The sequence below is a fragment of the Chlorocebus sabaeus genome, chromosome 1 (genome assembly GCF_047675955.1).
Source record: "Chlorocebus sabaeus isolate Y175 chromosome 1, mChlSab1.0.hap1, whole genome shotgun sequence".
NCBI lineage: Eukaryota > Metazoa > Chordata > Mammalia > Primates > Cercopithecidae > Chlorocebus > Chlorocebus sabaeus.
Genome location: NC_132904.1, coordinates 87,423,691 through 87,567,869, shown reverse-complemented (window position 1 = coordinate 87,567,869; position 144,179 = coordinate 87,423,691).

Genomic DNA, 144,179 nt, shown 5'->3' with positions numbered 1-144,179 from the left:
CAGTGAGCCGAGACTATGCCATTGCACTCCAACCCAGATGACAGAGCAACACCCTATCTCAAAAATAAATAAATAAAATGAAATAAAATAAATGAAGATCTGTGAACTGACTTACAGACAATTTAGAAAAATCCTCTTTAGTGTGCTACAAGAAAACAGAGATAGACAATTTAATAAAATTAAGGAAACAATTTGTGAACAAAATGAGAAATTCAGCAAAAAATAGAAAACCGAATTTTTTAGAAATCACACAGAAATATGAAAGTTGAAGAATACAATGACTGAATTAAAAAATTTAATAGATTTACAAGAAGACTCAATGAAGCAGAAGAAATTATTGTTAAAGTTGAAAAGAGGTTATTTAAAATTACCCTGTTAGAGGAGCTAAAAGAAGAAAAGAATGAAAAGGAGTGAATAAGGCCTATGTATGGGACATTTTAAGCAAAATAATGTGTGCATTATGAAAATCTCAAATGAGTAACAGAAAGGGACACATAATCTATATAAAGAAATAGTAGCCAAAAACTTCTCAAATTTGGGGAGAGAAATGTACATCTGAATGTATGAGGTTTAAATAATCTCAAATAACTGTCCCTGTTCACTGATGATATGATCCAATATCCGGAAAACCCCATCTCAACCCCAAACCTTCTTAAACTGATAAGCAACTTCAGCAAAGACTCAGGATACAATATCAATGTGCAACAATCACAAGCATTCCTATACATCAATATTACTGATTTTTATCAATAATAAAAGCAACGAGCAAAATCACGAATAAACTGCCTTTCACAGTGGCTACAAAGAGGAACAAGTACGTAGGAATAAAGCTAACAAGGAAAATGAAGGACCTCTTCAAGAAGAACTATAAACCACTGCTCAAGGAAATGTGAGAGGACACAAACTAATGGAAAAATGTTCCATGCTTGTGGATATCAAGAATCAATATTGTGAAAATGGCCATACTGCAAAAAGTAATTCATAGATTCAGTGCTATTTCCATTAAACTATCATTGACGTTCTTCAGAGAATTAGAAAAACATATTTTAAAATTCATATGGAACCAAAGACAGGCCCATATAGCCAAGAAAATCCTAAGCAAGAAGAACAAACCTGAAGGCATTTCACTACCTGACTTCAAACTATACTACAAGGCTATGGTAACCCAAACAGCATGGTACTGGTATAAAAACAGAGGCATAGACCAATGGAACAGAATAGAAGTCTCAGAAATAAGACTGCACATTTACAACTATCTGATCTTCAATAAACCTGACAAAAGCAAGCAATGAGGAAAGGATTCTCTATTTAATAAGTAGCGCTCGGAAAGCTGGATAGCCATATGCAGAAAATTGAAACTGGACAGCTTCGTTATACCTCATACAAACATTAATTCAAGATGAGTTAAAGACTTAAATGTAAAACCCAAAACTATAAAAACCCTGGAAGAAAATCTAGGCAATACCATTCAGGACACAGGCACAGGCAAATATTTCATGATGAAAAGTGTCAAAAGTGATTGCAACAAAAGCCAAAATTGACAAATGGGATCTAATTAAAGAGCTTCTGCACAACAAAAGAAACTATCATCTGCTGGATATGGTGGCTCATGCCTGTAATCCCAGCATTTTGGAAGGCCGAGGTGGGCGGATCACTTGAGGTCAAGAGTTTGAGTCCAGTCTGGCCAAAATGGTGAAACCCTATCTCTACTAAAAACACAAAAATTAGCCTGGAGTTGGTTACATGCACCTGTAATCTCAGCTACTTAGCAGTCTGAGGCAGGAGAATTACTTGAATCTGGGAGGTAGAGGTGCGGTGAGCCAAGATCACACCACTCTGCACTCCAGCTTGGACAACAGGGCGAGACTTCATCTCAAAAAAAAAAAAAAAAAAAAAAAAAAAAAAGAAAAGAAACTATCATCAGAGTGAACAGGCAACCTACAGAATGGGAGAAAATTTTTGCAATCCATCTGACAGAGGTCTAATATCTAGAATCTACAAGGAACTTAAATAAATCTACAAGAGAAAAACAAATATCCCCATTAAAAAGTGGACAAAGGACATGAACAGACACTTCTCAAAAGAATACATTTATGTGGCCAACAAACACACTGAAAAAAAACTCGACATCACTGATTATTAAATAAACGTAAATCAGGCCAGCCATGGTGGCTCACACCTGTAATCCTGGCATTTTCGGAGGCCAAGGTGGGTGGATCACAAGGTCAGGAGATCGAGACCATCCTGGCTAACATAGTGAAGCCCCGTCTCTACTAAAAATAAAAAAAATTACCGGGGCGTGGTGACGGGCACCTGTAGTCCCAGCTACTCGGGAGGCTGAGGCAGGAGAATGGCGTGAACCCGGGAGGAGGAGCTTGCAGTGACCCGAGATAGCGCCACTGCACTCCAGTCTGGGTGATAGAGCAAGACTCTATCTCAGGGAAAAAAAAAAAAAAAAAAAATGCAAATGAAAACCACAGTGGGATGCCATCGCACACCAGTCAGAATAGTGATTATTCAAAAGTCAAGAAATAACAGATGCTGGTGAGGCTGTGGAGAAATAGAAACACTTTTAGACGGTTGGTAGAAACGTAAATTTGATCAACCACTGTGAAAGACAGTGTGGAAATTACTCAAAGACCTAGAGCCAGAAATACCATTTGACCCGGCAATCACGTTACTGGGCATATACCCAAAGGAATATAAATCATTCTGTTATAAAGATACATGTCCGCGTATGTTCATTGCAGCATTATTCACAATAGCAAAGACATGAAATTAACCCAAATGCCCATCAATAATAGACTGGATAAAGAAAATGTGATACATGTACACCATGGAATACTATACAGCCATTGAAAGGTACAAGATCATATCCTTTGCAGGGACAAGAATGGAGCTGGGAGCCATTATCCTCAGCAAACTAATAGAAAACCAAATACTGAATGCTCTCATTTATAAGTGAGACTTGAACAATGAGAAGACATGGACACAGAGAGGGGAATATCACACACTGGGCCCTGTCAGGGAAGCAGAGGGAGGGAGAACATCAGACTAAATGGCTAATGCATGCAGGGCTTAATATATAGGCAATGGGTTGATAAGTGCAGCAAACAATCATGGCATATGTTTACCTATGTTAGAAACCTGCACATCCTGCACATGTATCTCAAAACTTAAAATTGAATAAATAAATAAATAAATAAATAAATAAATAAATAAATAATCAAATAGAAGATTTCCAAGTAATTTGAACCTGAAAAATGTCTCAACCAAGACAATGTCAAGAGGCTTATTCCTGATTTTTATTCTACAAATTTCATTGATCAGAACTTACATTAATTCTTTACTCCATTTGGAGTTAATTTTTGTGAAGGGTTTAAGATAGGATACAATTTCAATTCTTTGGTTTGTTTGTTTGTTTCTGGATATCCAGTTTTCCCAACACCACTTATTGAAGAGACTATATTTTTCTCATTGTGTATTCTCAGCACCTTCTTTAAATATTAGTTGAGTGTATATGCAAAGATTTTTTTATGCCAGTACCATAGTGTTTGATTTTGATAGCTTTGTATGTATTTGGAAATCAGGTAATGTGATGCTCCCAGCTTTGCTCTTTCTCAAGATGGCTTTGGCTATTGGAAGTCTTTTGTGTTTCCATACAAATTTTTAGGATTCTTTTTCTGTTTCTGTAAAAAATGCCATTGTAACTTTTATAGGAATTGTACTGCATCTACTGAAGACTTTGGGTGATTCAGGCATTTTAGCAATATTAATTCTTCTAGTCCATAAAGAGATATCTTTCAATTTATTTGTTTCTTCTTCCATTTATTTTATTAATATTGTTTAGATTTCACTTACAACTCTTTTATATCTTTTGCTAAATTTATCCCTAAGTATTTTATTATTTTTGATGCTATTATAAATAGTAATCTTCTATTAATAGCTTTTTCAAATAGTTAATTGTTACCATATAGAAATGAAACATATTTTATGTCTTGCAGCTTTACTAAATTTGTTCGTTTTAACAGATTTTTACATGTATTCTTTAGAATGCATTAAAATATGTAAGATTATATCATCTGCAAACAGAAGGAATTTTGCTTCTTTCTTTGAAATATGGAGTCCTTTAATTTTTTTCTTTTTTTCTTTTTTTTTTTTTTTTTTTTTTTTTTTTTTGCTTGCCTAATTGTTTTGGCTAGGATTTCCAGTATTGTGTAGATTATAAGGGTGAGAGTGAGTGTCCTTGCTTTGTTCTGGATTTTACAGGCAAAGTGTTCAGTTTTTCACTACTGTGCATGGAAGGAAATACTTGCAAATCACATATCTAATAAACTCTTAATATCCCAAATATATAAACAACTCATCCAACTCAATTGCAGAAAAACAGGTGATCCAGTTAAAAGAAGAGCAAACTACCTGCATAGGCATTTTTTTTTCTAAAAAACACCTACAAATAGCCAACAGGTACAAGAACATTTCCTTATTATTGTGACTTATCAAGGAATTGTGAATTAAAACAACACTGAATTATTACCTCACACCTATGTGCATGCAAATTATTAAAAAGTCAAGAGATAAATGTTAGTGAGGATGTGAAGAAAAAGGAACCCTTGTGCACTGTTGGTGGAAATATAATTCGATGCAGTTATTATAGAAAACAGTATGATGATTTCTTAAAAAATTAAAAAAAAGAACTACCATATGATCTACGAATTCAGCTTGTAAGTATATATCTAAAGGAAATAACTAACAATTTTGAAGAGGTATTTGCACTCTCATGTGGATTACAGCATTGTTCAGTATAGCCAAGACATGAAAACAACTTAGGTGTCTGTCAATGGATGAGTGGATAAAGAAAATAAAATGTATGTAATGTATATGTATGTGTGTGTATATATACACATATATATACATATATATGCACACATGTGTGTGATTATTATTCAGTTAAGAAAAATAAATCCAGCCATTTGCAACAAACATGAATAAGTATGGAGATTCACTGAGCACATTATTCTAAGTGAAATTAGTTAGAGAAATAAAAATACTACATGATCTCACTTATATGTGGACTCTAAAAAAGTCTAACTCGTAGAAACAGAGTAGAATGTTTCTCACCAGAGGCTTGTGGTTGGAAAGAACAGTTATATTTTGGTCAAAGGTTATAAATTTTCACTTATAAGATGAACAATGTCTGAGAATCTAATATACGCCGTGATAACTATAGTTAAGAATACTGAATCACATACTTAAAAGTTGCTAACATGTTAGACTTTTAAATGTTCTCATCACAAAGAAATGATAATTATGTGAAGTTATGGATGTGTTTACTAACTTAATTGTGGTAATCATTTTACACTATGTAGTAATATAAAAATCATCATGGTGTATACCATAAACTTACAACATTTTATTTGTAAATGATACCTCAATAAAGCTGGGGGGAAAAATAAGAAATTCCACAAATAGAGGAAAGGAGAAAAAAAGAGAAAGAAATTCCACAAACAGTTAATACCCGTGAAATTCATAACATGTATAATACCCATAAAATTACCTCATGCTCTATTATCAGGTGCAGCCCACCTGAATGAAAGATGATTGGTCAATGAAAAATTTTGTTACAGTACTAAGAGTAAGGGAAAACAATTCCCTACATGATTAAGTGTTGTCGTATAGTATTTGGCAAAAAAATTAAATTGGTGGCTAGAATGTCTTGCCATTTCTCCCATGGGCATTATATACAGGCTTTCCAATGACAGATAAATTTGGAGGTGCTCTCTTTCACATATTATACCAAATAAAACACAGAGAGAGTTTAGATTTCCTATCAGCATAAACCTTGGATTGGTGAGTTTTGAATTCCTAGTGCCCAAAGTAGGTTTAATGTTATCATAGAACATAATCATGGTTTTTTGAATTTAAAGTCAATGTTTACTCTTTTCTATTTTACATTCTTCATATTATTACACTCAGTCAAAGAAATGGGACATTGTACTGGCCAGTGTTGTGGATCTTAAATACCATGAAAAATTGAGAATTTGCTATTCTGGAAAAGAGAAAGGCTCATGTCTTGGAGACTGGAGATTCACTGAGTTTCTTCCTTATGTTTCCTTTTTCAATAACCATGGTCACTGGAAAATGGCAACAACCCAAAAGAGATAGGATCAGTAAGTGTTTGGGTCCTATATGGATAAAGGTTTGATTCACCTCATTTACAAACATCTCTGGGCACTGGTTGAATACAAGGAGAACACAGACTGGTTGCTATAACTCTCACTTTTGGCTCCATTGGCAGCTCCAGAAGAGAGGACTGTAGTTGCTATGCTTTAGGTGATGTAATTACTTCCCTTTTTCCTTTGGTACCTTTTCTGCTTTTTCTGATCTGTGTTATTAAAGGTTCAACTGGATGTGTTATACATATATACAGTATAAAGTATATGCATGCACATTTGTTTTGGAGATTCAGCTAGTAAGCCTTTAAAAGGAAATGACTCCACTTACCTCCAGAGCATGCCCATTATATAGGCAACTAATCTTGGCTTTATTTCATTTGCTTTAAATCCAAATGATATGCTCTCTACAGCATCTTGTTTTAAATTTCATCTTTTATATATTTTCTAAGTAACCTTACATTGAGAAGGAGGTGGCAGAGATTTCAATATAACTTTAATACAATGGTCTATGGATATGACTTATTCTTAGTCTAATTTCTCTTACAGCTACAGTTTGTTCCGTCCGTTCTGATATTTTATCAAATAGCCCCTTTTAAGTCATGGATTTTAAATACTATAGTACTGTCAAAATTGGACCTCAGACATGAAAATAAAAACATCATTTATGAGAGTTTTCTAGCCAATCTAGAAATGTCACTCACATTTCCATGTGCAATAATTTCAGATTTGGGAAATACCTCTGAATTTTCATGGCTCATGCCTTTATCTTTAATTGAATTTGAAAAGTTGTTAACTGACACAATTCCTGATTTCCACTTTTTCTTAGTTTAATTGTCCCAATTTTGCCATGGCTTTGGTGGATCGTTTCTCCACAACCGTATTAACTTGGTTTGTGCCTATTGTTCTGACAATCCTGAACAACTGCTTACATGAAAAAGAATTGTGAGAACAAAGAAATCTTGCAATGCATTCAAAGACATTAACACATTTTGTTGGGTTTGTATCTCTTCTTCATAAGACATTTTAATCACCTTATACTAATAATTTTCTGAGTAAATGAACTCATAACATATATAAGCCTTTCCCTAATCCGTTATTTTCTGCATCAGTATTTAAGTAGTATATTATTGATCAATTTGTAAATAGAACCCTCATTTGATATCATATTATAAGGAAGCTACTAATATTTCAGATCCTATATTTCTATACTGGATTATACTACTTAATGTCTCATTACTCTTACATTGTAAAAATTATTTTGTATTTTATTTGACTATTTTGATTCTGCCATTTTAAGGAGTATTATTGTTTAAATCATCAACTGAAGTCCATGCTTTCTTTAGATTTCTTTGATTTTAACCTACTATACTCATTCTGTTCCAAGATCCCGTTTAAGTGCACTGAATTAAATTTAGTGTTATGTCTTTTTAAGCTTCTCTTGGCTATGAGACTTTCTCATATGGGCCTTATTTTTGATACTTCGTAAGTTTAGTGTATTACTAATCAGGTATTGTATCAAATGCCCATCAATTAAAAATTTTCTGATTTTTTTATGTTTACAAGAGGGTAGTGAATTTGGGGAAGGAGATATATTTAAGTTATGAAAATTGTGGGCCTAGACTCTATATTATTATCACTTAATGTCTGCAGGATCAGAAGTGATGACCACTCTCTTATTTTGGTTATTACTAATTTGTTTCTTCTCTTTTTCTTGTATTGCCAAGCTAGAGATTTAATACTTTCAATGATATATTCAAAGAACCTTTTTTGTTTCATTTATGTGTTAATTTCTTGTTTTCAATCCCATTGATTTCTGATCATTTTTTATTTTTATTGTAAATTAAAAATTTATAGTGAATATACTAATGGAATGAAAAGCAATGTCATTATTAATGAATATAATGTGGAATTCTTAAGTCAAGCTAATTAGTAAATCCATCACTTCAAATATTTATTATTTTTTTGTGGTAAGTACATTTGAAATTAACTCAGTGATTTAGAAATGTACAAAACACTTGTTCCTTGGTATCTGAAGGGGATTGGCTCTAGGATCCCTGACAGATACCAAAATCTATGGATGCCCAAATTCCTTGTATAAAAAGGTATAGTATTTGCATATAAGTTACGTAAATCCTTCCATATGCTTTAAATTATTTTAAGATTATTTACAATATCTAATACAATGTAAATGCTATGCAAATAGTTGTTACACTATATTTTAACATTTCTATTGTTTGTTATTGGTGTCCTCATATTTTGTTGCTTTTTTCACCAAAATACATTTGATCCATGATTGGCTGATTCCATAAATGGAGCTCACAGATACAGAGGACCAACTACATTCATCACCCTGTGCAATAGATCTCAAAAAAATAAAAATAAAAACAAAAAAACACCCTATTCTTCTCGTCTAAATGAGGCTTTATCTCCTTTAATCATCATCTTCCCATTTCCCCCGCCCCTCAGCCTCTTGTAAGCACTATTCTACTCTCTGCTGTTATAAATTAAATCACTGTAGATTTCATTAAGTGAGAACATGTAGGATTTGTCTTTCTGTGCCTGGATTACTTCACTTAGAATAATGGTTACCAGTTCCATTCATGTTATCACAAGTGACAGAAATATATTCTATTTTAAGGTCAAATAAAATTTCATTGTGTACAAATACCATATTTTCTGTGTTCATTCTTCTGTTCATGGACACTTAGGTTGACTCCATAACGTGTCTATTGCAAATAGTGCTGCAATGAACATGAGAGTGCAGACATATCTTTGACACAGTGATTTCAAATCTTTGGAGTCATTGCCCAGAAGTAGGAGTGCTGGATCATATCATAATTCATTTTCAGTTTTTTGATGAACTTCCATACAGTTTTTTATAATGGCTGCACTAATTTGCATTTCCACCAATAATTTACAACAGTTTCCTTTTCATCACATCTTACCAACACTTGTTATTGTTCATCCTTTTGATAATAGCCATTCTGAAAGTTGTGAGATGGTATCTCATCAGGAATAGCATAATTAATTTGCATTTCTTTAATGATTAATAATATTGAGCCTTCTTCATATATCTCTTGACATCTGAATGTCTTCTTTTGAGTAATATCTATTTTGCCCACTTTCCTTGACAATTTTTAATATGATTATTTGTTTCCTTTTTATTGAGTAGTTTGATAATCTTATATGTTTTGGATATTGACCTCTTATCAGATCTATAGCTTACAAATATTTTCTCCCAATCCATAGGTTGTTTCTTGAATTAGTTGTTTTATTTGTTGTGCAAAAGCTTTTTATTTTGTTTTAATCCCATTTGTCTATTTTTGCTTTGTTTGCCAGTGTTTCGGAGTCAAATCCAGAAAATCATTGCCTAGACCACAGTTGTGTAGTTTCCCCCTAAGTTTTTCTCTAGTAGTTTTGCCATTTCACATCTTTTTAAAAGTCTTTATAATCCATTTTGAATTGATTTTTGTGTATGGTTTGAGATAAGGGTTCAATTTTATTTTTCTGTGTGTGAATATCCAGTTTTCTCAAAATCATTTATTGAAGATATTGCCCTTTTTTGTGTGTATTCTTGGTACCTTTGTTTAAAGTCAGATGACTCTTTATGTTCAGTTTATTTCTAGGCTTTCTATTTTGCTCCATTAGTCAATATGTCTACTTTTATGCCAGTATATTGCTCTTTTAATTAATATTACTTTGTATTATAGTTTGAAATCAAGTAGTATGATACTTCCAGCTTTATTCTTTTTACTCATGGTTGCGTTGACTATTTTAGCTTATTTTGTTGTTCCACATGAATTGTAGAATTTTTTTTCTATTTTTATGAAAAATGACATTGGAATTTTGATAGTGACTGCATTGAATATGTAGATCACTTTGGGTAATATGGACATTTTAACATTAACTCTTCCAGTATAGACACAAGATATCTTTCCATTGTTTTCTTCAATTTATTTCACTAACTTTCTATAGTTTTCAGTGTGCATGTTTTTCATTTACTTGGTTAAATTTATTTCTAAGTATTTTAGTTTTTATAGCTATCATAAATAGGATGGCTCTTTTGATATCTTTTTCAGAAAATCTGTTATATAGAAATTCTGATTTTTACATGTTAATTTTATATTATTCTGTAACTTTAATGTATTTACTTCTAACAATTTTTTTTTATATGGATAGAATCTTTGGGGATTTTCTATATATAAAATCTCATCATTGGCAAACAGTAAGAATTTCACTTCTTTCTTCCATTTGAGATGCCTTTATTTCTTTTTCTTTTTCTTTCTTTCTTTTTTTTCTTTTTTTTTTCTTGGAAACGGGGTCTCGCTCTAACCCAGGCTGGAGTGCAGTGGCAGGATCTCAGCTCGCTGCAAACTCCGCCTGCCGGATTCACTCCATTCTCATGGCTCAGCCTCCTGAGTAGCTGGGACTACAGGCGCCCTCTACAACGCCCAGCTAATTTATTTATTTATTTATTTATTTATTTATTTATTTATTTATTTATTTTTAGTAGAGATAGGGTTTCACTATGTTAGCCAGAATGGTCTCGCTCTCCTGACCTCGTGATCCGTCCACCTCGACTTCCCAAAGTGCTGGGATTACAGGCGTGAGCCACCACGCCGAGCCTAGGTGCCTTTATTTCTTTCTGTTGCCTAATTGCTGTGGTAAGGACTTCCAATACTATGTTGAATGGAAGTGGTAAGAGTGGACATGCTTGTCTTTTTCTGGATGTTAGTGGAAAGGATTTCAACTTTTTACTGTTGAGTATAATAGTAGCTGTGAGTTTCTCAAATATGACCTTTATTGTGTTGAGGTACATTTCGTCTATATCTAATTTGTTGAGTTTTTATTATAAAATGATGTTGAATTTTGTCAAAATCATTTTTCTGCATCAAATTACATGATCATGTGTTTTTGTCCTTCACTATGTTAATATATGTGTCACATCTATTAATTTGCCTATGTTGAACCATTCTTGCAGGAATGAATCACACTAGATCATGGTGAATAACTCTTTTAATGTGTTGTTGAATTCAGTGTACTAGTATACTGTTAAGAAGTTTTTCATCTATGTTCTTCAAAGATACTGTTCTGCATTTTTTCTTTATTGTATTGTCCTTGTCTGGCTTTGGGATCAGGATAATGCTTGTCTCTTCAAAAGAGTTTGAAAGTGTTCCCTCCTCTAGCCTGGCCAACATGGTGAAACCCCATCTCTACTAAAAATAAAAAATTAGCCGAGCGTGGTGGCTGGCATCTGTAAACTCAGCTACTTAGGAGGCTGAGGCAAGAGAATCGCTTGAACCCCGAAGGCAGAGGTTGCAGTGAGCCGATATCGCGCCGTTGCACTCCAGCCTAGGTGACAGGAGCAAGGCTCCATCTAAAAAGAGAGAGAGAGAGAGAGAGAGAGAGAGAGAGAGAGAGAGAGAGGGAGAGAGAGAGAAAGTATTCCCTCCTTTTTAATCTGTTGGCAGAATTTGTGAAGGACTGCTATTCTGTAAACGTTTGGCAGAATTCAATTGTGAGGTCATTAGATCTTAGGCTTTTTTTTGTTTTTGTTTTTTTTGAGACAGTCTTGCTCTGTTTTCCAAGCTGCATTGCAGTAGCGCGATCTCAGCTCATGGCAAGCTCCCTCTCCTGGGTTCATGCCTTACTCCCGCCTCAGCCTCCCAAGTAGCTGGGACTACTGGCGCCTGCCACCGCGCTCGGCTGATTTTTTTTTGTATTTTTAGTAGAGATGGGGTTTCACTGTGTTAGCCAGGATGGTCTCGAACTCCTGACCTCGTGGTCTGCCTGCCTCGGCCTCCCAAAGTGCTGGGATTACAGGCATGAGCCACCGTGCTCGGCCCTTAGGCTTATTTCTAATGAGACATTTTATTACTGACTTAATCTCTTTGCTCATTATTGGTATATTCATATTTTATCCATTTATTCCAGGTTATCCAATGTGTTGGCATATAATTGTTCATAATAAGTACTCATCTTTTTTTGTTTCTTCTTTTTTTTTTTTTTCTTTGAGACGGAGTCTCGCACTGTCGCCCAGGCTGGAGTGCAGCCGTGGTGCAGTCTTGGCTCACTGCAAGCTCCGCCTCCCGGGTTCACGCCATTCTCCTAACTCAGCCTCCCAGTAGTTGGGATTACAGGCGCCCACCACCACGCCAGGCTAATTTTTTTTTTTTTTTTTTTTTTTTTTTTTTTTTTTTTTGTACTTTTGGTAGAGACAGGGTTTCACCATGTTAGCAGGATGGTCTCGATCCCCTGACCTCGTGATCTGCCCGCCTCAGCCTCCCAAAGTGCTGGAATCATAGGAGTGAGCCACTGTGCCCAGTCACTCATTATCTTTTGTATTTCTTGTATCAGTTATATCTCTTCTTTCATTCCTGATTCTATTTATTTGTCTTCTCTCATTTTTCTTAGTCTAGCTAAGTTTGCCAATTTTATCTTTTCAAGAAAACAAAAACAAAAACAAAAAACCTTGTAATTTTGTTGTTCTTTTAATAGTCTATATTTCATTTAGTTATGCTCTGAACTCCATTATTTATTTCCTTCTCCTAATGCTGCGATTCGTTTGTTCTTTTAAAAAAAAAATCTTAAAACATAACTTTGTTAATTTAAGAGCTTCTTGTTTGATTTAGGCTTTTACAGCTATAAACTTACCTTTTAGAGCTGCTTTTGTGGAAGGCAATACTTTGGCATAATAAGTTTGGTACGCTATGTATCTATTTTTGTTTCTTTCAAGATATTATACAACTTTTAATTTTTCATTGAATCATTGGTTGTTCACAAACATGTTTAATTTACATATATTTCTGAATTTTCTAAAGTTTCTCTTGTTATTGATTTTTAATGTTCTAATTTTTAATTATTTTTCTTTTGTTTACTTCGGATTGTTTTTAAATTTTATTTTAAGTTCAGGGGTACATTTGCAGGTTCATTATGTAAGTAAACTTGTATTGTGGGGGTTTGCTTTACATATTATTTTGTTATCCAGATGTTAAGCCTAGTACCCATTGGTTATCCTTCCTGCTCTTTTTGCTTCTTCCACACTTCGCTTACTGATAAGTTTCAGTGTCTGTTGTTCTACTCTATGTGTCCATGTATTCTCATCATTTAGCTCACACCTAAAAGTGAGAAAATTTGGTATGTGGTTTTCTCATGCTGCCTTAATTTGCTAAGGAAAATGGTCTCCTGCTCCATGCATGTTCCTGTAAAGGACATAATCTCATTCTTTTTTTGTTTTGTTTTGTTTTTGGCTGCATGGATTTCCATGGTGTATATGTGCTACATATTCTTTATCCAGTCTTCCACTGATAGGCATTTAGTTTGATTTCATATCTTTGCTATTGTGAATAGTGCTGCAATGAACATATGTGTGCATGTGTTTGTATGATGGAAGATTTATATTCCTTTGGGTATATACCCAGTAATTGGATTGCTATGTCAAATATAATAGTTCTGTTTTTATGTCTTTTAGGAATTGCCACACTGTCTTTCACAATGGTTGAACTAATTTACGCTCCCACCAACAGTGTATAAACATTCTTTTATCTCTGCAACCTTGCCAGCATCTGTTATTTTTTGACTTTTTAATAGTAGCCATTCTGCTGGGTGTGAGATGGTATTTCATTGTGGTTATGATTTACATTTCTGTAATGATCAGTGATCTTGAGTTTTTTTTTTTTTTCATATGTATGTTGGCCACATGTATGTTCTCTTTTGAAAAGTGTCTTTCATGTCTTTTGACCAATTTTTAATGGGGTTGTTTTTTCCTTGTAAATAAGTTTGTCAGATGCATAGTTTGCAAAAAATTTTCCCATTCTGTGTTTTGTCTGTTTGCTCTGTTGATAGTTTATTTTGCTGTGCAGAAGTTTTTTTAGTTTAATTAGATCCCATTTGTCAATTTTTGCTATTGTTCCAATTGTTTCTGTTGTCTTCGTCATGAAATCTTTGCCCATTTCTATGTCCAGAATGGTATTACCTAGGTTGTCTTGTAGGATTTTTGTAGTTTTGGGTTTAATTCATCTTGAGTTGGTTTTTGGATATGGTGTAAGGAAGGAGTCCAGTTTCAGTCTTCTGCATATGGCTAGCTGGTTATCCCAGCACCATTTATTGAATAGGAAGTCCTTTCTCCATTGTTTATTTTCATAAGCAAAAAGCGTTGCTTTTTTTGAAGATCAGATAGTTGTAGGTGTGTGGCCTCTGTCTGGGATCTCTATTCTGTTCTATTGGTTTATGTGTCTGTTTTTGTTCCAATACCATGCTGTTTTGTTTACTGTGGCCCTGTGGTAATGTTGGAAGTTGGGTAGTGTGATGTCTCCAGTTTTGTTCTTTTTGCTTAGGATTGCCTTGGCTATTTTGGCTCTTTTTTGGTTTCATATGAATTTTTTAAATAGTTTTTCTATTTCTGTGAAGAATGTCATTTGTAGTTTGATAGGAATAGCATTAATCCATAAATTGCTTAGAAAAGTATGGCCGTTTTAATGCTATTAATTCTTCATCTCTCTGAGCATCAGATATTTTTTATTTGTTTGTGTTACCTCTATAACTTTGAGCAGTGTTTTGTAATTTTCATAGTAGAGATCTTTCACCTCCCTGATCAGCTGTATTTCTAGGTATTTTATTCTTTTTATGGTAATTGTGAATGGGATTGTGTTCCTGATTTGGATCTCGGTTTGACTGTTTGGGGGGTACAGAAATGGTAGTAATTTTTGTACATTGATTCAGTATTCTGAGATTGCTGATGTTATTTATCAGTTAAAGAAACTTTTGGGCTGAGACTGTGGGATTTTCCATCTATAGGATCATGTTGTCTGCAAACAGGGATAGTTTGACTACCTCGCTTCCTATCTGGATGCTTTTCTTCCTTTATTTTGCTGACTGCTCTTGCCAGGACTTCCAATGCTATGTTGAAAAAAGTGGTGAGAGTGGGAATCCTTATTTTGTGTCACTTTTCAAGAGGAATGCTTCTGGTTTTTGCCCATTCAGTATGATATTGGCTGTGGGTTTTTCATAGATGATTCTTATTATTTTGTGGTGTGTCCCTTCAATACCTAGTTTATAGAAAGTATTCAACATGAAGTAGTGTTGAATTTTATTGAAAGGCTTTTCTTAATCTATTGAGATCGTCATGCGGTTTTTGTCTTTAGTTCTGTTTATAGGATGAATCACATGTATTAATTTGCATATATTGAACCAACCTTGCATCCCACAGATGAAGCCTATTTGATCATGGTAGATCTTATTTCCCCTTGGCTTATGCAGCTTAGTTTGACTAGAGTAAAATTCCTGGATGGAATTTATTTTCTTTAAGAATGTTGAATATTGGCCGCCAATCTGTTCTGCTTTATAGCATTTCTGCTGAGAGTTCTGCTGTTTGCTAGGGTTCCCTTTTTAATTGACCTGACATTTCTCTCTAGCTGCCTTTAACAATTTTTCTGTAATTTTGCCCTTGGAGAATCTAGTGATTATTTGTGTTGGGGCTGATCTTCTTATGAAGTACCTTATGGGGGTTCTCTGCAGTTCCGGAATTTGAATGTTGGCCCGTCCAGCTAGGTTGGGGAAGTTCTCATGAATGATATACTGAAATATGGATTCCAAGTTTCTTACACTTTCCCCATCTTCGGGGACACCAGTGAGTCATAGTTTTATTCTCTTTACATAATCCCATATATCTCGAAGGTTTTATTCTTTCCTTTTGTCTCTATTCTTGTCTGGCTGCCTTATTTCAGAAAGCCAGACTTCAGGCTCTGAGATTTGTTGCTCTGCTTGGTCTACTCTGCTGTTAATACCTGTGTTTTCATTATGAAATTCTTATAGTGGGTTTTCAGCTCTACCAGGTCAGTTATGTTCTTTTCTATGCTGACCGTTTTGTCTGTAAGCTACTGTATTGTTTGATAGTGTTTCTTGGCTTACTTGGATTGGGTTTCCACTACTCTTGCCTCTCAATGGTCTTTGTTTCTATCTAGCTTTTGAATTATATTTTTGTCATTTTAGACATCTCAGCCCAGTTCAGAATCCTGGCTTGAGATGTAGCACACTCCTTTGGAAGCCAGAAGGTACCTTGACTTTTTGAGTTGTCAGAGTTTTTGCACTTGTTCTTTTACATCTTTGTAGGCTTTCATCAGTTTCTTCAAACTTTGAAGGTGCTGACATTTGGATGGGTTTTTTCTTCCTTTATCCTATTTGATGACCTTTAGGGTTTGATTGTGATATAATGTGGGCTCATTTGACTGGCTTTGTTTCTGGAAAATTTTAGGGGTTCGGTGCTGAGCTCTCAACTCCTGTACTGCATTAGTGTTTCCTAATATAGAAGATTATTAATTCTGCATCTTTTTTCTTTTCTAATATGTCCATTCAATACTATTAATTTTCCTCTAAGCACTGATTTTGCTGCATCCCACATATTTTGATAAGTTATATTCATTATAGTCATTTTCATTTAGTTTGAAATATTTTTAAATTTATCTGAGATGTGTTTGACCTATATGTTATTTAGTAGAAGTGTGTTATTATCCAAGTATTTGGGGATTGAAGCTATCTTTCTGTTACTGATTTCTAGTTTAATTCCATCATGGTCTGAGAACAGACATTGTTATCATTTCTATTCTCTAAAATTTGTCAAGGTATGATTTGTGGCCTAGAATTTGGTCTATTGTGGCAAATTTTCCCTATGTCCTTGAAAAGAAAGTATACTCTGCTCTTGTAGAATGAAGTATTCTATAGGTGCCAATTAGATCCAGGTGATTGACAGTGCTGTTCAGTTCATAGTATATGCTTACTGATTTTCTCCATTCTAGTATAAGAACCTGTTTTGTCTGATATCTATTAATGTAGACTGATTACAATGGATTTATGGTCTGTAATGTAGCCTATCTTGGTTAATAGTCTATGTGAGCTTAAGAATAGTGGATGTTCTGCTGTTTTTCAGTGAAATAGTCAATAAATGTTAATTATACCAAGTTAAATAATAGTGCTGTTCAGGTCAACTATATTCTTAATGATTTTTCTGCCTGATTGATTCATCAATTATTTACTAAACAGGGGTGTTCAAATCTCCAAATATTAGTAAACTTGTCTATGTCTCCTTTGAGTTATGTCAGTTTTTGTCTCATGCATTTTGATGCTCTATTTTTTGGTACATGACCATTTAGGACAGTATGTCTTCTTGGAGAATTGGCCACTTATCATTACATAATGGCACCCATTATCTCCAATATATTGTTTTGTTCTGAAGTTCATTTACCCCTGAAATTAATATAGCTGCTCCAGCGTTCTTTTGATTAGCGTTAACATGAGGTATCATTCTCCATCCCTTCCCTTTTGACCTAATTCTTTATAGTTAATGTTGGCTTCTCATAGACAATGTATAGATGCATCTTATTTTTTATCTACTCTGGCAATATTTGCATTTCAATTGTGGTATTTAGATTATTTCCCTTCAAAATAATCATTAATCAGATTAGTATCAACCACATTTCTAACTTTTTTCCATTCATTGCATTTGTTTTTGCCTGTCCCACAACTTTTTGATTTTTATCTGAACATTTTGTATGATTTCATTTTGTTTTGTCTCTTTGTGTATTAGTTATCTTCTTCATAATTTGTTTTACTTTCTTCCCTAGATTTTATAATATATATTTGAACTAATATAAGACCACCTTCACCTAGCACTATTTTGTTTGAAGTGTAATATAGATACCTTATAACAGACTATCTTCAGTGTTTCCCTCCTATTCCTTGGAACATTTTTCTTTATTTCACTTTATCCACATACTATAAACACTCCATACATTGTTATATTATTACCTCAAAAATTATTTTTTATTAAATACAAATAAAATAAATAAAATATTTTATTTAACATTCCCTATTACTTCTCTGATGTTCCTCTTTCCTTTATGCAGATCCAAGTCTCTGTCCTGTATCATTTTTCTGATGTCTGAAGAAAATGTTTTAACATTTCTTGCAGGGCAGATTTGCTAATAACCTTTACTTATATTTTTTTGCTTAAAATAAAATTTATTTTTCTTTTACTTTTGAAAGATAATTTCATTTGCTATTAGATGATAAAATCTTTTCTTTTCCAAAACACAATACATATTTTAGACTATTCTCTTATTTGCGTGGATTTTGAGAAGATACCTAGTTTGATTCTTACCTTTATTCTTCTTGTTTACCTCAAATAATCAAAAGCATCAGAATCCAGTTTAAAAGATTCTATTGAAGCATAAGGCTGAGAATAGATATTTAGGTAGCACAGACTCCAAAGGAAGGGGGTCAGGGCTCTGAAGTTAAACGTTAAAATCTTTCTTATCTAAGCCAAAAAGATAGAAATTTAATAGTATTGTAACAATTTTCTATACAAGACTGACTTATGAGTTACAACAAATTCATTTGTTATACCTTGTTTTCTTTTATATACAGCTTTTGTTCATTTCCTTTCTGTTTTAAAAGAGTGCATTTAATATTCCTTCTTAGACAATGTGCTAGTCATAAAGTCTTTGAGTCAAAGGAGTAAGAGGAAAGTTAATTTATAATGAAGATTAACAATAAGAGGGGAAGATGTCTTCCCTGGCATTCTTTAGTCTTTAACATTTTACAGAACAATGTATGTAAAGAACAAGGCTAATCTATAAGGTAAACAATGATTATAGCTGCCTGTTTAGTTGACTGAGGTCCCATAATCGTATTAAGGCTCAAAATATTGTAAAGTTCTAACAATTTAGATTTTAAATTATTTATTTTCATGTTACATAGTAAATAGTTTTTCCTGTCAATTTTCCCGTTGTTTTTGATTTTCTACAGCCTGAGTATGTTTGCCTGTGTGTCCTTTTGTTTTTATTTTTAGGGGACTGGTTTTTAATGTTTGTTGTTTTCTGGCCTTCCTGTATTTGTGGTTTGGTGATTGTCATTCATATTGAAAAATCTCCTGCCATTATCCATTATTACTAGTTTTTGTTATTGTTGTTGTTTTTTGAGACTGAGCTGTCGTCCAGGCTGGAGTGCAGTGGCGTTTTCTCGGCTCACTGCAACCTCCACCTCCTGGGTTCAAGCGATTTTCCTGCCTCAGCCTCCCTAGTAGCTGGGATTACAGGCACACACCACAAAGCTCAGTTAATTTTTGTATTTTTAGTAGAGATAGGGTTTTGCCAAGTTGGCCATGCTGGTCTTGAACTCTTAACCTCAAGTGATCCACCCGCCTCGGCCTCCCGAAGTGCTGGGATTACAGGCCTGAGCCACAACACCTGGCCAACCATTATTACTGCTAATTATTCTTCTGCCTTGTTCTCTCTTTGCTTTTTGTAATATTAATTGCGTATATATTACAACCCTTTGAAATTATCCCACTCTTCTTAAATCTACTTCGTTCTCTCTTTCTTTTTGCATTTCAGTTTGAGAAATTTCTATTGACCTAACTTTATGCTCACTGATTCTTTTCCTTTTTTTTTTTTTTTTGCTCCTGTTGTGTCTACTGAGGTGCTCATCAAAGGAACTCTTAACTTATTGTACAGTGTTTTTTTTATTTTCTGGCATTTCTTTTTGGATTTTTCTTAAAGTCTTCATCTCTTTGCTTATGTTATTGAAAAGAGGTCTCTATCCAGACCCCAAGAGAGAATTCTTGGCTCTCATGCAAGGAATAATTCAGGGTGGATCCACAGAGTAAACTGAAAGCAAATCTATTCAAGAAGTAAAGAGCCAAAATAATGGGTACTACATGCCCAGAGCAGGGCATTCCCAAAAGCAAGAAGAGGAATGCTCCCATTTTATTAGGTTCAATGCTTGTTTATATATAAGATAATAAAGCGAAAGAGAAAAAAAAAAAAAAAAACATAGGGGAGGTGTGTTCTGTTACAAGGACTCCTAACAAAGTATTGTTCATCTTTGTGTAACTACTGACTTTTACAAGACTCTATATGGCTATCTTTAAAGTGAAACTTATTCTTAAATGAAGAATGCTTTTGCCTTTAAGATAATGGGACATCGGGACATTCCCTGAGTCTTTGAGGTGTGGGTCTGTTTAATAAACGTATTAATCTGTTCCCTTATTCATAAACATCTTGTGAGTAAGAATGCCTAACTCCTGGTAATGCACCAAAGCAGATCTCAGCCTCATTTGACCCAGTCCCTGTTCAAGATGGAGGCATTCTGGTTCAAATGCCGCGATACTTACATGACTCCTCTTTTCTTGCATGTTGTCCATTATTTTCATGAGAGTTCCTAACATATGATTAATAGTTATTTTAAATTATTTATCTGTTAATTCCAAAGTCAGTGTGATATCTGAGTTTGGTTCTGCAAACAATTTTTTTTTCTGCACACTATTTTTTCCTTGCCTTTTGGCATGTGTTGTAACTTTTTGTTGAAAACAGGTTGTATTATATAGAATAAGAAGATCTGAGGAAAGGTGGCCTTTATTTTGCAAATTTATGTTAATACAGCTAGGAGTAGTGCTGTATAATATTTGCAATATCCATAGGTACCTTAAAACATCAGAATTCTATTTTGCCCCTATTTTTATCTCTCATCTTCAGTTTGGACTTTTCTAAATATACGCATCACAGAGAATCTGTATCTTGCAGCTCTTTAAGCTGTTTTTCATAGTTATTATAAATAATGGAAGCCTCTTGGTGTGCGGGTGACATGTGGGAGAGAGACGGCTTTCTATAATCTTATAATTAAATCTCAGTCTTTTAATGGGCCTGTTTCTAAGGGCTATGATCTTCACATGTGTCACTCCAGTGGTATAACATTCTCCCTTCTGCCCCCGAACATTCTCATTACTTCCTCCCTAGCTACAGAACTCTAGTCTACCTATCTGACAGCCTAAACCTCAGTAACTATGTATTTTATTCCCCACTGGTGAGATGAAAGACTAGAAGAGACTGGGGTGAAAAAAATTCATTTCTCCCAATGGTATAAGACAATGTCAGAATCTTTCCAAAAGGCAAAGCTCTGGGCATATTTCACAATGATTACTTTTTACCTCCACTTCCTGAATCATGAGGGAAACTTTTCCAGAGTTTCAGCATTTGAACAGGTTAGAAGTCCTGGTCACAAATGTGTGGAAATTCTCTTAAGACTTCAGTCCATAGGAATTTCTCACTCTAATGCTAGTACACTCAGCCTCAGACGTTTGTCAGTTACCATTCCAGTGTCTGTACCAGATTACGGTGCCAGAGTTTTCTGCTCCAGGTAAAAGATATCTCAGTTGTGACTATCTGAATATGTTTATCTTTCCTCATTTCCGGATAGGAGTATGTCCTGCAACATCGATTCTTTGTTGGGTCCATGAAAAGTTATTAGTTTTCGATTTTCCTAGATTTATCTTGAAGTAAGAATGGGAGTAAGACTTTAAGCACTTTACATAGTGAAGCTGAAACCAGACTTTATCATTACTTTTTATTTAAAACATATTTTTCCTTTAAACTGTGCCTAAAATATTCTCACTTTGAAATCCAAGTTCATTTATAAATTGTTATCTTTTTTTGTTTTTAAAATATATTTATATTTGAATGAATATGGATGTGTATATGTGCTTTATTTATTGTTTTATACCTGTTGAGTTATGTGGATATTAAGACTTATTACATGTTCATGAATTAAAAGAGTCTTTAATCTAGAGGAAAACGACACCAAACAGGGACTTTAAACGTCATAGGAAAGAAACTGAGCTTTTATCTTGGGCTTTTATTTCTAGTTTACCACTCGCTCTTTGAGTCATCTTGTAAACTGGAGTTTTCCATGCAGGATTGCAATGAAGGCTTACTGATAACAATGCAGTTAAAGAGCTTGCGAGAACTCAACTAAACTAATCTATTTCTATTAATATGAATTAAGATCATTGTCAATCAGGACTACAATTGCTTTAATTGGGATATTGACAGAACAGCATGGGAACAGAAGAAATCATACCTTGTCCTGCCTCATAAGGTCAAGAAAGGTACAAAGCAGAATGTAGGATATTCCTTCTCATGCTGTATCTGAAAGATGAGGATGAGTTTTCTAAGCAGATATGTTTGGAAAATGCTTCCCATGCAGAGAGAACCTTGTGTACAGGTATGCTTTACAATTTCAATAACACTGCAGCATTTCTCAAACATAAAATGAAAACTATAAAGTGAACAAAGATAAAGCTAAACAGGAAGCAGGAGCTAATAATGGTAAACATCTTAAATCCAAATAAGTTTAGATTTTTGTCTTAATGTATGGAACATTTTTATAGTAGAAAAGTGACATAATCTGATTTCAACATCAATGTTTATTATAGATCAGATTTAGATTTTTTCATTACTTAATCAGGAACTTCAGAAGATATTCAAAAGACAACAAATGACTAATGTAGAATGAGAATTAAGATGTATGTAGATGAATTCTACATTAATAATCCCCTGAATTTTGAGCGCTAGTTTCATGATTTCTCCAAAGTTTAGTTTCATTATTATAAAAAAAGGGAATGTAAAGTATATCTTAAAAAATTAAAATATACTTATTAAAATGAGAACTCTAAATCTTACATTAAAGAAGTAAATGAGTAATGTACATACAAATATCCTAAGCCAGTGCCTACCTAGCATAGTTCAGATTCTTCCCTGTTGGTGTTACTCATCAAAGCTTAAATTTTATCAAAAGGAGAACAGAAGTTACTTGATCTTTCTTGCTGTATTTTCCAAAGATAACTCACAACTTTCCCATATGGATAGTTCTTTATAACATCCTTTATTTTAATTCTGAAGTCATTTTTTTTATGTGTTTTCTCTTCCAAAGCCTGTTACAAAAATTATCAGTGACTTATTTTCCAGGTTACACTTAGGAACACTTGGTCTCTAAAGGCACCAGAGCAAAGAAGATTTTGGAGCCAGTTGGCAAACATAAATGTAAGAAAATAGGTAAAATCTAAGAGTAAAAGCATTTAGATGGCCTTTTAAATTAAAATAGGAGAGAGCAAGAAGAGAAATCATTATGTTGGCAGCAAACCGAGAGGAAAAAAACAATGAAGAAATTGTAATATTTTCTACCACCTCCTGCTTCAATGAGTTTACATTTTGCTTCATTGATCATTTCAGTGGACTGTTTCAGTTTTTCCAAGAAATCCTTTATTTAATTGAAATACTTTGATCTTTCTCTCTCTCTTTTTCATTTCTTTGTTTCTCTTTCTTCCTTTTTTTTCTTCCTTCCGTTTCCCTTTCCCCTTTTCCTTTCCTTTCCCCTCCCCTCCCCTCCCCTCCCCTCCCTTCCCCTCCCCTCCCCTCCCCTCCCCTCCCCTCCCCTCCCCTCCCCTTCCCTCCCCTCCCCTCCCCTCTCCTCTCCTCTCCTCTCCTCTCCTCTCCTCTCCTCTCCTTTCCTTCGACAGGCTCTCACTCTGTTGCCCAGACTGGAGTGCAATGGTAGGATCATAAAATGGCCGTATTTTATAACTCTTTCCCTACCTTCCTTATATCAATTTTTTTCTTCCTTACTCTTTCAGTATAACTTACTGACTTTCAGCTCTGGTCTAACAATTGAGCTAGGTCACAGAGGAAAATCATGTGAGGAAATTCCAGTTTCTACCTATATGAAGACCATAATCTAGTGGAGGAGAAAATTCATCCAAACAAAATAAAAAATGAATAAATACCTTTGGCAGTAGATCTACTGTCTACCAATATAGCAAAGTTTATAGTAGATGGAATATAATGTGTCTATTATGGAATCCAAGCAGCATTTCTTGACTCCTCTATGGGATAGGTTAAGTGCTATTTATATGACTTTATTTAATCTTTATAATAATTCTATGAGATTGTATTATTTTGCCTATTTACAATTGAGGAAAATAATGTCCCAGAGCAAGAAAATTGTTGAGCTAACAAAATTAACTCCTTTAGGATAGATGTCCTTGACATTCTTAACTTTGAATTTCCTCTGCATTACAATATGCATGGGACATGCTGGCCCCTACATAAAATGCATATTTTCTGAATGAGTGAATTGAAATAATATGTGTTCAGGACCAAAAGTCTAGAAATCCTAGAGGTAAGGGGTTCACTCTGATTTGGGGTGAGAAGGAATGTGGGTAAAAGAGAATTGAGGAAAGAGCTTTATTGTAATAGTTGATCTTTGATCCTAGTATTCAGTAAACATATGCTTGCATATAAATAGGGTCCTATTGCACACCTATAAAAAAGCATACTTATTTATTTGTTTATACCATTCGTTACACAAAATTGTATAGTTATATAATGTCCTCAGTTCTCAACAGCATTTTTGACCCTCTACATTTAGGTAGTCTTGAAAAAATGATTTTGTTTTGTTTTTTGTCTTGGTGACAAAATACAATTTTTACATTTTTTCTTTTGGAGAAAGTCATAATTTATTTAAGATTTTGTCATGTGATTATTTTCATATTTTGCGCTTTTTTCCTTTTTTTCTTATTAACCTTGTAACACATTTTTTACAAATTTCTTATAATGCATGTTTATGAACACAGGTAGACTCAAGTTTAACAGCTTAACTTTCTTTTAGAAATACAATTAACCCACTCTTATTTTATTGTGTATTTAGTTAAACATTCTTTTACATACCAAAATATGCCTAAAATCTAAAACTCAAGTATGAGGTTTTCATAAATATCTGAACTCTTGAGCTCTGATGTCTGTCCAAAAAACTCCATTTGCTTATCGTTAGGTTGGAGCACTATATTCACTTGAATAGTTGGTAAAATATAAGCCTCTGTCATCATTATTTTCTCAATGAAGGACTTCATCATCTGCCCACTTTGGTCTATTTAAACTTACCCAAAGAAAGAAATCTGCTGAAAAATGCCTTTAATCAAGCTGAACCATGTCTTACTTTTCTCATCATTTTAATCCTACCAATTTTGACACCTCATATTTGCATTTGCTCCTTGATTTTCAGTATTTCTGCTCAAATTTCATCACCACCACTAAAAAGTAAATGATATCATTTAATCACTTTTAGGGAAACTATTGGTTTTTTAGTTTTAATTTTTTAAAGATAGTATTATTAATATTATCCTTACTTGCAGGGCTCTTAAAAGCAGACAGAGTATTCTTATCTTTAGTAACTCATTTTATTTTGTGAATGTATTCCCATTATAATTGAAATGTATTATTTTCATAATCCATCAGCTTTTGCAGCTTGCAAATGTTGATAGTGGCTATCACCAATGCATCCACAAAATAAGAGATAATTTGCACGTCATATTCTATTCTTCCTTGCACTTAATGAAATAAATTCTACCTATCTCCAAACGTTCATTTTGTTCAAACTAGCTCTCCTATAAGAACTTGTCCTTTGATCTAATTTAAATGTCTCTTACTTAATTGACTCTTACTTACTGTTTTTTGAATTCCTGGAGATATAAGCAGAGACCATTGATAATTGACTTCATTATTCTTTATACGTACTTTTGAAATGTTGCCTGCTCTTCTCTAAACAAGCACTTTTCAATGCATATTCCATGCAACAATGGTATCTTACATACTAGGTTGGGATAAAAACCAAAATATTTTGTGGTCAAAGGAAGTCAGTAACTGCCAGAAAACATACCCTTTTTTTGGATGCACATTAATTTATTAGTGATTCTGGGTCCATTTAACACAAAGAAGCATGTTTACCTTAAATTTCCTCAGCACTTCTGAATCGTTTTTCATTATGAGCTTCATTTTTCATGTAGTATCTCTGAACACCCTGCGAAAAAGTGCTTTGAGAATTACTAAATTTGCTCCTTTTTAGATATTTTAACCATTTTGCCTAGTTTTCATGGTTTGTGCATTTTATTACTTGCTTAATTTTTAATAATATTCTTCTCATATTTTTGAATAATTATGTTATAGACTATACACTACATTCTAGTAAGGGTCAGATTAATATGAAATAGAATAGAAAAATGCTATCAGACTCTTACAGAACTTCATAATTTTAAGACTTTCTGATATCATGTTCACTTCTCTTTTTGTACTGAGGAAGAGTACCACCACAAGGATACCAAAATAAAATGGTACTCTGTGTTTACCACAAAGTTCTTCTTCTTGTTCTTTAGCCATCCAGATAAGAATACTTTCTTTTCTTCTTGAAAATCTCATGGTTACATAATAGAAAAATAGTATGAAGTCTAATTTTGTTGGAATTTTCCTTTCTCTATCCTTTTCAAAGGATTGAATATTCCTGTAAGGTTATAAAGGTTAGCACTTCAGTTCTTATTTTCAAGAACAGGAGAACAAGATAAAGTGTTAAGTGAGTTGAGCCAAAACATATCTTTTATACCATTGGGTAACAGCTTGTGCTTCATCCGGTGAATTGTGCCACCTCTAAGCAAAGAACTAGCCATTATTCCAATGGAGATAAAGAATGATAAATGTAAACCAAAGGAAAGAATAAAAAGTCAGTGAAGCATTTGACAGTTTGATATGACCTATACTCGAATGAGTATAAAACGTCAATAAAAATTATAGCAAAACAGTTGTTGCTTTCATTCTGATAATTTGATATTCCCATATAAAGCAAAATGGATATCTAAAGCAAAATAATTCACATATGAAGAAGTGTTTTAAGCGATAAAAACCATCCCATTTACTACCTTAATACTCTACTTTACTAGAAATGGAAAAAGAGGTTTATGCCACCAAATAAGGAAGTTCAAAAAGTATTGCTTGGGAGATTGAAAAATCTTGACGGCATATCTTTATGTTCCCCATATAATTACTTATTTATATTGTATTTAATGTGTATATCAGATGTAATTATTGTATGGACCTTTATTCACAGGACCTTACAATACATCCCTCATACTGTACTGAATCACTCCTTTCATCTGTTATATCTTTCTCAATGTAGATTGGTTAATGACACTTATTTCTTTAAAAAATCATTTGTAAGACTCTAATGATTATGAAATAGATCCACATTATATGGAGAGGCATTCAATACTCCTCTCAACCTGGGATCAATTTGCCTGTTCACCAGCATCCTCAATCCCCAACTAGAGGCCGCTGGTGCACTGTGGTCTTTGTAGGATGTGCAGTGTACAGACATTTGCATAGGTTGCAAGGTGAACAAGCCCTCTAGTTGAGGAGCGTGATAGCTTTTTTTCTCACCATTTCTTGCTGTATATTGCATTGCATTTTTGTCATTTTATGAAGCTGTTGTATTCTCTTACTCTACTGTCAGTTTTTCAATTCACTTAATTTTTTTTTATCTGAAATGTATTTTCTGTTGTTTGTAATCTGACAAATTCATAGGTATTCTTCAAGACCCAGTTCAAACATTTATTCTCTGAGGACTAATGTGACTCAGAATTTGTAACTACCTGCTATGTTTTCAGTCACTTGCCTGTAACCCCTACTATCATGTTTACTCCATGAAGGCAAAAATAGGTCTCTATATTGTTTTCCTATTATTGTTATAACAAATTACCACAAATATAGTGGCTTAAGAACAACACAAATTTATTGTATTGCGGTTCCGGAGGTCAGACATCTAAAATTGGTGTTACTAGGCTAAACTAAAGGTGTCATCAGGGAGGTATTCCTTCTGGAGACTCTGCAAAAGAATCCATGTATTTGTATTTTCCAACTTTGAGAGGTTGCTCACATTCCTTGACTCATGACCTGTTTTCAAAGTCAGCAGTGTGGCATCTTTAAGTCTCTCTCTCTGATTGTGATATTCTTTTACTTTTAGGACCCTTATGTGATTATATTCAGCCCACCTGGAGAATCCAGGATAATCTGCCTAACTCCATATCTTTAATTTAAGCATCTGCAAAGTCATTTTGCCATGCAATGTAACATATTCACAGGTTCTGAGGATTGTGACATACGTATCATTGAAGGGACATTATTCTGCCTAACAAACATACTAATCACATGTTTAATATCCAATATTTATTAACTGAAGGAATTTGTGAGATTTCTAGTTATTAGCATTTATGGTAGACTTTTACTAGATTATGAGATTCTTTAGGCGAGGGAGCATGTTTTCTTTATCCCTCTATTCTCATGTCTTAAGTAATGCCTGTTGTATAGTTAATTCAAAAAATTATTAATAGATTCCTTAAGAGAGACACAACTAAATTCTACCTTTAATAAATATAGTTAATGAAATATATTTTTATGTATATAAAATAACACTTTCCAGAAGTTATGCATTTTGGGTCTATTAAATCTCATTCCAGATATAGTATCAGATCAGAAGGGAAAGCAGAACTTACTACACAGAGCTGGCAGCCTTTCATTTGGAATTTCTAAGTTCTCTTTGATTCCCTTTTGGGGTCATTTCTAAGCTATATTCTCACTTATATTATCAATATTGGTGATGCTGATTCCAGTTCATAACTATATATAACTCAGGTCAGTTTAGATTTTATAAAGCAGTTCATATAAAATAATCATATGAAAGTGATAAATAAAAATTAAAAGATCACAATAATATAGGGAAGAAATATATTCTTTGACAGTAATATCAATGATCTGAGTTTTCTAAGTGGTTGCTATATTTTACACTTCAGTTTTCCTGTGCTGGTGCAACCTATGTGTCACAAGCAATGAATTATTTGTTCAAGAGATGCGTCTACAAGGCGTGCCAGAACAATATGATTAAATTACAGGCACTCTTTCCAACCTTGCAGCCCACAATCATGGTCATTATCACCTAAAAACAGTATTCATTTTTCTGATACTTTCAAGTTGAGTAATACATAAATGCTACAATATAACAAAATCTCCTTCCTCTGCTGACATGTTATGCAGTGCCAGGATGAGAGTAGTTGCTGACTATGTAAACAGCTGTTGAATTAAATTGACTTTTTAAATAATAGACCCTTATCCCTTCCTGTTTTCAACCTATTTGTCTCATCTTGTATAAGCACAGGGTAAATTTCTTTATTCTAGCTAAGCAAACACTATTCATGATTTCCTTAATATATACCATGTGCTACAGTCATCTAAAATGATACTTTATTTACTCCTATAAACACATATGTTTCACACTATGTTACTTATTCTTCTACATTAGCAACCTTGTGTCAATCTAGTAACTCCAGCTTTTCTTCAGAAGTTCTGAATGTGTTCTACAAAGGCAGCATTTTATTTGCTTATTTCATTTGGTGTATTTACCTTTTATATTTAAATTTCTAGATAGGAGAGATCATGTCTGTTTCTTATCATCCCTCTTTAAATGTTTTTAAGAGGAGAAACTGTAAAAAATAAAATACTTATCTTTGAATATACCTTAATCATTCCTCACTTCAAGACTCCTAAAATGCTTTTCCTCTTTTCTATCCCTTTTTATGTTTGTTTATTTTTTCTAAACGCAGCTCTATGTCTTTCTATTAAAGAAAGCCTTTGCCAAATTGTGTTGTCCTCTTTGATCTGCTTCGTTAATAAAATTGAGTATCCATTATTTTTGTATCATTTACTTCAGAGTTTGTCAATCTTCCCTTGACGATTAGAATAACTTGGACATACATTAAATATGTAGATTATCAGACATTTCTCTTATAAATTCTGATTCAGTAATACTGGGTGGGGCTTAGGAGTATAAGACCCAGATAATTTCTTTCTTCAGAGAAGTTAGGCAAATGTTACCGCCGTTCAGTGACAATTCATGGCATTAACAGCATTGATGGCAGGCTGGGTCCTTACTGTCTATGGTTCAAATGTCCTATACACATTTCTACTGACTACTGGTCATTTTATGCCCCTGAAGAAATGTCCTCTACGTTTTATGGTCTGAAAATAAATCCTTTCTAATATGGAACTGAAATCCATTTCTTTATGGTTTCCACTTACTTCCTCACTTTGACCTTTGGGGACACAATCAAGTTAGAGGTTTTTGATATAGGACAGTCCATCAATTAAGAGAAACTGGCTGCCATACTCACCCAACTCCTTTATTTAAAAAAAATCAAAATGTCAGTTCTGTTGACATTCTCCAAAGTCAAAATTTTACCATCCTAATTAACAACCTACACTTGACCTATACTGTCCAATATGGTAGCAACCACACACATGTGACAATTGAGGGAATGAAATGTGACCAATGTGTCTAAGAAACTAATTTTATTTCATTTTAATATTTAAAATTTACATTTATAGTCCAGGCATGGTGGCTCATGCCTGTAATCCCAGCACTTTGGGAGGCCAAGGCAGGCAGATCACAAGGTCAGGAGATCAAGACCATCCTGGCTAACACGGTGAAACCCTATCTCTACCAAAAATACAAAGAAATTAGCTGGGCGTGGTGGCAGGTGCCTGTAGTCCCAGCTATTCGGGAGGCTGAGGCAGGAGAATCGCTTGAACCTAGGAGACTGAGGTTGTTGTGAACCGAGATTCTGCTACTGCACTCAAGCCTGGGTGACAGAGCGAGACTCCGCCTCAAAAAACAAAAACAAAAACAAACAAACAAACAAAAAACACCATTTATATAGCCAGATATAGTTAGGTATAAATTTAGAGTACACAGAGACCACTTTAGGATATGGTTGCCTAGTTTCATAAAGGAATGAGATAAGCTGAAGCTTTAAAGTAGTTACATGTGAAGAATAACAATGATAGTTGTAATAGGGAGAAAGGTTATTAAGTTTACAAAAGACTAAAGGTGTAAGTTTATAGACATATTAATTAGATAATCTGAACTTGATTCACTAGAAAGTAGTTTTAGGAAAGCTACATAGTTTTTGATAATGTTTGGATAGTTTTGGTTGGACATTTATGTCATTGTGAGGAAACTCAACTTTATTGTAGAGGCAATAGAGAATTATTGAGAATTGTTAAACAAGAAAGATCAATGTCCAGAGGTACTTATCTAAACAACTTGTTTATAATAATTATTAATAAATTTGTTTCTGAAAATAATAATACTAAGGCATTAGACTTCTTATGAAAGATCGAGTGAATATTTTTGCCATAGAAGGACAAATAGAAAAGGCAAAATTTCTAAAATATGGAAATTGTTTTGAGACTAAATGAAATGGCTTTAAGCAGTTCAGTAAGATTAAAGACTCGACACAGTAGGTTACACTACAAGTGACACCTTTAGGAGAATCTCAGTTGGAAATTGAAAATGAATTGCATTGTATGAAATATATCAACTAGATTTCTGTATTGGCATTTTATATATGAACTTTCATTCTATTCATTCTTAGGCTGTCTCTGTAACCTCTGCCTTTGATTTCTTGCTTCCATGGCTAAAAGATTTAGAAGGTAAAGATAACATTATTTGGACATTACTTGGGGTTCTAATGAGGAACAAATAGATCCTGAATGACTAAATAAATGCATAAGGTGGAAAAAGTCACAAAAATTATATAATTGAATATTTAAAAATTTCAATTAAATTTGAATATTGAAATCTACACAATTGCATATGCTTGTGATTTTTATATATAATATTACTATCACTATTTTCTTTATTTTTAAAATTTGAGCTATACAACTGGTCAATTTAAGAGCTTAACTATTTTTCTATCTTTGTAATTTCTAATGTTACAAATCTAAATTTCAGTTTAAATTTTAAAAATAAGATTTAGACCATTTTTCTGTTCCTAGTCTAAGGTGTGTTACTTTGAAGCCTGCGTGTGTAGAGTGTTTCACCAGTGGGCATTTTGAAGGCAATTACCATGAACATTTATGATAATTGTTAAATAAGTATATTTATTTATTAATTATTTTAACACACAGTTATTGAGCTATCTACATGTTCCAAGCACTGATTCAGATAGAGAGGGATACATGGCTAAAAAAGAAAACCTGATAAATTTTTTCATCTTTCATGGAACTTACTTATAGTGGAAAAAACAAAGAAACAACAGAGAAATAAACCATTAATAGAATGTCATACAACATAAAGGAATATAGTATAATATTAGTTAACAAATAGTAGAGTGAGTTTTCTTCAGGTCTGTGCTCAAAAGTCACCTACTTAATGTTCCACAGTACTTTATATAAAATGGCATCCACTTTCTAATAGTTTATATTCTCTACTTCATATATACACATGCTTGCTATGTATATATCAAGAAGACTATTGATACGTATTTGTATTTATATATATATTAACTTAGCCCATCTCTAATATATTTAGCATATTTCATTTTTTACTTATTTAAATTTAAATCTTCTCCATTAGAATATAGCCTCCAGGGGGGGAAGGACTTTTATCTGTTTTTTACAACTATATACCTAACATTACAATTAGTGTTACCTATTAACAAAGGGCCGATAAATATTTTTTAATAAATAAATGTTGAATTTATATATTAGGATATCAATATTTTAAGGAGTAATTCTATTTTACATATTTATTCCAAAGTTTTAGTGAAGCAAAACTCTCTCTGTCTGGAAAATGGCATTAATAAATGCATCACTTAAATGAGCCATTTTTTACTTAATCCTAAAGCATGTTCTTACAGGCCAAATCACTATTTTACCACCTTATATCTTTATGATTTTTTGTTTTTGCAAATTTCTAACAGAATGAGCCAAATACAAAGTAAATAGAGCATTACATGTAATAACAAAGTTTATAAAGAATCAGAATTTTATGAAGCTGAAGCTGAGTATTATAATGTGGATAAACATCTCTAATTTGTGGATCTGCAACTTTACAATTGATAAAGAGATTTTAAAAAGAAAATAGTAATAGGCCCTTGAAGTAAAATGTGTCTGGATTTATCAAAATTAGTGATTCCTAAATTTATAAGCCCAGTCCCAAATCCTCCCCACATTTCTGTCTAATCAAGTGACTTTTCTCCTCAGAAATTGTAGGTGGAGCCATTACCTCCAACACCTTGATTTCCTCCCAGTGAAACTGATTTTGGACTTCTGAGCTCCAAAATTATAAAATAATAAGTTCAGTTGTTTTAAGTCACTAATTTGTTACAGCAGCAAAAGGAAACTAATACATCACCCTCTAACAGAATACAAACTAGATGATGCAAATGAGAAGAAATCCAACAATTCTGTTTTCTGTGTAACCACATGATCATCCTCCTCACATTGTCTTTGTCCCTGCAGATGTAAGGCATTATGTTTAGCTCACATGCCATGATTATGTGGTGATATAATGAGAGGATTTTTTAGTTTCCTTTGGTTGCTTTTTTACTGACTACTTGGTTTGTTATTTGAGACACAGACAAATTGTCATCCTTCTTATTTTTGTTTCCAATTGCTGCCAGAGGTTTTACTACAGCTGTAAGGCAGGAACATGAACTTTTTAAAGTGATGAAAACTAACAGTTTCTACAATGGGAAAAAATAATCCAAGATAATATTATTGTAATTATTTATTCTATTCACAGTGAGATAATTAGTGCAATGAAGACCCATTAGGGACCTATCAACATGTAAGAGAAAAGATCTCAAAAAACAACAACAACAACAAAAACACACAAAACACAAAAACAAAACAAAATCAGAATATCTGAATAATTTCAAAGAGCTCAGATAATGGCTGGTCAAATGATCAGCCATGTACAAAACAAAGGGACAGCCATTCTTGAGAAAGTTATGAAGCTGGTTAAGCTTCTTTTAGGAATCCTCCTTGAAATCTTTTTATGTCCTTCCTTCCTTCCTCCCCTCCCCTCCTCCCTCCTTCTTCTCTCTCTTTCTTTCTTTCTTTCTTTCTTTCTTTCTTTCTTTCTTTCTTTCTTTCTTTCTTTCTCTTTCTTTCTTTCTTTCTTTCTTTCTTTCTTTCTTTCTTTCTTTCTTTTTCTTTCTTTCTTTTTCTTTCTTTCTTTCTTTTTCTCTTTCTTTCTTTCTTTCTTTCTCTTTCTCTTTCTTTCTTTCTTTCTTTCTTTCTTTCTCTTTCTCTCTCTTTCTTTCTTTCTTTCTTTCTTTCTTTCTTTCTTTCTTTCTTTCTTTCTTTCTATTTTCTTCGTAGTCACACTGTTGTCACAATAGGCTGGAATAAATGGCATGATCTCAACTCACTGCAACGTCCGCCTCCAGGGTTCCAGCAATTCCCCTGCCTCAGCCTCCTGAGTAGCTGAGATTACAGGTGCCCACCACCACACCCAGCTAATTTTTGTATTTTTAGTAGACAGGAGGTTTCATCATGTTCCCCAGGCTGGTCTCGAACTCCTGACCTCAGGTGATCCACCCCCCTCGGCCTCCCAAAATGCTGGGATTACAGGCATGAGCCACTGCACCCGGCCTTACAACTTTTCTTACCACTGTATAGCCATTCCATTTATTACATCTCTGGCCAACTAAGCTTTCAGTTAAAGAACTAATAAAACCAGGCCTATATTTGCATCATCGATTTCCTATTATTAACTATATCTCCTATGAACTAAATAACTATTTTGTACAGTTTTTTTTTTTCAAAATAAAGACTACAGTGGTTACTCATTTCATAAAATTAATATATAATCACATGGAAATAATAATGACAATTCTTGTTCAAGATAGATTATGCACTGGCAGCAAATAGAGATTGGTACCACCTCAACATACCTCATTTGATGTGCACCATCTTCTCATTACATAGGAATTATTACTAATTCATTTTGAACATGAGAAAACTGAGCATCAGACAGGTTAACAATGAGCTTAGATCTTGGAACTCTAAGGAGTAACAAAAACTAATTTAAATCCAGGTTTTTGAATTCTGCAAATTTTACCCTAATTATCATGCTTTACAGAAAATGTAGACAAGTAAAAGGTATATATAGACATTCATAATTCTACTGACCCAGAAATTACCACTGCTAACCTTTGTTTCATATACTCATTCAGGCTGAAGTACAGTGATGCAACCATGGATCACTGAAGCCTTGACCTCTCAGTCTCAAGTGGTCCTGCCTCCTCAGTCACCCGAGTAGCTATAACTACAGGCATGCTCCAACATGTCCACTTTTAAAATTATCAATATTATTTGTAGAGATAGAGTTCTTACTATGTTTCCAGGGGTAGTCTCAAACTCCTGCGCTCAAGTGATTCTTCCACCTCAGCCTCTCAAAGTGCGGGGATTACAGGTGCAAGACACCATGCCCAGCCATTGCTAACATTGGTGAGATTACATACACTGCACACACATACACGTGCAGTGCTTGCTCAAGGTGAAAATTTTAAATAATGTTAAAGTATAGAGGAAAAGTTAGAAGTTCCTAGCTTGAGTCCTCCCTTTTAGTTCCTCCTCATATAGTAACAAATATGACCAGATTCTATGTAGACCTCCATAAATTTGAAGAGATATATATTTGAAACTCATATTTTAAATTGACTACCTATAGTTGAGTTAACAATTATTATACATTTAGCTTCACTACATAATACAAAGATTCTATATGACATAAAACATAGCATAATATATTCACATCATGTTTGTCAATTTAGCTTTTGAAGGGTATAGTTGACAAAAATCTACATATGAATGTTCCAAATGACAATGACATTACAATAATCTGTAACAATATTAGAACAAGCTACTGTTCATTGGATATCAGCTATTTTAGATGTGTACATGTAATTTTTAATATTCATGATATCTGTACATTTTAATTAGTTTTATTTCTGTTGTACATGTGAGAAGGCATAAACTTAGCCAAGCTGAATAATTCAATCTATGCTACATAACCGACAGTAAAAAGGGATTTAGACTAGAATTTGTGTGACTATAAAGTCAGTTTTCTATTCACTGTGATACCTTCACTCTCCTGCTTTTTGAGGCTTTGGACTTTCCCTTCACAGCATAGAGTATAGACAAACCCACCTTTGTCAAATTTGCTAAGTACTTTGTATAGACAAACCCACCTTTGTCAAATTTGCTAAGTACTTTGTATAGACAAACCCACCTTTGTCAAATTTGCTAAGTACTCATCAAATTCTACTTTTCTTTGTACTATGTGAGAGTAAAAATCAGCTTTTGTAAGTGGTTACAAAATTCAGTCAATGGAAGAGTCTGAAGAACCATATAGATTTTTTATTTCAGATAAATATAGCGAGACAAATTTATCCGAAGGCCATTTGAAAGATTTTTTTTTATTCTATATATCTCCAATCAATTGACTAAGGCTTAGTCTCAAGTTAATATATCTTTGCAGCTTCCTGTTATTTTGGTCATATCCATGAAGTATAACATTTGTTTAAAAGCTTTCAGTAAAAGCTTAGGCAAGTGAGGCAAAGGAGAGAAATAAATAATTTTATTTGTTTTAAGCTTCTTTTTCTTATTGGACTACAGAGAGAGTTAATTGGAATAATATGCATTACAACTTGCTGCTTCTTTGGTTTAAAATGAAGAACAAAGAATGAATTATAAATGTATAAGAAATAATATACTCCTAGCAATTGTGTCAAAATCATTAACCAGGATACATGTTATGATATTCATTATTTAGAATATTTCTTGTTCCTATTGCCTGCCTGTTTGCTTGCTTGCTTGCTTTTGTTCTTTCGTTCGTTCTTTTTCTTTCTTTCTTTCTTTCTCTTTCTTTCTTTCTTTCTTTCTTTCTTTCTTTCTTTCTTTCTTTCTTTCTTTCTTTCTTTCTTTCTTTCTTTTATTTTATTTTCTTTCTATTCTTTCTTCTTTCCTTCCTTTCTTTTTTTCTTTTCTATCATAGCAAAATGTCTAGGGACTCAGGGTATAATTCAGAGAAGACTCAGAAGAAAGGAAGAAAATATCTGAAATAATGGTGGGAAACGGCCTAATCTTTGTTTGAGTGTTCCAGATCAGACTGTTAACATCACACATAGCATCCAACTGAATCAAGTGAGGCACAAACTACCACACATATGAACATTACATGGCTCCAAAGACAAATGCAAAGGAGAGTGTTACTAAATGACAGCTGAACAGGGGAGCTGAAAGCCAGAGCTAGTGAATTTATGTTAAGGAAAAACATAAGGCTAAATATCAGACAGAGAACCAGAAAAAGGTCAGGAACTAAAGAAATTCAGTAATAGCCTAGAAAGTCAGATGTAAGAACCTAGGAAGAAGATTCAGGGTATTGGCAGTAAGTACGGTGGGACCTGGGGATATTCTTCCTGAATGTGTTGGATTCAATATACTTTGGTAGGGGAACTCAATTTGTAGGTTCAAAGTTGGGCAACAAAGAAAGCATTGCATACAAGTTTTGTCCAGGTCTCTAGAAATCTGATCATCCTTTAGGTTCTATTCTGATGTTCTTGAGCTTATATAACAAATATACCATAAAGTAGGTGGCTTATAAAATACAGAAATTTGTTCCTCTAGGTCTAGGATCCTGAGAAGAAGAAGATTAAGGTACAGTAGATTTGACGCCCCGTGAGTGCCCCATCCCCATAGATGGCACCTTCTCCCTGTGTCTTCACATGGTGGAAGTGGCAAAGAAGCTCCCTTGGGCCTCTTTTATTAGGACTCTAACGCCACTCATGAAGTTTCCACTCCTATGATCTAATCACCTCCCCAAAGTCTCAACTTCTCAGTATCAGCACCTTGGGATGATAACAGGGATTTTTGAGGGGACAAACATTTAGACAATAGAAGATCATTTAAAAATTCATTCTTAAAGAGCTTGCATTTCTTATGGTACAGTCTTTAACTGACCAAATCTTTATTAGCTCTTTCCAAGGACACCATTTGTTGTAAAAAGTATTAACTGCCCAGTTTCTTTGTCAGGGCACTACAACTCTGTCTTTCTCGTCTCCCTGACCTCTATACTCTCTTAAGTGCAAGGGTGGTTTAAGTAGAAAAAACTGTCTCCAGCATGTGGTATAACTATTAATCCTCCATTAATCAGAAGCATAGAAACTATAATTTTTTTCTTGCAATTCCAGTAAGCAAAGAGTCTATCTTGTGTATCCTATTACATACACTGACCAATGACTAATATTATAGCACTCACATCATAACATTTTATATGTGAATCCCTCCCCTTTCCTTTTCACGCTTTCTTTAGAGCTCTGATCCCTCCTTAATTACCTTACTTTCTTTCACTCTCTGAGATTCAGTTTACTGATGACTGTAAGAGTAAGGGACCTGTACAACAAACAGAAATATAAAATGATTCACCTGTGATTCAGCACAAAGAAAACATACATTATAGCCATGTAGATGTCCTAAAGGCAGCCTAGAGTGGTGGTTGAGCAATCTCTCTGCAAACAGAAATCACAGACTTTGAATCTTATTGTGGCTGCTAATTGGCTATATTATCTTGTTCTTTAAACCCATGGGCCTCAAAATGGGGAACCTACAGTATCTCACAGAGTAGGCAATGGAACTCGAGTTTAATGAGAAAATACACATAGAGTTTTTTTATGACTGGTCCATAGTAAGTGGTTCATAAAAGGAAATGTCCTTTTATGAAAGGAAAAATGTCGCTTTCCCTGGGGAGACTCATCTGCTAATAAACAGGGTAAACTTTGATGGTCAATGAAAGCCTGGACATATTATTTTAAGCACTCCATGGGAAAGCAGAGCTTTGGAAGTCCTGCAGCCTCTAGCCTAGTTCCATGCCTATTCTTTTACTGAGTAGAAAAACTAAACTTCACTGAGTATCACTGATCACAAGACCCTGTGGTTCAGAGACACTTGAGGATCTTCAGGGGCCAGCAGATTATTGTGCTTTCTTTTCCCAGTTCTATATCAGCATCACCCTCACAAGTTAAACTGCAAAGGGAATTGTCATTTACTTTACTCACATGTTCAGTAGATGAGAGAGGGAACACAGTTTTGCATAGATAACTTATTTATTTTTAGCTTCTGTTAACTCTTGTATGGTCCTTCATAAGGTTTAGCACAGTAAAAACTACTTTCCTGGCCGGGTATGATGGCTCATGCCTGTAATCCCAGCACTTTGGGAGGCCCAGGCAGGCAGATCACGAGATCAGGAGTTCGAGACCAGCCTGGCCAACATGGTGAATCCCTGTCTCTACTAAAATTACAAAAATTATCTGGGTGTGGTGGCAGGTGCCTATAATCCCAGCTATTAAGGAGGTTGAGGCAGGAGAATCGTTTGAACCCAGGGGGCGGAGGTTGCAGTGAGCCAAGATCATGCCATTGCACTCCAGCCTAGGTGACAGAGCGAGACTCTGTCTCAAAAACAAACAACAACAACAACAAAAAAAAACCACTTTCCTCTGGCTTCTATTTGTCTGTGATTTATACTCTTATTAACTTTTTCTCCAAAAGTATTCACCAATGTTGGCATCGACAACACTCCCTGCCCTCATATCCTGCAATATCAATGAAGTGTATAGTCTTTTTCATGCATAACAGCCAGAAACTCTGAACACTTTCATGAATTCTTTTTACCACCATTTTCTGCCTGAGTTACTGACTTTGAGTGCACAGTGCATTATGTGGTGTTTTTATTTCTGTGACTGGGATTTCTTAGATTGCATAGATGTTCATTGTATTTTTTTCTCACAACCTACTCCTTAAGCCTCCCCTCCACTCATTTGGCAGAAGTAGGCTGTATTTTTGAAATTTTTGTCTTTCTTTTCTTTTCTGGTCAGCTTCATAGCATTATTCTACTGAGGATGTGAGCTCATGGGTAAGAGTCTCATCTCTTCTTCTTGTGGGTAAACTGCCTTCAGGTGTACAGTGATATGTCTGCTTTTCCAAGGGTTTCAGAATTCCACTTTATCTGTATATGACTTCATTTCAATAGAAACATAAATTGAATGTAAGTGTTTTTTTTTCTAGGTAACTTCACACTTATATGGAGGGTATTGCATCATTTGTGTATGCATTGGTCCTCTCTGATAATTTCCAAATCCCTATAGGGAGTGGGATAGTATGTAATGCTTATTTTTATACCCTATAATATCAAACACATTTCTTGCACAGAAGAAGAAATACATATTTTCTTTTGTTTTGTTTGAAGGAAATGCCTGCAGTCTGTGAGAAGGCACCAAATCTATAAAGTGGAGGCAATTCCTTGACCATTGGTTTACAGCAAAAATTAAATGAGCGATCTTAATTTAGATCTTTAAATTTTTATCCTCAATTTTATTAGTGGAATAGCTTATATTTGTTTAACTTTTGTTGTTGTTGTTGTTTTGTTTGTTTTAAGACAGAATCTCAGTGTGTCACCCAGGCTGGGGTGCAGTGGCGTGATCTTGGCTTACTGCAATCTCTGCCTCCTGGGTTTAAGCAATTCTCATGCCTCAGCTTCCTGAGTAGCTGGGATTACAGGCATGCACCAGGCATGACCAGCTATTATTTGTATTTTTAGTAGAGAAGGAGTTTTGCCATTTTGGCCAGGCTGGTATCGAACTCCTGGCCCCAAGTAGTCTCCTTGACTTCCCAAATTGCTAGGATTGCAGGTGTTAGCCCTTGGGCCCAGCCTTATTGAAATGTTTTCAGAAGAGATACATTTAACTTCTCTGAAGTTCAGAAGGCACTATGTTATTTTTTTGTATTATAATCCCATGTTTATTTGAAGATTCAAAGAAATGTGGACAATGGAGTTGAAGAACAATAAATAACCATCTTTCCCCTCTTAGTTATGCAACTCTCAAATTCTATTTTATCAGAGTATTGGTAATTAACAGTATTTTTCCTTATATAATAGAGTGTAAATCTGGATGAATTTTAAGTCTCCAAACGGGCCCCAGTGTGACCATATGCTGAGTGGCATTGAGCAATTTGCAATGCCTGAGTTTGTTTCAGCTCATGTAAAGTAGTGGGTGATAATAATATCTCTCCAGAGGATTGTCATGAGGATAAAATAAGATAATGCATATGAAAGTACTTTCTAAACATAAAACCACTTTCAAGTGTAAGATATTATTACAATTTTTGGCTTGCAAAATAATAAAACACCCAAACTTTTGAAACTCAATTTAAATGCAATGGATAAGCTGTAATTATCTGCGTAGTTGTTACTTAGACTGTTGAAAAGGTTATAAAATCAGAAGTTTTATATCCTTTGAGGAAAAATTGCTAAATACAATTTCTATGTTCTAACAGGACCTTTGTGCTTGGGTTATTAGCTTACAGGATGAATTTCTGGTAACTTTTGACCTATTTAAAAATCTGTACCAAATTTTGAGAGTTAAATTAGCATTGCTAATTAAGCATTGACATTCAGTTGGATCTCAAAATTATGGTGGTCTGAAAAAAATTAATGCTTTTGAACAGGCAGAAAATTGAAGCTATACGTTTGAAGTCTTCCAGAATTGGTAATTCCTGGTTCTTAAATTAGCCAATCAGATAAATTTATAGAACATAATTATATTCCTAGCAAAGAGTTTCTTCATTTATCCTAAGGAATAGGAGGAAAATAAATTGGTATCTTGAAAAGAGGAATGGATTTTCTTCAGAGAACTTGACTTTGAGTTTTAGCTCAACCACACTTGAGATATGGGATTCACATCTAGGCAAATACTTTAGTCTTATGAACTTCAATTTACTGTTGGATTGTTTACAGGAATCAGATGAAACAATACGTATTGGCTGAGTCCATATTTGTATGTATGTGTATACATAATTTAACATTGAAAGATAGAGGCAGAGTAATGTTCTCCATTGAGGAAAAGGACAAAGATAAGCTACAGAATATACGTGTATATATTTTTAAAAACTGTGTGCACAAAAAATCACAAGCATATCCACGTTTGAAGAATGTTATAGGAGGGGCAGGGAATGACTGAAGACGAAAGAGAATAGGAAGACATAAGGCTCATAATGGAAGGTTTTGCAAACAATGCTAAGAGAACTGGACTTCATTCATAATGTGATCATGAGGGTTTGAAAGGTTTTACACAGAAAATCAGAATGGTGTTATTTTCATTTTAGCTAGATCTGATATAAGCCACAACGTTTTGTTGTTGTTATTGTTTTTCTTTTCTTTTTTTTTTTTTTTAGTAAAGCACACTTATATTTCTTCTCTGTTTTAAATAACACATTGTTGCCCACCTGAACAACAACAACAAAAATGGAATACTTGGAAGATCAAAATGATCTATAAGTAAATTGACTGCTTGGCCAAAAAAAAAAAAAAAAAAAAAATCCACTATTTAAAGACAACAAAATCCAACATCCTACAATGTAAATTAATAATGTGTAATATCCACTAAAAAAATCACTAACATGAGAAAGAAAGAGAAAAATGTGACTCGTAACCAGTGGATAAATTAATAGAAACAGACTTAGAAACTCTGACACAATAAAAGTGTAAGTTAAAGATTGAAGCTTCTATTTCAAGGATTTAAAGAACATGACGAAAGTATATGTTTAAACAAATTGTGGTTTATGAATACTGGAACCTGTATTAAAAATAAATAAGAAAATGGTGCATGTAACCTGGATGTGTCTCAAAACCATTATGCCAAGAGAGAGAAATCAGGCCAAATATTGTATTCTATATGATTGTATTGTATTAAATAATAGAACAGGGAAAACTAATTCGTAGCATGGGTTCTCAAGCAGATGCAATTTTGCTCCTCAGGGTACGTCTGGCAATGTCTATAGTAACTTCTGGTTATCACAACTGGAAGTGTGGGATAAGGATTCTACTGCCATCTCATAGGTACAGACCAGGGATGATGCTAAAAATCCTACAACGCACAGGGCAGCATCCCTTTCCCCCAAGAAATTACTCAGCTCAAAGTATTAATATTGCTGAATATGAGAAACCCTAATCTACAGTTATTAAAAAAACTGATTTTCTACTGGTAGTGGTGGAGAGAAGATGGCTGCAAAGGACAAAAGGGAACTTCTGGGGAGCCATGAAAATATTTAAATTACAGTGGCGATTACAGGGGCACACATGTTTGTCAAAATTCAGTTTATTCTTAAAATGGATGCAATCTGTTGTATATAAAAATTTATTATATATACCCACAGTATAGTATATACCATATATATGTATATAGTGTATATATTAATATATTGTGTATAGTATGTACATTATATATGTGCATGTATAAAATACAAACACATGCAATATCTCTATAACTTAGAATAAAACTGAATCATATATTATGATGTATAGGGAGATATTACTGATCTGGCCTTTACCTAGCATTCCCATCTAAGCTATCCCACTCTGTGCCTTGCTCAGTATGGTCACTTTCATGTTCCCTGAGCATGCCAAACCCTTTCCTAACTGGTAGCACATGCCACTGCCGTGCCCTGTGCCAGGAATCCTCTTTCCCATCTCATCACCCCAAGCTCAGGAAAATAATGTCAGCTCCTCAAATAAATCTTCCCTGACACTTTTCTCATGTGTTTTTCTGATTTTCTTTATGTTAGAACACTATTAATGCAGAATATTTCCATGGTCTCTTCACAGGACTTGCCACAGGGGTGCCTCATTTACTTAGCATGCCCCTATCAACTCCTCATGGGAAGGAGTGTGTGAGTAAACAAGGTGGGAACTGGAGTGCACAAGTGCTGGCCATTTTGGCACTGGCAGGAGTAAATTCTCACTAGTTCAGACCTGCTGTGTTCCACTCGTTGTGGGAGGGAATTTGCAAGTGAGAAGGTACAGGAGCTGGAGCAAGTGCTTTTGGGCACCAGCAGAGGCAAACTCCCTGCAGATCCCATTGTGTTCAGAATTGATTCCTTTCAGTGGGTTCTTGGTCTCGCTGACTTCAAGAATGAAGCCATGGACCATCACAGTGAGTGTTAAAGTTCTTAAAGATGGTGTGTCCGGAGTTTGTTCCTTCAGATGTTCAAATGTGTCCAGAGTTTCTTCCTTCTGGTGGGTTCGTGGTCTCACTGACTTCAGGAGTGAAGCCACATACCTTCGCAATGAGTGTCACAGCTCTCAAAGGCGGCACGTCTGGAGTTGTTTGTTCTTCCCAGTGGGTTCATGGTCTCACTGGCTTCAGGAGTGAAGTTGCAGACCATTGCAATGAGAGTTACAGCTCATAAAGGCAGTGCGGACCCAAAGAGTGAGCAGCAGCAACATTTATTGCAAAGATCGAAAGACCAAGACTTCCACAGAAGTGGAACAAGACCTGAGCAGGTTGCTGCTGTTGGTTCAGGTGGTCTGCTTGTATTCCCTTATTTGATCCCACCCACATCCTGCTGATTGGTCCATTTACAGAGTTCTGATTAGTCCATTTTACAGAGTGCTGATTGGTCTGTTTTACAGGGTGCTGATGGGTCAGTCTTTACAGAGTGCTGATTGGTGCAATTACAAACCTTTAGCTAGACACAGAGTGCTGATTGGTGCAATTACAAACTTTAGCTAGACACAGAGTGCTGATTGGTGCATTTATAATCCTTTAGCTAGACAGAAAAGTTCTCCAAGTCCCCTACCTGATTAGCTAGACACAGAGCACTGATTGGTGCGTTTACAAACATTTAGCTAGACACAGAGAGCTAATTAGTGCATTTACAATCCTTTAGCTAGACACAAAAGTTCTACAAGTCCCCACCCAACCCAGAAGCCCAGCTAGCTTCACCTCTCACTATGGCAGTGTGCAGGCAGGGTGCCTGGAACTCACAAAGTCCCAGAGGGTGTTTTACAGTTTTTATCTCTGCCATTGATGGATGGTTTAAGTATTAAAAACTCAGTGGGCCTAGAGCTGCCCTCCATTAGCAAGGGCAAAGGGCCAGTGTTGACAACCTTTTATATCCAGACTCATGGCTTCTGAGCTCTTGTGTGGCATCCAGGAGAAATGAAATCACATGAACCAATGGAAGGATAGTAAATGCAGGAGATTTTATTGCCAATGAAAATGGCACTCAGTGGGAAGGGGAGCTGAAAAGGGGATGGGTTGTGTAGATAATCTTTCTTGAAGTCTGGCCATGTCTGTCTGGATTCTTCTCCTAAGTTATGCCATCAAGCTCTCTCTCGGAAGTCAAGCCGCTTCTCTCTGATGTCCAGTTACTTCTCCTCTCTGTTGGCTGAGTCTGGGGTCTTTATAGGCACAGGATGGGAAGGGTCAGGGCCATGGGTGGTTTAGGAAAAAGGCAACATTGAAGTGGGAAAACAGGGATATAAGTTGTCACGTTGGGCCGCAGTTTCAGGCTTTTCGGCTTGAGGGTCGGTTTTTTGCCAGGGACCTGCCTTTTGCTGTCTAGAAGTTGTCTGTCTCGTGTCCCTATTATTTCCCCACTCTGAAGAGGCACTTCTAAGTGCTGTTAGAACATGGACAATGACTGATCTCAGCTAATTCCTGCTGACAGTGGGTGTAGTTTTGAGGAGAACTACAGTCAGATTCCTCCCAGAGGTCTATTTAAGGGTTCCCAGTAAGGGGGAGCCATTGTCCAAGGGTCAGATTGCCTGCCTGTTTGGAGTTTGATGGCCTCTAAGTGAGAAGAAACAAGTTTCACAAAGTTAAGTATGCATTGATCAAATATGTGTATTATACAAAAAGGGGTTAAAAGAAAAGAATCTAGTGCCAAAGATTACAGAAATAAGACGTGAAACACACTAATCATCCCCAAAACATTGTGCCCAGTGGCATAGAACAGAACAAATGTAAGAACAGCAAGCATAGGCAAGACTATAAAGAGGATATCCATGGAAGGTCAATTATTAACACCTATCTTTTGTGATTTTTAGCTTGAGGTCCCTGGTCTCTTCACATTGGTACTTTGGGTGCTCTTCTGGGTTGAGGGAGGTAATTCTGTCAGCTTCCCAGGTCTTTACTCAGGTATAATAAATCAAGAATCTATTCCAGTGATGTATTGTGAAAGACTGAGGTGGTCACTTTCAGAAGGTTCTCAAAGTACTATCTGGTCCCAGGGCCTGTTTCTGTACCTTCCTCCTGAGTAATAAATTTATCCTTTAGGATTAGTTGTCTCTCAGCTGAAACAGGAGACTTAGAGGTGTGCTTTAGCAAGGCCCCTCTTAGCCTCTCTGGGAGGGCAGAGGGATCAAATCCCTGGCCTATTATGGATAGCTTGGTGTAATTGAGGACTTAATTCTAGTCTTACATAGTCCCTCCATTATGCACACCTGAAAGTGTCTCCATTTCCATTCTCCCAACTTGTTATTGGGATCCCATTTAGGGTCATCCAGTTGATACTGCTTCTCTTCCAGTTGGATAAAGTGTGACCCCTTCCCTGACACTGTATGTGATACAAAACTCATCCCCAAATCTCTCTGCTGCTTGCAGAGTAGCCTGCTTCTCAGTATTAGTCAGGGTTTGATTCAAAAGTAACATATCTTTCCAGGAGAGTTCAAATACTTCGGTTAAATACTAGAAAGTCTCTTTATATTTGTTAAGGTCATCGGAAAAGTAGTCAAGATCCCCCTTAATTTGCCTTAAGTCCTGTAGAGAGAAGGAGAAGTGAACCTAGGGTGCAGAAGCATGCCACCTGGGAGGGGAGTGAGTGAGGAGGTGAGCTGTCCTGTGCTAAACACACCCATGGCTGTTGAGGTGGGGGTGGAGGGTGGCCACCCCTCTAAGCACAAATGAAAATCACATTGTTCTGAATTGCATATCTGGTGACTGGGTCAAATGCTCATTCTACCTAGTAGCATTTTTTCAGTTTGCAGTAACACGCGTTAAATTATAAAAGAAGAGATAGGAGCCATTTCAAAACATAAACGTTACCATGAAAAAGTCTGGAGATCTTGGTTGATGCCCTACCAGGTGGCTGGAGATGAGGTCCAGTCTAGAGGCCTTCTGGCAACACCAAGGAGTGCCCTTTGCCAGATGTTGTCAGTTGCCCCAGGACGTTATTCTAGTCCCATGCGACAGCTAGACCTCCATGAAGGGAAACAGAGCCAACATTCCTTTTGCCCAAAAGAACGAAAGAGGTGGCAGGGTTGCATCCTGTCTTCTGCAAATGGCATAGCTCAGAGGAAAGTTGAGGACAAGAAGAGAGAGATCCAACAGATTTGCATTTACTCACCTTTCTGACATATGCCAGAGGAGACTCCAGATGAAGTAGGATATTTACCTGACCCCTTCGTAGGACTTGTGACAGTGTGTCTCATTTACTCAGCCCACCGCTGTCAACATGCATAGGAGGGAGCACATGAGTGAATAAGGTGGGAACTGGAGTACATGAGCACTGGAACCAGCTGGTCATTTTAGTGCTTGTAGGATCAAACTTCACTCACTTGGACCCGCTGTGTTCCCCCGCTTATGGGAGGCAGCGCACAGGTGAGTGGGTGCAGGAGCCAGAGCAAGCGCTTTTGGACATGGCAGGAGTGAACTCTGTGCAGGCACCATGGTGGTGTCTAGTCACAGTACCTGTGACTCTTGGAGCCCCAAAGTGTGTGTTACAGTGTTCTTTTCGCTCTTCCATCTGTGGACAGTGTGTTAACAGCTCAGTGGACCCACAGCTGCCCTCCACCAGAGAGGGCAAAGGGCCAGTGTGATAGCCTTTTGTATCTACACCTGTAACTCCCAAGCTCTTGTCCAGTATGCAGAAAAAAATGAGGTCACATAATCGAATGGAAGGATGGCAAATGTGGGGGATTTTATTGCCAATGATAGTGGCTCTCGGCAGGAAGGGGAGCTGAAAAGGGGACGGTGATAGGGCATGTAATCTTTCCCTGAAGTCTGGCCATCTCCAGCCAGATTATTCTCTGAGATTATGCTGTTAAGTTGTCCCTCTGAAGTCAAGTTGCTTCTTTCTGATATCCAACCATAGTCTCTGATGTCCAGCTACTTCTCATCTCTGCCGGATGAGTCTGTGGTCTTTATAGGCACAGGATGGGACAGGGTAGGGCCATGGGTCGTTTTAGGGAAAGGAACATTCAAGCAGAAAAACAGGAATATAAGTTCTCACTTCGGGCCATGGTCTCAGGCTTTTCAGCTTGAGGGTGGAGCTTCCCCAGAGACCTGGTCCTGTATGACTGGAATTTCTCTGCCTCCCGTACCTGTCACTATCACATAAAAATTAGATTTGTAAAGGACAGGGCTAACTGAAGGGGGAAATTTAGGGAGATGACATCATAGTTCATGTGAGAAATAAGCAGTCCTGAGTTAAGAGGAAGCTGTAAACTCTAGCTAACTGCTTGCTTGGTCAGACACTCTATTACCTGAATTATTTCCTATCAGTGTCCCACCTAATAGGAAAATGAGTCCAGTTCAACTCAATAAGCATTCATTGAGTGCACACTATTAACATATTTTTGGCATGATGATAAAGGCTGCTTTAAACATTTGATATGGTTTGGCTTTGTGTCCCAACCCAAATCTCATCTCAAATTGTAATCCTCATGTATTGACGAAGGGACCTGGTGGGAGCTTATTGGATCGTGAGGGTGCTTTCCCCCAGATTGTTCCTGTGATAGTGAGGGAGTTCTCATAAATCTGATGGTTTAAAAGTGGCAGTATCCCCTGCACTCCCTCTCTCTCCTGCCACCGTTTAAGACGTGCCTTGCTTCACCTCCCACTTTTGCCGTGATTGTAAGTTTCCTGAGTCCTCCCCAGCCATGCAGAACTGTGAATCAGGTAAAACATTTTTGTTTATAAATTATCTAGTTTCAGGTAGTATCTTTATAGCAGTGTGAAAACAGACTAATACAATATTGTTCTCTATCTGTAACACAGTGTTAGCTAGCAGCTTTTCTATTTGGTCAGCTGTTGTTACCTGGTGGCTTCCAAACTCTAAGAATAACTGTTGGCCTTAGTTAAACTTCGTACATCTGTAGACAATGGAAAATGTGTAGCTGTGTATCATAAATAATATTGGCTAAGCATAACATGAATTAATGTTAACTTACAGCCTTTTAAATCTGTTTGTAGGGATACTGATGCTGATGCTTAATATTTGTAGGACCTAGAATCATCATATAAATAGAAGCAACATAATTGTCTAAGTACATAAAAATTACAAATCAAATTAACAACTTATTAAATAAAACATGTTGCATGCTATATCTTGGAACATGTCTTGATAATGACTTTAAAATATGCAATGCTGTAATGTTTATATTATACACAGACAATGGGCAAACATGATTGAATTTAATGTTTTTAACATATGTCTCCTATTAGTGGACAGTGTTATTTAGATATGCAATAAAATAAATACATTATTTGTAAAATATTATAGTCCCATGTCAAATGTCATTTTGGTCAGCAACAAACTGCATATATGAAGGTGTTCCTATAAGATTATATGACACCTTATTTTTACTGTACCTTATGTTCAGGAACGTTTAGCAAAACAAATATATACCATTGTGTTACAGGTGTCTACAGCTTTCAATACAGTAACATGCTATACGAGTTTGTAACCTAAGAGCAATAGGTTATATCTTATTGCTTGTGTGTATAATAGGTTTTGCCATTTAGGTTTGTGTGTGTATACTCTGTGATGTTCATGCACTGATGAAATAACTATGCTTCCTCAGAACAAACCTCTGTTATGAAGGGATGCATGGTTGTATATATTTAGTTCAAACATTGTTTTCTGGCCCTTAATATAATTTCATGTAAATATCATACAATTATCATATAAATGTGTAAGAATATATTGCATTATTGCTTTCTGAAAAATGTCAAATTACTTTTCTTCCTTTGTTCAAAAGCAGACTTCCATCGCATCAATGGTAGCATTATCTGCAAACCTTGAAACGATGTAGATATAGCTGCCTTTCTTTTCAGGAACATAGGGCAAGAGTTGGGAATAATTGTTTCCCTAAGGCCTATATGGTGTTAAATATGAGAGTAGATAGTTTGGCTTCTGGGATGTATTGTGCCACAATTGAGCACCATTTCCTGAGTTCCTGAGACACCCGTGTTTCTTAAGAATATTCTTTTGTGTGAGGGTTCATGACTTTTAGGGCTATCTAAATATGTGCCCCAAAACTAAGGATGCTCTTACCTGAGTCTAACATATTACTGAGTAAAATATATATATATATATATATAAAACATATATAATACATATTATATATGGATGCATATTTTATGGCACTTCACAAAAAAATGTGACACAGAAAATACAGAGCTATATAATTAGAAACTGGTACTCAATGAGAAAGTGATTCTTTCAACGGAAATAAAATAAGCATATCACAATGGTACAGACAAAAGGGAATTGATCCTGGGTAAAAATAGAGCTAGAGGTGAGATTTCCACCACACTGTATGTCAGAGTTACGTGTGAATTTCTAAGAAATATAGACCTTAGGGGTCTGTTCCTGAAAATTCTGTTTTGGTGCACATAGGATGAGAATGAGGAACCTATATGCTTAAGAAGTTCTGCTAATGCTGAAACAGCTTATTTGGAAACCACATTATGGATTATGATTTAAAAGGAAACTGAAGAGCTAAGCAAACAGATCAAATATATTCCAAGGCATTAAATGATAGAGCAAAAAACCAGCATTTTACCAAATAAAAAGAAAATAATATTTGCAAAATAAAACTAATCACTTGTTATCCAAATCAAAAAATAACTAATCATAAATAAGGAGTGCAAAAATAAAAAAGCTGCCAAAATTTAAAAAAAAATTAAAAAGAAAGTGACTAGATCTAACAAAGAAGGCATAAACTTAAAACAAAACAAACAAACAGAACGTAGAGAGGAGTCTTATTCAAATCTCTTAGACACAGGAAGCAGATTCCAGGCCAGAGCAAAGCAGTGACCTAAGGTTAGAGAAGGCAAAATTAATTCTGTTTAGAATACATTTTATTTAAAATGAGACAAGGAAATCTTTACAGAGAAGGTAATGTTTCCGCTGGACTTTGAAGAAAATACTCTGTTAATTGACAAGGAAAGAGGTTCTTTTTTAAAAAAAAAAAAAATACATATTCTAATTAAATGTGAATATCACTTAAAAAGTCCATGCAATTTTGTCTTTCCTTAATAATTTAAAAGACAATTCCGTATCTTAGTGTTGCCAAGTCATTACTTTTGACATATATTTTTATGGAATGTAGTGAATTATTGATGTTTTTTAACTTAAAGGAAAATCTACAGGGTATGAAATGCTATAAGAAGAAAAAGAGATATGAAACAACAGTAGATTTTACAAGGTGATTTAACAAATAATGATAGAGTTGTGCTCCTGAGAAATCAAGATGGAAACTTAAAATAGCAGCATTAAGAAGAAAGTGCATGAAGACATTGCAACACCCATAGTAGAATGTGTGATAGGTAGAGGGAGTGAAGTCAATCACAATATAAGATGTCCATGATAATTTTTTAATCCATCATACTACTTTTATGACTTTTGATTATCTCCAGTAAAAACGATCAGAATAAAATTGCCAAATAAATAAACAGCAAAGTTGTATATGCCTCTGGGACTACACTAAGAAAGAAAGAAAGGAATAAAGACAATACAAATGGATAATATTTTTCCATTAGAAGTCATACAGAAACGTTAAGAATGGGATTTTCAATAACTGTCCATGTATAGAATGTTTCAATCAACAAAGGCTGATGAAGAATAAAGTTTGGTTTTTTTTTTCTTATATTTCATACAGGTATTTGATGTGATACTAAATGTAGAAAGTTGAGTCAATCACTCTTCTGCTCCTTATAGGAACACAAACATGTACCACATTATTTTCTTGCCCCTTCATAGCTGATCTCCACTTCTATTGAACTCCCAGACACGGCCAATGTATTCAATTGACATGTTATTACTTTGATTACTACTATTTAGTCATTACTCTTTTTTTCCCACTCAACATTAAGATCTACAGTGTTGCTGCCATTTATTGTTCCAATGGGTTGCATAGCATTTGCCACCATGTATATGTCACATTTCATTTCTCCATTGCTTCCTGTCCCATCTTACCACAAACACCATACTTGAATATCCTCTCTTCTATAATCTATACAGTAAACACCCTTATGTATACCTCTCTTGCAGATACAAACACACACACATATACACATACACATATATATACATATATATATCACATATACACAAATATTATTGCTATCATGTAATGTTTATAGATTTAATTATAAAAATATCAGAATGCAAAAATTAGCCAGGTGTGGTGGCATGTGCCTGTGGTCCAGGGTACTCAGGAGACGGAGGCAGGAGAATTACTTAAGTCCAGGAGGTGGAGACTGCAGTGAGCCAAGATTGTGCCACTACACTCTAGCCTGGGAACAGAGTCAAACCCTGCCTCAAAAATATATTAAAACAAGATCTTAAGACAGACAGACTCTTTGTAGCAATAAGATACCAAATACCAACCTGCTTCCAGTATGGCATCACATAATAGGCAGCATATCCTGAATGAAATCACAGTATTTTACCCTAAAATGTATTTCTTTGACATATTTTGAAATGGCCCTGAAAAGCTGTCTCTTATGAAGGAAATTTACATTCTGTAGAGAATCTCCTTCCCTTTCCAGTTCCCTTTCTAATCCTGAAGAGATTAGCTGAGAGTCTAAAATCTTTTAGAGGTTGGAATAGGAAACATTTGCCATCTATTGCCTCTAAGGCTGGCCACCTATGAGACTTCATCTACATAATAAGAATCTTGGTCCTCATAACCCCTTGTCTCAACCTGACACTCTTCTCTATTGATTTCAGGTGTTTAGATAGGCACTTAACTCCTTCAACCAGTTGCCAATCAGAAAATGAATCCACCTATGACCTGTATATAAATATTTGTACACACTACACATATGCAATCATCCAGACACAAGGGGTAGATATCTTCACCTCTTGTTACTGATGTGTATCTTTAAGATAATAGATCAATACAATAGTTCAGAACAAAAGACCAGGGAACAGAGTAAATATACCTTGTTTACAGAGAAGTGGCTAATTGTAGTAAAAGTTTGATATTCAGAAGCCAGATGTCATAGATGGATTAGCTCAGCAATATTTAGATCAGATTTTCATTGACTTATTCAGTCCATGTCAATTTGTATTTATTGTGTGCCAGTGTTATGCATTGTGGTAGAATCCATTGTCACATTTATGATTAAATACAAATGCTCCTTGATTTATGATGGGGTTAAGTCCCAATAAACCTATTGTAAATTGAAAATATTGTAAGAGAAAATGCATTTAATACTCCTAAGCTACAGAATATTGTAGCTTGGCCTAACCTATTATAAATGTGCTCAGTATTCTTGTATTATCCTGCAGTTGGGCAAAATCATCACAAAGCCTATTTTATAACACAATGTTGAATAACTCATGTCTGTTTGCCCTCCTGATTGCATGGCTGACTGGGAGCTGCCATGTGCTGTCAGTACCCAGCATTGAGAGAGAATGACTTGCTGTATATTGCTAGCCTGGGAAAAGAAAAAAAAAATCAAAATTTGAAGTAGTTTCTACTGATTGTATACCCCTTTCTTACCATTGTAAAGTAAAAAAAAAAAAGATTGAACCATTGTAAGTCAGGGACATCTGTAATTTTATCTGTGCCCTCAAACATTTCATGGATTACACAATCCATGAAATAATGATGATGCTGTGTGACCACTTTTATGGATAAGAAGAATTATCAAATTTTCGTAAGAGTATTGAGGACTCTGCCTTGAATCATTAGCTGTAAGTGAAAGTTATATTTTAAATATAGCATTTAATTTGGCCTTAAGAATAAATTGAAATATGACAAAAATGGGAGTGAACATGTCATAGTCAAAACAAGGGCACTCTTTTATGCTATATTTATCTGTGAATTTCATGAAAATATGTGCTTTTTATGTAAATGGCTTGAGCAATCCAAATTCATGAAAGTATTGAGAACATGAAGGATTGCTGATGCTTCTGCAAAAGAAGCAAAGCAGGATTCACTCAAAAAAGAGAAAAAAAATGAGACAAGAATAGTGTAGCTTCCCCACCTGTTCTTTTCCATCCAGTGGACATCTGGGCCCACAAGTCACCTGAAAAGAACAACACTTACTGGACCCAATTTTATATAGTTAGTATTTTTCTACTTTGACAGATGAGCCAACTGTATTAAGCATCACTACAAAACATTTAAAGGAATTATTGATGTCAATAATGGGAACAGTCTTACAATATCTGATCTTTAAAACATTTGCAAATCTATCACCAAAAACTCTCGACAAATGTAATAAAAACAATGGCCCTGGCAGAATGACCATTGACATACAAACAGGATTAGAGGACAACCTGGTAACAAGGGTACATGCTGCATGAGCTGGCTGAAAACATTTAAATGCATTTCAATTATGTCTATATTATGTTTTGAGGGAAGGTACATAGGTCTATTTTTTGCCTGTGAACCAAAGCAAATTTAACAAAACCAACTTTCAAAGTAGCCACAAGAGAATCTTTACACAGGCTATAACAACTTTGAAATATATGCCCTCTAACTTTGGAAGTTAGACAAAGATTCAGTATTGGGGTTATTGTCTTGTGTGACTGACATTTCTTTCATTGTCTTTAAGCCTTTTGCTGTCTTCCTGTGGAAAGTTTATTTCCTGAGAGTGTTGGCCAATTGGCTCCTTTCAATTTAAAACAATCATCACCTCCTGCTTTTAAGTAAGATTTGTTCTTGGTTTCCTGCGCTCAAATGAACTATGATTTATTTTTTGTTATATCATCCCATTTAAAACATTTCCTTTTGATGTTTTATTTTCAAGCTGTCCAAATTTTCTTTCAATGTTGTTCTAATCTTCAAGATTGCCAATTTTGCCATCAGATTAGGTTTTTCTTTTCTGTTTCTGTTGATTATTCTCTAAATGATGCTCACCTAAATCTCAATTAATAAAATTCAGAGGCAAATTGTTTTTAGTCACAGAGGCCTTGAAACTGAATACAGCTGTGCCATGTGCTGCTTTCATTGTCAATGGCATATGATGTGCCACTACTCTTTACTGTTTCCAATTTGGCAAATCAGTCCCATTATATCGGGGTGATGATGATTCCTGGTGGAAATATCTCTGAGGCAGATAAATGATAATTTCAATACAAAATGATTCTAGTTCCATTAAGAAATGTTAAGATTATTAAGGACATTATTCTTAATCCTCAAGGAAACATATGATGGGACATAAATGAATGCATGCTCCGGAGTACATTTATTTATAAAACAATGACTTCCATCATCTAATCAGTACATTTAAAATAGTCACTTTCTCTAGAGTTGGCTTCATGCTCCTGCATGGGGGTCTTTGTAGTCCAAGGCAAGAAAGAAAAATTGTAGTGTCTATATTAATGACTTTCTAGAAAATTGAGGCAAAAAAAAAGCATACTAAAAAAAGCACATTAAACAATATGAATTTGAAATCCTAAACATTGTGTGTTAGAATCGTTCAATGAAATGAAAAGACCGATGAGTGACTTTATTGTCTTTAAGGATATTAAGAAGCATTACGAAGAAAATGTCTACCAGCTGTTCTACATTTCCAAAATGAGTATGAGCTAAACAGTAAATGGAATTCAGATTCACCTGTTGGAAGGCAGGGAGCCAGATAAAAAGGACTTTTGAGATGACCTCCAGCTCCAAGATTATATAGAAAACAAAATGTCTTACTTTAAGAGCATTGAACTATACATACTGTCAGACGAGTTGAGACAGTCTATGTATGGAATAATGTTAACATATTTCCAATGATTTCCTTTATACATATAAATGAAGTTATTAACCTTCAATCACAAAAGCATATACTTTTGGTTGGTTGTCCACTAGTCATGCTTTATTTATATTCTATTCAATGCAGATTTGTTCCCAACTTTAAGGGCAAGTAAACTTAACTGACTCACATGGGGTTTGAACTCATAACCCTTGACTCAGCACGAAGCAAAATGAGCTAGCCAACTGAACCAAGCCACACCAGAATATTTTAGACCAAAAATAGTTAATCTGTACATATTTTGTCAGAGGCAAAATAAATGAATTAGGCATTATAAATAAAGCAGGCATAATAAATTATTGAGCTCTTTTTATTTCTTGGGATTCTGAGCCTATATAGGGGCTTTATAGGAGAGAGATATGGATAGAGTCTTTCATGTCTGGCAATTGATGAAACTTTTAGAATGAGGCAAAGGTTTTAGTCAGGACTCAAGATAAAATGACTGAAGCTTGCAGAAAGGAAAGGTGATTTTCTTTCTGACCCAATTTGCTGATTCCAAATGCAACCCACTGATTCTTTTTCATCAAACCACTAGCCACCATGGTAACCATTTTATATTATTATTCAACGTGGTTCAGCAGTTGAGCCAGTTTTCAAGGGGCAATAGTTTTGGAATAGCATTAACAAAAAGAATTTCTCCTGTCAAGATACGCGTTTTCTAGAATGAAAGACTTGGCTTGAAGCTTTTCTGTTTAGTGCAAAAAGGAAAAGATAAATCAGATATATTCCCACTGTGGAGTAAGTAGAAGATGGCAGTGTATTTTTGTAGGCATAGAAATGAGAATTAAATAACCCATATATCTTCTTCCTACAAAGCGAGGAAACCTTGGAAAGCAGACACATTTACCTTCTGCAGGGCTTCAAGTACCAAATTCAATTCAAAGAAGAAAGGCACAGAGCAAAAGTAACACTGTGGATTACAACAATAAAGAGTGATGGCAGATTCCCATTCCCATCCCAATGAAGTAAATGCTATCCTAGAGGGAGTTAAAATAGAAAATGGAGGCTGACAATTTTATTCACCAAGGGAATAAATAGATAATACAATAATTTATTTTCACGTGTTATTTCTAGCATTCCCTTAGATACAACAGGGGGCAGACATTCTTGCAATTTCATAAATGCTTCCCAGAGGAAAGAACACAATGTAGTATAGATGTCTTTTACAAATGTCAAGTAGATATATTACTGGATTATAGAATTTATAGAAGTTAGGCAAGATTGCTAATAGAATATGAATATTGAATGTCCTTTAGAGAATAACTATTTTCCCTTTAAATGGAGGATTTTTCCTCCTCTTCAGAGCACTAGCAAAGTTCACTGAGTCCCCAAGAATCCTGATTATGGGCTCACATGATTCATCTGAATGGCAGGAGGACTAGGAAAAGACGGAGAAGAAAGGCTGGCTAAGTTACCTACTGCCTTTGATCTCAATAGGAGCCAGTAAACCTGTTAAGGTATCTCTCATTTTTCTCTGAGCCCTGGTGAGTAGAGCCTGAATGGCAGACTGAAATTCCAGTCTGTCACAGCCTCCTAATACATACTTGACTGACCAGCTCTAGATTTCTGATGAGTCCTGTCAATTAGCTTCCTTAACCTGGAATGGATTCAGAATTCCTGGAGTTTAATCGTCTTCATATGAAAGAGACAGTAGAATGCTTTTCTTTTCTCCAACATCTCTAAAATGTGCAAATACAATTATGATAATTCAGCCTGCCTAGTTCTCAATTATTTTTATTATTATTTTTTGAGACAGGTTATTACTCTGTCACCCAGTCTAGTGTGCAGTGGTGCAATCATGGCTCACTAAAGCCTCCACTACTGGTCTGAGGGCTCCAGCAATTATGATCATCTCTCCTCAACCTCCTGAGTAACTGGGACTATAGGCACGTGACACCACATCTGGCTAATTATTTAGATTTTTGTAGAAATGAAATCTCGTTATGTTGCCCAGGCTAATCATGAACTCCCAGGCTCAAGTGATCCTCCTACCTGAGCCTTCAAATTGCTGGGATTATAGGTATGAGCCAACACACCAGGCCTCAACTTTGATATTATAGGACAATAAATACCCTTTCCTGTTGAATAGATGCCAAAGGAAGAAAAAAATCCCTTCTAAACAACAATTGTTTTTAAGGCCCATTTCTAATTTTGACTTGCTCAGATCTGACCATATGCATATTTATCAGTAAGGATTCCTACATAGAGAAGTTAGAATGGAAGATAATTCACATCGATTCATTGTCAGCTTTGGTTCACTACAATCGGGGCCTTATATATCTGTTTATCCACATTTTATAGATAGTGGTGTCTATCCCTATGATTACTAAGAGGTAGAGCTGAGGTTGGAATTCAGCTACACTTATTCTGATTCACTGCATACACAGAAGGTGGGAGGAATAAAGGAGTGGTAAGTATGTAATGTGGATAGTTTATCACCATCTGTATTACACCCCTTCTCTAAAATATAAATTTTAAGTGTTCTCCTTGACAGTGAGGATATTTTTAGTTGTGGAAAGAACACCAGGCATGAAGTCAATTGAACTCCTTCTTAGTAACTAATTATCTTCCACAAACTCAGCTTTCCTTTCTGTGAAACAGGAGTAAAAATTGCTTGGCATAGAGGATAGTTGAAAGAGCATGAAGTGATTTTGAATTCACTTTGTGAAGGTGACCAAGTGACCCAACTTATCTGAGCTTCGGGTTTTACATGCAGAAACTAAGTTTGGGTTTGAGAAATTACCTATACACACAAAGCCACAGGCTTTAGTTTATGAATTTTGTTTCAGCTATTGTGTTTCTTAATAGCATTTTATTGTTCTTTGAAGTACTATAGTTTGTTCCAAATATTCCATAATATATCAGTCAAAATATGCTAGTTTATGCTGAGGCAACCAACAATCCTAATATCTCAGCTGCTTAGAGCAGCAAACAATACTTCTAAACCCATGCCCATTGTGAGTCAGTCAAGGCCCTGCTCCGTACTGTCTTCACTCGGGATCCCAGGTTGGTAGAGTTTCTGTCTCTAATATTGCCGTTTATTATTGCAGCCATAAAAGAGATAAGATGAATTCCATACTGGCTTTTAAAACTTCTGCCCCGAAGTGACACAATGTCACTTACATGCAAGTGAAGCAAGTCAAGAAATCAATAGAAACACATTGCTAAACAAGTAACAGAAGTCTTAGAAAAACTATCCTTTCCACAAAGGTCAAATTATTAATTATTATTTTTTTAAATGGATGTGTATAGTTTATGCTAGGTATGGAGAACAAAGAAAAAAGCCACCTTAAGATGCCCTCAGTCTAGTGAAGGAAGCAGATATATTGTGTTTTTATGTGAAATTGCAGGATTTGAAGTAGAAGTGAAAATAGGCATTTTTTTTTTTTTTTTAACTTTCTTTTTGAAGACTTTGGTGATGCTTTGGATCATGCTGTAGTATTAAGGGCAGTGTCAGTCATATCCATCTGCTCCATGAGTGTTGAAACACAGAGGCTATCAATTAATCTTGGAAAGTCATTACAAACACAGTTTGCAGGTCTTCAATCATTCACTTACTTTGTCCTAAGTGGGAAAACCACAGAAGAAAATTTAATATCCACCTGAATATTACTGGCAATAATCAAGCAGCATCACTTTGACTGTTAAATAATAAGTTTGGAAAGAGCCAACCCTAATTCTGAAGTACCTGCTATGCTACTTTAAATTAAATTATTGTTTTAAATGCAAATGTTAATATATCATGCATTTAATAAGAATTAAAAGCCCCTTATACAGTGTGGACTTACATATCATCTTAGTATATGATATCTCATCTAACAAAAATATGTTAAATATAACCTACTCAGTGCCTAATCCGTCTGACTATGCATGCTTACTCTTGAAACCCAGGATGCATTAAAATTTCTCTACATTTAACTATGAATTAACAGAGAAAATGCCTTAAGTGCTGTCTTCCATTCTCTGTTTTGAAGCTTTCTTCATTTGGCCTCCTGTACTTAATCTGTTGAGTTTTCACGTAGATTCAACCCTCTGACGACCTTCTCTTTCACAAATGTCTTGGCGTATGTGCTTCTCTGTTGGTGATTCAGCACTTCCCTAGGTGGTTGTCTGACTCACCAGGTCTCTCTACCATGATTACAGCCAGTAAATGTACAGTGTCATCCTTCCAATTCTGGAGAGGTATAGGCTTGTGATGGTTGCTTATGATGTTTGTCACATATTTCCTGCCAACTTTTTTTAAAGCATATGCAAGATTGCCCACCACTGCTCCCTTTAATGTTAGGTATGACGATATGATGTTTTTTAACCAGTGAAATATGAGCTGAAGCCGGGCACGGTGGCTCACACCTGTAATCACAGCACTTTGGGAGGCCGAGGCGGGTGGATCATGAGGTCAGGAGATGGAGACCATCTTGGCTAACACGGTGAAACCCCGTCTCTACTAAAAATACAAAAAATTAGCTGGACACAGTGGCGGGCGCCTGTGGTCCCAGCTGCTTGGGACGCTGAGGCAGGAGAATGGCGTCAACCCGGGAGCCGGAGCTTGCAGTGAGCCGAGCCTGGGCAACAGAACCAGACTCTGTCTCAAAAAAAAAAACAAAAAAAGCTGAATAGATGTGTGTAATATGCTCCTAGAAGTTTTAAGAGCCAGTGCAAACTTTGCAACGTTCCCAAGTTTGTGCTACCCATCAATATGGCCCCAATCGCTCTAGGTCAGTGGATAACAATGAAGCAGAGCCTACTTGCAAACCTCAATTGAATGCTTACTGTGTATGAGATATAAATGTCTGCTATTTTGAAACCATTGAAATATTATGTTATTTGTTAGATTTTCTCTAATGTCAGCATCATACAGCCTATATCGAATGACACAATGCTGAAATGAGATAAATGGTTTAGTTGTTTGTATTTGTTATAAATAAAAACACATAATTATTTCGTAATTAGCTATATAAGTTTTAAAATGAGAGTTTAGAGCCTATTTGATTTTTTTTTGCCTTTAAAAAAATCTTACATCATAAAACAAAGAAAAAATAAGCCTTCTGATGAAATTCTGTTCATAAGTAAAACAGAATCCCAAAAAAGGTAATTTTAAACATGTTCAGATAAATATCTTAAGTTTCTTCCAAGGAATTATATGCAGAACTTCTCTGCCAGAATGATTGTATCTCTAAGAAATACTTTGGCATTTATAAGGCCAACATAAACTTAGTATTGGAATTTGCAGATCATTCTCAGAGCATAAGATTAAAGGAAAGAGCTTTAAAAGTTTTCAGCTGGTATATATCAGCATGTCCACCTAAATAAAGAGAAAAAGGCTGAAGGCTCACAACTTTGGTATTTTATATAAAGGAATAACCTTATTTATCTTCAGATCACTGATTTTTATCTACCTTAAGTCAATTTACTAAGGTTTTTTATGGCTTTTATGAAAAAGTTGGTGGTCTGGACTAGACATAATATCAAATAGGCAGATGTATAAGTCATAAAAGCAAAGGCTTGAAAGACTGAACATGTTGTGGCTACATAAAAGGAACTAGCAGCCAAGGGAAAGTGACCAGGTAAATCATATCACTGGGCAGTTAATGAACACTAGGAAGAAAATGGCCTGAAGCACTTGCTTAGAGCATTCTTCTTTATCAGTTTCACTACATATATGTAAAAAAATTTCAAAACTCAAATTTACCTTGAAAACTAAGTCATTTACTGACCATCAGCTCATTAACTGCTATTGTCTGTGTCCATATTTTGTTTTTATATATTGGTGAAAGACTAGCGAGATTGAGTAAATGTTCATATTTCCTGGCTCCATCTTTGTGACTTTATTCAAGGGATCTCTGTGGGCACCAGGAATCCTATTTTAAAGCTATTATGCTATGAAAGACTTTTATCTTATTTGATTAGGAACAAGACCCAGGCTAATGGAACATCTGCATGTAGCAAGTACTTTGTCCATGTTTGCAAAAGTGCGCAGGTACATGCTAGTGCATTTAGATGTATGTCTATCTTCTGGGAATACTACATTAGACAATTTTGGTTCTTACAGTAGGAAAGGACTGTTTTTCTTAGCCTATGGAGTTAACTGCCCTACCTCCTTCTTAAAATAGAAGTGCTTTCTTCTGATGACATAACTTTCTTCAGAAACCATCTATTCCCTTGTTCTATTTTAAAATACTTTATTTCCTTTCTCTTAACTTTAAATTTAGATTATTTCAGTTTGATAAACAATAGCATTACGTGTATTTTATAGTCAGGGCAACATGGATAAAAAATATTTAAATGTAATCACTTCACCTTCACATAAACAGTAGTAGTATTACAGGATTTAACTGGTAGAAGTCCAGAGTGCATATAAATATTATCTAGTGGAATGTAATAAATAAAACAGTAAAGCTTCTAAATGAAAAAAAAAAAAAGTACTATAAATAAAATGATACCTACAGACACCTAGCTATGAAACTAAGTTTAAGCCAGGCTTAGATGTTTGTAAATAATATTTATGTTGTAAACATAAATACTAATTTTTAAAATATGCCAGCTCCTCATAATTTGAGTCAGGAGGATGGCAAACTATTTGAAGAAAGAATACTCGCATATGGCCGGGTGCGGTGGCTCACCCCTGTAATCCCAGCATTTTGAGAGGCCGAGGCAGGCGGATCACAATCTCAGGAGATCAAGAACATCCTGGCTAACATGGTGAAACCCCATCTCTACTAAAAATACAAAAAAATTAGCCAGGCGAGGTGGCAGGCGCCTGTAGTTCCAGCTACTCGGGAGGCTGAGGCAAGAGAATGACGTGAACCCGGGAGGCGGAGCTTGCACTGAGCCGAGATGGCGCCACTGCACTCCAGCCTGAGTGACAAAGCGAGACTCTGTCTCAACAACAACAACAACAACAACAACAACAACAACAACAACAAAAGGATACTCCCACACAACTTCCATGAGAACATCTAAATCACCAAGTAGAATGTTAAAAACATTGGAGGTGTTTTTGTCAAGTCCATGATTACAGAATGATCACTTTATCTGCTTTTCTTCATGACTGATTATGTCTTTCTTATTTTCAATGTCTTATATTGCACCTGTCGGAAGTAGACATTAGTAGAAGCAAAAACAAAAGTGAGGAAAATGAGTCAGTGGCATCAGTTCAGCGTCAATGTGAAAAAAAATGATCTGCCCCCATTCTTCTACAATGTCCCAAGGTAAAAAAATTATGTGAAACTGAAAAGGTATACTGTGTCACTACTGAATTGTAGCTAAATCAAAGACTCTGCTCTGAAATTACAAGACAACTTAGTCAAGTAGAAGAAAACAAACTGTAGTCTACTTTCCAGTAAGATCCCCTTTTTATCCCAAAGTGTGTTGAAGGATGTTAATCGTCATATTTAGCAGATTCAGTATCATCAACACTAATGCCAAGCACATTCATGAGGTTTCAGTATGCTTGTGGAATATTGAAAGTGAAACAGTTTTGCACTCCAACTTCTAGAAGCAAACCTTTTGTAAATTCAGGTTTATTGAGATAAAATTTACAGATAATAAAATATACTCATTTTTAGATGTGCAATTTTATAAATTTTGACAAATATATGTAGTTCGGTAACCACCCCTAAAATTTCCCTTATGCCCTTTTGTAGTTAATCTCATCCTCCAACCCCTCACACTTAGAAACCGTTGATATAATTTGTGTCTCTATTGTTTTACATTTTCCAGAATGCCAAATACATGGAATATATAGTCTTCTATATCTGGTGTCCTTCACTTAGCATAATAATTTTGACATCATTCTTGCTGTTTCATGTACCACTAGTTACTCATTTTTTATTGCTAAGTAGCTTGTCATTGGATGGTTATACTACAGGACTGTTTCCAGGTAGCACTTGATTGACATTTGATTTATTTCCACATGTGGACAATTATGAGTAAAGCTGATTTAAACTTTTGTATACAAGTCTTGATAATTTCAAGCTCTTAAATTATTACCTTAACTCAATGCCACATGAACATGTGATATAGTTTGGATGTTTGTCCCCTTCAAATCTCATATTGAAATGTGATCTTCAATGTTAGAAGTAGGGTCTAGTGGGAAGTGTTTGGAGCACTGGGGAAGATTCCTTATGAATAAGTTAGTGCCCTCCCCGTGGTAATCAGTGAGTTCTGCTGGTATTCGTTCACAAGAAAGCTGTTTGTTTAAAGCAGTCGGGCACCTCCTCCCCTCTCTCACTTTCTCTCTTGCCACGCCTACCCCCACTTCACATTCTGCGACGAGTAAAAGCTTTCTGAGGCTTCATGGAAAGCTGAGCAGATGGTAGTGCCATGCTTGCACAGGCTGCAAAACTGTGAGCCAAATAAACCTATTTTCTTTATAAATTATCCAGCCTCAGGTATTTCTTTACAGCAATGCAAAATGGACTAATACACCATGAAATGTGTACAGTAGCTGCTTAAATTTTTATATGGAAGGAATGTTTAATAACTACAACAATAATAATGTTTTACTTTTTTATTTTATGTATTTTATTGTATTTATCTGTTTCTTTAAAACACATTGTCTCACTATGTTTTCTAGGATGGAGAGCAGTGGCTATTCACAGGCATCATCCTAGTGCACTATATCCTTGAACTCCTTGGATTAACTCATCCTCCTGCTTCAGCCTATTGAGTGGCTGGGACTATAGGCATGCACTACTGTGCCTTGCTTAATGTTTTATTTCACATATACAGAGTAGCGTGTGTAGTACATAGACTGAACTCTATAATGTTATATATATATATAAAGCATAATACAGTAGCATTTGTTCTGTTAACACAACAGCTATCAAAAGGTAATTTTGAGACATGCAGAAATGCCACAAAATTACCATCATTTATTGTTATTATTAACATTATTAGCATTATTTGTATTTCAATGACAATGTGAAGACTCTCACCTAATTTATACTCTCTACTATTCTTGACTTGGGTCTGTTCTTTAGACTATAGAAGACTGTTTTGAATAAGAAAAACATGTTTACATAGCTCCAAGAAAATTAAAAAGCTTTACAGATATCATCAGCCCTGCAGTCATGTTCCAAAAACAAGAAGGCTTAAATTTTCCATTCCCCTGCAAAAGGTGATGGGATCCACATTTCTCCAGTTAACCACTTCCCCTTCTGCTGTTTCTTGCTAGGGAAAGTGAAGGACTTTGATACTCAGGACAATTATTCTATCATTAAGTTTCTTAAAAAAAAAAAAAAAAAAAAAAAAAAAAAAAGTATGTTCTCCTTCTCCGGGTCTTACTACCTAAAATTTTGGAAGCTAAACTGGTCTGAGCTGACTATGTAGGTAGTTTTTTGTTTGTTTGTTTGTTTGTTTGTTTGTTTGTTTTTTGAGACGGAGTCTCGCTCTGTCACCCAGGCTAGAGTGCAGTGGCACGATTTTGGCTTACTGCAGCTTCCACTTCCCCAGCTCCAGTGATTCCCCTGCCTCAGTCTCCCAGGTAGTTGGGATTACAGGCACATGCCACCATGCCTGGCTAATTTTTATATTTTTAATAGAGACAGGGTTTCACCATGTTGGCCAGTCTGGTCTCAAACTCCTGACCTCAGGTGATCCGCCCACCTCAGCCTTCCATGGTGCTGGGATTACAGGGGTGAGCCACAGCACCCAGCCTCATAGGTAGTTATAAATTGGCCTATAATCACATGATAAGAAGTTAGTGTTACGGAAAAACATTTTCTCATTTTACCAACTCACCCCATGATCTTTAAGAATATTCCCTTCAAGTCCACAGGAACTTCAATGCTCATCACTATATCCAACGATTTGATCAAGAATAGGGTCTCTCTAAAGTGCAAATAGCCATTTCCAAGTCTACTCTGTGTTTAATATTTCTTTAGCAGATTTCTCATTTAATATTAAGATTTATGATACTACTGTAAAATCTACTTGCATATGGAAAAATGGCACCCTCTAGAGGGTACCTAAGTCTTTGATACAGTTCTTAAGTGTAGTCCCTGCAGCAAATTGTGGTTTGAACATTTATTAGTCTTTAACAAGTTGGAAAGAACGTAAGTGGTCTCTATGAAGCCAACAACAGTTCTCTTTGACTCAAGGTTACTAACTGGATATCCAGTGTCTCTGAGGATGTCCACTTTATCTGGGATAGACCATTTCACATTGTCTTGGGCTAACCTTAGGTGTACTAATTTCTTTGCCTCCCAAGATGAAGCTTTGATATGCATTCTATAAATAGCTTCCAGAGTAAGCATTGATCCAAAATTTTCATGTTCAGTCAGCTACTGCACCCACTTTCCTATTTCACAATAGTATTAATATAAAAATATTTTAGAAACCATTCTGTCTAGCAAACAAATTCATGATAAGGGTATTGTATTGTTTTCATGAAAAGCAAGTGTTAAGACTTGGTATTCTTTGAAAGTATTCGAGGTAGCTCTGAGATCCACTAGTGTCAGAGGTCATACCAATTTTGATTCACAGAGGACTTATAAATACTCCATAAATAAAATAGAGAAAATGAAAGTTTTATAACATCTTTTTCCTTCTAACAGTCCTCTATCCCCTGTAATATAAACTGTGTGTTATATTGCTGTTACCAATATTTCATGTTTTATCTTCATTAAACTTCAGACCCCATTGCCCATATGAAGTTGTTATTTAAAGCTTTCTGTAGATGTAAAATAATTATAATAGTAAGAGATTATTTATAAGTGCACCACCTTCAACACTAACAATTTCAACAATAACAGTTATTACAAGCAAGAAACAAATATATTTTATATTCCTAAATTGTTTACTAAATTTTGAAAACAGAGCATTCAATCATCTTTCCTGGGTCTGGCAGTTTAAAAATGAGCATAATTGACTATTGCCTGCAACCATCATAGATTAAACTTTTTTTTTTTTTTTTTTTCCCCTCATGAGCTCTTGGTTTTCAGGCATAGTTTGGTATGGCCTTGGCATCTGTGAGAACTTCTATGTTAAAGAGTAACTATTGTTCTTCTTACCAGAAGAGGTTTTCAATTCTCTACTTTTCAAGGGACGATGAACTGTTTTTATTTTTATTTTTTGTTCTGGCTAGAAATCAAAGATTTTGCAAAGACTTGGCAAAAAATAATTCTGTGTAGGAGGAAGAAGATCTGAACTCTAGATGTTTACCGATAAGAACAGCAATTTTTTTACATAACAATGAAAGATTTATCACGATCTGTTACAATTACTTGTTTGGTTTCTTTTTGCCAGAGTAGAGTTCTTGCTTCCATTCTATATATCTGGTCCAAAACCTAGTAGCGTTTAGCATATTGTATGTCTTAAACAAATGAATAAATCAAAGTATAAATGTTCAGTTTCACTTAGCAACATAGTCAGTTTTTTGGTTTTTTATTTTTTATTTTTTGGTTTCTGGAATGAGGGTGAGAAAATGACTCTTTTCTGCAAGCCTGTTTTTATCCCTGCATTTCCAGTCTATGTGCATAAAGTCACCGTTTACTTAGTAGATTGTCAAAACCAGAACCTGAGCTACCATAAATATCTCTTTTTTTTCCCTATCTCTAACTAGCAATCATCACCATGTCTCTCTCTCTTTATATTTCACTTTACCCAGCACTCCCATTCCCATTACCTCAGTTAATCTCTCATAGATTGAATTTTGGCCACAGCCTCCTAATTTTTGTTCCTATCGCAGTTACTCTCCTTCCTTCAATTCCATCTCATTTGTAATCTGACAGAAAAGTTTTGAGGTTCTTTGTCTTATTTTAAAGTTTCAGTTCATTCATTAACATTTCCAGGAAATTTCTTTCACTCCTTGCCCTTGTTCAGCAGCCAATCTGTATGTTATTGCCCTGTAGTCCCATGCCCTCCCTATGTGTATATCTACCATGGCACATGCCACGCCCCTTTACTCCACTATTTCTTCCATTAGAATGCAAACTCCCTATCATCAAATGTAACACCAGATTTGACTGTATAAAATCTCATATAGAAGTCACAGACAGACAAATACTCGCCATTCAATATATATTTAATGAGTGAATACAATAATTAAAAATGGAATTAATAAGTGCAGTAGGTAACTATTTTGGTAATAATTTAGGGTGGCTTTAGAACATGATCATAAAATCCCAGGTTAGGATGAGTCCCTAACACGTTTTACAATAACATTTTATCAAATAACAAATAATGGGAGCTGATCATTTCAAATCAGTCATCTGTGTAAGGAAGAAATACCCCAGACTCTAGGCTAGGAGTCAGCAATCATTTACTATAAAAGGTCATATAGTAAATGTGTAGGCTTTGAGGACCATCTGGTCTTTGTCACAATTGTCCAACACTGTCAATATAGAAGAAAAAGAATAAGAAAAAAGCTAGAGACAACATGTATATTAACAGGCATGGCTATGTTCCATTAAATTTTGTCCACGAATATAGGAAGCTTTTTGAATTGAGACCAAAGGGGCAGTAGTTTGCAGACCACTGCTTCATACCGCAGAAAAAAAAATGCATCAATAACAAGGTCATACAAGCGATTGTGTGAATGTGTTTCTCATTTTTCTTGATTATTAGGAGTGGAATTATTGGGTAAAATTATAAATCTATGATTAAAACTTTGAGGAATTGCCAAACTGTTTTCCAAAGTGGGATTTTACATCCCTACCAGTAAGGTGTAAGGGATTCAATTTCTCCTCATCTTTGCCAACAAATGCTATTGTCTTTCTTTCAGATTTCAGGCGTTGTAGTAGATAGGATGTGGGATCTTGGGCGTTTCATTTGCATTTCCTCTTCCAGTTCCCTAACGATTAATATTGTTGATCCTTTTTTTGTACATACTGATCTTTGCACATATTCTTTTCAGAAATGACTGTTCAAATATTGTACCCATTTAAAAATTTGGGTTATACTTTTTATTATTGAACTGTCATAATTTATTTAATTCTGAATCCTAGGGAGGCCCTTATATACATAATTCACAATTATATTCTCTTTTTCTATGGCTTGCTTTTTGTTTTCTTGATGGTACCCTTTAAAGCACAAAAATTTTTAATTTTAATGAAGTCTGGGTTTTTTGTTTTTTTTTTTGGCTTTTTGTTTTTGAGACGGAGTCTTGCTCTGTCACACAGGCTAGAGTGCAGTGGCAAGATCTCACCACACTGCAACCTCTGCCTCCTGGGTTCAAGCAATTCTCCTGCCTCAGCCTTCCTAGTAGCTGGGATTACAGGCGCCCACCACCGTGCCTGGGTAATTTTTGTATTTTTAATAGAGACGGGGTTTCACTATCTTAGCCAGGCTGGTGTCGAACTCCTGACCTCATGATCTACCTGCCTCCACCTCCCGAAGTACTGAATGAAATCTGTTTTTTTTTTTTTTTTAAATTGCTTTCTTCCTTGTGTTTTGGTGTTGTATCTAGGAATCCATTGCCCATGATTTCTTGTAATGGTTTTATAGTTTTAGCTCTGATCAGAGTTTAGCTCTGACCTATTTTGAGTCAATTTTTGTGTATGGTAACTTAGTGGATCCAAATTCATTGTTTTGCACGTGGATATGCACTTCTCCCTATATCATTTATTGAAAAGACTATTCTTTCCCCCACTGAATTTTCTAGGCACCACTGAAAAAAAATGAATTAACTATAAATGTAATGGTTTATTTCTAAACCTTCTATTGTATTCCATTGACCTATAGATCTATCCTTATGCTGTGTTGATTATTGTAGTTTTGTATTAAGTTTTAAAAATCAGAAAGTTTGAGTATTTCAACTATTTTGTCTTCTTCAAGATTGGTTTAGATATTTTGGATACCTTTTATTTCCATGTGAATTTTAGAATCAGCTTTAAAATTTCTGTGGAAAAGTCCTAGTGAGATTTTGATTTATATTATGTTGAATCTGTAGATCAATTTGGGGGAATATTGCCCACTTAATGATGTTTAATATTCTGATTGATAAACGTAAATATCTATCCACTACTTAGATTTTTTCCATTTATTTCAACATTTTATAGTTTTCAGTGTATATGACTTGTGCTTGTTTTTTAAAATTTTTTCAAAAGTTTTTTTTTTGTTTGTTTTCAATGCTATTATAGATAGGAATATTTTTAAAGTTTATTTTTAGATTGTACATTGCTAATGCATAGAAATAAAATTAAATGTGTGTTAATTTTGTATCCTGCAACCTTGCTGGGCTGTCTTTTAGTAGAAGCCCCTTATTAGTTTAAGGAAGCCTGCAGATACTTCCAACTTGCTGAGTCTTTTTACAATAAAAGGATGTTGAATTTTGTCAAATGCTTTTTCTGTTTATTTAGAAGAACACATGCTTCCTTTCTTTCATTCTATTAATACGATGCATTGAAATGATTACTTTTTGTTGTTGTGTTTTGTTGTTGTGAAATCAACCTTCTCTTCCAGGTATAATTATCTTTGCTCAAGGGATACAATCCCTTTTATATGTTACTGTATTTGGTTTGCTAGTATTTTGTTGGGGATTTCTGCACTTATAAGAGATATTGATTTGTGGTTTTCTTTTCTTATAATATCTTTGCGTTTGATATCAAGATAATATGTGCCACTTGGAATTTTTTGGAGAAGGTTGTGAAGGATCAATATTAACTTATCTTTATTTCTGTATAATCAGTAGTGATATCAGTCAGGACTTTAGCGATTTGGATCGTCTCTCTCTTGTATTTAGTCAGTAGAGCTAAAGTAGTTATCAATTGCATTTATTTTTCCAATGAACCAAGTTTGTCTTCCGTTCAATATTGTAAAAATTTCCATTCTAGTATTTATTTTTCTGTTTCTTCTACTTGCTTTGGTTTAATTCACTCTTCTCCTTCCAGTTCTTCGAGTGGAGGTTTAAGATACTGATTCAAAATATTTTTAACACAGTCATATATAGGTATTAATTTTACCCTAACAATAGAATTTCTCTACTTTCAATTAAGTCATGTGTTTTGGTATATTGTGTTTTTGTTTTTATTCATCTCAAAGAGTTTTCTAATTCCCTTTTGATTTCTCCTTTCAGCCATTGTTTATTTACAAGTGTTTTTGTTGAATTTCTATATATTTGTTCATTTCAAAAAAAAATTGTCTTTCTTTATTGATATCTAAATAGTTTTATTTGGTTTAGGGAACATTCTAAATATAATTTTAAACATTTTAAATTTACTGAGTTTTTTGTTTTTTTTTTTTTTTGGCTTAACATGGTCTATGTGGTTTATAACATTGTTCATGTCTTTGATTTCCTTGTTGATCTCCTGCTTTGTTCTTTCTATAATGAAAATGTCATATCCAAATTATCAGTGTTTAATTCCCTATTTCTGACTTTAATTCTGCCAAGTTTTCTTGTATTTTTGGACTCAGTTGTTAGGTGCATATATGTTTTTAATTGTTATATCTTTATGGGAGATTTACTCATTGATTTCTATTAAATGCCATTACTTGTCATTAATTACATATTTTTCTTAAAGTCTACTATCTGGTATTTGTGGAGTAGCTCCAGTTTTGTTTTATTTTGATAACTTTTGGCATAATATAGCTTCTACTTTTAATCTACTCATGTCTTTGAAATTAAAGCCTCTTTTAGCATCATATAGTCACATCACATTTTTCATGTGTTTGTTATATTTTCTGGCAATCTCTTATTTTGGATTGAAGTGTGAGAGATAATTTGATATCGAGAGTCATTCTAGAGAAAAATAATTAAAAAGGTGAATTTTCTATTGGGCGCAGTGGCTTGTGCTTGTAATTCCAGCACTTTGGGAGACTGAGGCTGGCAGATCACTTGTGGTCAGGAGTCCCAGACTAGCCTGGCCAACATGGTGAAATCCCATCTCTATTAAAAATACAAAAATTAGCTGGGCGTGGTGGTGCATGCCTGTAATCCTAGCTACATGGGAGGCTGAGGCACGAGAATCACTTGAACCTAGGAGGCCTTAGGTTGTAGTGAGCTGAGATTGCACCTCTGTACTCCAGCCTGGGCAAGACTCCATCTCAAGAAAAAAAAAAAAAAAAAAAAAAAAGATGAATTATCTGAGTTGGTTTTGAGGTTCCTGAAATTGGTTCCCTAATCTAATTAGATGTAAAGACACAAATAACTCTTTCCGATTATAAAGGAAACACTGATATGTCATGACAAGATATGGCAATAGAGATATAAAAATATCACCATTGGATACATCTAATCAAATACTGATAAATGGCAAGTTCCTGGAGAACTTGTATTTGATATCTTGGGACACTTTTATCAAATTAACATGTAAAATGAGATCAGCTATTTTCTCCTAATGGCTTCAAAGAAAGTAAGGGGATTGGGGGGGAAGGATGAACTCAGGTATTCAATTTGTTAGCTCAAGCTCCACATACACAACTTGAAAATTTCTCTGTCCTCCATGAAAGGAACTCTAATTTCTTTAGCCATAGAACTGAGACTTTTGAAAAACAAGCTCCAAATCTCATCCTATGAATGGTTGAATTACAAGGCAAATTGAATTTCCAACCTCACAGCACGTATGCTGTAAACTGAGGACATTGTTTGGGAAGAAACTGGATATTAAATATTGCAATGGGAACATATGGGAAGATTCTGATGAAGCAGGGGACATTGAACCCTTAAATTCTGCTGAGTCTTTTTGCCAGTAGTAACAGCGATCTACCCCGTCTAAATTGACTCAAAATGTCACTGTGATCTATCAATCAGAATTGGGGCTTCTGAAGTTCACATGATTCATAGAATTGTAGCTCAGGCTCATTTTACAGTGGGTCCAGTGACTACTCAAACCTATTCTGTGATTATTTCCGCAGATTCAGAATGCATAATTGGAAAAGACATACTCAGCACTTGCAGAATTTTCACATTAACTTTGTAACCTATGGAGTGAGGACTATTATGGTAGGAAAGAACAAGTGGAAGCCACTAGAATTGTCTCTATGTAGGAAATAGTAAATCAAAATAGCATCACATTTCTGGTAGGATTGCAGAGATTAGTGCTATCATCAAGGACCTAAAAGATCCAGGCCTGGTGAGTTTCACCACATCTTTATTCAGCTCACCTATTTTGCCTGTGTTGAAGTCAAGTGGATATTAAAGAATGACAGTGGGTTATCATAAACTTAACCCAGTGGTGACTCCAATTTTATTTCCTGTTTCAGATGTGATTTTATTAATTGAGCAAGTTAACACATCCCCTGGTATTTTGTACACAGTAATTGATCTGGTAAATGCTCTTTCCTTGGAAACTGTTAATAAAGATCACCGGACAAAGTTTGCTTTCAGCTGGCAATGACATCAATACTATCCTAAATCTCAGGAGTGTATCAACTCTCCAGCCCTATGTCATCATTTAGTTCACAGAGATCTTGATTGGTTTTCTTCCACATACTATCACACTGGTCCATAGTATTGATCACATTACGTTGATTAAAACTAGTTGGCAAGAAGTAGCACTTTTCAAAACTCTTTGGTAAGACATTTGCATGTCAAAAGGAAGGAAATAAATCTTACAAAACTTCAGGGGCATTCTATCTCAGTGAAGTTTCTGGGGGCTCAGGGATGTAAGGGATTTTGAGATATCCCTCCTAAGATGAATAATAAGTTATCGAATCTGCCCTTTTTATAATCTAAACAGAGGTTCAATGTTTAGTAGGCCAATTTGAATTTTAGAGGCAACATATTCCCCATTTAAGAGTATTAGTGAGGCCCATTCACTGAGTGGTCTGAAAGCTGCTAGTTTGGATTGAGGCCCAGAACTAAAGACGGCTCCGAAAGAGATCTAGATTGTCATTCAAGCTGCTGTGTCAGTTGGGCCATATGATCCAGTACAGTCAACAATGCCTAAATTTGGGGGGACATTATTTCTTCAAATATTTTTTCTGTCCCTTTTTTTTGGAAACCAATATTCATGAATTATTTGACTGTGTTTCACAGATATCTGAGACTCTGTTTATTTATCTTTATTATTTTCCTTTTCTGTTCTCTGACTGGAGAATACCCGAATTCTCTGATTCTGTCTCATGCTAACTCAAATCTACTCTTTAGTCAGTCTAATAACGTTTTCGTGGTCATTATTATACTTTTAAAGTCCCAAATTTCAATTTGACTTTTTGTTTTGTTTTAGTTTTATAATTTTTTATTAATATTCTCTATTTGGTAGAGCATAGCTCTGATACTTATTATTTTTTAGACATGGTTACCTTCAGTTCTCGGAAGATATTTATAATATCTGATTTAATGCCTTTGTGTATTAAGTGCAACATGTAGCCTCCCTCAAAGACCATTTCTTTTCTTTTGTTTTGCCTACGAGTTATACTACTTCATTTCTTTTTTTAATAGGCATTTAAATAATATAATGTCTTATATGTCTTTTTTAATGGACATTCAAAATGATATAATATTGTTATTCTGAAAATCAGATCCTCTCCCCACAGTTAATGTTTTTACTGCGTGTCATTTTTTGTTGTTGTTGCTAGTGTTTAATTGTTTACTTGTATTTTTAGATACTCTATACAATTTGTATTTGCTGTTGTGTACAATCACTGAGGTCCCATCTCAGTTAGTTTAATTTAAGGTAATAATTGGAAAGAAATGTCCTTAAATTCGATGAACCAATACATCTTGTATCCTTGCTGAGTTGCTCACTGGGTGTATTGGGGCAGCTCTTCCACGTTCCAGCCATTTATAACTGTTCTTTAGCCTTCACTTTCTACTTGTGCAGGCAACAACATCAGCCAAGATGAGAGGTTGGGACTTCTCAGGTCATTCCTGGGAATGCATATAGTCCTGGAGCTGTTTTTAGCAACTAAAGAATATCCTGTTATTTTTCAGAGCCCCTGTGCATATCTTATTTTTCATATATTCATTTTTAAGTTTTAAGGATCTTCTTTGCCTTAATTGGTATCTCTTTCTCATATAGCCACATTATTAACAAAATGACACTAATAGTTTTTGAAAAATGTTCTATAAAATAGAGCTTTTCCCACCAAGTGAGTCCCAAATCACTGCAAATAATGTATTGCCCTGTGATTAAAACTTTTCCCAAGGGGGCTGCCAGACAGGTAAAATAATAACAATACTCTGACGATGGAATTCTTTGAGGTGTTCGCACCCTGTTATTTCCTCTTTGATGACTGCTGTTTTTGGTGGTTTTCATATTTACTGTGTGGCTATGTATTTTCAATGCTACCAAGAAGCTGGGAATAGAGATAGTTAAAAACACTATAAAGCTTGTTATTAACATTGAGTTTCAGCAGCTTTGCTTGAATACATGAATACATGATAGATTATTGGAAGTCTTGGGTTGATATCCAGAGTTCTGTAAAAGTTAACTTTGACAATTTTTGTCAGTGGTCTCATTGCTTTTATGGATGAATGAATTTTTAGAGATTCTTACTTTGCTATTCCAATGTCCTGCTGCCCCTTAATTTATCTGATTATTTTTCTTGACTAGCACTTTAAATGATGAACACATATTTTTTAAATGCCAAGTATTTCTTACTATGAATTACGTGTTATGTTTCTCTTTGTAGAATTTTATAGAGAGATATATATATTGATAATCAGTTTTGTGTTAGGGTTTGTCATTTTTGTTTCTAAATTACTCATACTTCAAATTGAGAATAAACACATATTAATGATGAAATAAGTAATACCAACATTGTTGAAACTAAATATGTTTTGGCTCAACACATGTATTTAGTTCACATACATACACATAAATAACTGTATGAGGTCCTTCATCTTTGTCCATCAATGGTATATCCTTTTTAGAATTCAGAAACTGTTAAAGACATCTGTGAAGTAATTTCTCAAATCCACATTATTTTGAAAGGACAATTATGAAGCCTAGAGGAAACTAAAGTAGAAAGAGGCAAAATCAAAATTGTGTAATTCAATATCTCCATTTCTTCAGTAGGACTGGGGCGTAAAACAAATTGGTAGAATTTTGGAAGAAACACTAAATGAAAAGTTAATTTATAAAGTCATATAATTGGATCAAGTGAATTCTCAATTTTTCCTCTTTCTAGTTATTTCTCTTTTTATATAAATATACTATTATATATCTCAACTTATTTTTTTCCTTCTCATTGTACTTCCATCTTGATCTGCTATTCTGTTTCTCTACAATCCTTTATGGGGAAATTTGCGAAAGAGTTGTATGTATTCAATGCCTCTAATCATGTCCTGCCATTCTTTTTTTTTATTATTTATTATTATTATTATACTTTAAGTTCTAGGGTACATGTGCATAACGTGCAGGTCTGTTACATGTGTATACTTGTGCCATGTTGGTGTGCTGCACCCATCAACTCGTCAGCACCCATCAACTCGTCATTTACATCAGGTATAACTCCCAGTGCAATCCCTCCCCCCTCCCCCCTCCCCATGATAGGCCCCCGTGTGTGATGTTGCCCTTCCCGAGTCCAAGTGATCTCATTGTTCAGTTCCCACCTATGAGTGAGAACATGCGGTGTTTGGTTTTCTGTTCTTGTGATAGTTTGCTAAGAATGATGGTTTCCAGCTGCATCCATGTCCCTACAAAGGACACAAACTCATCCTTTTTTATGGCTGCATAGTATTCTATGGTGTATATGTGCCACATTTTCTTAATCCAGTCTGTCACTGATGGACATTTGGGTTGATTCCAAGTCTTTGCTATTGTGAATAGTGCCGCAATAAACATACGTGTGCATGTGTCTTTATAGCAGCATGATTTATAATCCTTTGGGTATATATCCAGTAATGGGATGGCTGGGTCATATGGTACATCTAGTTCTAGATCCTTGAGGGATCGCCATACTGTTTTCCATAATGGTTGAACTAGTTTACAATCCCACCAACAGTGTAAAAGTGTTCCTATTTCTCCACATCCTCTCCAGCACGTGTTGTTTCCTGACTTTTTAATGATCGCCATTCTAACTAGTGTGAGATGGTATCTCATTGTGGTTTTGATTTGCATTTCTCTTATGGCCAGTGATGATGAGCATTTTTTCATGTGTCTGTTGGCTGTATGAATGTCTCTTTTGAGAAATGTCTGGATTAAAGTACTCCAGTCAGACTTTACCTTTATCATTCTCTGACTCTCCTCTTGGGAACATCAACTGAAATCTTCATACTAAGAAACTGAAACTCAACAGTAGATTTTTAACCTTTATTTTATTTGACCTACTAGTCGCATTTAATATTGTTAATCTTTTTTTTCCCCCCCCTGTTTTCTCACAGGCCATCAGCATATCACAGCCTCCCAGTTTCCCTCCTACTACTTTGGCTTTTCTTTTTCAATCTACTTTTCTATTTCATCCTTATCTCCCAGACCTCCTTGTAATGAACAGCCCTGATAGTTATTAGGCCACTTATCTTCTCTATCTAGATTCCTTCCTAGGTGATCTCATCTGGATTCATGACTTTATCACCATAAAACATAATATATTTCTTAATGAATCCAAAATTTGTATCCCTAGCACCTTGTCTATAACCTCCTTGGTCTAATATATTAAACTCTTGTCTTAGAATCTCCACTTGGATAGGAAGCATTTTAACTGAAACATGTCCATAACTGAATTTTTCAGCATCTCCTTGAGTCTGTTTCTCCTGCAATAATTTCATATATGCAGTTACATCAGTCAAGACTGTTAAAATTATCATGGACTCTCTCTCTTTGCCTCACATCTTATTTAATCTGTGAGCAAGACCGACTGAGTGTACTTCTAAATACAATCGGAATTTGACCAATTTGTACCATGACCACTGCTACCACTCTGGCCCAAAATGCCAACCTCTGTCACTGAAATCATTGCAATAGCTTCCCAACTCTTCTTCTTACTTTCTGTCCTTGTTTGCCTGTACAGTCTATCTGAACCAAACTGCCACACTAGTTATTTTAAATCATAATTGAGAGATGACATTACTCTTTCATTCAAATCCTCCAAATAGTTTCCTATTTCTTGTAAAATCAAAGTTAAAGTCTTTATCAAAGCCCAAAAGGTCATAGACAATTTTATCACCCTGTCATCTCTCTGACCTCATCTTATTTTACTTAACTGTGTCTGCATTTTGCTATATCTTCTAAAAGTTAGGCCTGTGCCTAATTCAAGGCATTTGTATTATCTATTCCCTGTGCCAAGTATAGGCTTCCCTAGGACACCCTTACTTTCAAATCTTCATTTAGATGCCTATACATCTTCCATACCTACTATTTTTAAAATTGTTACTACATTCTATTCCAGCAACTCTTTATCCTACTTCCTCACTCTATTTTCTCCATAGTATTTATTACAATACTTAAAACACTGTAAATTTTACGCATTTATTGTTTCTTTTTGTCTGTGTCCTCCCACTGAAAATCCTAGTGTGTAAAGTTCATGATGAAATGAAGTCGTATATGCTCTTTCACTCCCTAATTCCTCAACTTATCAACACATAATAAGCACTCAATACATATTTACTGAATGAGTGAATGTTTATTTACAACTGACTTTCTCCTTTTATTATGTTTTTGTAAAAAAGAAGATGGAGGTACCCTTACGGTTGCAAACTAAAACAACCAGCCTAACTATAGAACACCAAAAATAAAAATGCTTAAAAGCTTTATCAAATTATAAGGCTATTTTAATAACAGAATAATCATCCCTCTTCCTTTTGTCCAAGGCCTTTTCTTTTTCTGTTATGCTATGCTTACTAAGTGGCAGAAAATCAGAATTATAAAAGCTTTAATAATAAGCACAAGTGTTTGTATCAATAAAACCTTGAGAGGTTATCAGTTCTTGGTTTGAGACAGAATATCATAAGCTCTCTTGCTTATCTTCTGTTTTCCAGAAGTGTTCAGTAGACTTCCCCTTACAACTCCTTAGTCAGAACTAGATCATATGCTAACTCTTGGTTAATTGATGGCATGAAGAAATAAAAATGCCATCATGGAGACAAATCATTATTTACTCCTTGGGTAAGAACAGGGGAATTCGTTTCCTGAGCAAAATGTTCCTTACCAATATCTGGAGAAATAGAGTTTTCATAGCAAGCATGAAGGGTGAATTGACACTTTGATTAGCAATTAGCAGGATATGCTTTCCTCCAAGTCTAGACTAAGTCCTTCTTTCATTAAAATTGGTAAACAAAGAACAGTATTTACAAAATCATGAGATTTATAAGACAAACCTGAATTAAAACCATGGCTCCTACACTAGACTGATGAACTTGAGCAATTTTCTAATTGTTAACTGCTTCCTCTTTAAACTAATTAGAATACATCCTGGATCATAGGGCTCTTGTGAGTATTCCGTGAAATAATATGTGCGTGTGCTTATCAGAATACAACTTATAGGAAAAACTTAGAAATATTTTTAATATTATTAATATATATTCAAAAAAGCAAATGCATTTATAATATAACAGTGTTCTTATATGTTTCACCTGTTTGAAAATCTCTATAACAGGTAGGCAAAGCTGTTATTTGTGTCTTGCACTGTTGAGGAAAGTAAGTCATAAATATTTGAATACTTGCTCAAAGTCAAACAGGTAACAACTGTTGACCTCTAACAAAGGTAGACACAAACCTCATGCCTGTGCGTTTCCTGTTCAAAATCATGATTATTATGATTTTGAAGGTAAGGATGGAACCAGCAATCTAAAACAATGAGATTATCCAAATAACTACACTGAAGAAAATAATTTTTTGAAGAACTAGATTTTGTTCAGTTGACAGCGTATTTATTTTGCATCTACTCTGTGCTTGTTGCACTAGAGGTAGTTAAAATATTATTAATCCTTTTATAATTATCCAATCAAACATGATTTTAATCTTTCATATAAAATGACTTGGTCCAATCAATATTTCAATTAGAAACAATTATATGGGGGCCTAAAATCATGAAAAAATACACTTGTCCCAATAAAAAGAAACTACTTTTGGGATTAAAATAAAATTTTGAGACAATGAAGGCAAATGTTGGCCAGGCCAAGCATAATCATACATAGAAACAAAAACACAATTAGCCCCATAAGTGGTTAATTATTCCTAACTATGACAAAAGTCGCACGCAATGCAGTTTCCTGTGACTGCATAATGTCCTCAGTATTCTGCCTCTCTTCCTTGATTTTTAAGGTATCTTTCATATCATATAAAAATGTCCCGACAGATGAGTAAATAGCCTCCATTGATCCACACCTACTGGTGTGTTTGTGTAATCTCCCTCCTCTGAGGGTGAGTTGGACTTGTTTTTCTTGTTTCTAGTGAATGGGATATGGCAGAAGTAATGAGATGTCACTTGTAGAATTGGGTTATCTAAGGACTGTGGCTTACGAACCAGGGGCTCTCTCTAATTCCCTCACTGATGACTTGCTCTGCAATTTTGGAAGCCAGGCCCTCTATTATAATGTAGCCATGTGGGAAGGCCTACGTAAGTGAACTTGGAAGCAAATTTTCTCAGACCCGCCAACAGACACAAGAATGTACTCAGCAAACTAACACAGGAACAGAAAGCCAAACGCTGCATGTTCTCACTCACAAGTGGGAGTTGAACAGTGAGAACACATGGACACAGGGAGGGGAACATCACACACTGGGCCTGTCAGGGTGTCGGTGGCAAGGTGAGGGAGAGCATTAGGACAAATACCTAACTCATGTGAGGCTTAAAACCTAGGTGATGGATTGATAGGTGCGGCAAACTACCATGGCATATGTATGTCTATGTAACAAACCTGCACATTCTGCACATGTATCCCGGAACTTAAGGTAAAATAAAATAAAATTTTATTTTTAAAAAGAATGTACTCAGAAGCAGATCCTTCCTCAACCAAGTCTTGAGATATAGGAACCCCTAGTCAATCCTTTAGAAAGATGCTGATTCAGCAAAACTGCCCCCAGATTCCTGCTACACAGAAACTGAAATAATAACTGTTTTCAGACAGTAAATTATGGGATATTTGTTATACAGCAACATAAAACTTACACAATGAGAGAAAATAGTACTTTTTACATTCTGAATCTGTTTGAAACTATAGCATGAGTATATTAAACCAACCACTCTGGTGGTTTTGTAAATGTTTTAGCCATTCCAGATGGATGACATACTCTCAAGGGTGGTGAATAGAGCAGTGATTCTGAAAGGATACAGAAGCATGCCTATTAGGGTGCATGAATTTGAATATCCAAGGTGAATATCCTACTCTCTTGGTGATTCAGAGATATTTCCTTCCCTGCCCATCAGGAATTACCATGTAACATAAATTGGGAATTAAAATGTTGGCACAAATTGTAACCGTATTAACCAACCATAAATAACCTATGAATGCTTTAGTATCCCTGGAAGATTTTATATTTACCTTTTGTTGTTAAGTCCTTCCAATGATGACTCTGTGTAGAGTATGTGTGTGTGTGGTGTGTGGGTCTGTGTATGTGGCATTTCTGTGGGAACACTATAATATCTGAACAGGATATTACTATTTTATTTCTTTTCACTTTCTCTCTCTCACTCACCCTTATTCCCTGTGCTCCTGACTTGTATACGAAATACCATTAGGCAAGTGTTGCCCAGGCATAGAATATTCAATAAATGTAATCTCCAGTGGTTCAAGCCAATATATTTTAAGATTCTGTAGGATTTAAAATGAGAAATTAACTATGCCTGTCCTGAGAAATATCTTCCAGAAAACATGACTATATGTCTCAGGGGTCTTAACAGTCCAGGAATCCAAACAGGGTTGATTAAGAAAATCTTTGTAGAAATATTTATATATATATTAATCTGACAGTTTGAGAAAATGATGGAAGAAGTGGAGTCTTTCTATCAAAGGAATGCTTTTAAAACAAAATAACATGATCCTCAGCTGGAGTATTTATTTGCTCAAGTTTGTAGCTGAGAAAACTGAGATTTAAAAAAAAAAAAAAAGTGAACAGTACTTTCAAATCAGTATGCTAGCACTGACTTGTGCATTACTACAAAACTCTATGAAAGCCAGATGATCTGTATAATTCTAGTGAGAAGTGACAGAGAAGAGATTAGGGTTCCACTGTTGAGAGGCTGAGGAAATGAGATTGCCAGTGGTTTCAACAAATACATAAAACCCAAGATAAATGCACGTGTAGACACAGAGACTGGGCAATCGGGCAGCTTCCTTTCATACTTCTCCACATCCCTAAGATATCTTTGGCATACTGATATAGCATGTAAAGAAAGCAGTTACCCAGGGTAAAACTTAAAACAAATAAGCAAACAAAACATGAGAAACAATTTTGTAAACTCTCTATTCTAAGACAGACCAATCCCAGTTGGATATTCCTGGCACAGCTGCACACAGTCCCTTGAGCATGTAATACTCTTTAGTGCAATTATGTGAGTTATTCTATTATCTATACTTTAAATGCTAAACATGTTTTCAAGGAATTCACTATTTGATAAATCACAATTAAAAGCTGAAATGAGAAATTATATGATTATTTCAGAATTAAAATGAGAAATAACAGAAAAGGGAAAATGCTCTGCTTTTAATTTAAAAATCAGTACTACTTAAAGTGAATAGTGCAAAACCATATTATATATTAGTTGCAAATAATATAATCATATAGTTTATTAATGAAATATGTTAATTAGCTATACTATAGTTACTACATTATTGTAATATGGAATAGTTATAATTAATATAAACTAGTAAAAACACACTTGCACTCATTTTAAGAAGGCTAATGTAAATTATCATTAAAATATTTGTTTACTCAAGGTACATAAATTATTTAAGTTTTCTGGGCATAATTGCCAATATGACAAATCTCAAACAGAAAACTGTCTTCCTGAAATCTTGCCATCTGACAACCTTTTTAAGCAAACACTTGACTGACATTTGCTTTTTCCTATAGGGCCAGTACTAAAACCTGGAGTGACAGTTCACCTCTTTTTTTTTTTTTTTTTTTTTTTTTCTGTCAATAATACGGAGTTAGAACTGGATTTCAAGGGATACTAATTGGCTGCCTTTGAGGAAGGAAGGTAGGTGCAAATTCTAAGGAACAGCAGGGAAATTTGGTTTGGTGTGAATCTTAGTATCAGCCAGGTATGAGAAGCCAACAGAAAAAAAAGACATCACAGCAGGTAGCAACTGGCTTAGTGTGAAAACTACTCAGGATACCGGTTGAAAATAAAGGTAAATTCAATTGAGGTCCGTTTCTGGTGAGAATGGTATAGCCCAGTTTTTGCCTATATTCGATATGCCCTTAAAATTGGTAAGTATTCACTTTCCTTTTCTCCAGGAGCATATGTTGGTGGGATGGCGGTTATTTGGAAAAGCATAGCTTTAGTGAAAAGAGATTTAGGCTTTAACTCAATGTGATAAATCACTTAATTAGCTACCGTTTAACTCTCAAGTTGAATGCTCATTGAACAAAAACACCACCATTCAGAGAGGTTGGTATGGGAAGTAAAGTTACCAACCATCACCTCTAAGTGATTTGTAGGAATTGGTAAACTTTTAGTACAAACTGAATGTACTATGTATATTGGTATATGTGGAAGAGAGTACTTTGTTTAAAATCTTTGTTCAGAAGATACCCTTTTCAATCTCAAATAGCATATATTTTTAAGAAGGTTTTAGTATTCCTCATTCTACTTTTCCTCTTCTAGATGATTAATTTAACAAAAATTAAACACAGTGGAATAGACAAAAGTTGCTTTTAAAACTTTACCAAAATGAATAGCCTAATACATTGGAGAAGAAAGTGAAAAGTTAAATTTATAGTATACTCTTAAAAACTAGAAGATGACACATAATGGATTCGATGAACCTATGATTACGTTATTAATACAATCATTTAGAGCCAAATCTAAGCTTGCACAGAATGTTAAGACTCATAGCCAAAATCACTCTGCAATATTGGCACAGTTCATCTATTTATGTTAGATTGGATCAATATAAAGATTTTTCTTAATGTGGATTTTACAGCCAAAGATAAAACCAAATGAATAAACAATATTGAAATCATTATTCTATGTTTAACTTCTCCAGAACAAAATTCACATTTTGGCTCTGTCCACATGATACTAATTGTGGGGAGAGGGAGTGAGAAATAGAGTTTTTTTGGCATTATGCCAAATTACCAGATGAACAATGATAAATAGCACTGAAACTTTATGCTTAGGAAGTTTATTATTACATTAAAGTATCTTTTTTACCTACTTTTTAAAAATAGAGGCGTGAGAGAGGGCATTAGTGCATATATTTAATAGGAAAGGCTAGCTTTTATCAAATCTAGCAGATGAGGTTTATTCATTTTAATTCTAGAATTTGGGGGAAAAGTGTATACATTTATATATGTCATGTTTTAAATAACATGTTCTTATGTTTAATTTGACCAATATAAAAGTAAAAACAATTCATTGCCCTTAAAGAAAGAATATCAAAATATTAGCTACAGGATAAAATATTCATAAAGTGATTTAAAAAGCAAATTTCTTAAGAACAATGAAAATTCAAATTTGCTGTGCACAGAAATATTTTTATCAATTTCCATAACCTACACAGCATCAATTATTTTGGTTCCTCTGAATATACACACACACATACACATTATGCCTACCTAAAATAATTAAATATATCTCTATTTAGTGGAATGCCATAGTAAACAAATTCAGATAAAAATTAAACTTCATGTTTCAAACTATTAAAGCACATTAAGAAATGTAGTGACTACACACAAAAGCTTTGTGTGCATTCAAAACTTATTTCCACTCTGACTCTGTCACTATCTAACCCCAATGACACTAAACAAATTACTTAGTTTCAGAACACCTATTCCCTTATCTGTAAAGGGGAGACATATTATTTACTTCAGAGGTTGTTAAAAAGAGAAAAAGTTGTTTGCCTGTGTAATAAAGTGCTTGTCCCAATGACTAGAAATGCCTCTCTATGTTTGATGATAATTAATAAATATGACTAAGCAACTTATGTTATTGCTTTACTGGGAAAAACCTAGAAGACTCTCATATCTTTATTCAAATACCCCCATTTCAAGCCATTCTTTTCCCGAAAAATTATCTTACTATAACTCTTTTTAGTAGGCATTGTCTAGTGACAATAATAATCATAATATGGAAAGTACTCAATAGTGATAGCCATAATTTAAGGTTATCCTTACTAAGCACTTTCCACATGCTAGGCACTGTGCTAAACACTTCAATGTGTCTCTCTTTGTGTAACCTCACAGAGTCACTAATTCCAGTACAGCATTTAGATGGACAAAACAGATATCCCATCTGGTATGATGGCAGTGAGTGAAGGGGAATGCACTGAGAATCCATGCATACATCATTTTTAAAGAAACAATAGATGCAGACAAATATAACCATTGTGAATCCTCCATCCAGCATAATTGGTAGATTGCCAACCAGTAATACATCAGTGGAACATTGAATATACAACTATGGCAATGGATTTGGAATAAGAAGACCTGAGTGTTGTTCCTAACTTTGACATTTAGAAAACATGGAATTCTTAGAAAATTAATTATACTATTAATTCTTCAAGTTCTTCATCTATGAAATTAAAATAATCCATTATTCTTTGTCCTTTTTGGCGATTAAAGGGACAGACTGATTAAAAGATTAAATGTTAGATAGATGATGTTATTATGCATCTGCATCATCAGGTTGATTTTATTTGCATTTCATAAACATTGATGAAACTTAGTGATAGTTTTAATGACTATTGCTGTGAAACAAACCACTCCAAAATGTAGTCACGTGAAACAGATTAGGTTTTGAGACTCAGGAATTCAGGAAGATCACAGAAGAGATGGTATATGTCTACTCTACGACATCTGCACCCTCAGCTGGGATGACTCCATGACTGGGGGTAACTGTTACTGGGGGCATGGAATTATCTGGCAGCATCTTTCTTCACATGTCTGGTGACTGATGTTCACTGTCAGCTGGGATCTCAGATGAGACTTTCAACTGGAGTACTTTCATGTAATTTCTACATGTGGATTGAATTCTTGTAGTATGACAGTTAAGTTTGTAGAGGACTCCCTAAAAGAACTTCCTAAAAGAGAGCTTCTGAACAACAAGCATTTTAAGATGACCAAGTTAATACTACATGCCTTTTTCTGACCTTAGAAGCCATATGGCATCACTATTCTATGGGTAAAAGCAGCCACAAATCACCTGAAATCCAAGTAGACAGGCCATAGACCCCAACGCTTAATGAGAGAACTGTCATAAATTTGGGGACTTATGTACAGAACCACCAAAATCATATTTTAGTATTCATAAATTTATTTTACTTTTTTCTTATTTCCTCCTCACTCTAAAATACAATATTCAAATGTTTCTAAATAGGAAATTTTTGCCTCAATATTTTAACTCCCTCTGATCCAAGTTTATGGAAAATCTCCATTAAACTAGATAAATCCCATTTGTTTCAATAGCATGAAAATATTTTGAAATCCAACTTCTTTCAAAATATGAAATTACTGGCAAGTTTCCTATCTTTTATGTTTACGTTTATGTTGTGTTCCTATATTTTATCCTTAATGATATATAGCAAACAAGCAAAGTTCAGAACTAATAATTATTGACATAATTCAAGCACATAAAATCCCTTTAAAATATCCATGTAATTAGGAATGTGTTAATCAATATATCCTTGAATTATTGAGATACTGGTTTCTGTTGTCTTATTTGATTTGGTTTATTCATATAATACACACGTGGAATTATTTTTACAAATGCTTGTAGATAATTTCTTTGAGTTTATCCTATTACTAAAGAGATAATAAGTGAGTATGGCTCTAAAAATGTGTAAAGTTAAATGTTTAATAAGAAAAAGTTTTCTATTAAGAAGTTGATTATTTGAAGAAATTCTAAGTAAAATTTCACATTGGTAGCGTGAATCATTAAAACACAGGTTTTCAAAATTTAAATGTTGGTATTTTTATTTTGCTTACTGAAAGGTAAATCAGTAGTTTTTAATATTAATGCCATAAATATATACTATATATATTTGTATAGTACTTTTAGATGTTTGTGTGCATTAACATCTTATGTTTTAGGTATTAAGTGCTACAGGACAGGATTTTCTTTGTATAATATTGTGTGTAGGAGGATAATTATTGCTTTTTGATCATGATGGATAATTATTATAATTAGTGTAATGGGAATCATAATTTAATATTTTATGTAGCACTATAAAATTCACACTAAGCTGCACCAATTAAAGTTGTGACAACAAATAAAAATTAAAAATTTATAATCCATGACCAAGTATTAAATACATAAGCCCAAAATGAATATATTTTAAAAATTGTGTAGGAGTGTTAACTATTAAATGAGCGTATTCAGTAATAGGAAAAGTTCAAAAGTTCTTTGAAAAGGTCTTTGCAGTTTGTAGATCAGTCTGGTATCTGAGACTGAATATAACAGGCTGTGGGTTGTTTCTCCCTGAGGTGAAACAAAGAAGACCTTTAGAATGGATGTTGAAGGTGAATAAAGTAAAATATCATTCATGGAGAAGGAAATGAGGACCAAGATTCCATTTGGAAAATATTCCAATATATTTAAAAGAGAAAGAAGATTATATGTGAAAGAGGAAAGCTGGGAAATCAATTGAGGGCCTCTTTCAAGACTCAGCTCAGTTGTCACTTGACAGTTTAGGGTCTTTCAAAGGCTTCTTCTAGGTGCTAATTTAGCCCCCAGTACATATGTAGAGCTGACTCAATATATGTGGAAATTGAGTATTGTAGTTTGGATACTCCAGAAACAGAGCCTCACAATAGGACACTACAGAAAGTGGTATATTTGGAGGTGCAGGAAACATTGATATGAGAGTAATGAAGTAAGGTAAGCAATAGAAAAAAGCCAACATATAGTACATTAAAAAGGCAATGAGTGCTGTATGGCTGGAGCATAAGCCCATGGGGTAAGTCATTAGACAACCAACATAAAACTCACTCTTCAGAGTTGTGTCACAAGGGCCATTAACCTGGGTACTTAGACCCTAACTCTTCTCAGTTATTGATTATGGGCTATTTGTGGGTATAAATATTTCTAATTTCTGGCCTGTTTTGGAGAAGACCCTCGGACACAGAGATGCATATCCCAGCAGAAGGCAGTAGGCTGCAACACACTGGAGTAAGAATGCCTACGGAATATAGTCTGGCACAGAAAACATCTGACTACCTGTGCAGGCTAAAGTTTAGCATTCATTTGAGTGGGTATTCATGTAGGCGTCTACTGTCTTTACTCATTAAATTCAAAAGAGCTTTTTGACAAAAGACTAATACATGCCATTACAGTTTTTTGTTCTGTCAACCAAGGTGTCAAAAAAAAGAAGAATATAACTAAAATACTGGCCATTCTTAACTGGATGTAAACATGCTTAGTAAGTAACATATTTATGATATGATTAAATGAATGAGTAAGCAAATAATAAACGCATATCCAAAAAATCCAACCCAAACAAAATTAATAAGTTAAGTTACTGTAAGAGGAGCTGTGAAGGAGAACAAAAAAAAAAAGTGACCAAATGGTGACTAAATGAGTAAGGCAACTTTCAATTCAGCAGTCATAGAAGACCATGTTGATGTATGACATTTGAATTTCGACCTTGATAAAATCTGGCCCAAATTAACTTGGTTATGAACAATGATTTAACTACATTGATAAAATCTGGCCACTATTGTTACTGCCAAAATACAGACATAGACTAGCTATTCCCTCTCAAATTCCATACTCAGTTAAAAATAAAAGCAAGTCTTGGGCCATATTCCATTACATATAGTTGACTATGTCCAACACAATGTGTTGATAGGAGAGAGCTTAATTTACTTATCACCTCAGTAAGCAAGAACCCTACTTCAACAGGGCTTTGGTAGTGTCTCAGAGGGGGAAGGACAAGATTGGATTTTATTGAGAATTTGAAGTTTGGCTTAAGGTGAGTTTTTCAGTGTGAGGACTGAATTAGAATTGTGTTTCCACCATGGTATATTTAGGATTGATAGAAACAGCAAGATGAAGATTATAAGTTGAGATATTCAAAGTGTCTTATGGTATAAACTCTGTTGACGCTTCCTACTGAAGAGTCAATGAGTTGTTTGAGAAGTTCCTATAAAGTTAATTGCGTGGAGAAGGGCTTCTAGAAATAGTTAAATTTTGCCACTGAAAGCAATGGAATAGTAAGTTCGCTTAATGTAGACACTAAGATGTGTGGAGGTTCTCAATACAGTCATTTTTCATGCCAAATATACTAACAAATTAGGAATAACAAATTCTTAGAGTAGTTCTATTTTATCTACATTACCTCAGTTCTTGGTGCTCTGGTAAAGTCTTGAATGAAATAATTTAAGGCTGACACAATATTCAATGTACAACGAGGGTTTATAAATTTATAGTTATCATCAAATACAAAATCTTTTGAAATTGTAGTCAAGCATAAACATTTCATAATCACATGTTGACTGTCTCTCCAAAAGGTGAAGGGTTAAGGCCTTTTTCCATTCACATGCTTATTTATTTAAAGGGGAGAGAGATCTCTAAAATATTTTAACTAGCCCCCATATCTTGAACACCATTAAGTTTACCAATTAAACTAATTTCTAATTTCTATTATATTGTAAGCACCATAAACATACGGTGATAAGAAGATAAAAAGATGGCTCAAGTGCTGTAGTAGTAGATTTAATGGATTGTGAATGCATGAATGGGGTAACCAACCAACCACCACTAGAATGGTGACCAAAGCTATTTCTGCCAAAAGATGTCAAAAATTCAGACTGAAGAATAGTTGTGAAGGATGATTCCTCTAGGCAGAGGGTGCAACAAGTATAAAAATCCAGAGAGGAGATAGAGCATAGTGTATGTGAGAACAAGAAAGTGGCTGTGATAAGTTAATATATGATGACATTAATTTATGCAATAATATAATGTAAATCATTACATAAATTAATATGTCATATATTAATAGATTGTAATTAATTTACATATTAATACTTATATATTGATATTTAATGGTATAATTAATATAATTTTAACATAATTATGAAATAATTATAAAATATAATTATAATTAATATGTAAATAATATATTATACATTATATATAATATAATAATATACACTGTGTATATATTTAATGATATAATATATAAATATATATTATATGTTATATGCTAATTATATATAGTATATAATATATAATTATATATTAATATATTAATATAATATGTATTATTCTAAGGGAATAATCCAGAATAGTAAGGCAGATGGAGATTGGAGAGAGAGAGTAATTAGAAAACACAGATAAATGAAGGATACAGTTCTAAAGAAGGAAAGAGTAATAAGATCCCAAGTACAAGGAGAGACACATACTTTTGAGAGGAGCAGATACACTTCCCTATTGGACTAGGAGGAAAGCCTTAGAAAATGAGATTCTGGTCTAGGTAGGTTTGTGATATATCAATAGAAATATAATAGAATCTCACTCCATTTGCATCTATATTATCAATGAATTATGATGCAATTTTATTCATTGATAACATACATAAATGGGGCTATGGTCATTTTGAAGAGACAGTATGACATGAAGTTAAGTGTTACATTAATATTTGTTTAATTTTATTTAGATAAGAGGATCTTCATAATATAGTAGTATAGTAAAAAGACATCGTGGAACAATACTTGTAGTGTCACTCCAACTATCCTCTCTCATTCATAATTCAGCCTTTGGACCCTAATATGTGTGCTCCACCAAGTGAAACAAAAATTCCACAATGAACCCAATTTAGAAGACATTCAGTCAAAATAATATTCCCTTTGGAAATGTTATATTTCCATTCTCAGTGACTTATCAAAATTTTCCTTCCAATTATCTATAATAGTAATTCTGGCAGGCTATGCTTGTAAATGCAACGTTTCTGTTCTTCTTGGGGACGTTTTAACACTCCAGATACTTTATTGGCCAGTAGAGATTGACATCCTAGGCAACTCCTTCAGTTCTTTCATTCAGATTTGTCTCTTTCTCTGCAGTTATATTTTTGCTTGACTCTTATAGCCTTTAAACTAAGTATTCTTCCAGAGTAGGGATTATTTCTTATTCATATTTGTCATTGTTACTAGAATCCAATAGGTGCTCAACAAAGACTTCTTGAATGGAAACACTAATTCAGGGCTAAGCTACTAGAGAGAGAATAAATATGCCAAAGTAATCATTTATATCAGTTTAAGTCGGCCAATTCAACAACAATGTTTTAAAAACCACATATTATAGTAACTTATTCATCGTTTGAATTTTTGTATCAGAATTTCTGTTTATCTGTGTTATTTCTCCTAGACCTGATTCAGAAGCGTAGTCTGTATGAGCTGTGACCATAGTCGAAGTAGAGTCTCGTTTCAGCAGAGTTGTAATTGGCACCCCTCTGACTTGACTTTGTTTCTCTGTGAGAGACAGACTAAGATTAAGTGCTGACAATTAAGGCATTAGTCTAGGGAGTGGTAGGAATATTATTGACAGAAAGAGAGCAGGCAGATGGGGGAAGTAGTGCAACTGATTGTTGATTGATGTCCTGAGCTGAGAGCTATGGGCAACATAATCCAAGGAAATGTGGGTGGTTCAACACTTCTCTTAGGCCAGGGAAATCAAGTTAGCACCAGTTGATATCTTGCCAGACTGCTCAGTGGGGCCTTTATAGCGTTGGGTACTTTATTTTGGCAAACAGTAAAGCTGTAAATTTTCACAGAAAAGACAAATGAAGTTGGCACAGAATTGGTGACTTGGTCACTCCTCTATGGACACAGTAACCACCATGTGCATGGGCATGCTTGAAACACAGCAAGCATGCGCAAGGCTTCATCTCCTGGCCACTTCCAAACCTAAATATCATTTATTCCAAAAGGTCTTAATAACTTTATTGGCTCTGTAACTCTCTCTTGTGCTATGTGAGACTTTACCAACTGAGATTATAGTGCTTTATTAACTGGTTATGAATTTATTACTGAAAAATATCTCTACCCAACCTATATATAATTAATAATTGCTTTAAAATTGTATTTTCCAGCCAGAAAGACACTTTTGTATGCAGTATTTAATTCTCACTGGGATAAGAGTGTTTTTAATTAATTTTTGTAAAAATATAAAATTTAAAGCTCTGGTATGTTAAGCAATGTACTTAATGCATAATCTACATAATACTTTCAGATAATTTCCATGTTTATGGTCTACAGAAGAAAGGACTTCTTTATCTTGTATATTTTATAGTGACCTCCTACTTGCTGTATAATTATATATTTTATTTATTGAGTTCCAATAATGCAATTGGTTCTTGTCATTCCTCACAATATTTCTAACAAATCTATGAGGTAGGTGACAGGAAGTGGAAATCAGTTCCTAGGCTAGCTTGTTGACGGTAAATTATATCTACAAAATATTATTTTGAGAAGTAAGAAATACAATCTAAGCTCTCTGATTCCAGCGGGCTTGTTAACATGTAATTTTAGGTCTTTCATAATCTGGCTCCAAGTTATCTTTCTAAATTCATTTTTAATTGTATCATGCTGTATACCATAGTCTCTCTCACTAATCTATTACCTCTCTTGGACACAGCCAATGACTTTCCAACCTCCTACCTTTGTCTTACTCCTCTTTCCTCTTTCAATGTGGAACACTATGCTCCATTTTCTATTATTTGAAGTCATACATGAATATTGAGATCTAGTCTGAATGGCCTAAAAACCTGACGAAAAAAATTGACATATTCTTACTGTATGATAACAACATGTGTTGCTTATTCCTATATTTTATTATTGTAACATTTTACTACTGATATTATTGCCCATTCTGCTTCTATACTAATAATTTCATATTTTGTGCTTTAGAGCTTAACAATTTAACAGTGTTTAATTTTGAGGGTTTTTTTTTTTTTTTTTTTTTTGAGACAGAGTCTTGCTCTGTCACCCAGGCTGGAGTACAGTGGCACATTCTCGGCTCACTGCAGTCTCAGCCTCCCAAGTTCCAGCAATTCTCTTGCCTCAGCCTCCTGGGTAGCTGGGATTACAGGTGCATACCACCATGCCTGGCTAATTTTTGTAGTTTTAGTAAAGACAGGGTTTCACCATGTTGGCCAGGCTGGTCTCGAACTCCTGACCTCAGGTGATCTGCCCACCCTGGCCTCCCAAAGTGCTGGGATTAAAGGCGTAAGCTACTATGCCCGGCCTAATTTTGGTAATACCCTTTGGAGAGAGAAAATATAGTATATTATTGTTCTAATTTTAGAAATATTAAAAACAAAGATTACAGAAGTTAAATGGCTGTCTCAAATTCATTACATATGTGTATATACTCAGCCTTCTGTATCTGCAAGTTCTGCATCCAGAGTCAACCAAGCACAGATTAAAAACATTTCATAAAAACATACAAATGTAACAATACAACAAACAAATAAAAATACAGTAGAACAACTATTTACATTCTGTTTACATTGCATTAGGTATTATAAGTAATCTAAAGATAATTTAAACTGTACAGGATTATGTGTGCCAATTATATGTGAATGCTATATTATTTTATCATTTTATTTCAGGGACTTGAGCATCCACAAAATTTGGTAACCATGCATTCTGGTGTCCATGGAAATCCTGGAACTAAGCCCCTACGAATTCTGGGGGATGACTGTATAGATGTATACCCACACAGACAAACACACAAGAGAGATAGCCAGAAACAGAGAAAAGGGTCCTTTCTCTGTGTCACATATTTTGCTCAGCACTTTATCATGTATTGCCATGTTTGTACCATAACCACATTGTGAATAATAGGCCATTAATATATCCACATATCGATAAGAAAAGTTAGGAACAGAGATGTTAGTTATCACACCTGAGTTTATTACAGTATAAGATAATAGAATCTGGATTTGAACCAAAGCAATCTGGCTCTGGGTCTCTTGCTCTTTTTCTTATACAATGATCATATGTTTACAACTCTCAGTTTTTTTTTTGTTTGTTTGTTTGTTTGGTTTTTTTTGAGACAGAGTCTTGCTCTGTAGCCCAGGCTGGAGGGCAGTGGCCGGATCTCAGCTCACTGCAAGCTCCGCCTCCCGGGTTTACGCCATTCTCCTGCCTCAGCCTCCCGAATAGCTGGGACTACAGGCGCCCGCCACCTCGCCCGGCTAGTTTTTTGTATTTTTTAGTAGAGACGGGGTTTCACCATGTTAGCCAGGATGGTCTCGATCGCCTGACCTTGTCATCCGCCCATCTCGGCCTCCCAAAGTGCTGGGATTACAGGCTTGAGCCACCGCGCCCGGCCTACATCTCTCAGTTTCTATGTTCTTAAATTCTGAGTCTCCTTGTCACTTCCTCTTTGCCAATAATATACCATGAAAACTAGCCCAGAAGTCTTGTTTCAAGTCTCTGGGTTTTTGTCTAGAAGTGTTATCCAAATCATCCTCCACTCTAGGACTGGAACTTTTCCACTGAACTGTAAGCTCATATTGAGATCATTATAGTTTGCTAAACTGCAGAGAGCTTTGGTTCAAATTAGAAAAAGAAAAAAAAAAAGTTCTCTTATATAGGTGAATGTAGCAAAAGCTCACTTGTGTAATCCTAAAAATATTTTCCACCTAATGAGTCTGGCTACTTTCAGATCACAAACACTCCCTGAAGCATCCTGCAGTGTATTAGAGCGTTCTCCAGCTGCAGAGAGATATAGTGGGCAGAGCCTAGATTTCGGTTATCTAGGGCTTGAATCTTGTCATTATTATCTCTAGGATCTTGGAAGAAGTACTTCTGTTGGCCTGAACATATTTCATCACCTGATGTAGAGATATTGGAGAGATTAGCAGTAATCCATTTAGAGTGACTCACATAGTGCCTGGTTTATAGTAGGTTCCAATAAAAGGGTTTTTATTACTTCACTTGTTTTACTGATAATCTGATGTTAGGTAGAACTTTAAAACTACTTTAGAATTTAAATCCAATCATACCAGTACTTAATTTAGAACATCTGAGTAATTTTTAATCACTGAAATAGAATAAGGTACATACTTTCTTTTCTGTAATGTTTTAGAGCTCTTTAAAACCTGGTTCATAACTACTTATTCACCTTATCTCTTTTGATGCTCTCTGAAACTTGTTTTTTGCATTTTTTTCTCATTAACAATTTAAAGTTACCTTGTCATTATTTTCTTAAAGCACATATTAATATGTGAATTTGGTTTACTCAACCTAGAATTTTGTTTTGAAACCTTCTCTATCTAGTGAACTCTCACATATCTTTAAAAGTCTGTCTTAAATGATATCCCTTATATGACCTTTGTATTAGCCACTCTACCCCATACCCACCAGACGAAGTGAATCATACTAGAGCTAATTGATCTGCTCCCACATGGAACATACTGCTAATGTTAGTGTGTATGTGTATTGTGTGTGTATTACACACACATTCCCAGAGCTTGACCCCGAGCTTCTTTAGGGCATGAATAATGTATTACTCGTTTTACCCTCAGGCTTGACATATAGTTTGAACTGAACTTAGAAGTCTTGAATTACCCAAGGTCTAATAGGCAAAAAGTATTGCATCATGTTCTTCATCCTTATTATCTTAAGCCAGTTTCCTGAGATGCTCTCTTTGAAAGTCTAAGACTAGATCCAGATTCATAGGAAAGGGCATTATTTTTATTTTTGTTTAATGCTAGGGTTTTAAATTTTAACATGACTTTAGAATTTTTTATTCTCCGCTTTTTTGTTTATTTTGATATTGTCTATACATGAGGTTACTTTTTCTACATCTTCTGAGGTCACTCCTAATAGATTTGACTTTTGACTTTAAATCCCTTTATGCTAGAAGGTGTTATTTACAGACTGCAAATATAGGCTGGCATTATTTCAAAGCATGCATTTTATTTCAATAACTCAAATGGCTTATTACAACAAAATGCACTTCGAAGAGCAAGAACAGTAAAATCATTACCATAATCAATTTTACAACATTTTTATCATCCCCAAATGGAAACCCTGTACTCTTTATCTACCATACCCCAACTACCCTCTTTCCCCCAGCCCTAAGCAACCACTCCTACTTTCTGTCCCTATAGATTTTCCTGTTCTGGACATTTCATATCAATGGAATAATATAATATGCAATATTTTGTGACTGGCTTCTTTCAGTTAGCATGATGTTTTGAAGGTTCATCTGCATTGTAGCATGTATCAGTACTTCATTCTTATTTATGTCTGAATAATACATCATTGTAGAGATGTATTCCTTTTTTAATTTTTGTGGGTACATAGCAGGTGTATATATTTATGAGGTACATAAGATATTCGGACACATGCATACAATCTATAATAATCACATCACTGTAAATGGGGTACCCATCACCTCAAGCATTTATACATATTCTTTGTGTAAGAAACAATCTGATTGTAATAATTTAGTTATTTTTAAATGTACAATAATTTTTGACTGTAGTCACCCTGTTATGCTATCAACTACTAGATTTTATCCATTCTATTTATTTTTGTACCCATTAACCACACTGCACCACTACACTTCCCATCCTCTTACAACAAGCCCTCTAATCTCTATCTCCCTGAGTTCAACTGTTTTAAATTTTAGCTCTCACAAATAAGTGAGAACACGTGATATCTGCCTTTCTGTGCCTGGCTTATTTCACTTAACATAATGACTTCCAGTTCTATCCATGTTGTTGCAAATGAAAGGATCTCATTCTTTTATGGCTGAATAGCTATATTTCTCTATTCATTTATATGTTGATTGATTCTTAGGTTACTTCTGAATCTTTGCTATTGTGAATAGTGTTTCAATAAACATGGGAGTGAAGATATATTTTTGATATGCTGAATTTCTTTCCTTTGAGTATGTACATAGCAGTGGGATTGCTAAATCAGATGGTGATTCTATTTTTAGTTTTTGAAGAACATTCAAACTGTTCTATACAGTGGTTGTACTAATTTACATTCCCACCAACAGTGTATGAGGATTCCCTTTTCTCAACATCGTTGCCAGAATTTCTTATTGCCTTTCAGACAAGAGGCTTTTCCAATTATAACATCATACCATCTGCAAACAAAGATAATTTGACTTCTTCTCTTCCAAGTTGGATGCCCAACTTTCTTTTGCCTGATTGCTCTAGCAAGGACTTCCAGTACTATGTTGTATAACAGTGTTGCAAGTGGACGTCCTTGTCATGTTCCAGATTTCAGAAGAAAGGCTTTCAGGTTTTCCTCATTCTGTATGATACTAGCTGTGGCTCTGTCACACATGGCTTTTATTGTGTTATGTTCTTCCTATACCCAGTGTTTTGAGGGCTTTCATCATGGAAGGATGTTGAAATGTTTTCAAATGCTTTTTCAGCATCAATTGAAATGATCATATGATTTTTGTCCTTCATTCTGTTCATCTGATGTGTCACATTGTTTGATTTGCATATATTGAAGCATCCATGGGTACCAGGAATAAATCCCACTTGGTCATGCAAATGATCTTTTTAATGTGTTGCTTAATTTGGCTTGCTAGTATTTTGTTGAAGACTTTTGCATCAGTATTCATCAGGGATATTAGCCTGTAGTTTTCTTTGTCCGATGTGTCTTGGTGTGTCACATTTTAAAAATTCATTCACCAGTTGATGGAAATTTGAGGTGTTTCTTCCTATTGTCTTTTATTAATAAAAGTGCTATGAATATTTGTGTACATGTTTTTACAAAAACAATTGCATTCATTTTTTCTTGGGAATCTACTTAGGAGTAGAGTTACTGGGTCAAATAATAACCTGATGTTTAACTTTTTGAGCAACTTTCAGGCTGTTTTCCAAGGTGGCTGCACCATTTTACATTCTCTCTAGCTGTGAAAGAAGATTCTTATTTTACCACATCTTCATCAACACTTGTTATTATCTGATAATTTATTACAGTTATCCTAGTGGGTATGAGGTGGTATCTCATTGAATTTTTGATTTGCATTTCTCTGATGACTAATGATTTTGAGCATCTTCCCATGTGCTTATTGTCCATTTGTATATTCTTTTTGAGGAAATGTCTAGCCAGGTCAATTTTTACTTAGGTTATATTTGTATTATTGAGTTGTAATAGTTGTTTTTGTATTCTACACAGAAGTCATATAATAGATATATGATGGCCGGGCGGGGTGGCTCACCCCTATAATCCTGGGACTTTAGGAGACTGAGGTGGGTGGATCATGAGGTCAGGAAATCGAGACCATCCTGGCTAACATGGTGAAACCCCGTCTCTACTACAAATACAAGAACAATTTGCTGGGCGTGGTGGTGGGCGCCTGTAGTCCCAGCTACTCGGGAGGCTGAGGCAGGAGAATGACATGAACCTGGGAGTCAGAGCTTGCAGTGAGCCGAGATTGAGCCACTGTATTCCAGCCTGGGTGACAGAGCAAGATTCCGTCTCAAAAAAAAAAAAAGAAAGAAAGAAAGAAAGAAAAAGATATATGATTTGCAAATAGTTTCTCTTTATTTTTCACTTTCTTTATGGTATCATTTGAAGCACAAAAATTGTTAATTTTATTGTAGTTCATTTTAGCGATTCATTCTTTGTTGCTTATACCTTTGGTGTCTCATTTAAGAAACCACCATCAAATATGATCATGAAAATTTTTCCCTATGCTTTCTTCTGAGATTTTTGTTGTTGTTTTAGTTTTAACTCTTGCATTTAAGTCTTTGATTCATTCTGAGTCAATTATCACATATGGTGTGAGAAAGGAGTTCAACTATTAGTTAATATTTAATTTATTTTTAAAAAGTTAGTGCAGGTATATCCTTTTCCTTTGCCAATCAAAGTCAAAGGATGCATTCCAGTTATTAGATAAGGATAAATATTGAAGAAGAAGTTTTAAAACATCAAAACTTTATTCTTTTTACTTAGAAGTCAGTGTATTATGGAAAGGGACACATGTGTTTGCAGCCCATATAATCTGAATTTAAACTATAATTATCAGCTTTGTGATTGTAAAAAATAGAATATTTCTCTGAGCTCAAAATTTTATCTTTACAACAGAAATTGAATATATTACACTGTTTCATTGAGGAGTTAATGAGATACTTTCTGTCAAACAGCTAGTACAGTTCCTGGAAGTAAGTGGAAACATCTTAAATATTAATTTTTATTTTCTACCTTCTTGTATGCTGGCAGTATTTCCTATGCCACTTGCCTTAGATCTCTATTAGATTTGTTCTTCCAACATCTTTCCTGTATGCATTAATTTCACTGACTCCCTCCTCGTACCCCTAACACACATAATGTCTCAGCCTTGACAGTGTGGTTAAAATATGTGTGTAAATAATAGCAAAGACAACAAAGATGAAGAAGCAAAAAACTTCTTAGAAAGTGAAGATCAAAATAAACTACTTTGAGAATAGAAGTAGAGGCCCAAAGATATGGCTTGGAAAAAGAACATAAGACGAAATAAAATACCAAACTAAACTGTTCTGTTTTAATTTAATACACATGCAGGCATGCCTTGCAGCTAGTGCAAGTTGATTCTAGACCACTGCAATAAAGCAAATGTCACAATAAAGTGAGTCACATATTTTTTTATTTCTGGTTTTCTAGCGCATACAAAAGAATTCCAATTGCATTGTGTCTAAAAAACAATGTACATACCTTTATTTTATTGCTAAAAATGCTAAAAACCCGCTAAGCCTTCAGAGAATAATCAACTTTTTGCTCTAAGAGTCTTGCCTCAATATTGGTGGCTGCTGACTGATCAGGGTGGTGGTTGCTATGGTTGTGGCAATTTCTGAAAATAGGAAAACAATTAAGTTTGTTGTATTGATTGACTCTTTCCTTCATGCAGATTTCTCCAAAGCATAAAATCTATCTGGTAGAATTTCACAGTAAAACTTCTTTTAAGATTGGAGTCAATCCTTTCAAACCCTGATGCTGTTTTTTCAACCAAGTGTATGTAATATTCTAAATATGTTTTTGTCATTTCAACAATGTTCATAACATCTTTACCAGAAGTAGTTTCCATTTCAAGAAACTATGTTCTATGTTCATTCATAAGAACAAACTCTGCATCTGTTGAATTTCTATCATGAAATTACAGATGTTCAGTTCCATCTTTAAGTTCCACATCTAATTCTTGTTTTCTTGCTATTTCCATTACATCTTCAATTACTTCTTCCACTGAAGTCTTCAATCCCTCAAAGGCATCCCTGAGAGTTGGAACTCACTTCGCTCACACTTCCATTAATGTTGATATTTTGACCTTCTCCTTTGAATCATAAACATTCTTAATGCCATCTAGAATAATGAATTATTTCCAGAAGGTGTTCAATTTAGTTTGCCCAGATCCATCGGAGGCATTATAGCAAAAATTATTTCTTGGATAATGGATTTGAAAGTTTAAATTACTCCTTGATCCTTGTGTTGCAGATTTAATGTTTTATTAGTGGCAATGAAAACATACTTTGTATATCCGTATCAGAGCTTTTGGATGAGCACGTGATTATCAATAAGCAGTAATCTTTTGAAAGGAATCTTTTCTAGTTTCTGAGGAACAGGCCTCAGCAGTGGGTTTAAAATGTTCAGTAAATCATTTTGTAAACATATGAGTTATCATCTAGGTTTTGCTTTTCTATTGAGAACAGGCAGAGATAGTTTATTATGACTCTTAAAGGCCCTAGGATTTTCAGAATAGTAAGGATCGGGTTCAACTTAAAGTCATCAATTGCATTATCCCCTAAAAATAGTCAGCTTGTCCTTTGCAGCTTTGAAGCCAAGCACTGACTTGTCCTCTTTAGCTATGATCTTAGACAGTATCTTATTCCAGTAGAAGTCTGTTTTGTCTACACTGAAAATCAGTTGGAAACTGTAGACACCTTCATCGTTTATCTTAGCTCTAGATACCTTACTACAACTTTTCTATCAGCACTTGCTACTTCACCTTACACTTTTGTATTACAGAAAAAAAGCTTCTTTCCTTCAACCAAATGAACCCACCTCTGTTAGCTTCAAACTTTCTGCTGCAGCTTCCTCACTTCTCTCAGCCTTCACAGAATTGAAGAACTAGAGACCTGCTACAGATAAGGCTTTGGCTTATGGGGATGTTGTGGCTGATCTGTTCTATCCAGATCACTGAAACTTTCTCCATAGTAGCAATGAGGCCATTTTGTTTTCTTCTCATTTGTGTGTTCACTGGAGTAACATTTTTAATTTTCTTCAAGAATTCTTTTTTTAACTTTCACAACCTGGCAAACAGTTTTGTCTATTAGGCCTCTCTTTCAGCTTACCTCAGCTTTCCACATGCCCTCTTTCATAAGCTTTATCATTTCCAGCTTTTGATTTAAAGAAGTGAGAGATGTGTGACTCTTCATTTCACTTGAACACTTAAAGGCCATTGAAAGGTTATTATTGGACTAATATCAATATTGTTTTGTCTCAGGGAATAGAAAGACATGAGGAGAGGGAGAGAAACGCAGTAACAGCTGGTCTGTGGAGCAGTCAGAATACACACTTTTGCCAATTAAGTTTTCCATCTCACGTGGGCTAAGTTTGTAACAATTACAGTAGTGACATTGATGATCATTGATTACAGATCCCTGTAACAGATATAATAATAATGAAAATGTTAGAACTCATCACCAAAATGTGGCACAGAGAAGTGAAGTGAGAACATGCTATTGGAAAAATGGTGTCAATATACTTGCTTGATGTAGAATTGCCATGAACGTTCAAATTGTTAAAATACACACACATGCACACACATAGAAACACACAACATCTGCAAAGAGCAATAAAGTGAAGTGCAATAAAATAAGGTATTCCTTTATTTTTTATGTTAACATCTGCTTATTTAGTATTATTGTTTATCTGATTGAGGCATATTCTTATCCATTTATGGCATGCTTTAACTTATTCAGACAAATTCTGCAAATCATAAACAACTATTTGGTATCAGAGAGATACACATTTTCCCTGGAACAATAAAATTACTTGCCGCATGTGTATAATTAGAAAATTATTCTCTTAACTGTGAAAGATATGTATAAAGTAGAGCAAAACCAAGGCTATCATTTTTTAAGCTCTCAAAAAGTTAAAAAAAAAAAAAAAGCACCAGGCAGTAAGTGTTTTGAGAACAGTAATTTATATTTGTCCCCAAAAAGAACAATTCATTTGCTTTAATGGATATCCATTTAAAAAAGACATCATTAAGTTGGAAAGTTAATATCCAATATATTTTATGGCAAGATATAAACTTGGAATCACGATTTAGGTATCTAATTTTGACACGTGGACTTAAAAATTATAAATTGTATAAACTTCTAGTTGTAGAAAACTTGCTGTGTTCTTATTTATAGAAATATAAAAATTGGCACACAGCACCAATATAATATGAATATTTCAGTCAGAAAATAAAAAAGGTTTTAATTATCACATGTCTTCTGTCAAAAACACCACAGATGTTCATCTAAAAAGGCATATTTTTAAATTAGAATTTTCTACAAATAAAAGTGATTCATCTTTTACTCCAGGTCTTAGACAAATTGTGTCGCTTCTTACATGATGATAAGCCACTATTTTAATTAGTAGTTGTCATTCACTCCAGCACACCAGTCTCTGGAAGAGAACAAGTAACATTTTGTACAGCTGCTCTCATGCTTTGCCTGTCATCTTTGTCCTGACTTTGAATTCCTCTCCCAAACCTTTTCCTCTCCTTTAGATAATCCCCCTCCTCCTTTTCCTTACTCCCACTGAGCTGTCAAGAGTCAAAATACTGTGATATGAAATCATTGCCTCTATGACTCTAAAAAAAGGCGAGCTTGCACTAGATTTTGATCAAAGGGAATCATTTATAAGATAGATGCAGCAAAAAACCTTAGGGAGTGTTTCCCCCCCCAGAGCATCAGTATTATGTGAAATAGAAAAGACAAACATACGTCTAAACACTTTTTTGCTCTTAATGACATGATGGATGTTCACGCTATATAATGTTTATTATTTTCACCTTGTTATTCAGACCACCTCAGAAAGATGTCTCCTATGAACATGTAACTCCAGTAAAAATGGGGAGAATGAAGGATGTGAGAATTACAGCTCTCAGTTTTGAAAGCAAGAATGAATGGAGAATGAAGAAAACTATAACTATTTTGCAAAGGGAAGAAGAGTTTTGGAGGAGATTCTTAAGCTGCCATCATCGGGTGATAAAAACTGGGGAGACTTCTTGATTGTTTGCAATTCTCCTTGCCATCATTCTTACAAGGGTGTATTTAGGTTGTGCCACATCACATTGCAATCTTTGTCTCTACAGTAAAATATGATGTTGCTAGTGTTTAGGTGAGAGAAGCAGGCCACAGTGCTTTAAGGGAGGGTGTTTGGTTACTGAATCCCACATGGTAGCTTTTGCTGGGATCCCTCAAGTGAGAACATCCACAGTAAGGTCATAGCCCAATCAAGAGGTTATCCTATCTGTCTTCAAGTTGGGTATCAAACATTAAAATTCTTATATCTCCTTTTTTTGGCAAAGGTATAACAACCGGAGAAAGTGACACCACAAATCCATTACTGAGAAAGGATAATAATAAGAGCGAGTAATGGAAACATGGGCCATTTTTACCTCTGGTTTTGGGGGTAACAGTCCTGATGCCTTCTTTACATGTAGAAGGTGACATTTTAAAATTGTAAAGTGAAATAAAGAATGTAATTTACATAAATGAACTCTGCACCCAGATTTTAAAATGTTTATTTATATTCTGGTTTTGAAAATGTAGTCATTTCCTCAGTCTCTGGGCTCCTGTATAGGGAATGATACATTCATTTATAATTTATTCATTTAATTTTTAGCTTTATAAAAGTGCACCCATTGCCATGGTCTCTGAGTGAATATAAAATACTAAACATATAACAACAAAGACAAAGTTAAGCAATAAAGGTAAATTGCAGAAATGTTATGACTTTGAGATTGTGAAGTCAAGGAGCCAAGATATTTTCAGATTAATAATATAAAGGCAATAAAATAAATTCCTACTTAGATGTTCACACACACACATAGAGAGAGAGAGGGAGAGACAGGGAGAGAATCTATGATGAAAGCAAAGAAAGGAGGTGGAGGTAAGTGAAAGAAGACAAGATGATTAGTAGAATGAGGTGAGGAAAGTTAGAAGTTACAACATGTAGAATTGTCAGTTATCTAGGCTCTCTGAATAGGCCCTTTGGCTTTGTTAGTGTCAGCTTGTATGTGTTTATGCATAAGGAGGACCATTTTAAGAGTATTATTGGATATGTGCTGGGAAAAATAAAATCTGATTAAGGTGGGATGTTGACCATGGGGACAGAACTGGAGTGTAGGCTTTTTTTTTTTTCCAGAGACAACACAATACCAAAAGCCATGGGTTGGGTGGGAGGTGGCGGGAACATCCAGGGTCAATTTGTAGGAAAATTCCAGTATTGGAGTATAGGAGAAGGCAAGTAAAATGCAAAGTACAATGACTCCAAACGAGAGCAAAATAGAGTGGGGTGTTGTATTTTCTCACCAGTGTTTTCCCAAAAGCTAGCATATTCTCAATAATTATTTGTTAAATGAAAATGAAGGAACTGTGTCGGTTTGTAGTTTTTCATTATATACTGGAAAGTTCCTGATTTATAAAATATTCAAATAGTGTTAAAGTGCTAGGGACAAATTATGCAAAGATTTGAAAAAGTCATAGTTGAAAAAGTTAATTGGATTTAAAAAATTAATTTTTTATATTTTAAGTAGGAGCATGAAAGATGTATGTGCATAAAGAAACGTCCCAAATACAAAGTAGTAAAGAGGATATATAGAGAGAATATCCTCATAAGGAATATGGTATGTATGTGTGCACATGTGTGTATGTGTGTGTTTCTGTTTCCTTAAAGGAATGTGTTTCCTCAAAATTTTACCCTTGACTAGTGTTGGTTCTGATGATACGTGTTATTTCTCTACATATATTGCATTGTCCCCAAAGGCTTACATCTTGGTGATGAAAGTAGAGGGAGTTGGCAGTAGCACAGACACTGCAAAAAATGCCCTCACAGCTCAGTAATTATTCTCAGGCAGATACAAGTGCCTGGCCTGAGAATAAGATCCAACTATAATAATGAGAATTAAGGCAAAGATGCCACAGGACAAAGACCAAATATGTTGCTGAGCTCACCCACTCTCTTCCCATGTGCTGCCTTCCAGTGAGCCTTGGACTCCTTCCTCTTCCAAGCTCAAAAAAATAAAAACAATTATATATGTATTGAAAGAACGATATAAATCTATTTTTTTTCAGAATATCAAGGGTCTTCATATACAAATTAATAAAAATATGTGTTCTATTATCTGAAAGAACAGAAGAGAAAAATTCAGGCTAAAATTGTGGAATATGAATTTGAAATAAAACAGAAATGTAAGTATTTTAAGTAAAATAGAAATATAAATGTTCCAGTCATGAGGATTATTATATACTATGATGGTTTATCAAAAGAAATTACAGAATAGCTTCCTTTGGAGGCCTTTTTCAATGATTTTTCATTGAGCATTGACTCCACTCTTCAAAAACATTTTTGTCCATAAGGAGCTGGATTTAATGAAATAAAGCAGCTTTGAAATAAACAACTAAAAAAGTAAAATAAAAACTTACTTGTTCTATGTTTTTTTAAAAAAAGGCCTGACATTGTTTTAATAATGTACTCTGCAAGTAATTTTAGAACATGTTATGTTACCCAGGGATCTAAATAGCACTCTGTTCCAAAAACTAATACTGATGTTCACCACTTGTTGTCTACTTTACTTAGGTTTGTGGATCTTATGAGTCTCTACTTTGGATTAATATACTGAATAAGGCATTAGAGACATGTATTTCTTTAGTGTCATATTTCTATTAATGGGATTTATTCATATTACTGACACATTGGTGATGTAAATTTTTCCAGGATTATGCTCTTTCATTTAAATGCATGTATTTTAAATTTGAAATGGATCTCTAAATTATTTTTATTTCCCCTTTAACATTAGAATATTGCCTTTGTGCAGTTGTGAGTATGGGTTAGAGAGGAGCCTATGTGACCAGAAATCTATATTGACTTACAGTTTTCAGTTCCCTCTTGGAGACTACACTACTTTTCCTTCAAATGGACTTGTTCTGGCTGACTTACTGATGAATTTCCATAATGATGCAGTCGTTTAAATACGTATGGACACTATACATATATGCATAAAGATACTTGATTACTTGTGTACATATATAAGCACATTTATTTATTTATTTATTTTTTAGACAGAGTCTGGCACTGTTGCTCAGGCTGGAGTGCAGTGGTGCAATCTGGGCTCACTGCAAGCTCCGCCTCCTGGGTTCACACCATTCTCCTGCCTCAGCCTCTGGAGTAGTTGGTACTACAGGTGTCTGCCACCACGCCCGGCTAATTTTTGTATTTTTAGTAGAGATGGGGGTTTCACCATGTTAGCCAGGATGGTTTTTTTTTTTTTTGTTTTTGTTTTTTTTTTTTGAGACGGAGTCTTGCTCTGTAGCCCGGGCTGGACTGCAGTGGCCGGATCTCAGCTCACTGCAAGCTCCGCCTCCCGGGTTTACGCCATTCTCCTGCCTCAGCCTCCCGAGTAGATGGGACTACAGGCGCCCGCCACCTCGCCTGGCTAGTTTTTTGTATTTTTAGTAGAGACGGGGTTTCACCGTGTTAGCCAGGATGGTCTCGATCTCCTGACCTCGTGATCCGCCCGTCTCGGCCTCCCAAAGTGCTGGGATTACAGGCTTGAGCCACCGCGCCCGGCCGAGCCAGGATGGTCTTGATCTCCTGACCTCGTGATCTACCCACCTCAGCCTCCCAAAGTGTTGGGATTACAGGTGTAAGCCACTGTGCCTGGCCACATATTTTTGAAATTATTTTTTCCATAAGTTAGATAAAACATATCTATGATTTAAAAAACAAACAAACAAACAGAATATTAGGAAGAAAATGAAGCTTCTTCACTTTAATGCAAGGCATCTATAAAAAAATCTACAGTTAATATCATATTAAATGAAGAAATACTGAATGCTTTCTGAATGCTTTCCCACTCAGATCAGAAACAAGTCTCATGATTCTGGAGACAAGAAAGTCCACAATCAAGGTGCTGGCAGATCCGGTGACAGGTGAGTATCCTCTGTGTATCTTTTGTAGATGGCCATCGTCTGGTTGTATCCTCACATGGAAGAGAGAGAGAGAGCTCTCATATCTTTTCTGATAAGGGCCCTAGTCCCATTCATAAAGGTGCTACCATCGTATCTTAATAACTTCCCAAAGGCCCCACCTAAAAATATCACATTGTAGACTAGGCATCAACATAGGAATTTGGGAAAACACAAATATTCTGTTCGTAGCTCCCTCTCTTACCACTATTATATAATATTGTATCAGGATCTGAGTAAGCACAATGTCTAGAAAGGAAAATTTAAAGGGCAAAGGAAAGATAAAAGATAAGTTTCTTTTTGTAACGTTTATTTTAGGTACAGGCTTCATTGGAAGATTTGTTACATAGGTAAACTTGTGTCATGGGAGTTTGTTGTGCAAACTATTTCATCACCCAGGTATTAAGCCTAGCACCCACTAGTTACTTTTGCTGATCCTCTCCCTTCACCCACTCTCCACCCTTCCATAGACCCAGCGTGTGTTGTTCCTGTCTTTGTGTCCATGTGTTCTCATCATTTAGCTCCCACTTATAAGTGAGAACACGCAGTATTTATTTGGTTTTCTGTTCCTTTGTTACTTTGCTAAGGATAATGGCCTCCAGCTCCATCCATTTAGTGCAACCATTGTTGAGGACAGTATGACAATTCCTCAGACCTAAACACAGAAATACTCTTTGATCCAGCAATCTCATTACTGAGTGTACACCTAAAGAAATATAAATCACCTGTCATAAAGACACATGCACGTGTGTGTTCATTGCAACACTATTTACAATAGTAAAGACATGGAATCAACCTAAAAAATCTATTTTGTTTTACCTGTAGTAATTTCTAATTATTACATGATTGCTTAAATATAACCCCAAATAATTTACACATGAATTACTATAATTAATTATAACATTTACTGAGGCTACAAGATTCAGGTTCAAGATACATAAATTCACTGTATTTCCATAATATGCTTGCAGGGAAAAATAGAAAATTGAATTGATGAAATATTTGATAAATCTAACAAAATTGATGAGCATGCTGAAAATAACAGAACATTGTAAGATAAATTAAAGAGCTAAGTAAATGGGGAGATATATTTTGTTTATGAAGCATATCTAATAAGATTTTTAAGATGACAATTCTAAATTAACCTGTAGATTAAACTGCATTTTTATGTAAACCTTAGCTGGTTCTTTTATTTATCAAAAAAAAAAAAAATGTAGAAGACGTGGAAGAGACAAAATAATTGTGACAATAAAGGAAAACTGAAATAGACACTATCTTATTTTAAGTCTTACTGTATAATCAAATAATAGTTAAGACAATTTGGCTTTATTGTAAATTGTAAAGATAGATCAATGAAACAGATTAGAACATGCTAAAATTGACATATACATACTAATTGTTTTTTGAAAAAAAAGTCAAGGTATTTCAATGGAAAATAATAGTATTTTTAACAAATAGTACCTGAACATTTGGACATACATATTTAACAATGAACCTTGACAACTTTTACCCCATACTATAAACTAAAAATGGATAATAGACCGAGATATTAAAAGCTAATACTATATAACATCTAGAATAATATATATGAAGATATCTGTAAGACTGGGTAGAATAATAAGGCTATACAAGAAAATAAATATATATCTATAAAATACATAGTTTTAGAAACTGATTCTACTCATGAAACCATGACCACAATAAAGATAATGAACATGTCAGTCACTCAGTGTTTCCTGATTCCCCTTTATAATTTTTTGGACATCTTCCCCTTATCCCCAAACAGTGATTTGCTTTCTGTCATTGAAGATGAGTTTGCATTTTCCATAATTTTATATAAATGAAATAAGAAAACAGGTACCATTTTCTTGTCTGACTCCTTTCACTCATTAACATAGGTTAGAGACTCATCAATGTTATTTTCATTATTTTAACAAAGTTTTTTAAAGATTATGTCTTTTCTTTAAAAATATTTTTATTTTATTTATTATTTTATTTTATTAAAAATAAGATTACGGAATAAAAGACTTCACTGTCTTTTATTGTTGATTAGTATTTCATATGAGTATACCACAGTTTGTTTCTTCCTTCACTGGTTGATGGACAGTTGGTTTGTTTCTATCTTTTAGGTGTTTGTGAATAAAGTTGCTATGAACATTTATGTATATGTTTTTGTGAGAATAAATATGTTTTTATTTTTCTAGTTGAAATGCCTTGGAGCAGAATGACTACTACATGCTATTTAATTTTTTTTTTAATATCAAACTGTTTTTCAAAGTAGTTGTGCCATTTTACTTTTTCACCAGAAGTACATGAGAGCTCTGATTCCTTCACATCATTGCCAACACTTGGTATTGTTAATCCTTTTCATTTTAGCTGTTTGATTGGTGCATAGCGATGGCACTTCATTGTGGTTTTAACTTGAATTTTCTTTCTTGTAAACTCTTATTATTTTAGGTGCAGGGATACACGTGCAGTGTTGTTAAATAGGGAGACTCGTGTTCCTGGAGTTTGTTATACAGACTATCTTGGCACCAATGTACTAGGCCAAGTACCCAATAGTTATTTTTTTTCTGAATTTCTCCCTCCTCTTCACTCTCAAGCTCAAGTGGACCTCAGTGTCTGTTGTTCCCTTTTTGTGTCCATGTGTTCCCATCATTTAGCCATTTGGCTCCTACTTATTAGTGAGAACATGCAGTATTTGGTTTTGTGTTCCTGCATTAGTTTGCTAAAAATAATGGCCTCCAGTTTCATTCATGTTCCTGCAAAGGACATAATCTGGATTATTTTATGGCTGCATAGTATTCCATAATGTATGTGTACCACATTTTCTTTATCCAGTCTGCCGATGATGAGCTTTTAGGTTGATTCCAGGTCTTTACTATTGTAAATAGTGCTGCAATGAACATATGCATACATGTGTCTTTATGGTAGAATAATTTATATTCCTTTGGGTGTATACCAAGTAATGAGATTGCTGGGTCAAATGGTAGTTGTTTTTAGCTCTTTGAGGAATCACCACACTGCTTTCCACAATGATTGAACTAATTACATTCTCACCAACTGTGTATACACATTTCCTTTTCTCTCCATCTGTGCCAGCATGTTTTGTTTTGTTTTTTTTTTTTGACTTTGTACTAATAACTATTTTGACTAGTATGAGATGTTTTCTCATTGTGGTTTTGATTTGCATTTCTCTAACGATCAGTGTTATTGAACTATTTTTCATCTGCTTGTACACTGCATGTATGCCTTCTTTTGAAAAGTTTCTATGTCCTTTACAGTAACAGTAAGCCAAACAGCATGATACAGGTGCAAAATCAAACAGAGAGAGCTCAGAAATAAGTCTGCACACATATAACCATCTGACTTTCAACAAAACTGACAAAAACAAGTAATGGGGAAAGGACTCCCTATTCAATAAATGGTGCTGGGATAACTGACTAGCATATGCAGAAGATTGAAACTGGACCCCTTCCTCACACTATATACAAAAATCAATTCAAGATGAATTAAAGACTTAAATGTAAAACCGCAAACTATACAAACTAACTCTGAAAGACAGTCTAGATAATACCATTCTTGACATAGAAACTGGCAAAGATTTCATGATAAAGATGCCAAAAGCAATACAACAAAAGCAAAAATTGACAAATGGAATGTAATTTAACTTAAGAACTTCTGCATAGCAAAAGAAACTATCAACAGAGCAAACAGAAAACCTTTAGAATGGGACAAAATATTTGCAAGGTATGCATCTGACAAAGTTCTAACATCCAACATCTATAAGGAACTTGAATTCATAAGGAAAAAACAACCCCAATGAATTTTCTGATGACTAATAATCCTGAACAATAATCCTGAACACCTTTTCATTTGCATATTTTCCATCGATATATCTTTAGTGAGGTTTTTTCCCCAATAAGTTGCCATTTTAAAAATTAGATAGTTTGTTGTCTTGAGTTGTGAAAGTTTTTGTGTATTCTGTCTTTTACAGATACAAGGTTTGGAAATTTGAGATTCCTTTTACTCTCTCCATATTGCATGTTTCCTACTAAAATAAAGTTGTAACTAAAGAGATCAAACTACTGAATACAAACTAACAAATGCATGATTTTAAGACTTTTTAAAGACAATTATGTGATGTTAGAGCAAATGGCTATTACTGAACTAGTTGCTTAAAGAAATTGAGTAAAAAATATCTCTAACCATACCAAAAAAAGGTAATATTGCAAAAAAGTATAGAAAGGAGGGAAAATGTCTCTAACCTTAAGCAAGACATTATACTGTCAAATTAACTCTTTAATTGTGGTCTAGACAGCACTTATTTTAAAAGACTTTAGCATACCCTGTACAATTGTTAGATTATCAAGACAAGGAAACAAAAAATTTTTCTGACAGAGATAAAGTGTATGACTTTTCTGTACTTTAGCTTACTGATGTAATCTATTATGGCAATACATTTTCTGATATGGATAAATTAACACATTCCTGACATCTGTTTCTTCAATGCATATTCTTTTTCTGGTTTCTTTCTCCATCTTATTCATGTTTTGATATTTATTTAGAATCTGCTAACTGTCTAAAACAAGCAAGCAAAAAAACTTTTACCTTGAGACAGACTGTCACTCTGTCGCCCTGGCTGGAGTGAGTGCTGTGGTGTGATTTCAGCTCACTGAAACTTCCACCTCTTGGGTTCAAGTGATACTTATGCCTCAGCCTCCTGAGTAGCTGGGGTTACAGATGTGCGCCACCATACCCGGCTAATTTTTGTATTTTTAGTAGAGATGGGGATTCACCACGTTGGCAAGGCTGGCCTTGAACTCCTGACCTCAAGTGATCCACCTACCTTGGCCTCTCAAAGTGCTGGGATAACAGTCATGAGTCAGTATGCCAGTTGTCAACTTTTACCTTTTCTGATAACCTGGAATAGTTTCATGAGAATTTTTTTTTTTTTTAAGCGATTAAAAAAACATCTTCTGTGAAATTAAGTTGTCCTGGAGCCTTTAAACAAAATGTACACATATGCACTCTTTAATCACCTTTCCAATCTCTTCTAAAATCACTTGTATATTTTAGTGTGCTTTTCTTTTTTCTTGGGTCAATTTTGGAAATGTATATTTTACTAGGATATAATCTATTCTATTACAGCTTTTGCTAGAATCACCAAACATGTTGAATCATAGTATTTTAAATTTGTAAAAAGTCAGTTGTGACTGAAGAATATTTACCATATGGAAACAGAAGCAGAGAAGATCACAGACAGTTTACATTCAGTATGATGAAAAATAGAGAGCCACCATGCTCTCTGTTCCTTCTCCTAAGGTTTTCAATCCAGTCAAAACACCAGTGATGACTTTTTTATTCCTAACAGATGCTTGTTGCATTTTCAATTTGATTACAAATTCTGAGGAGGAAAAAACGTGACTTGTCAGCCCCCTTAAACCAAATAAATAAATAAATAAATAAATTATTAAAAAGTAATAATAGGGACCATGAAAGAGCAAGAATACATACAACCTATCTAATATATATGCCTCTTCAGCACTGTACTGTGTTCAAGATCGAGCATAAATAAAAATGTTATTTTTCAATTTAAAAGAAAATTTAAAATTAATACAATTATCAATTTATCCGTTTACCAAATAAGGTATTTATTAATCAAACATCTTCATCGTCATTAATAGTTCATTAAGAGGGTTAAGTTATTTAATGATGATGAATATCTTGTGAGCAATTTCTATTAAGCATCTACCATATGCAGATTTTATGCTTGACTTTAGGGATTCAATGCTGTGCTTTTTCATATTACAATCCTTGAAGAGCTTATGTTCTAGTGCTTGTTACTGTAAGATAAGCCTTCAGAGATGATTTAATTTGACTTTCTTTTAATTAAACAAGTCAAAAATTATCCATACTGTTGAAATACCTGTTTTCTTCAACTTTCTCTTTTCCTTTGCATTCTACATTTATTGGTAGAAATTTAAAATGGAAAGAACAATGCTGAGCTCTCACGTTTGGAAAAAAAAAGAGGAATGTTGATTCCTCAAAAATACTATTCGTCCGCACAGTCTGTTTGATATGCCCAAGAATACTACCAAGAGGCCTCTAGGGGCTAAACTCATTTTTTTGATTAATGTATTAAGCTTCAGATCTGGTGCAGCACACTGATTTCATCAGCACATCAAGGGGCATTAATATCTCAGAGGCATCTACACATGAAGCAAGCTCTGAAGACACTTATAAATTCAGAGGCAAGTGATTAACTCACTATGAGAACTATAATTGTCACAGGACCAACATTTGCACCCCTCATGATCAGTCTATTTTCTCTCTCTAGGTAGACCTACATAAGCTGTTCAGTCATATTCTGAATGTCAACCTGCCTTTCCATAAAACATAATTATCATAGGTACCATAAAAACTTCAGGTTTATGTGACCAGGAATTATATTTGATCTGAAATGCCTAAGTGGACACAGTTCTGCCAATAATGAGCCACATCCACCTGTGATCAAACAGAAGGGCTGGATGGATCCACATGATGTATAAAAGAAATTTTTTTAATAAAAATAAAAAATAGCAACTGTATTAATCAAGATTCTTCAGTGAAATAGAGCAAATAAAAATTTATTTTTTTCCACACTGGAAAATGCCTTTTGTTTTTCCTTTTCTGAGTGTCTCCCTTCCCTCCCTTTCCTTCTTTCCTATTTTAACTGTTGACTAGAGAGATGCTTATTATTTCTATACAGAGCACTCCATTACTTTTCTCCCTAAACGTTTCACGGATTCTCTCCTAATGAGATTTCTGTCATGACAGTTAGTTATATTTTTGTTGTTGCTTTGTCTTATTTTGATTCCTTTGGTTTACTTAGCACATTTGTTAGCTTGGATTTATAAACTATTATACGTTGTAATGACCTGGAGAAAAGCATGGTTCACATAGTGAAATGTTAGAATCTTACATTAATTCCACTGTAGTTCTCTGATGATGAAGCTGCCCTGGGATTCAGAGAACCTTTCTTCTCATAGTATTTATATAATAAATAAACTGCACACATCCCCAAGAATTCATTACTCAACCAATAAATGATTTCTCAAGTTACCTCAGAGAGTTGCTAGATCTAATATGGAAACAAAAAGAAACCTCTCTGAAAAGAATAAAGCACTTTTGCTATGAGTTTGGGGAATTATTAATTATTGATGTTTATAAGCCTAATTAGGAACGACCCTTTAATAATTTATCTAATTCTATAGATTATGTTTCTTGAAATGCTCTCTCGTTCTATCAACAGCTAATATCATTTGCTTTATGACTGAAACAAGAGTGTTTTTCAAAGTGTAATTAAAAGTTCTTTCTATGAAGAACATTTTCTTTGAAAATATAAATCAACCTTTGAAATCAAGACCCAACATGATTCATCTCTGTAAGAGAACGGGTATTCTATTAAATATGCATTTCAAAATCATATGTCACATTAAAAAAATTAAAATAGTCATTATTTGTTACATTTATACTCTAACGATTTATAAATGAAAATTTATCATATGTATTAATGCATGAAAATTATATAGTGTACTTTTTATATTTTTACAAACTTTTTCCTTGGATGAAATTGATTGTCTCAAAGTACTCAACATATCAAAAATGATGCAAAAAGAATTAGAAAATCTACATATCTATTATAGCAATTGAATCCGTGATTTGAAACTTACCAGAAAAGATATCTTCAGGCCCAGGTAGCTTCTTCATCACAAACTTTTTCCAAATTTTTAAGGAGAAATATATCAGTCTACCAGAAAATATTCTAGAGAATATAGAAAGAGAAAATACTTCAAACTTATTTTGTGAGGTTATCAATAATACAAAAACATAAAAGAAATTATAAGAAAGACAAATTGTGTCATTCATAAAATAGACGTTAATTCTAACACTCTTAGCAAATCAAATTTAAGAACTATATTAAAAAGGATAATATATCATATTCATATTAGATTTATACTCCAAAACAGTGTTTAACTTCCAAAAATCAATCAATGAAATTCAACATAATAATGTTAAAAAATTATATGAAGCAGGGGTTGCAATACTAGTCTCTGATAAAACAGACTTTAAACCATCAAAGATCAAAAGAGACAAAGAAGACCATTACATAATGGTAAAGGGATCAATTCAACAGGAAGAGCTAACTATCCTAAATATATATGCACCCAATACAGGAGCACCCAGATTCATAAAGCAAGTCCTTAGAGACTTACAAAGAGACTTAGACTCCCATACAATAATAATGGGAGAATTTAACACCCCACTGTCAACATTAGACAGATAAACGAGACAGAAAGTTAACAAGGATATCCAGGAATTGAACTCATCGCTGCAGCAAGCAGACCTAATAGACTTCTATAGAACTCTCCACCCCAAATCAACAGAATATACATTCTTCTCAGCACCACATCGCACTTATTCCAAAATTGACCACATAATTGGAAGTAAAGCACTCCTCAGCAAATGTACAAGAACAGATATTATAACAAACTGTCTCTCAGACCACAGTGCAATCAAACTAGAACTCAGGACTAAGAAACTCAATCCAAATCGCTCAACTACATCGAAACTGAACAACCTGCTCCTGAATGACTACTGGGTACGTAACGAAATGAAGGCAGAAATAAAGATGTTCTTTGAAACCAATGAGAACAAAGATACAACGTACCAGAATCTCTGGGACACATTTAAAGCAGTGTGTAGAGGGAAATTTATAGCACTAAATGCCCACAAGAGAAAGCAGGAAAGATCTAAAATTGACACTCTAACATCACAATTAAAAGAACTAGAGAAGCAAGAGCAAACATATTCGAAAGCTAGCAGAAGGCAAGAAATAACTAAGATCAGAGCAGAACTGAAGGAGAGAGAGACACAAAAAACCCTCTAAAAAATCAATGAATCCAGGAGTTGGTTTTTTGAAAAGATCAACAAAATTGACAGACTGCTAGCAAGACTAATAAAGAAGAAAAGAGAAAAGAATCAAATAGACGCAATAAAAAATGATAAAGGGGATATCACCACCGACCCCACAGAAATACAAACTACCATCAGAGAATACTATAAACACCTCTACGCAAATAAACTAGAAAATCTAGAAGAAATGGATAATTTCCTGGACACTTAACTCTTCCAAGACTAAACCAGGAAGAAGTTGAATCCCTGAATAGACCAAGAGCAGGCTCTGAAATTGAGGCAATAATTAATAGCCTACCAACCAAAAAAAGTCCAGGGCCAGATGGATTCACAGCTGAATTCTACCAGAGGTACAAGGAGGAGCTGGTACCATTCCTTCTGAAACTATTCCAATCAACAGAAAAAGAGGGAATCCTCCCTAACTCATTTTATGAGGCCAACATCATCCTGATACCAAACCCTGACAGAGACACAACAAAAAAAGAGAATTTTAGACCAATATCCCTGATGAACATTGATGCAAAAGTCCTCAATAAAATACTGGCAAACCGGATTCAGCAGCACATCAAAAAGCTTATCCACCATGATCAAGTGGGCTTCATCCCTGTGGTGCAAGGCTGGTTCAACATTCGCAAATCAATAAACATAATCCAGCATATAAACAGAACCAAAGACAAGAACCACATCATTATCTCAATAGATGCAGAAAAGGCTTTTGACAAAATTCAACAGCCCTTTATGCTAAAAACTCTCAATAAATTCGGTATTGATGGAACGTACCTCAAAATAATAAGAGCTATTTATGGCAAACCCACAGCCAATATCATACTGAATGGGCAAAAACTGGAAAAATTCCCTTTGAAAACTGGCACAAGACAGGGATGCTCTCTCTCACCACTCCTATTCAACATAGTGTTGGAAGTTCTGGCTAGGGCAATCAGGCAAGAGAAAGAAATCAAGGGGATTCAGTTAGGAAAAGAAGAAGTCAAATTGTCCTTGTTTGCAGATGACATGATTGTATATTTAGAAAACCCCATCATCTCAGCCCAAAATCTCCTTAAGCTGATAAGAAACTTCAGCAAAGTCTCAGGATACAAAATTAATGTGCAAAAATCACAAGCATTCTTATACACCAGTAACAGACAAACAGAGAGCCAAATCATGAATGAACTCCCTTTCACAATTGCTTCAAAGAGAATAAAATACCTAGGAATCCAACTTACAAGGGATGTAAAAGACCTCTTCAAGGAGAACTACAAACCACTGCTCAGTGAAATAAAAGAGGACACAAACAAATGGAAGAACATACCATGCTCATGGATAGGAAGAATCAATATCGTGAAAATAGCTATACTGCCCAAGGTCATTTATAAATTCAATGCCATCCCCATCAAGCTACCAATGAGTTTCTTCACAGAATTGGAAAAAAACTGCTTTAAAGTTCATATGGAACCAAAAAAGAGCCCGCATCTCCAAGACAATCCTAAGTCAAAAGAATAAAGCTGGAGGCATCACGCTACCTGACTTCAAACTATACTACAAGGCTACAGTAACCAAAACAGCATGGTACTGGTACCAAAACAGAGATATAGACCAATGGAACAGAACAGAGTCCTCAGAAATAATACCACACATCTACAGCCACCTGATCTTTGACAAACCTGAGAGAAACAAGAAATGGGGAAAGGATTCCCTATTTAATAAATGGTGCTGGGAAAATTGGCTAACCATAAGTAGAAAGCTGAAACTGGATCCTTTCCTTACTCCTTATACGAAAATTAATTCAAGATGAATTAGAGACTTAAATGTTAGACCTAATACCATAAAAACCCTAGTGGAAAACCTAGGTAGTACCATTCAGGACATAGGCATGGGCAAAGACTTCATGTCTAAAACACCAAAAGCAACAGCAGCAAAAGCCAAAATTGACAAATGGGATCTAATTAAACTAAAGAGCTTCTGTGCAGCAAAAGAAACTACCATCAGAGTGAACAGGCAACCTACAGAATGGGAGAAAATTTTTGCAATCTACTCATCTGACAAAGGGCTAATATCCAGAACCTACAAAGAACTCAAACAAATTTACAAGAAAAAAAAACCATCCAAAAGTGGGCAAAGGATATGAACAGACATTTCTCAAAAGAAGACATTCATACAGCCAACAGACACATGAAAAAATGCTCATCATCACTGGCCATCAGAGAAATGCAAATCAAAACCACAATGAGATACCATCTCACACCAGTTAGAATGGTGATCATTAAAAAGTCAGGAAACAACAGGTGCTGGAGAGGATGTGGAGAAATAGGAACACTTTTACACTGTTGGTGGGATTGTAAACTAGTTCAACCATTATGGAAAACAGTATGGTGATTCCTCAAGGATCTAGAACTAGATGTACCATATGACCCAGCCATGCCATTACTGGGTATATACCCAAAGGATTATAAATCATGCTGCTATAAAGACACATGCACACGTATGTTTATTGCAGCACTATTCACAGTAGCAAAGACTTGGAATCAACCCAAATGTCCATCAGGGACAGACTGGATTTAGAAAATGTGGCACATATACACCATGGAATACTATGCAGCCATAAAAAGGGATGAGTTTGTGTCCTTTGTAGGGACATGGATGCAGCTGGAAACCATCATTCTTAGCAAACTATCACAAGAACAGAAAACCAAACACCACATGTTCTCACTCATAGGTGGGAACTGAACAATGAGATCACTTGGACTTGGGAAGGGGGACATCACACACCGGGGCCTATTATCGGGAGGGAGGAGGGGGGAGGGGGGAGGGATTGCATTGGGAGTTATACCTGATGTAAATGACGAGTTGATGGGTGCAGCACACCAACATGGCACAAGTATACATATGTAACAAACCTGCACGTTATGCACATGTACCCTAGAACTTAAAGTATAATAATAATAATTAAATAAATAAATAAATAAATGGAAAATAGAAAACAAAAAACAAACCTACAACAAACTAGAAATTGAAGGAAACCTCCTCATCCCAATAAAGGGCAGCCACAAAAAACCTAGAGCTAACATTGTCCTTAATGATGAAAGACAATAATTTCCTCCTATAATGGGAGCAAAGGAAGTATGTCTGCTTGTAGCACTTGCATTCAATGTTGTGCTGGAGGTCCTAGTCAGGGAAATAATGCAATAAAAAGAAATAAAATACATGCAGATTGGAAAAAAATTATATGATCGTTTTTGCTACATTCAGCAGGTGCAGTGCACAGAAATCAGTCCCATTCATTTTACTTTAGCTTGTTGCAGCCATTGGAGAATCTTCTACAGAAAGCCAGGATGATTTTGCAGCTAACCTCATGAGTTCTCCTTCTTTCAGTTGTCACATTCTTCTATTAGATATTGTACAATGCCTGGATATATTTTGTTTTCTTATACTTTACTCAGGTTATTAGACCAGAAAAAATAGCTCCCCACTTCAGTAGTCAGGCAGTTTTTTAAAAATTATAATTATTAAAATAGAATTATTTTTAACATCTTAAATATGTGACATCTTCACTAACAATGCATCCTCCTCCAATTTCTCATATATGTGAATGCTAACTACATTCCAGTGCGTTATAGGGCTTGCTAAAATATGATATATTACAAAAATATATCATTCAAAAATAAGAAAATTTTGTTCTTTAAATAGTAGGTAAATTTGATTTTCTAAAATTTGTTCATTAATGCCCACAATCTAGTGTGGCAGAATACTATATAATTAATGAGAACCAACTTCAGAAAAAGTAAAATGTTAAATAAGCTGTAATGCACATTTTTATATACCTTTATTCAAGTAGGCACATTGACAATTATGTGCTTCTGTTCATGATTTGAAGACAGAACTATGTTTTCATGTTTCTATGTGATAAGTGGTGAATGATTTGCATTCTATTTTTATTAATGCAAATCAAATTGTCTATATATGTAAGAAGGTATTACTGCAACTTTTGACAGCATTGAATCCTAATTTACACTTCAGAAATACTGTAATGTTAGGCAATGATTTCAGGAGTTAGCAGCTGCAAAATCTATAGAGTTAGTAAAACTTCCAGCCATAAATATAACTGTATTTTGTAGAATAAGTGATAAAAAGAGAGCATTTCTACCCAGAACTATATTTCTTACACTCTCTTTCAAACAAGTAATCTTCCAAGTGCGGAGTCAGCAGAAAAAATATTTTAGTAAATTATATATAGCGCATTAAATTTCACTGCCTTTAAACCTAATTCAGATATTTATATATATTCTCTCTATAATATCCAGTTACATGGCAGTATAACTTTTCTGTAATAATATTATGTCTCTGAGCTTGCTTTGGTGGATCTGTGTAAAAAAACTTTGTTGTACTTTTTATCATCATACATTATGTGAAGTATATTGTTCTCAAGAGACTGTAGGATTTTATAATATCTAAACCATCAGTTTTTGTGTTACCTCAAAATACACAAAATGGCATTTCCTGCAGCCATAAGCAGGCCCAAACTTCCTACTTTAGCCCCAGAGGATGCAAACCAGTTTGGATGAATTAACTGTGAGTTGGGAGAGCACCATGGTTAATGACAAGAAAGCACATCACAAGCAAGGAAAATATACATTACCCAGGTTGCAAACACCTTCATCTCATGGGCATTGACTTGCAAAGTCAACTTAAACCTCTGGGGATTTGAGATGAGGTCTCATTTGTTTGCTTCTCTTGAGAAAAATTGGTTTCTTATTTCAATAAAGTTAGTACCACAGGGATTATATAGAATAAGCCAAAGCACTTCAGGGATTCAAAATTGCTTTTCCAGAGCAACATTTTGGAGAATTGAATGTAACTGCTAATCAAACTCCAGATACATAAAAATATATATATACATATATATGTATATATATGTGTATATACACACACTCATATATATATATGACAGGATCACTTGAGATATATTTTTATATATACATTTATATATTATATATATTTATATATTAATATGTATGTATTATTTTGTGTGTGTGTGTGTATATGTATGTATATGGCAGGACCACTGGTTAAATTAATAGTAGGGAAAAATCTCAGATTCTTCCCAGTTGTTGACACTGATGTAATTCTAATGCTTATGAAAGTGTATGTATGACCCATTGAGGGTACTAAATACATATTTGTTGTTAGTAATTAGAGAATGAAAAAGAAATGAACTACAGCATATATATATATATACACACACACACACATATTTTTTTCTATCTCTAACGATTACTAAATATCAAAAATGATGGTTTAGAGAGGCTTTCTCTTCTACACTATTCTTACCATTCTCATGTGAAGACTTAATACACAATAAACAAAATTAGAAATATGTTTCATTTTAAGTGATTTTTCCCAATGAAATTAATTAGGATAAAAGTGAAAAATGTAATATTTAGGGAAATTATTTTTAATTATTTGCATATATTACGTTATTTTCTTGGCCTACCCTAACCAACCCAAATTTAAACTACACTCTCAAATACTTCCAGTCTCCTTTATCCACTGTTTTTTTTTGTTTGTTTTTTTTTTGTCTTAGCATTGATTACCTGTAATCTTATAAAAACCTTTTAAAAAATGTGTCCTATTTACTGGGCTTTTTTCCTAAAATGTAAGCTTCACAAAGAAGAAATTTTTGTCCATCTGTTTATTGAGAAACAGTTCTCCATGAGTCATTTTGATTTCTGTACATCTTATAAGTAGAGACACTACAGCCTTTTGCTCTCTACTCTCTTTTCAAGGATATGTGTATAGCAAACATTCTTGGAAGAAATCATAGATAGTCCCTTCCTTCAAAACAGAGGACGCGTTTCTTTTCTTCCCAGTATAATAAATGTAATATATCCCTTCATGGCCAAAGTTTGGCATATTTAGTTGCATGCCATTATAAAAGATTAGAGTTAATCTTTCACAATGTTATGCAAACTTCTTAAACTTGTATAATGGTGTGCAATCTTCTTAAACTTGGGGTTCCTTAGCAGTGATGCAAACTTACTGTGTGCACAGCATTCTCCAAAGTCATTCTGTGTCACTCTGTATGACTTAAAAGGCAATTGAAACTGGAACCAACATGAAGGTCATATTGTCCATTGTGCCATGAGTTATAAATTCCTTTGCCTCTGCCCCAGAAGTCTTGCTTTCTCTGTCGCCATCTATGAAACCACGGCAGGAAAACTTGTTAACTTAATAGCAGGGAAAAATCTCAGACTCTTCTCAGTTATTGACACTGATGTAACTCTAATGCTTATAGAAGTGTATGTATGGCCCATTGAGGGTACTAAATAAATATCTGTTGTTAGTAAATATGTGAATGAATATGAAATGGCCTACAGCATTTATGAGAATAAGTGATAATATTTGTGAAATGATAGACCTTGACAACTAATTTTTTTAACTAAAATGAAATATAGATGTCAACATGATTGAGATATTATAGAAGTTAATGGTTAAGAGTTTGACTCTTACATCAAGTAAACATAGCTCAATCGTGCCTATTACTGTGTAACCTAGAACAAGACATTTCAATCTTAATTTCTCATTTGTAAATTAGAAGAAATAATTGTATAATACATGTACCGTTGTTGAGTGAGTTGGGATAATAAACTGAGTTTATTACTGAAGTTTTATTATTATTTTGCTCAGATTCCTTTCTGAATTATCCTTGTTCAAACACAATAGTATGACTTGTAGATCCCATAAATAACTCACACAATATGTAATCTGCCCCCCTTTTCTTGTCTTCCAGGTGCCAAAACACTATACATGCTCCAGTTCATAAAACTTTGAATCTGTAGCTTGATATCTTTCATCCTTCTAAAACTATTCTCACCCATTATCTCTTCAAATACTGATTCTGCTTTGTTCCCTTCTCTTCTCTTCCCCCTATTCCCTTTTTCTCTTCTCTTCTCTTTTCCTCTCCCCTCTTCTTCCCTCCTTTTTTTTTTTTTTTTTTTTTTTTCCCCTTTCTCTTCCTCTCCTCTCCTTGCCTTTTTTCTTCTTCTTTGTCTCTCACATTTGAGGTCATACTCTAGAACTACAATCACATGTATGGTAGAATTCTAAAATATTATGTGCCTTAGGCATCTTATAATCTTTACTGTGTTTTGTTTTACCATTTTATCTCTTAATGCTTCATTCCTCATATTTTCTAATAACCTATCTTCCAATTCCTTCTTCACATGCATCTAACAACTGTTAAACCTCTTGAGATCTTAAATTTTATTATTACATTTTTTGGCTCAGTAATCTTTATAGTTTCCCATTCTTTGGCAAGGCTATTAACATTTCCTTTTATTTCTATCAGCATATTAATCACATTAATTTTAAAGTATCTGTGTGATAATCCTTTATCTAAATATCCTGATGATTTGTGATTTGTGTGTTTTCTTGGATTTTGGTCACATACCTTATCCTCATATTCCTGATAATTTTTGTTTCAGTGATAGGCATTGCATATTTTAAATTTAGGGAAAAAATAACTAGAGACTAAGTATACTCTTATGTTTCTTCAGAAAAAAATTATATTTACTTCTAGCAGATGGCTAGAGACACTAGCCACTTGGATCACATGAATCTAAATTTAGGAAATAAAATAATGCAAAGTTATGCTTCAGTCCTTGAGGGTAGTTCTACTTGTATCTCTTTTTTAATTCTATAATGTATTTCTATGGGGACCCTGCCCAGAGTACCAGGGATTTTTTAGGTCACCTTCTCCCTAAATGGCCTTCAACTCTAATTTTTGTTCTGTTAGGCCTAAAAGATAGTCAACATTCCTTTCCTCATTGTTGACCTCACAGATATTCTTCTGCAATGCCTTAGGGGCAATGTGGTCCCCAATACTAAACATTATAGGTATCTTACTCCTGAATCACAGCCCTTTAATTTTCCACTGCTGTTAGCTTTCCAGGGCCTTCACTGGATCTATAAAATCTCCTAGCTGTCAGAGCTATTTTCAGTAGATGAATTGCCACTACTGGAAGCCCAATGCACTCTACATTTTTTAATTACATCTCACTTCACACACTCTTTTATATAAAACTACACAGACCAGCAACACTTCAAAAGCCATTTATGCCTGAGATTGCAATTTTTTGATGTTTTGCATGAGTGAAAAAATCAGATTTTGGCGATGACCTTGTGTAGTAGGATATAAATAACTCCCACATGCTTAGTATTTCAATAATGGAACATTAGGCATAAGTGGGTTAAATTAGAAGACATTACTTAAAATATAAATTACTTATATGAGATTATACATTTCTGAGTTGCCTGCTATAACATCTGGAACTGTATTTGTTAGGTATCTCATTATATGCAAAGGATAAAAGTATAAAAATAAAAACTTTGAAAAATGTATGTTATAATTGTAACTTTTTTAGATTCAAACCTATAATCTTGAGAGAACAGAAACCCTTGGGAATAGAATAAATAGTTATCAAGTTAAAGAAGAGGGAAAGAAGGATCAATTTCTTGGTCTCTACTACTAAATGAATGAAATGTTGCACTGAAGTCAGCCTTAAAACTTTAGGTAACCCTGAGTAATACAGATGAGATAAATATATGATAGTCTTAAAACATTTTTTTTTTTTAATCATGGAGAGAGGCTGGAGTGAGGGAAAGAGAAAGAATGTGTGTGTGTGTGTGTGTGAGAGAGAGAGAGAGACAGAGAGAGAGAGAGAGAGAGAGAGAATAAGAGTGCTATGAGTTGTACAAACACTCACAGATGATTATCAGTCTTGGGGAACAATATAGAAAGAAATATGGCATGCAAAGTTGGACCACTTGTCTGTTCTGCCCGGAGCCAGCAGCTTTGCTCATACCTGAACTATTATGCTCAGAGGAGATAATGAACGGTGTTTCCAGTAAATTTGCCTGTGGATACAAACTGATGGAGCAATGTAACAGATAAACCTCCATCTCATATAAAGTCTTAGTGTCTTGCCAGAGGATTTTCTTATGGTTTCAGGAACATTATTTCATTTTATTAGAGTTATAAGTTAACAGTCTTTAAATCATAGTTTGCTTTTCAGGACACGGACCAGGACTCTGCTCTAATTACAAGCAAAAATAAGCAATTCTATTCAGTTCACTGACTAAATTATTTAACAACCAAAGGAGAGAGTTTATCTTATAAATGATATCCAAGTTGCTGTCCCAATTCTAGACTCATTTTTTTTTAATATTGGTGAAGAATAGTTTCTTCTTCAGTAAAATTTGGGAGAAATTATATTTCAATTTTCAATTACGTTTTAAAATGTATTCCTTGACTAAGTTTTTTTTAATGAACTTGACTAAATTTAGATCAAGGATGTCTTTTAAATTGCAATACCTCATACTTGTGATAGGTTATTCTCTTTAGATGTTTGATATCTTATTTAGATATATTGATTTTTATTCTATCAATTTATTTTCATGAGTAATTAAACAATTTTTCCTAAGGAAACTTTCAAAATAATGTAGAACTTTTTTTAATTAAGAAAAATACCTTGTATGCATATTGTGCATACATACTGTTGAATCTTATTTCAAGTTCTGCATCTAGAGTATTTGATGATAATGTCACCTTCTGTTTAATTCATACAGCATAACTGCACATTTGCTGATCTACTTAAGACAAGCAGCTAATTACACCCAAGGCATAGATTTGATTTCCTTATAGGCTAATTCTCAAAAGGAGTGCCTTCTTTAAATGCTCCATGTGTCTGCCTCTTTTCTTTTTCTCTCTTTGTATTTTCTTCTTTTTAATCTTATAGTAGTTTATTTGTTCTTTCCTGCCCTCCCTTACTTTCCCTCTTTCCTCTGCATAGATTTCATAAGTTTCCTGTAATGTGTGAGACATATTAATGAATTTCAAAATATTCAGATACACAAGGCAATAATAATACAAATTGAGGTACATTGATTTTTCTTACATTCTAACTACTGTTGCTTTATTACATCTCATCTTTCTAATTGCAGAGTACACACACACACACACACACACACACACACACACACACACACATTACAAGACCCCTAGCAAATGCTATGCTGTTTCCTATACATACATACCTCTGATAAAGTTTAATTTATACATTAGTCACAATAAGGCATTAATAGCAATAACTACAAATAGATATATTTTAGTTACATAAAAGACTATAAAAACAATTGTTATAAAAACAATTATAACAATATGCAGTGATAAATGTTATGTAAATGTCATCTCTCTCAGCTACTAACAGGTGGATAGCATGTACAGTATGAATATGCTGAACAAAGGGATGATTCATATCCTAGACAGGACAGAGCTGAATAGTATGATGAGATTTCATCATACGACTCAGAACAACATGCAATTTAAAACTTATGAATTGCTTGTTTCTGGAATTTTCCACTTAATCTTTTAGGACTACATTTGCTTTTTAAACATACTTATCATTCAACATTTGTTTTGAACTTAGGGTTACACAATTTTATGGATTAAGGGGTACAAGTGCTGTTGTGTTGCAAGAGTCACTGTGTAGTGGTGAAGTCTGGACTTTGTTTTTGAGTGTGTGTTGTTATTTGTTTGAGACAAGGTCATTCTGTTACCCAGGCTGGAGTATACTGGCATGATTGTAATAAATAATATTTCATCCCTCACCCCCCTCTCACCTGCCCACCTTTCGGAGTCTCCAATGTCTCTTATTCCAGTCTGTATATTGGACCACATTTGACTGCAGGTAACTGAAACTGTGGGTAAGACGAAAGTACTGTATTATGATAAATATAATATATATGCATCTATGTTTTATAACATTGAATATAGTATATCGAATCATGCTTTTTGCACATCTACTTTTATAGTTAAATAATTACACATTTGTCTGACATTAGAGTGAATTATTTGACATATACAAATATAGTCCAATGTGTCTCAAGTCATTTAGAATAGATTGATTACTAAGAACAAATATGAATACGTCTCTAGATCTGTGAAACTGAATCCTAAATCGGGAAACATTAAACATTTTACTAATATCTGACTCTATAAAGAAAAGTCTTGTTAAGTTATACATTATTATTATGTCACCTTACATATCCACTAGTAAATGACCCTTGCAGACAAAAATACAAGGCAAATGAGGAAAGCCTCGGTAATTTGAATCCATGACACTGTTAAGTCAGGTAAAGATTTGAGATATTCGTTCAATCATATACTCATGGGCTACATAAGTAGATGCTGAGTATGACTGCTCAGTAAAATACAACTTCTTACTGAATACATTTTTAACTTTCCTATCCATGAATATGCAGTAAAAAAAAAAATTGACTCTCAAGATACCTCCCTTATGCTATATTTTCCATTGGCCAAATTCAGTGTGTTTCAAAAATAGGTATGTTTGGCATGTTTGGCATGCACTCTACTATGAGCAGATTGGTGGATTGTAAAATAGAGCAAGTTTCATGGATTGCTGTATTTTCAGTCTTGGTAAAATAGAGACAGTTTTTCAAATACATGAATAATATACATACCTATTGTTTTTGACCTTCTTGAGCATATGATTTAAAATGTCACGTAGTTAGTTGATTAGAATATCCCTGACTGGACTATGCATCAAAATTTTTTAAAGAAGTCATGAAAAGAGAGAAAAATAATACTTTTTGACATTCAAAATCGAATTTGTAATAACATTACAGTCAAGCTGTCGATTTGAGAAAGTGCATATCAGTAATCTAGCCTAGTCTTCAAATTATAGTTTTTTTAAAGCCTATTTAAAGTTATCTATTTTTCTATTAAAGCTTAGCCAGAAAGTTAGCCAGAATGAAGGAAAAGAAAATTTGAGTTAGGGGAAAAGAGAATTTGAAGCAGAAGAAACTCTCCCTTTCTGGCTCTGGAGAATTGTGAAAATGAAGAGAGAGGTATTGGCAGTGCTTCTTATTCCACTGAGGACAGAAATACTTGTCCCAATCCAGAAAATATCCACATAAAAATGTAAGTTTCTTCCTTTTTTTCCCAGAAAAGTTGGTGTGGGGAGGGGGGCATAGAGAAGAAAAACAGGTAATTCTCAGAAAAACATGATTATTATTTTCTCAATTAACCATACCCAGAGGAATCGTGATATATTAGATTGGGAAATTGTTACTTTGTGGTAACATATATCTACTTTTCTCACAGCCAAAAAACAAAAAAACAAAAAAAACCCAAAAAACAACAAAAAAACCCACCAATTTTTGTGTTAATTTGTTGTGTGTGTGTGTGTGCGTGCGTTTGTTTGTTTTCCAGATTGTGATGAGCTGACCAAGTGGGTCTCTGGATGATGTTTGAGGACTTCTGTGATGGAATGAGGAAAAGGGGAGGCTGATACCAACTCAAACATTTCAAAGAAATCACATCTGATGTGGAACCCACAGCCAATGCAAAATCAAATAGGAAATTACAATTGAAATAAAAAAAATTAAAATGTGGAAGGCAAGTACCTAGGTGCTAGGACTACAAGCTCACATATCTAGTCCAGCATTACTGGTCAGGTTCAAGTTTATGAAAGCAGAACTTACAAAAAACCAGTATCTCAAAGCCAATAGAATTGAATTAAGCCTTCAACAACTCTCCCTTCTGTCATCCAATTTGATTAAAGCTCTAAGACTGTGTCTGAACTTTAGAGATCATGTGACTTACATTTAAAATGCACTGCTTGAAATATAGTCCATGTCTTAGTCCATTTGGGCTGCTAAACAAAATACCATAAACTGGGTGGCTTATGAATAACAGAAATTTATTTATCACAGTTCCAGAGGCTGACAAGTCCAAGACTTAGGAACTGGCAGATTTTGTGTCCCATGAGGTCTGTTTCCATAGTGGAAGTCTTCTTTCTGTGTCTTCACATGGAGGAAGGGATAAGGTAACTCCCTAGGGTCTCTTACATAAGGGCACTGATTCCATCCATCAGGGCTTCACCCTTATGACTGAATCACCTCCCAAAAGGTCCAACTTCCTAATACTTTCACCTTTGTAATAAGGTTTGAACATATAAATGTATGCATGTGGGGGCAAGGCAGGGGAAACAAATCTTCAAACCATAGCAGCAATGTGGCTTAGCTTCCTAAACCTACAACAATTTTCAGAACTCAGTTGCACTGGGTAATTACAGAATTATTACAACACCTTCCCTTCAAAAAAATCAGTCAAAGACTATATAGCCCCATAAAATTAATACAACAGTATTTTAAAAACACAGATAATACATTTAGAACATTCTAAGTCAGAATTTTGACAGGATTCTCAGAATCCTAAGGATTTAAGGATTGTAACAAGACTACAGTGGTTGAAAAATTCCAACAAAAATTCTGATAGTATCAGAACTAAGCATTAGTTATTCTGAATTCAAAATATACAAAAATAGATGTAATACAACCATATCATATTTAATTTCTTGCATATGTTTCAGTCATGGAAACAACAAATTTGTTTCAATTGGGCTACTGTAATTTCTACAGATTCAACCAAATGCAATGCAAATACCATGTCTGTATTATAATAACATATCCCTAATAATGGAAGTATGCAAAAGTGGCCAACATACTCCTTGTCCCTGAGATCTCACAGCCTAGTGAGACATAATTTAAAATTCATAAATGGGAGATAATGAAAAAAAATAATCTTTTACTCTATTTTCTTATCTATGATGGATCCTTACCTCCTCTTCAAACTTGCTATCTATATACATTTACATTAGAAAGCTGAAAAACAGAATGTCTATCAATATGGAGTCACAGAGCTATCACCTCGTTGTTCCTAGCTCCTGTAGATCTTCAGTAAATGAAGTCTTGTTTTACACACATACTTCTTTAGCTCACAGAAAACCAGGGCCCTCACCAAGCCCTCTTATGAAGTCTTTGACTTCCTGTGCTATGTGTTAGCAATTGTAGGTGTTAACATCGGAGGTAATATGTATCTCCTTTTGTGAGTTTCACACACACAACCTTACAGCATAATTTACAAAATCTATTAATAAACTACTATGAATTATTGGAAAATTTTAAAGAAATATATATAACAACAAAGTTTTATTACGCTACTTGGCTAATTCAACAACAGTAATTTTCAATGTCCTTCAGTTTATTATCATCCTGTCTCAATTTTGATAGCTCCTCTCTCTTCCCTTCTTTTAGTTTTTTATCAATTATTTTACTGAAGATACTAAGTATTTGTCAATACCATTTCAGTCTGTCAGTTGTGGGTGTGTGCAATTCTGTGTGTCCATATATATGCTCTAGTGGTGATATTTGTTTGTGGGGTGTCGTAAATATTTCTTTTTAGAATTATTTTGCAGTCACAAGACAAATCAAGTTAAAGTCAATTTGGTAATTAGGGTAAATTATATTTTTCTGAAAATTTATACATTTAGTCTTGTATTGTTAAAATTCATTGTCATAGATCTGTCCATAATGTTTTCTTATTGAAATACTTTGTTATATATTTATAATGTACATAAATCTTAAATATACAATATAATGAATTTTTACTTATGCACATATTCATGTAATTACCACCCAGATCAAGATGAAAGACAAATCCAGTGCCCCATTAGTTTTCAATATGCCACTTTTGGGCTGATACCCTCAATAGTAACCACAATTCAGCTTTCTGTCTTCATCATCAACTTGGACTAATTTTGAACTTGATATAAATGAAATCATATGATGTGTATTTTTTGTGCCTGGTTTAATTTGCTCAATATTAAGTCTGGAAGAAGTACCCATGATGTGTATAGCCATAATTTTTAACTTGTATATAATTTATTATAGAAAATATTACAATGTATCTATCCATTTTACCCTTGATAGGCATTTGAGTTGTTTTCAGTGTTTGTATTGTAATGATAAAACTTCTACACATATTTTACTGAAATATGAATTTATATTGTGAGTTTTATTATTGTTTTAATGTCCATGTCATCAAAGGATATCCCTCAATTATGTTGCTGGTACATAACAGAATCATTTAATTCTATTTTTAGTTATAATTAAAAATTTTTTGATGGATTTCATCTAAAAGTTGCCAAATTTATTATTTCTTACAGAGAATCAACTTTTTGATATGTTGATTTACTGTAGGTTTGGGTGCCTGTGTGTGTGACTCTGTGTGTATCTGTGTGTTTCCTCTCATTAATTTCTGCTCCTTACTGTTTACTTCATACCAACATTGGGATAATGTGTTCATTTTACCATTCATTATGTAAATTCATGATAGTTAAAATATTAGTGATTAGCCCTTCTTATCTAATTTGGACATTTCAAGCTAATGTATTAGTACATTTTAAAGATTATGGAATGTAGCTAAACTGGTATTTACAGGTTTAAACTTTAAAATGTAGTAATAGTATTCCAATTGTTGCGTTCAAACTATTTTATAATCTCCATTTTTATTGCATAGTTGAGCCGCGAATTATTTAGAAATATGTTTTGTAAATTCTAAGAGTATCAGACATTTCTACTCATGCTTTTATTATGGATTTCTAGCTTAACAGCATTGTTGTCAGATAACACACTCTGATCATTCAATCATTTCAAATTTGTTGAAACTTGCTTTGCAACCCAGAATAGAGTCCACTTTAAATACTTACTGTCCATGTATTAAAATAATGCACAATTTAAACTTTTTTAAATTTATTTTTTATTTATTATTATTATTATACTTTAAGTTCTAGGGTACATGTGCATAACGTGCAGGTTTGTTACATATGTATACTTGTGCCATGTTGGTGTGCTGCACCCATCAACTCGTCAGCACCCATCAACTCGTCATTTACATCAGGTATAACTCCCAATGCAATCCCTTATGGCTTGATATCCTATAAAAGGCTGTTCACTGAAGAGTGCTAAATGTACTGTTTCCTTACGTATTTCTACTAGCTTTTTCTGTATTTCCTAAAAGAAGTGTTTTAAAATATCCAAATATATTAAGAATTTGTCTATATCTCCTTATGTTTTCTTAGTTGTGGCTTTATATATTTTTATACCATTATATCAATCATTTTAATTATTATGCCATGTTTTAATTTTTCTTAAGTTATGAAAGAAATTTTGTATCTCTAATAATGCAATTTGCCTTAAAATTAATTTTGTATCTCCTAATTCTACAATTTTTCTCTTTACTATTCTTCACATATTTTATCTTTTGACTTTTATTCTTTGTGTATTCATTCTTTATATTCTAAATATCAAATAAAATAGGTTTACTTTTTAAAACTCCAGACTAAAATCCTTGTAATTTTGTTTGAGCATTTATTCAATTCCCATTTAATATAATAAGTAATATAGCTGAACTTGTATCTACCATTTTCCTTTGCACTTTATAAGTGTCCAGTTCAATCTGTTTCCTTTTTTTTCCCTAACATTTTTCACTGGTTTTTTTTTCCTCATCTTTAATTCTTTCCCTCAGGTAGTCATGGAAGTACAATATTGTTTGTTTGGTTATTTATTTCTTTATGTATTGGTTTCCTTAGGAATAGTGACATACATATTTAACATGAATGTCTAAAACTGACAAACGTCTTTACTTTTCTCCTGAGAGCTAAGATAATCTTAAGTATGTTTATGCTCATGTATCCCTGCTAATTTACATGCATTCTCTTGTCATGTATTTTAATTCTATCTCTGGAACCCCTTCACAAATCATTCAGATTATTTTACATAGTGGCTAATCATCTTTTATTTACCTACTAATTTTACAACTTACTTTGCTCCTCATTTCTTCTTTCATGTAAAACTTCTTTTGTGCTATCCTAATGCTATAGATACACCTAATGTAAATGACAAGTTAATGGGTGCAGCACACCAATATGGCACATGTATACGTATGTAACAAACCTGCAGGTTGTGCACACGTACCCTAGGACTTAAAGTATAATAATTTAAAAAAACTTATTTTGTGTTAAATACAAAATAATATTTTCAAATGTAATTCAGTGAGTACTATTACGAACATTTCTAGTTTTGCTTTTCTGAAATGTCTTTATTTTTCTTCACTTTTAAAAGTAATTTTTTGGTGAAAGTAAAATTCTAGATTGGGGACTTTTACTTTAAACATTTTGGTGTTGTCAAAGCTCTGTATTTGAATTTCATTTTTGCTGTTGAGAAATTAGCTGACAATCTAATATTCCAACCCCTGGAGATAATCTCTCTTTCACATCTCTCCCTTCTCTTTGACTTTTTTTGTTTGATTTTGCTATTATTTTTAGTAGTCTAAAGTTCATAATGATGTTTCTAGATGCGCCTAGTTTTTTATTTATGTTACTTGATATTCTTACAGTTGCTAGAATCAACAGAAGGTATTTGGAAAGATTCATATCTCTTTTCCACTTTGTATGTGTCATATTCTTTCTTTCCCATCCTCTTGGAACTACAATTAAATGTATCTTTAGGAAATTTACTATATTTATTTTAACCTCTTAACCTTTTTTATTCTATGTGCCCTCTTTTTTCTCTCTATGCTATATTAAGATTAATTCTAATATATTTTCCAGTTGGATTTTTAGTTTGTACACATCTGTTGTTATTTATATTTTCACAAGAATCTCATAAGGAAATGTTATTAATGTTTTTATTTTACATATTAAATAATCAGGCATGTTGTCAGTTACAGAGTTGGTCTAGGAATCTATAACTACCTTTAAACCATGTTTTCAAACATCATGGTGTATTTCTCTGGTTCCTTGAAGTGTTCAAAGAGTCTGAAAAATCACCTTTTTAAACAAAATATTATTTTAAGCTGTCTTATTTTTTAAAAAAGTTGTGATTACCATGTCAGGAAGCTTGGGTTCCAATACTATTTCTATTTTAGCTTTTAAACCTTTGGCAGGCAAAACCTTCAAAAGACCTCATTTATATAAAATTAGAAGATCATACAAATCATCCAGCCCAGATCTACAAAACTATTTAAATACTAGATTTCTTAATACAAATACATCTTAATGGTAATCTCATAAATAAAACAAAAAATTCTGACTAAAGTGATGTCAAGAGATAGACTTGTGTCTCTATCACCAAGCCAGTCACTATTGAACAAGTTTCTCAAAATTTAGTGTCTATTATGTGCCAAGAAATGTCAAGAAACTGAAAAAAGAGTGGTAAGTAAGAGTATGTAAAAGTTTTCTCTCATGAAGTTTAGGTGGTGGCTCAGATACTTTTTTGGAAACCCCTGATCTGACAGTAGGTGGAGCTCAGGCAGTGATGCTCCCTAGTCCCTGCTTCCCCATCGCTTCATAGACTGGTACCAGTGGCCCGGGAGTCTGGGGACCCCTGCTATGGATGAAAGGAGTAAAGCAAGGTTTCAAAGTAGGGGAAATTGTTTATGTCGGTCAAACAGCTAATTTGTGGCACAGTCAGCACAAGAATCTTCATCTTCCAAGTGTTAACTCACTGTGTTAGAGTACACTTCTACAGCAGGTATGAATTGTGACGAAAATATTATAAATACTTGCCTTGTTTATCTTGGACTGTTAGGAGAATTTAAAAAAAAAAGGTGAAAGGGCTTTGAACATCCCTTTAAAATATATTCACTTTTACTCTTCTTATGATAAATCTCACCCCCATACTCATATTCATTGCTTTAATATTTTCTGAAATATGACTTTACCACTCTAGGAACAGGATGTATGGCTCTACCAAGCATGCAGTTACAAGGAAATGTGTTGAAATAGTTCAGTTAATCCAATAAAGTCAGTTAGTTTGCTAAGTATTGATTGATAAAATTATTAGTATGTTAATTGGAGTTTTTACCATCAATTTATTTGTTTTCTTATAATATAGACATTATTCCTCCAACCCTCGAATATAACAAAGATTTTTACAAAATTCATTGTCTTCACTTTCATAATTATTTTTGATATGTTAAGCTATATTTTCAGAATCTATGAAACAAGTTTCCCATGACATTATAAAGTGTAAACATGGAAGATATTACACGAAGTTAAGCAAAGTACATTTACTGTTTAGATATAGGCAGGAATTAATGTAAAACTATATAATCCACTGAGACTTCTATTTTAAAAAATAATTGTGATATTAGTTTTACACTTACAGTGTCAAGAAACAGAGTTAAGGGCAATTATCAATTGCACCTACACTTCTGAAAAATAATCTGCATCTTTTTTATAGTTAACTAAAACTCTACACATAAATACAAACTGTTAGTATTTTTAGGACTAGCGTTTTCACATTCCATAATTTAAATGAATCTTTAGCTTTTGAAATGGTAGCTATTTCTGAGCACACTGTAATTCCCAATTCTATGTTTTCTTAAAATGAAAGGTTACCCAGGAATCCCCAGGAAACTATAAATTCTTAATGACTAAAAAGGCAGTCCAAATGGTCTGATACATTAGGTAACTGAGAAATAGAGTGTGGCAAGGTTTTAAAGAGGCATTGATTTCATTTATGATCATCAATAACATCTGTGGCCATGAGTGTTAGCAGAGAGTGACCGAATTTGAATGTGAATGATTATCCACATGACAATAGAGGACTACACTGCCAGTGAAAAACACAGTGTCATTTTGATATTGCAATGCATTTTTCTCCCAGTCATTTCAGTTTTCTTCAATTGTTGACAGAAACATGAGACCAGGCTGGATACTAATAACATAATCCAGTATGGCAACAACTCAGTGTAGTATTGAATTAATGAGTGCACATAACTCATCCAATGAATGTGCACCAGAAAAATTCTACTCATTCTGGTGTCCAAGACACAAAAGTTCTGGAGGTCTTCTGCTAGTTAGTCTCTGTAGGGGTAGACTGCATTCTGAGAATGAGCCTTTTTATGTTCCCTTTGGCTCTTTTGCTAAGTCATAATCTTTATTTGCATAAGCATTTTGTTAATGCAGAGCTGTGAAATGTCTCCTTTCAGCATTGTCTGCATAAACCCAACAACATAGCAAGTAAAACTATTCAGTGTCTGGACTAGAAGGAATAGGCTCTCAAATGTGAGATAGTTCATAATGGCTTATAGAAGTTATAAAGTCCACAATTGAAAGCCAGCTTTATATCTTCAGATATTTACTTTTATTTATTAACAAATACAGAATTCAGAGCTTGAGGAATAAGAGGTATAGAATTGGTAAACTCAGAACAAGCTTTTGTCTTCATGTGTTTTCCATCTATGTGGCACACATTGTCCTGCTCTCTGTGCTTCTAAATTATATTAATTCATTGAGTCACATTAGTGGTATTGTGTAAGAAGCTTAACAGTCCAGTGATTAAACCCAGACATAAGGACTTAGCCAAGTCAATCTCCTATTCATGTATACCTTTGAAAACTAAATAAACTTAAATTTGATTTATAAATGCCTTGTGGTTTTTGAATTTTTCTCTGGTTGCTAACTTCAATGACATAAAATCATTATACATTATTCACCTATTTCTATTATTTTCCTTTTTCTCTATATACATAACATTATCTGACCTTTTAAAAACTTGATTTTAAAACTTATCTTAATTTTATAAAAGTATCCATAATGATTTTTACCAGAATTCAAAGAGGATTTATATTCATTACTATATATATTTTTTTATTCTCTCATTCATAATTTGTACATAAGGGAATGGGAGTGCAAAGAGATGCAGCCCTGAAAACGATCTAAAGGAAGAAACGACACATATTTAATTAAAGGCAATATTTTAGAAATGCTGATTTATGAAAACTATTAAAGTGCACTGTGTTATCAATAGTTTGAGTTTACAGTGACATTCAAGTATATCATGCATGTAAAATCAGCAACTGCAGCACGGAATCGGACAGGTGCTCAACTAGGGTGTCTAAGCAGCCCGTTAACAGAACTTAGTTGTATGCACTGGTCCTTCTTGGATGCTTTCACAGTTGTACCAAGCCCATTTTACTATGGACTGCTGCTTAGATGGCCTGATTTTATGACTTGGTAATTACGACAAAGTCAAGCTAGTAATAGATAGGTCTGAATGCATGGTCACTTTGTGTACCTTCGTTAAGTCATCTAACTCTACTGTGCCCGGAGAGCAGATTGTTTCTGGGAGCACCTTGCTGAAGAAGGCATGGCCTTACTTTAAACTTCCAGGATGTGTATTGTGACTCCCCTTCAGAAAATTTTTACAAGCTCCATACTTTATCTCTCTTTGACCCCTCTAACATTTTAGGTTCACAGATCACATGTCCCAAGAAGGAAGACTGACTGTTCTGCGGTTCTGCCTATGACAGTGCCCTCACTCTCCAGGTCCCACTCAAAGCTGGAAACGTTCTGTGCTAATAATATTGCTAGGAATATATTCCTTCCATGACTCACGGAGACCTGCCAGGCACTATGCTTCTTCCTTTTTGTGGGGCATGTAAGATATAGCAATTTGTTTCTTTCTTTTTTTTTTTTTTTTTCACTTTGGAGAGGGTACCTTGACTTCTAGACCCTCTGTAATTTGAAGCAGCCAGTTCATGAATTTTCGAAGAGTTTTTCTTCTACCATCTTAGGAATCCATCTAGCTTCTACAAGAGCCAGGCTGGCAAGTTAAATAGATATAGTATGGGCCCCACTACCCCTGCTCAGTTGAGGTCTTTGTTGATAGGACTACCATTCCTGAAAAATAAAATGGTTTTTGTTTATTTATTTTGTTGACCTATGTGTATGTATGTATATGAGGTTAGGGCAATTAGAGGTTTTCATTTGGCTTTCCTCACAATGATAGTTCTTATTCCACAGAGCAGGTCCCTAAAGTAAAGGTTACTCTGGTAACTCAATGAATGTCAACGATGCACTCAGGAACTGAGGACATAACCAGTGGATGGGCTCATGAACACACACTGTGAATTGGACTGTATACAAGGGCCCATTTTAAAATTTATCCTCAGGCTACCATAGACCCTAAATAGTAACACGAGGACATCATAGCCCTTTGGGTCTCCATATTAGGTGATTAGGTGTCAATCTTTGTCTGTTTTTTACTGCTGTAACTGAATATCTGAGACCAGGTGATTTATAAATTAAAAAAAAAAAAAAAATTGCAGTTCTGGAGCCTGGGAAGTCCAAGGTCAAAGAGCTACACCTGCTGTGGGCCTTCTTCTGGTGAGAGTGCTCCACAAGGTCCCCAGGCTACACAGGACATGACATGGTGAGGGAGCTCATGATAGAGCCAACCAGGCTTTTTTAACAAGACACACTCTCATGATAACTCATTCACCCCCATGATAATCCATTAATCCATGCGCCCGTTAATCCATTAATTCATCAGTCTATGAACTCACGAATTCATTAATCTGTTAATCTATGAATGGTTCACATTCATGAAGGAAAGCCCTCATGACCCAATCACTCTGAAAACCTCCACCTCCTGGCCGGGCGCGGTGGCTCAGGCCTGGAATCCCAGCACTTCGGGAGGCCAAGGCGGGTGGATCACGAGGTCAGGAGATCGAGCCCATCCTGGCTAACACAGTGAAACCCCGTCTCTACTGAAAATACAAAAAATTAGCCGGGCATAACGGCAGGCGCTTGTAGTCCCAGCTATTCAGGAGGCTGAGGCAGGAGAATGGCCTGAACCCGGGAGGCGGAGCTTGCAGTGAGCGAGATTGCGCCCCTGCACTCCAGCCTGGGCAACGGATCTAGACTCCGTCTCAAAAAAAAAAAAAAAAACCTCCACCTCCTAATTCCTAATACTGTTATATAGGAGATTAAGATTCAACATGAGTTTAGGAGGGGACAAGCATTCCAACCACAGCTGGCTCCTATGCTCCGTAGTCCTCAGAATGTCTTATTATTCCACTTTTACCAGGTATATGTTACTTAAGTAATTGGCTGTAGGTGCTCCAGGGTAAAACCTGGGAACCATATACTATGTATTTCCTGTGACAACACAGGATCCTTCCCTCTAGGGACCTGCTTCCACAATTCCACTACGGTTGATGAGAGACTCTATAAGCCACCACAGAAGCTCTCTGCCTCTTATTTAGCCATTATTAGCCTTTACTTTCCCATTTTGCTTTTTACATCAATGCAATTTAACAAAAGTCAGGCCATCCCTCCCTCTCCCTCTTTATCGACATATTTTCTCTACATTATTTTAAATACCTGAACCTGTTACAGCATTAGCCACCGCTGAGCAGAAGTCAGGCATTTCCTATCTACCCAATTGTCATCTGTTGAAGATTTTTTACCCTAGTTCAGACACTCAGATAACATCCAACGTCTACAGTAAATCGAAGTTGAGGGTATTAGTCCAGGATGGTTTACAATAAATAAGTGCTTCTAATTTATTTGAAGGTTGTATATCAATTCATCAGCAGGTATTTTTATCCAACAAAAATATGGTCACTGAGGTGAAAGGATAGATTGTATTACAGGTATCTCAGACTCAACTGACTGTATTGTTAAAGATTATTACAAGTTGTATCTGAATGTCTCAAGTAAATCAGAATTCAGGGTGTTAGTACAGGACAGTTTTCTGTAGAGATAGGTAGTTTTCAGTCTTCACAGAATTCCCAGTTGGTCACATTGCTTCAACCCACATTTAGAAGACAGTGAGAAGTACCTGAGTGGAGGGTGAGGGTTCTGAAGCATTTCCTAGTCAGAATTGTTAACATTCTGTGTGTATCTCAGAAAGCTCTTCAGTGGTGACTTCCCTAAAAGAGAAAGGGAGGTCACAGCTGGGGAGCAAATTCATTTTAAGCTACTTTGTATGTGTTTGTGTGTTTTTTGTTGTTGTTGGTTTTTTTTTTTTTTTTTTAGATGGAGTCTCGTACTGTTGCACAGGCTGGAGTGCAGTGGCACGATCTCGGCTCACTGCAGCCTCCACCTCCAGAGTTCAAGCAATTCTCCTGCCTCAGCCTCCTGAGTAGCTGAGACTATAGGCGCCTGCCACCATGACCTGCTAATTTTTGTTTTTTCTTTTTTTTTGTATCTTTAGTAGAGACAGGGTTTCACCATGTTGGTCAGGCTGGCCTCGAACTCCTGACCTCATGATCCACCCTCTTCGGCCTCCCAAAGTGCTCACATTACAGGCACGAGCCACCATACCTGTTTTTTGTTTTTTGTTTTTTGTTTTTTTTTGGAGACAGAGTCTCACTCTGTCACCCTGGCTGGAGGGGCAGTGGCTGGATCTCGGCTCATTGCAACCTCTGCCTCATGAATTCAAACAATCGTCCTGCCTCAGCCTCCTGAGTACCTGGGACTACAGACATGTGCCACCATGCTCAGCTGATTTTTGTATGTTTTGTAGAGATCTTTATTATTATTATTATTTTTTAACCATATTGCCCAAGCTGGTCTCAAACTCCTAAGCTCAAGAGATCAACCTGCCTTGGTTTCTCATTAAGCTCTGTTTTTTAATCACAACACTATGAAAACCTAGTAAAAACTATGAAACCTCTACTTAGAAAAATGAAAATAAATATCTATTTACAAAAATCTCCACTTAATTTATCTGAATTCCTAACTGTTTCAAGTTCCTAGGGTAAGAATTCCTGCTTTAGAATTTGGGTTGGGGGTGGGAATCTAAACACTTTATATGAGACACATTTGAAAAAAAACATCTTGTGGGTACATAGTAGTATATATTTATGGGGTATTGAGACACATTTTTATGTCAGAGCAAAAGTACTAAACTCATCATATACTGGGAGATCTTGAACTTACATTAAATTATTTTCAACTACAGTTTAGAGAATAGTTCCTGGGACAAAATTATCATTTTTCAGAAAATCTGGCATCCTTGGAATTGAGCAAAAACCTGTCTCTTGGTGAGCAAACCTTTTTTATATTCATATTAATCATCTGACTAAAAATTATGTTTTTAAAAACAAGAAGATATATTCCTATGGATAAGCTTTAAAACATTATATTCAGGATATGAAAAATCTGGTAGTTTTGCAAATGCACTACCTTATTCCCGAAAACATTCCTTATACTACATTTTTCTGTTTACTCCCTAAAGGTATCTCTTTTATTTATATACATAATAAGAGCACGCAATTGCAGGTGAATTAAGAACAACATAGGAATAAGTGATTAATCCTTATGTCCTGGGGCTGAAGTGTACCTGGTCCATTTGATCCTCAAAGAGAACTCTTGCCCTATAGCAGGTGGAGGGATACCAGTTAACATATAATTTTTTAGTTCCCTATATTCAAAGAACTCATTGCCAAGTGAAATGCTTCCTAGGATTGTTGGGAAATTATATGATCAAAAGCTGACTGGCCTATCCTACATGTTTAAAAAAAAAATGGTAAGCTACTCTTCTAATATTAGTTATCAATATAGTACATAAGAACAAATATAAAAAGTTATTAAGTTAATGAATGTATAGTTATATTAGTTTTCTGCTGCCACTGGAACAAGCTACTACAAACTTGGTGGCTTAAAACAACAGATATTCACGTTGTCACAATTCTGGAGGTCAGAAGTCTGAAATCAAATGTGTCAACAGGGCCACACTCCATCCAAATGCTCCATAGGAGCATCCCTTCCTTGCCTCTTCCACCTTCTAGTGACTGCCAGCATTCCTTGGTACATGCCTCTGTCATTCCAATTCTCGCTTTCATCTTCATATCCCCTTGTCCTCTGTTTGTACATCAAATCTCTCTCTGTCTTTTTCTTATAAAAAGAACTTGTAAGGACATTAAAGGCCTACTAAAGGAATCCAGAATAATCTTCCTATCACAAAATCCTTAACTTAAACACAACTGCAAAGGTTAATTTTCCAAATAAGAAAATATTTATAGGTTCCATGGGTTAGGACCAGATACTTTTGGTGACTAATTTGTAGTCTACCTACCACAATACTAAAATATAAAATAAAAACAACAAAGTAGGTACCAGAGACTAGAATCTTGACACGTGTAATAAAATCGGTTGACATTCGATGAATGTTTACTCTCTTTCAGGCACTAAACAGTGTTTTTTATATATATTCCCTAATTTGTATTCAAAACAACCATGTAAAATAGATATGGTTATTGTCATTGTACTAATAAAGACAGTGAATTGTAATCAACTTACAATTAATCAGCTAGTTATACAGTAATAACATTGTCAAAATTGAAACCCTGGCATGCTTCACTCCAGAGTCCATGCTTGTAACCCCTACACTATAGTTACACTGCCTCTCCAGCATCTACTTGCTCTGATTAATGCTTTTGGTCCTTTCACTTATAAAACTTGTCATTTATTAATACTTGTCTAACACTCTCCACAGGAAATGGTAAGATTAACATTTAAAAAGCATATGTAAACTTCGTAAATTGTTGCATTCTATAACAAATGTCAAGTATTAATTAGGATTTTTAAATAACAGTTTCCAGTCTTTTGTCAACCCAATTAACACAACATAGCATTTGAAATGGGCTGTCTCTTTGTTCTGTAAATAAAATTCTGTCTCTGTTATTGATTCACACAGGGGAATTTTGGTTTTAGTTCCTGAGTCTTCCAATTAAGCCTGGCTATGGTCACAAAATCTTAACCGTTGTAGACTGGAGTGAGATTTTAAACAATGACAACAGCAACAACAACAAAAGTACCACATATGTTCAAAAAGAACCTTTTCTTTCTTAATGTCCATGCTGCCTTTTGAAGGTAAAATCAATAAAAAACCACATATGCCTCATTCCTACAAAAGACTGAATCAATGAATGAGAATTTGCTCAGTTTGGATTAGGGATGCGGTTTCCACTGGGTGCTTTTGGTATTTGATTTTGGCAGCACTAAATGATAGAAAGATCGTTCACTTGAATATATCAAGCAGTGGGACTTGGAGAAAGAAATAAAGGAGGTCACTGTAGCTCCAGTGTCCATTAATTGAGGAAAGCGTTTCTCCTGTTCATTTTTCAGATTATCAGACTTGACTTCCAATCAAGATTTGCTAATAGTTACTAAATAACAACCCAAGAAATGACATTTGGGCTTAACACTCATAAGTTGTACGAAGATTTTAAATAATTTTTATTAGAGATCAAACCATGAGTCAGCCATTGTTCTGGGTTACTTACATATTATCATATTTAAGAAACTAATCTGTTAGAACAATATTTTGGGCTCAAATATTTATTTGTACTCAATGTGAGAAAGACATATCTTTATTAGAAGGTTTTAAAAAAGGGTTTCAATCATTAATCACATATCATTTACACATATCACTGCCTAACCCAGTGATACCCATCTCCTTTCTCAAGCTAGTTGCAGTGCGTGTGGTCCAAATCCTCTGCATTTTTTTTCTATCTTTTACGTTTACACTAGATTACCATTGTTTCTTATAAGCTAAGGCAGGTAAAACTTCTTCAATCTGTGCATTTTCAGTGGTCATTGCTGGACCTAGCACATAGAAGATTCTCAGTAAGACAGCTTATTTTATAAAATCCTTTTCTAAAAGCAGTTGATAACACACTTTACTTCTAGGATGTAGCTGTGGCTCCTTTAAATTTTTATGGAAGGATCCTCATTGTCCCTCCCAATTTCACTGCTCAACCTCACCTCCTGCCATTCCTTGTTTCATTCACACTAGCAACAAAAACCTTCTTGTTGTTCCCTTTTACAAATTGTGATGCATAGATTTTTGCTGGTATAGAACACAACTCTATTCTTTTCGAGGACCTACGGTCAAATAATTGTCCAAGATAATGAAAAGAAACAAACTGAACTTACTTAGTAATTGGCATTTGTATAATGCAATTACTTGGGTCACCTTTTAATTTTTCAATACACTGTGGTATGATCCAAATGCAGTTTTAAAACTTGTAATCTAGAAGTTATTTGAGACTTTGGAATTGTTTTAAAAAAAGGTAGAGTGTCATTTGCTCAGCACAAGAACAGCAAATATGCTACATAGCTCATAGTACTGTCTACCTTATGCCAAAGGCTATATTACAGTGGGATTCTAGCTCTCTTTTTGCTTTGTTGATGATTCTTTACAATTTGATAGGTTGCTGAATAAATCACAGCAAAATTATTAAAGATGACTACATTATGAAAGTTATATGCTTCATTAGCCAGTAAGACTTAAAGTTAAATATAGAGCTGAAAAGAATTCCAGATTTTACCATATTAAAACTAAGTAAATATACACCTAAAAACTAAATACATTCTAAAGTTTACAACATTGCAACCATCAGCTAGGAAAATGCTAAAATAATGAAACGATTTGGGTAACATCAGTTAGTAATAATAGGAATAGTTAATTAACAGATTTTGTATATTATGTGTATTTTGTATGTTTACTGTATTCTTACAATAAAACAAGCTAAAGAAATGAAAATATTATTAAGGAAACTATAATGAACAGAAAATATATCTGTGATTCACAAAGTGAAAGTGAATAATCTTTAAGGCTTTCATCCTCATTGTCTTCACCTTGAGTAGGCTGAGGAGGAATAAAAAGAGGATGGATTGTCCCTGCTGTCTCATGAGTGCCAGAGGCAGAAGAAAACCTGTGTATAAGTGGTTTTTTTTGTACTAAAAATATCATAATAAATATTGCCTTTATCATTAAATATTATTCTACCACAACAGCTTAATGACTACATTATTTTCTAGTA